The 138,535-nt window shown below is 54.1% G+C and overlaps 6 protein-coding genes across 8 annotated transcripts in view; 4 read left to right on the forward strand and 2 right to left on the reverse strand.

The window, feature by feature from the left end:
• Positions 1-7,452: 7,452 nt before the first annotated feature.
• On the forward strand, positions 7,453-10,343 carry LOC104042176 (ammonium transporter Rh type A-like). The gene has a single exon (XM_064465133.1). It carries the CDS (start codon positions 7,559-7,561, stop codon positions 9,023-9,025), a length of 1,467 nt encoding a protein of 488 aa, XP_064321203.1. The 5' UTR covers positions 7,453-7,558; the 3' UTR covers positions 9,026-10,343.
• A 4,171-nt stretch (positions 10,344-14,514) lies between these two features.
• C14H20orf204 (chromosome 14 C20orf204 homolog) lies at positions 14,515-20,552 on the reverse strand. The gene is made up of 5 exons (XM_064465134.1): positions 20,259-20,552; positions 16,935-17,069; positions 16,651-16,713; positions 16,401-16,553; positions 14,515-15,499 (listed from the first exon to the last, which is right to left on the reverse strand). Exons 1-5 carry the CDS (start codon positions 20,259-20,261, stop codon positions 15,344-15,346), a joined length of 510 nt encoding a protein of 169 aa, XP_064321204.1. The 5' UTR covers positions 20,262-20,552; the 3' UTR covers positions 14,515-15,343.
• Positions 20,553-22,535: 1,983 nt separating this feature from the next.
• On the reverse strand, positions 22,536-49,187 carry PRPF6 (pre-mRNA processing factor 6). The gene is made up of 21 exons (XM_064465427.1): positions 49,016-49,187; positions 47,972-48,140; positions 47,044-47,162; positions 46,320-46,398; positions 45,193-45,369; positions 43,111-43,266; positions 42,290-42,384; positions 41,402-41,558; positions 41,029-41,191; positions 38,000-38,118; positions 37,121-37,339; positions 35,345-35,467; positions 34,374-34,495; positions 33,092-33,230; positions 31,982-32,101; positions 30,588-30,764; positions 29,624-29,757; positions 29,041-29,132; positions 26,848-26,962; positions 24,689-24,815; positions 22,536-23,889 (listed from the first exon to the last, which is right to left on the reverse strand). Exons 1-21 carry the CDS (start codon positions 49,084-49,086, stop codon positions 23,737-23,739), a joined length of 2,826 nt encoding a protein of 941 aa, XP_064321497.1. The 5' UTR covers positions 49,087-49,187; the 3' UTR covers positions 22,536-23,736.
• Positions 49,188-62,223: 13,036 nt separating this feature from the next.
• Positions 62,224-71,543, forward strand: SAMD10 (sterile alpha motif domain containing 10). The gene is made up of 5 exons (XM_064465329.1): positions 62,224-62,293; positions 64,617-64,801; positions 68,425-68,593; positions 69,738-69,878; positions 70,266-71,543. The coding sequence occupies exons 1-5, from the start codon at positions 62,224-62,226 to the stop codon at positions 70,328-70,330; spliced, it is 630 nt and encodes a 209-aa protein (XP_064321399.1). The 3' UTR covers positions 70,331-71,543.
• Positions 71,544-80,876: 9,333 nt separating this feature from the next.
• ZNF512B (zinc finger protein 512B) lies at positions 80,877-116,809 on the forward strand. Its single transcript, XM_064465428.1, has 17 exons — positions 80,877-81,031; positions 85,440-85,562; positions 89,398-89,477; positions 90,278-90,406; positions 90,749-90,921; positions 91,071-91,324; positions 92,100-92,171; positions 94,430-94,564; positions 95,938-96,062; positions 98,453-98,545; positions 99,402-99,500; positions 100,207-100,494; positions 101,122-101,313; positions 108,060-108,161; positions 109,157-109,219; positions 111,581-111,679; positions 112,022-116,809. Exons 2-17 carry the CDS (start codon positions 85,442-85,444, stop codon positions 112,313-112,315), a joined length of 2,319 nt encoding a protein of 772 aa, XP_064321498.1. The 5' UTR covers positions 80,877-81,031; positions 85,440-85,441; the 3' UTR covers positions 112,316-116,809.
• Positions 116,810-118,151: 1,342 nt separating this feature from the next.
• The window catches only part of UCKL1 (uridine-cytidine kinase 1 like 1), a 23,792-nt gene continuing 3,408 nt past the window's right edge, over positions 118,152-138,535 (forward strand). Inside the window, exons 1-9 of one of the 3 annotated variants that reach the window (XM_064465430.1) lie at positions 118,152-118,245; positions 126,033-126,226; positions 126,868-126,974; positions 127,189-127,359; positions 127,611-127,682; positions 128,893-129,082; positions 131,326-131,387; positions 132,764-132,780; positions 138,533-138,535. The exon at positions 138,533-138,535 is cut by the window's right edge and continues 96 nt beyond it. In XM_064465430.1, coding sequence (XP_064321500.1) covers positions 118,196-118,245; positions 126,033-126,226; positions 126,868-126,974; positions 127,189-127,359; positions 127,611-127,682; positions 128,893-129,082; positions 131,326-131,387; positions 132,764-132,780; positions 138,533-138,535 — 866 coding nt within the window. In that variant the 5' untranslated portion in view covers positions 118,152-118,195. Of the gene's footprint in view, positions 118,246-126,032; positions 126,227-126,867; positions 126,975-127,188; positions 127,360-127,610; positions 127,683-128,892; positions 129,083-131,325; positions 131,388-132,763; positions 132,781-136,327; positions 136,348-138,532 lie in introns of all 3 variants that reach the window. The other 2 variants (XM_064465429.1, XM_064465432.1) reach the window with 2 other exon arrangements.

Below are 138,535 nucleotides of genomic sequence, written 5' to 3' on the forward strand. Positions count from 1 at the left end.
TTTCGTAACAATGCTGTGTTACTTTATATTCAGCACATTGGGCCCGGCTGGGGAATAGAAAGCGGGTCAGGGCTGGGACCGCCCAACCCAAAGGCAAAGATTTTTGCAGCGCTTCCTAAAAGCCGGCAGCTGCCCACTGCAGGCAGGGGAGCAGGGCCGGGACGGTGGCATCATCCCAGGGGAGCCAGGATGCCTCCAGCGCCCAGAGATCCACAGCTGGACTTTGGTGGGGTTAGCCCCTCATTTGTTAGTTGGTTGTGAAAATTAAGCAGTAGCCCTGCAGTGGGCAGCAGAGGCTGCCGGGCCACCCTGGGGTCAACATCAGGAGCAGCTCGAGATGGGGTATCACCTTTGCAGAGTGTCCCCACACCCGGCGGGGACCCCCCCAGCCGAGGGCACTTGGTGTGATGGCAGCAAGGAGGCACCTCTGGAGCCAGAAAGCGCTGGCGGTGCGGGTGATGCCTGTGGCCGGGACCCATCAGGGAAGGCTGACATGGCCAGCAGAGCCAAATTTGGTGGCTGGGGGGGGGGGGCAGGGTGTGACGGGTCACCCTGGCAGAGGCTGAGACTCCTCCTCTGTGGGGAGGAGGACAAAGGATGGAAGCAGCTGCCCCGTTGCAACACATCCCCGGCGAGCACAATGGAAATGCCAACCTCCGTCTTGTGAAACAGGAACCTCATATGATCTTGCTGAAGGCTGGGGACACTCTTGTAGGTCTGAGCGTGACAATCCCCGGGCTCCTTTCTCTACCCGCTGGGAACAGGAATGGTGGGGACTCCCCCAGAGCATCCCTGCCCCAGCGAGGACCAAGCTGCCACCGCCGTCCCCGGCAGCACCAGCAGGAGGGGACCAGGGGTGATCTGATAGTGGGAGACAGTGGGAATGCAATGCCCTGCAACCCACTGTGGGGCCAAAATAGCCCCTGGTCACCCCCAGCCCCACGGAAACTCCATCCCATGGAGTCACATGCACCCGCATCCCCCCTGAGCATCCCCCTCCTGCCCCTCCGGCCCCGCTCGAGGATTCCCAAATAAACTTCATTCTCTCTTTATGTTCTTGACCCCAGATTTAATTAGACCCCCCGTTTCCTGCCTGTATGAAAAATCACTTCCCCAAGCAGGTGGCTGTGATACCACTGGGGCTGTTGTTGATTTCTTCAGGGTGGGGGGAAGGTGGTAAATGGGGGGAAGAGTTTGTTGTTTATTTTTATATTTACAAAGTGCAGCTTTTTCCTGGTGCCGGGCATCGGAAGAGTGGCAGGATGTGACCTTCATCCATCTCCTCCTCACTCACACAATACAGCCACAAGCAGCGCAGCCCATCGCCAGCATTGTCCCGCCACGGCCGACGGGCACCTCCTGCGCCGCCCCGCCGGCACCTGGCGCCCGCCAGCACCCGGCACCGGTGCTGCTGCCCCCCAGCTGGGCCCCGCCGCTCCACACATGCACAGGGGAAAAAAAGGGGGAAAAAAAACAAAATAGCAAAGAAATAACAAGGTTGTCGGTTTCCTCTCTGGAAAACAAGCGGGAGTGCCGAGCTGGGCAGCAGCGTGGGAAGGAGGGAGCGGGGTCCTGTCGAGTCCCCTGGGAGCCTCCCCTTCTGTTGCGGGGGTGGCCAGGGCACGCTGCCTCATCCTTTGCCCTGTGCATGGGGCAAACAAGCTCTTTTCCCCCCATGCATGGAGCAAACACGCCTTTGGCCCCAGCCAGCTTCAGTCCGGGGGGCAGCAAGCAAGGAGGGGGTGCAGACCACTTCTGATTCCTGCCCCACCCCCCCCGAGGTCCTGGGGAGCACCCAGCAAGCAACAGGCCACCCAAACCCCAGCAGGGACTCCAGAGGGGGTGCTGCTCCCCATCCCTACCCCATGCATCTCCTGTGGCCCTCCGGATTATCCCGGTCCCCACGGGGGGCTGCAGCGGCACGGGGCTGGCGCCGGCAGCCAGCCGGAGCAGCTGTTTGCCGGCTCCGGCTGCCGGGAGAGCTGAGCGAGGCTGCTCAGCAGAGCTGGCCTCAGCGCGGGGCTGGCACTGCCCGGCCTCCCTGCACCCAGCGTGGGACGGATGAAGATGTAATGGAGTGAAATCTGCTTTCTTTCCTTCTTCTCAAAAAGTACCATACTGTAGAGAGCTGCGCTGCTGCTTGATCTGAGGAGACATGCTCCAGCCCCAGCTCCATCCATCCATTTTTGCAAATTAGCATCTGCGGTGACCAAGCTGGGGGGACGTTTGATGTGACCCCCCCCAAACCCAATGCTGGCACTTGCATGCTACTTGCTTGTCGCATCACTGCCCCACGTAAAGAGGCATTTGCTGCAGTAGAGTCTGTCACTCAAGAGCATCTTCCCTAGCTGGTCCCTCCACACGGCCAAGCTTTGATCCAGAGCATCCCTAGACCCCAGGACAGCCCTGCCCAGGGGGCCTGAGGAGGGATTGTCACAGCTGGCGTGAGCCCCTGGTACTTTCTGGTGCCACGGTATGCCATGGCCCCGCTGCAGCCCCAGAGCCCCACCGGAGCAAGCTGGTACAGGGCTGGCATGTCCCAGCGGCCTGCTCAAAGCCCAGCCCCGCAGCAATGAAACGCGGCCACTTCTGGAGCAGAGGGTGGTGCCAATGTGGGCGCAGCATGCGGCACGGCACGACACGGCACAGCACAGAATGCACAGCATGGCTCGGTGCTGCACAGCATAGCATGGCACAGCACGGCACGGACAGCACGCATGGCACAGCACAGCACTAGGGCAAGCCTCATGCTTGCAGAAATGCTACCCAGAGACGCCAACGCCTCAGGGCTGCTTTGGTTTCAACCTAGACATGCATTTGAAAGAAGATCAGGGGGGCTTATTCCTTATTTATTCTTTAATTCACCAGCATCCCCACAACTCATGAGCTGATCGGGGCCCATCCTGCTCAGGAGCGCACATGGGAGCAGGTGCAGCCCCGCCAGGGTACAGCACCCATTGCCCCGGCCCAGGGCTCCCTCAGCACCCGCAGGACCCCGACCCCGCGAGACCCCTACACAAGGACCCCACCCATGGGTCCTGCAGGCTGTGGGCGCTCACCTGGGTGTGGGGGGGGGCAGGCAGCATGCTCGCGCCCGCGCTGCTCGGCACAGTTGGTTATCGTTACATTTGGCATCAGTCGCTTCCATTGGGCTCAATAGGGGAGGGAGAGAGAAAAAGGAAAACTCAGCTCAGGGCGATTTAATAAGTTCAGCGTTACGAGCTGGGGAAAAGCTGTGGAACACACAAGTGGTAACGCAGGATTAATCTTTCCTTTAGTCTTGGGAATTATGTTTTCATTAATCCTAATTTTTCCAGATGTTTCACTCCTTATACCATGCTCTTCAAAGCCTCTGTGGCTGCAAATTCTAATGAAGCCATGAGAACATTTTAAAGAGAAAGATTCAAAGCTTAAATTGCTTCCTTTTTTTTTTTTCTGTTTCTTTTTTTTTTTTTTTCTCCTTCTTTTCCCCCCGGTTGGGCTGTCGGGGAGTGCATGCGTGTGCGGTCCCAGCGCCTCCACATGTTGTGTTACACAATGTGCTAACAAGATGGAGAAGGCCACTCGGACCGCGTGATGCCGCTGTGACGTCTGTTCGGCTTTGTCCCCCCTCCCCAGTAGGACTCGGCTGTGAGGGGCTGGGGAGGGGGGTTGGCCCCCCGCCTGCCCCCTGACAGCCGGCACCGAGGCTCCTGGGGTTAGAGTCGGACCGGGGCTTTTAAAACGCTCGTGGAGCTCACTCCCAGCTTGCTTAGACACCAGCGGGTGTTTACGTAGGACCTACAGAGGGGCTGGAGCAAGAACAGGCGCAGCTCTGTGGGCAGCCCAGCTTTCTGGCAGGATCTTTAAGGAACGGGGATTTTTGGGGTGCTCCAGGCTCAAGAGAGTGGCTGGAAGGGGTGGTGGGGAGAAGAGCGGTGCTGAGGCTAGGGGTGCTGCCAGCAGTCCCTCCCCACCACGTGGTGCCTCAGCCAGGCGTCCGCTTGCAGCCCCATGGGGATGAAGCTGGAGCTCCCACTCCCTCCTGCCCAGCAGCGGGTCCCCAGCACCCATCCCCGTGTGCCTGTGCATTGCCACGGGGTGGGGGCACCCAGCCACCCCAGTGCCACCACAGCGTTCCCAAACCTTCTCCGGCCAACCCCAGCCCTGCACAGCCACAGGATCCGGCCGCGGCCGCCCGGCTCAGCTGAGCATCCCCTCCTCGCTGAGAGCTCTCGTCTGACGCAGGAGGTCAGACAAGACGATCGGAACAATCCTCCTGGTCTCCAGCACCCGGGATTCAGATCCATGTACTTATATGGCCTGCAAAACGAGGTGGGAGCATGACCAACGTCTGGAAATCCAGATATGACTAGATCCCTTCATTAGTAATTTCTTGTACATGACTTTCTAGACCATAGGGATTTGTTAAATTTGCAGGAGTGTTTTCTCACAGTGCCATGGACTGGCTGTTGCCAGCATATATTGGCTCAGATCTGTCAGATCCTGTTGCCTTATATGACCCTCGGTTAATTCAGCTTTTCTTTGTATCCAGCCCTCAGCGGGGAACTCCTCTAGCAGTCTCAGCGTGGATCATGCTAAAATGGTTCCCCAGTCCTCCTGCCATAAAACAACTGCCCACACAGTGAAAGGGGGACGTGGGGGGTGGAATTCAATGGTCCCCTCCCCGTCACCCCGGCCCTCACCAGATGCTTCCTCCATCCCTGCTTCTTCGGTGCCGAAAGAAAACTCTTCATGCCTGGAAAATGTTACTGGAGTCACTGGACCTTCCTCCTGTGTTGGGTCCTCCCCGCAAGGACCGTGGCATCCCGCCGGCACACCCTGCACCACAGGGTTAATCATTCACTGCCCTCGGGGGTGCTCTGGGGCCAGGGGGGACTTTCACCTTCCCAGCGACCTCTTGAAACTTTGACCTTCTTTTATGGGTGCCATAAAGGTTATTTTTCAATCTGCGCCCTGGCGGGGTTTACCCTGTCTCTGCAGTGGGGTCTTTGGTTTGGGCAGTGCTTGGGCGCTGCTGCTTTCTGCACCTCGCCTGGTTTGGGAAGCATGGAGGCTAAACAGGGTGGCCTTTTTCCCAAGGGGAGGGGTTGGTAGTACCCAACGGCTCGGCAAAGGACCATGGTGGTTGGCCCTGGTCTCCACGTGTGCCCCTGTGCCGGCACAGCTCTGTCCCGCATTGGATGCAGCAAATCCAGGGATGCTGGCAGGAGGGATGTGAGGTGCTGCAGTCATGGGGGAGCCCCTCTGTTGGCTTCTGTCCCTCTGGGAGCCTGAATAAGCATCCCAAATCTCCAAACACTGCCAGAACAAGATTTCCAGGTGGAAAAAGGGCACATGTCCAAGGACATCCTGCTGAGCCTGCAACCACTTATCACCCACCAATGGAGATAAGGAGCCCTGTCACCTCCCAAAACACCCCTGTCCCCAAGCACCAAGCCCAGCAGTGCGACCCTGCCCTGCCACTTCCCTGCGTGCCCCTGCACAGCGCCTATTGACCCTGCAAGCTGGGTCCGGTGAGGGCACCCCAACCTCCTGGTGTCCCCATGCCTCCACCCCTTACCAGAGGCGACAGCCAGATCCAGGAGGGCCTTTACATCCCAAATCTCCTGACACAATGCTTGTCTTCTCCAGCAGATCTGGCAGCACTGGGATGCTCCAGGAGGACACATCTCCAGTCTCCTCCTCACAAGAGGCACTTTGCCGTAACTTTGCAATCTTCAAAGCACTTTGCTATTTGAAAGACCTGTTTCAAAAACTTTTTCTTTCAGCGTTTTATTTAGCCTCACCCTAAAAAGCCCCAAACTGAAGTGGAAGGGGAGAAGGGGAGGGATGAGCCGCCTCTGGGCAGCAGCAGGGGAGCAAGCATGCAGCAGCGAGCACCTCAGTATCCAGCACACTGGGGTGAGCCCTACCCTTGCTCGCGTGCGGTTCCCTTGCTCAGCCAGGCCAAAACTCTTCTCTGTGGTCTTTAAGAGCAGCACGACTCCTCCATTTCAGGACCACTGACCGTCCCGAGCATCACACTGGGGTTTTATCTCACCTGCCATCAATAAAAGAGGTCTCACTGCGCCAGGATACCCCTTGGAAATCCCTTTGGCAGGCTGGCATGGCATGTGAAGACTTACAGGCAGGGGGTCAGGGGCTGAAATTGCCTTTCTTTGCCTCTTTTTTACCAGCAAGGGGTGGAGGAGGCTTTGCCTGCATCCGTCATCCCTCATCCCTGCTGCTGGTGGAGGTGGGAGCCGGCAGCAGCCGTGGGCAGTGGGTTGGGTTGTGCCCCAGTGCAGGCACAGGCAGGAGCAATGGGAGCATCCCACCCCCCCGTCCCACCCCATCCCCAGACACCCCGGGGACCCTGGAGAGAGCCGTATGGCACCGTGGGGACCCCAGCCCCACACTTCCTTGGGTGGGGGATCCCCATGGGAGCATCTGATGCCGTTAGCAGCACTGGCGCTGCAGCAGGGACATGTTACAAGCAGACAAAGCATCCTGAGTCCCATTCCGCAAACCCCTGCAGCTCTCACCACCCCTCTGCTGCTGTTGGCCACGGCTTGGGTGCAACGCAACTTCTCCTCAACCCCCAAAGGCACTGCCTTCAAAGTACCTCCTCCTCCTATACGTTGCCCCCATTTCCAGCATCTTTGGGTTGAAAAATGGCCGGGGAGGGTTTGGCAGAGGAGCCTCGCGCAGATTATTCAACAATTGTTTCCCATTTTGCGCCCTTGCCTGCCTCATCCTCCAGTAACAATGACGAAGAGCGGCGCGGAGCCAGCGCCCACGGCAGGGGTGTTGAGATCAGGGACAGCACAAAAATATCTTCTCTCTGGAACAAATATTTACCAACCCTTCTGCCTTTTGTTCTTGTGGTTCTCTTTTTTTTTTTTTTTTTTTTCCAGACATTCACTGGCAAAATGTCACACTAAGCAGCAACCCAGAAACTTCGGGGTAGCTGCTTGGCTGCTCTGGGCTTTGTTTTTCTCGCGCACTAATTGTTAATGAATTTCCAGCCATTCAAGCCAATGGAAACCTGTGAGAAAATGATCTTTTCAGCCCTGATTTCAGAGCTTTATGGCGTTTTGCAAAATCCAGGCAGTTGCTGAGCAAACTGTGCATCATCCCGCAGTGTGGGGTGGTGGCGGTGCTGGAGCCATCCCTGGGTGGGATGTGGCAGATCCAGACTGGGAGCTGGGGGAGTCTGAGCTCCCAGCACCTCTCTGGGTGTTTCAGCAGTGTGGTCCCCCCTCCCAGGATGGGGATGGGTTAAATGGGGGTGTATGCCATGGTACCCTCATCCCTGGCTGGCTCCTCGCAGATAGTCCTTCTCCCCACACTGCCCCATGGCAGGTTTTTCTTGTTTCCCTTCAAAATCATAATCCCTCTCATGTCCACTTTTTATGGTGGCCAAACAAGAGCATTTGTGGGTAATTTACGGCCGTTGTGTTTGAAGAAGGGAGGGGGCAAAAAAACTCCTCTTCTGCCACATAAACTTATATCTTTGGTTAAAAATTAACCATGGCCATAAAACCCCCAAGTAGGAGTGAGCTGAGCTCACCCCATGAGTGCTGTCGGGCTGCTGCCCCGCACTCAGTCACTCCACCGGTCACCATTCCCTCCTGTCCGCCCCGGGATGGCTGCGCTGCCCTCCGCCTGTCCCCGCCACCTCCTGCCCCTCTCCCTGGGGCTCTTCCAGGGTGCCGTGGTCCTCTTCTTTGCTCTCTTCGTCACCTATGACAAGCCCTCAGCACGGGCAGAGGATGCCAACTTAGCGGCCAACCAGCTCCATGGCATCTTCCCCCTCTTCCAGGACATCCAGGTGATGCTGGTGGTAGGGCTGGGGCTTCTGCTGATGTTCCTGCCCCGCTATGGGCTCAGTGCTGTCACCCACAACTTCCTCCTGCTCAACTTCTCCACGCAATGGGCACTGGTGCTGAAGGGCTTGCTGCATCACTTCCAACACGGCCAGGCCCACCTGGACCTCCACAACCTCCTCACTGCCGAGTTTGCTGCTGTGACGGTGCTTATCTCCGTGGGAGCCATCCTGGGGAGGACCAGCCCTTGCCAGCTCCTTGTCATGGCTGTCTGTGAAGTCCCCATCTACTTCACCAGCGAGTGGGCCATCATCACCTGTCTGGGCAGCCTCGATGTGGGGGGCACCATCACAATCCATGTCTTCTCCTGCTATTTTGGCCTCGGTGTGTCCAAGGCTCTGTTTGGGACGGCACGGCGGCTGGTGCACCCCAAGGAGACCCCAACACCCCGCTCTGACCTCCTGTCCCTTGTGGGTACACTCATCCTCTGGGTTTTCTGGCCAAGCTTCGTGGCTGTCCTCTGCCAACCAGGAGATGCCCAGCATCGTGCCATCCTAAACACCTTCCTGGCCATGAGCGCCAGTGCTGTGACCACGGTGGTGGCCTCCAGCCTGCTGGAGAGGAACAGCAAGCTTAGCCCTGGCCACGTGCAGAACGGCAGCCTGGCTGGCGGGGTGGCCATCGGTGCAGTGGCTGACATGGCCATGCTGCCGGTGGCCGCTCTTGCCCTGGGCAGCCTCTCAGCTGTGGCGTGTGTCCTCGGCTTCAGGTTCCTCACCCCACTCCTGGCAAGGAAGCTCGCGCTCCAGGACCAGTGCGGCATCCACAATCTCCACGGCTTGCCCGGCATCCTCGGCGCCATGGCCAGTGCTGCAGCCATTCTGGTGGCATCCGAGGACACCTCCGGGTCCCACTTCTCCCAGGTGTCCCCTGTCGGGGGCAATGCCAGCGAGGCGGCGGGGGGACAATGGGGGAACCACGGGGCAGGCAGGCAGGCACTGTGCCAGGTGGCGGGGCTGGCGGTGGCCATCGGCGGCTCGCTGCTTGCTGGGCTGCTCACCGGCACCGTGCTCCGGCTGCCCTGCCTGGCCCAGCCACCCGAGCAGCTCTGCTTTGATGATGCGCTGTATTTTAAGGTCCAGGATCAAGCTGAGAGCTCAGGGCCGGGCAGTACCACTGAGGAAGGAGCCATGGCTCTGAAGGAGAGGGTTTAAGCACTGGCGTGTGTGCTGCCACAGCAAGGTGCCTGGGACTGCCTCAGGGGTCGCACCTTTCTGCCCCCATCACCCGCGGGGAACAGCAGGCAGGAGCTGGTGCCTGTGTCCACTCGCTGCCCCATGCCCTGCTCCGGCCGCCGAGGACACGGGCAGGGCCAGGGCAGCACCACAGCACCGGTCGCTCCTCTGTCCTTCTACTCTGAAGCATGAACCCCCTCCTCTGCCTCAGCCACTCCCAGGATCCCTCAAATCCCAGCAACCACTGGAGAAACAACCTGCTCAGGGTGTCTTCCCCCAGATGGCTAATAACCCCTGGCTAACACAGACAGTCTTGCCACAGGGCACTGGCCCCAGCACTGGCTGCTTTGCTCCCGGCGGGCGGTATCACCTGCGGTGCCTGCCCCAACCCTCGGCTCCAGCTCCCACTCAGGACTCCCCTGCCCATGATGGGCAGCACCCGGTGAGGGCTGCCGACTCACTGCCTGTTCCAGCCATGGCTGTGGCCTCAGCACGGAGCCCGGGACTCAGCATCCATTGCCTGGAGGGTGGAAATGCAGCAGTGGGGTGCTTTGAGATGAGCTGAGGTGGCCCCAGGTGAGTTTACAGGGATAACCTGTGCTGGGCAATCCACTCTCCAGGATAGTTTGCAAAGGGAGGTGCCAGCATTTTTTACCACCAGTGCAGCAAGCAGTAATAAGGACACAGCCCAGGCACAGCAAGGAGCCTCGGAGAGAGCCAGGATGCAGGGGGCACATATACCCCACAGCACCCTCATCCCACCCTGAATCTGGGGCCAGGAAAGCTGTGCTGGCATCCTGGGACGCGGGGGGCCCCCAAGGAAGAGCAGCAGCCCTGTCTCATTCCGCCCTGGGCAGCAAGCCGCTTCCACCCTGCGGAGGACAAAGCCTGCGGTCCATCGCTGGCATGTGGCAAGCTGCGAGTGCGGGGCCGCATCCTGCCTGCAGAGCAAGGGCTGTGATTCACATCCCCCCCCATCCATGAGTCACCGCTGCCCCTGCGCCGCCACGGATCCCGCTGCTGCGGAGACAATGTCGGCGATGCTCGTGGGCTCCCGAGGGGGTCGAGGCAACCAAACCCCCTCCAGCACCGGCCACAGGAGCGGGGGTCTCTTGGCACGGTTGGGGGTCCCCAACCCCAAGCTAGCAGGAGCAGGGTTGGATTCCCACTGCCCGGTGCAGCCCCGGGCAGAGCCGACACCAAGAGGGAATGAGGCTGGGGAATTTGCCCTCCAATAATCACAAACAGGCTCAGGAGCCCGGGCGTGTTTGGTTAATTGTTAGAATAAAATATTGCTGAGCTCTGACAAAGGAATCCCACCCCACAGCCTGGCGCGGCCGAACAATGGGCCCCGGCACAGGATGCCATGGGCTGAGCAGTGGGGCCGGGGGCCACGGTGGCAGAAGGCAGCCCGGATCCCCCCGGCCCACAGCTGAGCCCCGGTGGCCCCCCAGATTTTCAGTGGCTCGGCGTGGACATGCCCCATGCCAGTGTTGGAGCCATCGTACACCCACTGGCTGGCAGGGACAGGGACCATGGTCTGGCCAGACCCCTCGACGCTGGGCGTCGAGCTGCCGGAGCCAGCGCCCACCCGGGGAGCTGTGATACCATCGGGGCCCACATCGGCAGCATCCAGCCTCAGCGCAAGCTGGTGCTCCTGCTGAGTCCGGCATCCCGGTCCCACTGGCTTCCCCCCACGCCAAGGCCTGCCGGCTCCAACGCCTGGCTCCAGCTCTGGAGGCAGGGAGGAGGGTGCGTGGGGCCAGCGGCGCCCTGGGCTGCAGCCACCCCTTCGTGAAGCAGATGTGGAAGGGAATCAATCACATGCACACATCCATGCACATGCATGCACACACACATAATCACATGGGCACACACGCATACATACATGCGCAGATGTATACATGCCTGCACACACACATGCACACTCACATGTATGCACAGCCCTGAGGCTGCAAACCTCTTGCCAGCAGAGGAGGCGGTGGAGCAGGGCAGAGCTGCTTTCCAGCATCACCCAGCCCTTCCCAGCGAGGATGCAGCCTCCCACCCAGCAGCCTGCGGCACCCAGCAGGGGAGTGGGCAATGGGGGCGTGGGGAGGGGGAGCACCCAGAGCTGGGCCTGGGCACTCCCCAGCTGTTGGCTGGCATGTCCTGGCATATGCACCCCGGCACACCACGGCACAATCTGGTCAGCAGATGCCTCCAAAACCAGCAATGGGCCCAGGAAACGGGGTATTCAGCACTTCCCCGCTGCCTGGAGGGACTCAGGCACCCAGTATCCCACGGTTAGGGGTTCATGGACCCACCTGGGCCGTGGCACGGCTCCATGCAGCCCCACTCACGGCCATTCCCACCCCCCCGGAACCCGCCGTCCTCCAGCTGGAGCCAGGCAGTGATGCCACTGGGTGTGCTGCCCCACGCCCGGCTCTCCCCACTCCTCCAAACCAGCCGCTCTCCAAAGGATGGAGCAGTAAAATATTCAGCAGAGCCCCTAGCGTTTATCACACCGTAAATCTGGGCTTTCAACAGCTTTACGATGCTGCAGGGAGATGGGAGAGAACAAAACGCTGCTCTGCTTCGTCAGACACAGCCTGCGTGTGCCAGTGCCCCCAGCGCTGGGGCTGACAGGGGACAGGCCCCCAGCCCTGCTTGCGAGGGGGATGAGGACCAAAGTGGGGGGCTTGTGTGAGTGAAGGCTCCCCTGGACACCAGCCAGGGGGACTACTGGCACCCCAGGATGGTGATGGCTCTTCTCCAGTCCAGGGGCAGCTGCATATTGGTGGGACAGTGATGGTGCAAAGGGGCAAAACATACCTCGGCATCGGCTATGCGGAAATATGGCAGCCACTGTCCCCTGGGCACGGTCCCCCAGCACAGTGCCCCGGTACGCTGGCACGCTGCTGCCTCTGAGCTCAGCCTGCAGCTGGATTGGGATGCAGCACGCTGGTTCTGGTAAGAAGCAGCCGTCCCCATCCCTGTCCCCATCCCCACAGCCCCAGCAGCACTCGCCACCAAACCCCCATCTCCCGGTGGGCCCCTGCCATGATTGCAAAACAAGCGGTGAGGGGAGGAAGCCGTGATTGCGCTGTTTGCACAGCACTCGGATGCATCTGGCAAGGCAATCAGCCGGCGGTACATGGCACCACATGGGGGTGAGGGCACGGCCGACAAGTCCCCCAGCCCGCACATCGGCTCATGCTCTAGCACACACGTGTGCAGCCTTTGCATGTGCGCCAGGTCCTTCCCCGTAGCATGCCCAACCATGTACACAGTATCCCCACACCCGCCCGGACCACGGGCGAGGTAGGTGCTGGCGGGGCGCTGACAGGCTGCCAAGCGGCTGGCACAGCACTGGGGGGGGGCCACAGCGGCAGTGGCTGCTGGAGCCACATCAGAGCGGCCCCCCTAGAGCAGCTGGGAGCGTGTGGTGCTGCCCTCGAAGGAAATGCGCTCACTCCCATGTGCTGCACACTTGGGTTCGCCTTGCTGCTATTTTTATTTGACTTTTCAGGGCCTGTTTCCTTTTTCCGGCTGTTTTTGCTGTGATTCCACCGTCGCTTCAACCTCACTTTTCCCCTCCCTCCCTTTTGCCTCTTCCTTCGCTCTTTCCTTCCTTTCCATGCACTCATTCCTGCCGCCACACCGGGCTCCCTCTACCCCCACCTGGCAGCCGGTGCTCACGGCAAGCTCACAGTGAGTGTGCCAATGCCTGTAGACCCCCGTGAATGCTGAAGCTCACCTCCCACCACCACCAAGCACAACCTCCCCTACTCCCTGCCTGCAGAGGCAGCCGGGATGAGATGCCAGGGGGTTGCACAGACAGCACACAGTGACTTCCCAGCTCCGGGGGCCAGTTATTGCTCTGTTTTATCTGGGAAGGTGCTGACGGGTCAGTGGCAAAGGGGGGGGGACTTTGCTCCAGCCTTGACGCAGAAGAAGGCAGTGAGTCACCTCCCAAGCCACCGTCCCGCTCAAGCTGGTGCACAAGCCACCGTGTTCCACCGGCGTGTTGCCGTCGTTCTGGCCGTGCCGCGGGACCGCAGCATGACCACAACGCCCCAGCAGGACCCCAAGCTCCATCCGCAGGGAAGGACGCATCAATAGGGCTATTTTGGGATGCTGGCGGGATGCAGGGGGGGTGTTGTTATATTTGGGGGTGGTGGTTGGGATGAGACAGGGAATAAGAAAGAAAACTCAAAGCTAAACCAGTGAAACCCCCACTGTGGAGGCAGCAGAAAGGGCAGGATGAGAAAAAGGCAGAGTTTAATCCTGGTTCCCCCTCCTTGGGCACCCTGAGGACTAGGATGGAGCTTGGAGGAAGGAGTCCAGTCATGGTGGGGCCAGTCAGGGAGGAGCGTGGCACCAGAGGCGGCATGGTGCAGCTCCGGGAGGCCACCAGCATCGGGATGTGCTGAACCGCGGCTCCCCGGATGGGCCCCGCTCCTGGCGCCAGCCTGCCCCATGCCATGCAGACGGCATCTCCCCGGGGCTCACGGGCCTGATCCTGCTACACACCCATGGGCCCTGGCGGGACCCCACAAGAACAGGGGCCCCAGCCCCGCTCTTGCCACCAAACAAGGGTCCTTGTCATGCCCCAGGCGTGGGGGCCCTGGTATGCCCGGGGGGACCTCTCCTACCCACACCTGGTAATGCAGCCCCCCAGGCTTCTCTCCCAGCCCAGGTCCCAGAGGCAGGGTGTGAATAAGGACTGCCAAGAGCATCCCCTGCCCTCCCCTCCCTGCATCACCTGCCTCAGCCAGCTGCTTGAGCCCCTGGAGAAACCCCCAGGGAAAGGTGCCCCCCCCATCCCCTCCAAGGCGCATGGGCTGGGGTCCCACTCGTCGGCAGCACCCACTGCCTCCCCCCAGGACCGGGGAGGTTGGCTGAGGCCCTGGTGGGGATGGGGCCAGGGGATGCCGGCGTGGCTGTGGGCCAGGCGAGAGCCATGGCCGTGGTCCAGGCGGCCGCGTGGCCCTGTCCGTGGGGACACACGGCCGTGGGCAGCCGTCCGGCTCTGCTCAGCACACACAGCCCACTGCTGCCACCTCGTGTCCTCGACAGACGTCCCCACAGCCACACAGCCCGGGCTGGCCCGGCTCACGGCTGTGACAGGGTCCTCCCGGCTGGAGAGGGGCTGGGGAAACTGAGGCAGGGGCGCAACGGGAGCCTTCCTTCCCCGGCCGCTGCTCCAGCCCTGCCCGCAGCTTGGGGAGGGGGAATGGCCCCCCAGCAAAGCAGGTCCTGCAGCAGAGCCCTGTCCTCCACCATCCACCCACCAGCTTAAGCATGCAGGGTGGAGCCCCATGGGCCAGGGATGCAGGCACGGCAGGCAGAGACAGGATGCTACGGTGACCACTGCTGCTGCCCGCTTCTTAGCAGGCTTGCATGGCCTACACCATGCCAGCGCCACCCACAAAACAAAAGCCCCAGGGTCACCAGATAAAGCACCCAAAGGGCTTCAAGGGAAGGAGAGGTTTTATTTCTGGCTTCCCAGAGACTGTTTGCCACCCAACAGGGGAGCGGGACCCCCGGCCAGGGTGCTGGCAGAGCGTGGTGATGAGGGAGGATGTTCCTCATCTCACCAAACCCCCACGTACCTCCAGGCTCAGCTTGCTGGGGGTGCCAGAGTATCCACAGTGCCGGGCAGCCGGGTCCTTTCGCAGTACTTCCCATCCCAGAAGCCGAGCCTTTGTCTTGAGCCCCCACAGCTGCCTGAGGTTTTGCTGTTTATCAGCAGACACCGGCGCTCCCCGGGCTTCCAGTGGTGCACCCAGGTTTCCCCGTCCACTGCGGGTGCCTGGCTGCTCCTCCTGTCCCAGCAGTGCACTAGGGATGTGTGTCCCTCTCTGCAGCCTGGCCATCCTCAGAGCCATGTGGAAGTGCAGGAGTCCTGCTTTCAGCAGAGACCTCCAAGCCATGGCCCTGCACATCATCTTTCTGCCCCAAAAAGCAACCGTCGTCCCCAAGGAAGTAGCAGGTGATGCAGGACCAAGAGCATCACAGAAATCCAATGCCTTGCCTCCTTTTTTCAGCTCTTTCCCTTCTTCTCCCCGACGTTTCTGTTGTTCCAGCTTCCTGCCACAGCCATCCCATAGAAAACCAATCTGCCAGCCCCCACTGTGTGTGAGGGTCTGGTCCCCAGGTTACACTTGAAACAGGAGGACGAATTCAACTCGGGCACCCACTTGTAGCAACTCCGCTGCCTTCAGGGTTGAATTTGCCCCAGGTTTCCAGACAAGACACTGGCAGCCGCAGTGCCGGGGCAGTGCATCCCTCCGGCATGTGGCGAGAGCGTCCCTACGAGTACCGCAGGGCACGGCGGGGCGTGTGCAGGGCGTAGAGCTTCTCCCAGCAGGTCGCCAGCTTCTCTGCCTTCCTCCCAATCTCCCGCAGCTGCTTCCTTCTGCGGCCAGGTCCGCTGCGCTGGGGCTGTGCTGGGATGCGCGACGGGCTCTGTGGTCAGCGTGCCAAGGGAGCAGAAACACCCCACCACCACCACGCAGGCATTAGTGGGGGGGACAAAAGCCACCGCACCAGCATTGAGGATACACCTGGGACATCACACCCCATGCACGTGGGGTTTGTGTGGACAAAGCTGCAGGTTGGGGTGGCCAAACTGTCCGGGACCTCAGCAAGGACGTACTCTCAGGTCCCCAGGGGTCCCCAGAGTTGGCCATGCCCCCCAACACCGGCAGCATGCACCTCATGGCACATCCAGGGGCAAGGCAGATGGCCAAGCTGGGTCTGCAGGCAGCTTTCCAGACCAGCAGCACCTCCATCCCACACCAGCACACCCCCAGCAGGGTTGGCCCTGGCCATGGTGGAGAGGATAACCCCAGCACCACGCCGGAGCCAGGCAGAGCTGGAGAGCTGGCATTTCACTGCGCTGGGGTTTCCCTGCTAGTTAATGTGTTGCTGGCAGCTGCCATAGGGGATCCTCCCGGCCAGGGTTTCTCCAGTAGAGCCCTGGGGGAGCCCAGACCAGTTCTTGCCTATAAGTACCAAGGCACAAGAGCCAGACTGGGTGTGTCCACCCACTGGGTCACCATCCCACCGGGACAAGGCTCTGTGTTCCCATTATGGCACAAACCCGCTTGGGAGCTGGTGGTAAAAACCCACCAGCCTGTCCCATGGTGCCACAGCCAGACTTCCCACACCAGCCAGTTTAGAGCTCCCTGGGACGTGCTGTCAGCATCCTCCAGCACTGACCTTCACCCCTGGGATGCTGTGGGCAGAACCTGGAGATCCCTCATGCGCAGCCAGGAGAGTGCACAACAGGGCAGGCTCTGCCTGCAGCCCATATGCTGGGGAACTGGGAGTCACTGGGGTGACTGGGAAGGGGCAGGACTCCCACCTTGCTGATTTTCCTGCAGTTTTCCCTGAGCACGAAGTCAGTGTTTCTGGCCACCTTCCACACTGCCAGCTCCTCGGGGCCACGCAGGGTGCCAGCCGCCACCTCCCGCAGGGACATGCTGATGTTGTAGATGGAGAGCAGGATCTTCTGGTCCTGGAGAGGAGAAAAGCACACATCCCCAGGCGGGGAGGGGGGGCTTGATAGCTCCCCGGGGGCTCAGCTCACACGATGCCCAACCCTTTGTGCTCACCTTGTCAGAACGACAAGCTGGCCCAGACCTTCTGCTCCTGTCTTCCAACCCACTCAGGTTTTTCTAAAGAAATAAAGCAAGAAGATCAGGCACCCTGAAGCATCCGTCCCTCCCACACAGGGCAGGAACCCCTCATTTAAACAGTGTTCTCCCTGGAAACAGCAGCAAAGTGGCCAACCCCATGCTAAGCTTTCCAGGCTCATCCCTCCCCACCCACATCCCGCAGCTGGGTCACATCCAGCTTGGCAGCTTCCCCGGAGTGGGGAGGCAGGGTCCCAGCTCACCAGGTTCTGGATCTCATGGAAGATGACAGCGCGGTACTGCCGGAGGATTTTGGTGATGCTGCACCTCTTCCCTCTGCTTAGCACAGCAATGAGTAGGAGGAGCAGAACAGTGCAGGAGAGTGCCCGGGGGAGAATCTGCACAGGGAAGGGCTCCATGTCAGCCAGGGGGAAGCTGGGGATGAAGGGATGCTCCAGACTGCCTTCAGCCCTCACCACAAGCCTCCGTCAGACCTGTTCTCCCCTCTGCAGACACAGTGCATGCAGGAGGGAAAGCACCTGCCCTTCTCCCAGAGGACAAGTTCCCAGCCCAACTGTCTCCTTTTGGAGTAAAGCCCCTCAGAAACTGCTCCAGCTTCATCCTAGTCCAGGCAGTGCTCCCCACGGCACCCACTGAGCTCTCTCCAGTACAGCAGCTCAGTAATCAGCCCAGAGCTGTGGCAGGGACCTTTGTAGGTCTATAGGATCTGTCCCCAAGCTCTCTGTCCCAACAAGGTCCCCAGTACCTCCCCAACTTGTGGCATTTCAAGCCCAGGCCCTCAACCACCAAAATTCAAGGGAAGTAGAAAGGGACGTGCCCTACTCTTTGAAGAGAAGCAGGAGGCAGCAAGCTGCCTGGCTCCCCACCAGCCAACCTCTGCACCTCAACATGAATGGGTTGGGGCACCCTCGGAAGGATGGTCTCCACACCTCTGCAAACCCCACAGCACAGAGTTATGCAGCATTTTTCCAGCTCCTACACAGCCCCCACTCATCCCAGGCTCGGGTGCCCTCATGCAAGAGCCAGATAGAAGCAGCACAAGCGCTTGCTCTTGCCAGCGCGTCCCGGCTTCCTCCGAGCCTCCCAGCTCCAAGCCTTCCCGGCAGCCCCGAGACGGCCCCAGCAGAGAGGGGAAACCCAAGCGCTTGACATCTGAGCTGGCGGGGGAGCACGGGGAGTGGGTGGCCGGACCCTCCGAGGGATGAGTCCCAGGGCTTTGAATAAAAGCCAGCACAACCTCAGGTGACCGGGACTGGGGATATTTGACCAGTCCCACAGCAGCAGGGCAAGGATGGGAAGCCCGACACATGCACATCATCTGCCAGGAAAGAAGCCCAACAGCTCTCCACGTCTCCGCATTGCTGAGAGATGGCACAGCGCTGCGGCCCCATCCTGGCATCAGGGCATTTCTATCATCTCCCACTTGCAGGAAAAGCCCCCAAAATTCCCCTCTGTCCCCCTCTCTCTGGGTGTCAGGTCTGGGCAGGCAGAAAGCAGCTCAGATCCTTCCAAATATGTAACCCCTGCATGGCAGCCAAGGCGCACAAAGAGGAAGGGGCAGGCAGCTCGCTCTGCTGCCGGCATCTGCCTGCCCCGAGCCCCAACTCGTGTCTTGGCAGGTTTGCTGTTGTCCCAGCCATGTCTGCCTCTCGGGCTTGGCTTTTTGCTCAGAGAAGCTGGAAGGAAGAAGTTCCCTTGCTGGAATCTGAGCCCAGGCAGACGCCATCCATTCTGGCCTTCAGTGGGAACCTGGAGGGTCTGTTTGTAAAACCTGCAACCGCTCTGTGCTCCCTGCTCCATAAAGGGCTGGTCCCAGCTCCAAAAGGGTGAGGAAAACTTCTATCACCGTCCCGCTCCCATAGCTTAACAGGAATGATAGCAGCTTAACACAAGGTGGACCCCAACATGCCGCAAGTCTGGGAACCCACAGACACAGGCATCACCTTGGACCAGAAGCACATGAGAGGAGATGAGTAAATCCACATGCAACTGGTACAAATCCCACTGGGCTCTTCAGCTTCCATAATTACCACGTGCCTTCCATGCAGGAAAGAGCCTCCCTGCACTTCTGGCTTTGCTGTCTGCAAACTCACAGAGAGATCTTGCCCCTGAGGTGGTTCAGCAGAGAGCCAAAGGTATAATCCTCAGGGACACCAAAGGAGAGTGCTGCTTCCATGAGGACACCCTGTCCAAAGTCTAAGGGTTGCTCTCAGGAAGCCTCCGCCACTGGGAAGACAAGGCCACGCAATTTTACCATTAAACTGGGAATGACTTCCCTGAAGTGGCTCATTAAACAATTGGGACCAAATCCCAGGGGAAAGCACGCCATTTACAGCATTTCCAGGCAGCTGAGCCTGGCACTGGGCTCTCAGTCCTTACCACGGGAGGAAGTGCAGCCTGCAGTTAAAAACGCTCAGCAAGCAGCTGGGACAGGAGCTCAGAGGGTGCAGTAGGTGCTTCCCACTACCCCCATAGAGAGCAGGGGAGCAGCAGTGACAAGAGAGGGATGCAGGGGAGAGACAAAGCCGGCAAACCCCAGTCCTGGCCATTGCTTCCTACCCTTCAGGATGCAGAAAGATAAGTTCAGCGGCTGATTTTGGGTTGTTCCTTTTCCCCTTGCTCCCATCCCCACAGCAGCAAGGTATAGGCAGGCAGGGAGCTCTGGGATTTGGCACATCCCTTCCCATGGAGGGCTGGCAGGGAAGGAGCAGCCAGGGGAGCATGGGTGCAGGATGTCCACAGCCTGCTCTGCCTGGTAGGGGAAGCTAATCTCTTCCTCGGCTCTAATCCTCCGGCAAATACAGGAGATAAGGGAAATCACCATTATTGATAGAGCAGCTCCTGGTGGCACTCGTGCTAGCCCCGGCCACCCAGGCCACGAGGGGCAACGCCAGCTACCTAATCGGGAGCCCCACTGGGGTCCCCAGGTCCTTCCAGCCAGATGGACCCTCTCCCTGACACCCTCCTATCCAAAGGGACCCTGCCAGCACCCACAGTCCCACCCAGCACCTGCTGCAGCCCCAGGCAGGGACAGACCTTCTGCTCTCCCCCTTGGGACCGGCCGGGTCGAAGCCCCGGCCAGGCCACAGCAGCCCGGTCCCTCTGGACCAGCCCTCCAAGCTGGACCGGAGCCCCTTCCCCACCGGCTGACAGCTCCATCCCGCCGCGACCCTCCCAGCCGGACCCAAGCCCCATCCCGACCCCCAGCCCAGCCCCGTTCCGACTGGTCCAAGCCCTTTCCCGGCCGGACCGGCCCCATCCCCACCAGTTCGAGTCCCTTTCCCGGCTGGACCGGCCCCTTCCCGGCCGGACCGGCCCCTCTCCCGGTCGGTCCAAGCCCCGTCCCAGGAGAACCAGCCGCGTGTCCCGGGGGGTCCCAAGCCGCACCCCGGCTGCTGCAAGTCCCCCCCCCCCCCGGTGGAGGCGACCCCACCCCGGCTGTGCGGGGGGGCTGCGGTCCGGCGGCAGGGTCCCGGCGCTGGGGGGGGGATGGGGGTGCGGGCCGCCCCCGCCCACAGCTCCGCGACCCCCGGGCGGGGAAGAGGAAAGGGCCCCGGCGCACTCACCATGGAGCCCCGCGGGCACTGGGGGGGCCGCCGGCGCGGACCCTGCGGTGGCGGCTCCCGGGGAGCCCGGCCCGGCCCGGCCCCTACGCCGCGTCCCGCTCCGCCGGGGACCGCGGTTTGAACTTGGCTCCACGGTGGGAGGGGACGGGACACGGCGGCCACACCGCCGGCGGCCCGGCCCCCGCGGGGGAGTGCTGCCCCGGCGGCTCCGGCATCGCCTCCCGGCCCCCCCCCGGGCCACCGGCTGCTGCCCCCGGGCGAGCAGGGCAGGGGTCCGGCTCTCGGCGAGCAGCCGTGGCCCAGGGGTCAGGGCAGGAGAGGCTCCCTCTGCCCTGAAGGGCCCCAAGGGGCCAGCACAGGCAGCTCCCCTCGGCCTTCCGCACCCGGAGTCCAAACCCCGCCGCGTTCCTACACCAGAGCAGGGCAGGGGCTGTATCTCGTGCTGCGAAGGTGTGCCAGAGGCCAGGAACGCAGACCACCCTGAGTTTCGATCTGTTAGTGTTGATCGTTATCATTCTGGAGCCCTGGTCAGTGCTCACAACCACGCGTCGCGTACAACAGAAGCGACTGTTCCGTGTGAGACCCCTGCAATACCTACACGTGCCCTGTGCTCCTGTGCCGGCAGCCGAAGGCCGCTCCTGTTTCCCCTGCGAGTTTTGAACAGGCACATCAACAGAACACGGCCATGACTCCATTTTGATTGCTTTTGTATAAGACGCAATGGAAAGTAGTGAACCAACATCACCGAGGCCCCACTGAAGAGTAGAGCGTGTGTGTTTGAGGTAAAACAAATGGCTGAATAACCCAGCTCTTCTCAGCTTGGCAAGAATGTTCCTCTGTGGGAAGTGGGAATGGCAGCATACACAACATACCGCTGAAGACAGGACCCATATAACTTGTTTATTGAGCTATATAATTGGTGGCTCCAAACTTTGTAGGTGCCATAATCCATTTAAAAAACAGAGACATCTACAAACATTAAAAGGCTCTAAGATTGATGGTCCCTTTTATCTAAAAACCCTAAGCCGAGGAACGTAACCCCCCTGGGCCAAGGGACAGGGAAGCCACAGGCACAAGGAGCAGGTGGCAGCAGGAGCTGGTGCTGTGAGGACACGGTGCAGCACCCAGCTCTGCTCCCCTTGCCCCGGGTTTCCAGCGCACCTCTGTGTGCAGCGCTGGGAAACAAACTCTTCTTTCACCGCCCACAAGGCGCAACTCCCCATCAAGTCCTTCCCCCACATTCTCAATCCCAGGGCTCTTGGGTAGCCTTCCCCAACAAACCGTGAAGGGAGGTGGTGCTGCCACCTGAGCAAGGGGCAGGGGAAGCACAGATCCTGGTCAGTGGGTGCACACACAGCATTTGGCTCAAGAAAGATGCTCCCAACACTGGTAACGAGTCAGGAGTCTCTCCAGCGAGAAAAGCCATGCCACTGTGGTCCCAACTGTCCCTCCCCGTCTCAATTCCACAGCCACCAAGTGAGAGCACCACAGGGCAGAGGAATTTACGTACCCCCTGCACTCAGCTTTCCCAAGCACATCACTACACTAGGAAGCGCCACAGCAACCAAAACGCTGTGTTCCCTTCCCAGAGAAGCGGGATACAGTCCCCATGTCCGAGCACTTACACAATTCACATTATGGAGGAAAAGCAAAGGCATGTGAGAAGCACGAGGGGCTGAAGGACAGCACGCATCAAAAACTATTTTTCAGCTTTTTTTCTCCTGCAGTTTCTGGCTCAGTCTTGAAATCCTTGTCCAGCCATGGACCCTTCCCACATGTCTACCCTCTCCTTTTCGTAAGAGTGATGTCTCCATTCCCCTCCCCAAACTCTCCTCCCTCCCCCTTTGCTTAAGCCCACATATATGAAGGATGCCAGCCATGGCAGGAAATCCCTGGGCAAGAGCCTCTTAACTCCCAACACCTCTCACTCACCTTTGGGAAACTACAACTCCATGGGACATCCGTGATCTACACCCTCCTTAATGAAAATGCAGCTTCACCCACTTTCACCAGCTAGTCAACAGAAAGCATAAGAGTTTGTTATAAACCCAAAAAAAACCCCCAGGCTTTTGTTTCAAGACCAGCTGTTCCCACCTCAGTGTTAAAAGACAGGCTTCCCGGCCTTTTTGGCAAAAGTCTGTAGCAAAACTTGGTGTAACCACCGCTGGCAGATATGTTCCCAGAGTGGTAGGAGCCTGATAACTTCAAAGGTTTCTGCTATCAGACCCACTCTTCCCAGTCAGAGGCAAAAGGCAAGACCCACATTCAAAGAGAACATAAGGAGACAAAAAAACAAGCTGTATTTCATACATGTTGTCCAAACAAGCGATAAGGGCTCTTGTCCTCCAACTAAGTACATTATATAATGCACATACACAGACCTGGATACTTGTGCTATACCCTAATATGAACAACATCCTGGCTTTCCATTCAACTATCACAGGAAAGTCAGGGTTTTGGGGGTCAAAATAATACAGATCACAAGGGTAGAAAATTGAAGACAGCTTATAAAGGGTCCCAACCACAAAGCTTTTCCCATCATGAATTTGCTTTTTTCCATCTGCACTTGAAGAGAGTCGTCCCAAATATCCCCACTGAAAGAAGTTGCCCTGTAAATGTGCACAGTCTCTCACAGCTCTAAATAAAGGTTGTTCCTTCAAAAGGGCCTTCAGGGATTGCTGGATTTTGCCTCGTTACTTTAAAATACCGCTGTGCTTAATGAAATCAGACACCTAAAAAGAATAAGGTTATACTATACACATTTTAAAAATCGAGGAAAAGGTCTCTAAAAATACACTTCTGAATTTCACTGAATGCTCCATCTGCTCAGGTTTGAGGAATACTTCTGAGTTGTGCCGCAGTTTGCCAGCAGAGGAGACCAAACTAAACCAGGCTTGTAACAAAAAACTAAAAAAAGAGGGGCCAGCTCAGCCCTTCCCCTCGGCTGCTGGTCTTCCCCCAGCAGAACTCCACTTATCTCCTCCGGGGACGTTCAGTGTATTCAAACAGCAGCAAACCAGATCCGCTGACAAGGAACCAGCATCAGATGGGCCAAACACTAAAGAAACTGCACAAAGGGGACAGGACAGGATGGGAATGCATGCTAGGGAGGAAACCAGAGGGACTGCTAATCATCAGAATCCATACCAGCACTAATTAAAGCTTGTGTTTACAAGGGGGATTCAGGCATCGAAATGAAAATGCCAACGGAGCCTCACAAGGCTGCTCGTCTCTCCTACATGGCGCCAGCAACAATGTTCAGATGTGCTGCAGAAGCTGATGACCGGGTTGTGTGAGCCAAGAGCGCTATTCACTGGGAAGAGAAGGAAGCAGCACTTTGTTCTGGAAGAAAGATCTTTCATATCACCACCAATCTCCTGTCCTCTGAAATCTGTGCCACTGCGAGGGTGAACGCACCGAAAGCAGGTAAGCAGACAAGTCCTACAGAGATGACTAACGCAGCTGAAGCCAGCATGCTCTAGAAGGTATTTTTAAGCTTGGCTGCCACAAGCACGAGAATCTCTCCGATCTTTTTCTGCCAATTCTCTATGTCCTTGGAGACATCACACCAGAGCTCTCCATGGCGAGGTTCAGCATTCTCACAGCGCTTCCTCACCTCTTCTTGTTGTTCCTATGAGAAAGAGAAATGACAGTTTGCAGGTCTCTTAATGCCCTGGTTTGTTCCAGCACGTAGCCAAAAATTTAACAATCCCCTCCCTGATTCAAATACTCTTGCAAAGCTTATGGTGGGTTTTTTGTTTAGTTTTCTTTTTTTAAAGGCAGTATTGAAGCCTGAGTCAAAAGCCACTGGCAGCAACTCTCCTGCCTTGCTGAACAAAGTGGTCAAATTACAGTCAAGCAAGTTTTGGCTACACCAGAGAAACTGCAGCAAAAACTTCCTTTGCATTACCGCCTGCACGAGATCTGTTAAGTGAGAGGTCTCTCTAAAGTCAGAAGATAAACACTCCCATCATTTCAGCAATATCAGGCAGTAAAAACTGCCATAAGAGATTAGAACAGACTGTTCCACTGGCTGTGTTCACGTGCAACCTGGACTTGACACTTGTGAAGAAATGGGACTAGTTACACCAACCCAGCATCGCAATTACAGGAAAAATCTCCTATGAGAAAGTTTGCATTTTACAGAAGGAAGATTGATTTCACAGACTTTTGCACGAACTAGCATGACTGTGGACAGCAAAGCAGCCTGAAAGACAGCTCAGCTAATGACAGCGCCTTTTAAAAACCACCACACAGGCCTGTTCATGCTCATTCACGACCAGGCGTGACAGCTGTAGCCTCATCTGCGAGCCACACAGGCGGCAGCGTGCTCAGCCGAGTGCTGCAGCAATCCCTGGGACTGAGTAACGAACGTCAGCCAGGGATTCCTGCTGTCTTCCCCAGCTCCCTGTTCCCAGGCACACACTCACCTCTGTGCCATGCTGGAGCTCAAATTTGTAAAAGAAAGCCCAGGCGTCCCCCAGGTCAGAGTCAATCTTCACTGTGCGGTGGAACCATTCTCTGGCCTTGGTTATTTTACGCTCACTCCAGAACAGCCTGTTGAGAAAAGCAAAAGCGAGTCAGCAAATAGCCTCGTTAGAGGAATATGCCAACCTGCAAGCACTCTGACTTGAAGGCTCCACAGATACTTCAATTCTTTGCTCTCCCAAGGAGGAAACAACAGATTTTGCAGGCATATGCTGACTGTCCTTCCTCTGGGAAGGGAAGAGACATGAGAGGACTGAAAAGAACATCCACTGCTTCCTTTCCACTCTCCCTTCAGTGAAGCAGGCTAACTTAGCCCTGGGAAGAGACAGACACTCCTGAGAAGGGAGTGCTCAACCTTTGCTAACTCAATTGCTTAATTCTGCTGTTCCAGATTTGGTGTAGAAAGAGACAGGATCATATGCCTACATCTAATTTCCTCTTCTCCAATTTCTTAATATTTCAAGTCAACTTTAGCATCTAACTATTAAATAACTTCTAAAAGCTGAAAATTGCATGCACATTCCTGCAGCCATGGCTGTGTACAGTCACACATTCACATCCTCAAAGCACGCTCTAGTGGAGCAGACCTACCTTGTCAGCTCCACTTTACAAGGAAAGGTGAGCACGTAAGCTTCCACACTCAAATCCCAGCCTGGCACCCAGCCCAACTGCTGCCATTTCATAAAGGTACTCGTGAATTCTGAAATTTCTCCCCAGTAATTAACCAGCTGAGTCAACAGTCTCTTGGTTTCACTCCTTGGTATTAAAGAGTTCATTTGAGCTAGTAAGGTCTTTATCAAATCAGACAGCCATCCCTCATAAAGAGCTTAGCCAGTCATAAAATTATACAGTTTATGTGATTGTTTTTAAGCCCTATAATACTCTTGATTGTTCCATGTTAAATAAACTGTGATTTAAAAGAGCATGAGCAATGATAGCAGAGGCTCAACACCTGCAGGCAGTGGCAGCAACACATTTAACACAAGTTTTTCACAGATGTGTGACACTACGGTATTACTGTACCTACATGCAAGTCGTGTTGGGAGGTGGAAGCTGTTTGTGTTGGGATTAGCTGCTGAACTGGCTGAGGTTGCACCAGAAGGGGCCTGGCAACAGTTTCCATAAAGCAAAAGTTAACATTTTTCTCACTTGCTGCTAAAGCTGAACAAGTCAGCTGTCATTATCTGGCCGAACCCAGTGTTGCAGTCACTGGAGTATATCCTACAGTTTTCTTTGGCTTATAAAAAAGAGTTGTGAAAGAATTGGGCAACTGGTTGGGCAAAATGCTTCCTGTATTAACCTCTTCTGGTATTCACAAGGGAAGAAAAGGAAGTTTGTTCCAATCACGACTGCTGTAGAGCTGTTTGCATGTCAGATCAGAAGGGATACGGCGTGAGTCAATTCTGATAGCGGTTTTTCCTAACGGGAAGCCTCACAACTCGATCTAGACAAGACAACAATTCCTAGCAGACTATCTTCCCATTTCAGAGAAGCAAACTACAGAGTGACTGGCAGTCTGCATTCCACGAAGGGCTGCAACTGAAGAAAACTGACACAGTAGAAATTCAGGAGGGGAGAAGACTACAACAGCACAGAATTTAGCTCAGAATTAAAAAAAATCTGACAGAATCTAAGATAGAGAGGAAAGATGAAGAATAGAGTCAGCCACATAAAAATTTGAAAAATAACCAGCAGAAATTGTCCCTGTCTTCACAAATACTTAAAACATATCCTAAAAAACTTAATTAAGCCTAGTTCACCGAAAGCACACCAAAATCCCTTTCACGGGACACAAAGATAGCGATTTTCAGAGTGCCAATATCCAGCACTGAAAAAGGACTCCGTGTGAATGTATTGTCATCTGTTCCACAGTCCCAGGCCCACCAGAACAGCTTGAGGACAGGTTGACACCCCCTGCCTTGAATCAAGGGAGAGATTTGCACAGTTACTAGGAGACAGCTTGAGAGCTGTTACTTGCTTTAAGGCTTATTAGAGCTGCTGCAGCCAGAGTCACATGGTCGTGCTTGAGTGCAGTGTTTCATCAGGGATGCAGCCACACACAGAAACAGGTATTTTTACTACATCAAGTGCAGGAACTCACTTGGCCACAGCCAGCAGGACATGTGGGTCATGTTCACACTTCTTGAGAGCATCCACACTCTTGGTCTTTCGTTGCGGTCGCGCTTCAAGGAAAATTGCCTCTGACCACAGGATTCCTTAATCAAGTCAAGTAGGAAGATCATTTAGCATTATTTCCAAGATTAACCCTCCCCATCCTGTCATCAGGCCAGTGCTCCCTAATGCAAGCAGCACTACTGCCCCCACCCTGGTGGTTATCTGTGCCCCAACCTCATCCCAGATCACTCTGTGCGGATACTTCGTTCAGTTCTCAATTTTTAGCTAGCGTGCACACCATGCTGGACCTTCAGTTCTGAACATCTCTGTACCATAACCCTGCTGCAGCTCCAGCACTCCCTATGCCACTGTGCGCTAACCCAGAGCTCGTGCCTTTCAGATGAGATGCTGCAAGCAGTGGAACAGGGGCGGGCAAATTGGCATTTCAAAAGTGAAAGATATACGTTTGTCTGAATGGGAAACTGCAGTGGCAGAAGTCGTCCCCGAAGGTGCAAAGTACACCGTTTGGAAGCAGTTTCAAGGGTGCCAGAGAGCACCATGATCTTATTGATGCTGGCTTTCCACACGTACAATGAAGGACAGAGTAGGTCCAGGAAAGCCAGGTTTAATCCCTAGTTCCTTTCACTGCCAAAAGCAAGAAAGGAAATATGCTCAGAGGAGCATGAAATCTTCGGTTTCTCATGTCAGCCAACCATACCTGCTGATCACTTCAAAGCAAAGCCTGAAAGCTCATGTCTGCCAGGACTCTATCAAAGTGCTCTCGCTTCCCATAAACTGCACAGTGGGGTACACAAGCTTTGGTGGCTTGTGTGACAGACTGGAGCAGAACTCTTCCCTTCTTGCTCTTTATATATAGGGTCAAACCACATTTTTCAGGCCCCTACTTTCAGGCCTGCTGAGGACACAAACACCATCATATTTCAATTTTACTCTTTGTGCAGCCTGCCTACATCAGCCATAAGCAACCAGGAATCAGCTGGGCCATCGAAGGACACAAGTCTCTGGTTTACGTGACTGTAGGTATCCAATGAGCTAATTCCTGCAGGCTTTTATTCTGGTTTGTAGAGTTTTAAGATGGAGTTGGAAAAGATTTTATTTAAACAAAAACTGAGATCCTGCTGCCCATTTCCATAGCAACAGGCAGATCCTGTAAAAAAGCCTGTGGTGGCAGTCATTAAGCATTAAGTCATTCACAAAACAAAATGGGATTTGGGTGGCATTGCTTTGTTGACCCACTCGCATGGTGAGCAGCTTGCATGGAGTTTACCATGTCATAAGTGTCACTTAATTCGCAGTTATTTCACCGGGACTTAAGTAGCTGCCAGTTAAACACCTTTCAAAACTCAGCCTGAAGGCAAGCTAAAAAGGCTTGCCCTGCAGTAGACTACTACATTTTGTAGTCATGTGACATCTTGTCTCCAAAGACGTCAACATGTTTAAATAATTAAGCCTTCCCGCAATTCTGTCAAAAAATAGGGAAGCGTTATGCACTTTCTCCTCCCATCCCAAGAGGCAAATCTTTCCACTGCTGCTTAGAACCAATTGACTTATATTATATGACCTATTAGCCTTTTCTTAAATGAGTTAAAATAATCAAAAACCAGGACTAAACGTTTATTGTACATGATCCCCTAATCACGACTGTGACTGAAATTTGCTGCCAGCATAAGTTAAGCACAAAGTTATAGTGCAACCGGTGCAGGCAAACCAACAACAGGAAGAGTCCCAACGCCAGCTGTTCTCCAACGAGACGGGGAAAAACCCATTCTTTTTCCATTGAACTTCCTAACTACAAACACTCAAGATTCTTTAATCAGTTTTAAACCTTGGCAGACTTCTACCAGCTTCAGAAAAAAGCCAGCCACATCCAAGATGCTTTCCCAGGAAAGCTGGGAACAAACTGTGGACCACAGACCCAAAAATATACTGGATACTGCAGCGAAACAGAACGAACACCAACCCATGACCTCTCTGGTGCAAGATAGCACAAAGCAACTGGGATTATTCACAAAGACCCTCAACATTTCATTTGCAGATTGAAACCTCTCCAAAACATATTATTTTGAGACCTGGCCAGAAAGGACATCTTGGAAAAATATGTGCCATTATCAATTGGGCAAAACAACCATGTTTAAGATAGAAATGAGATCCAGCTCACCTGAATTGGGGCATTCTTGCAAGGCCTTGGCCATCAGAGTATTTGCAATATTCTTTAAGCCAGCTCTGTACTCTAATCGCACAGACTCCAACCTGGTAAGGAAAAGACTCAGTGACAATATTTATGACAACATATTCACTATGCAGAAGCAAACGGCAAGTCACATGAAGGTCACTGGAAATTGCAAACATTTGCCTGTATTCTGAATATGTGTATGTGACTGACACCCTCCCATTCCTCTGTCTAAAAATAAACATGACCTTTATTCCGTAATGGCCTAGATCAAAAACAATCTGAAAAAGGGACTATAACAGAAATGAAAGATCCCTGGGTTTTCATGCTCCATGGACTACAACTATCAATACAGACATAACTAGTCCCCAGCTCTTTAGAGTAGCTACATACTAGCCAGGATCACCAAAGCATTTCTGGCATTCAGAAAAAGTTGTTAGTCCAGAAGAAGCTCTAGGATGGCCATGGTCATAAGCTCCAGGCTCAAATGGCTGAGAAGACGTAACATAGCTGGCCTGAAGAATGCATTTGGCTTTGTAGCCCAAATTCAGTTAATTCCCATGCAACTCACCAGAGATCTGGATTCTTTGGATTCTTTAGGCGAGACTTTTCCAAGATGGCTCTTGCTCTAGTCAACTGCCCAACTTTCTCCTCCAGCCTGGACAGCAAAAGCCACAGGGGTATGGAATGGGGACACTTTTTCAACTGTTTTTTTTTTTTAAAAAAAAAAAAAGGAAACATGTAGATTTAAAAAGATCTTAATCTTAACCCCTATAGAAAATAACTTCCCTCCCTACATCCTCCTGTAGAGTTTAGATGACGAGAGACAAAGTTGATTACATCACTCAAATTTCTCCTGTTAGTCTTACAGAACAGTACAGAAGTCAAGTTTCTCCTATATCCAAATCAGTTAGGTAAATCAGCTGTGACTGAGCTATCCCAGTAGCAAGAAAAAGAATACACCTCCCTTAATAACACATCTCCATGTGGAAATGGAGGGCTCATATATATAACCAAACCACAGCAACAGAGCGTGCAGGAAACAGACTGCCTCTGAAGCCGGGGAAGTTGACACTGGCAGAAACCTGCTTCCATATTACTTTCACAGCTGACAAGATTCAGAAGCATTCATACCCAAGGACACCGATTTCCATTTAAAAGAGACAGGAGTGCTTTGCAGGCCACGTCCTTTTACTGTGTGTATCTAACAGCTCGTTAGGAAGCTTCTCTTTTAAGAGTTCTGCTTGGAGTCTGTACAGGTCTTAGAGAATTATTGTGCAATGACTTTTTTTCCAACCAGCGAGGAGTCAAGCAAGCAAGCGAATATTGCACATGGATACTGGGTAAGATAAATTCTTGCTTCTTATTTCAAGGTCCTAATTTTTGTTGTTTTGTTATTGTTTTAACCAACAACAGAGAGAATAGAAATTATCTCTCCGGTTAGTCTGGGACAGAGCCCTCTCCATTCTGATTCAAAGACAGACATCTCTCCACGTCAGAAGCACAAAGCAGACTTGCAGTAACATACATCTTACCCCTTGGTTATAAGCCTCCCGCGCTTTCTCTACCAGCTCCTTTTGTTCCTCAATTTGTCCCTTCATCATCCACAGTTTGGGGAAGTCCTCATAGTGCTTCAGGGCTTCCTCACAAAGCTCCTGGGCTGCAGCAATGTTCCCAAGCACCCATTCTAACTTCACAGACTTCATGAAGACCTGAGAACAAACCACAGCTGTTTATCACTAGCAGCCATTGAAAACCCATTACTCCGTCAATGCAGTGGGTTCCCACTGTCATATATTCATTAGAATGTTATTGATTAGCTACACTAAGTAAGAAGACAAAAAATATCAAGGTTAAATAACAGTGGGAACAGATAACAATGAGAAAGGTAAATGCAAATATAAAGGAGTTGGAACAGTGTGACCAATCTGTATCTCACCTATTAGCAGAGAGTTGACATTTTTATAGTATTTGTACAAAGAGCATAGCTTTAAGGGCACAACCAATTAACAAATTGAAGCCTTCTTCATCAGCACAGCCTGATCTCCTTAGATCCAAGCTACCAAGACCCCCTATTCTTACTTATGGCTTCAAGTCGCAACAGTTATTCTGCTAATTACACACTGGTACATATACTTCTCTGCCCCCAAATGCCTTTCTTTTAGCTACACATGGAAGTTACAGCTGTGAGAAATACATTATAGACCAAAGGCTGGTTTACTAGTCTTTGATCCTCATCCTCCACGTTCCCAAACTCCCCCAACTATGACTTCGCAAAAGAGGCATCAAGTCTGAGACCAGAGCTTCAGCCCTGGCTGCCAGCTGGAGAGGCTCCCTGAGTGACAGAAGAGGAACAGGACAGTGTAAAAGATCTAGGATGAACCACAAATTTGGGGGTGGGGGAGGTGGGCAGGGAGGAAACCAAACTCTTTTTTTACTTGGACAAGTTAAAATGGTTCTGTATGAACAGCTGAAAATTGACAAAAGTTTATCATACCAGAAGTAACTAGAGATAAACAGAAGAGTGTAACTTTAAACAACAAACTTGACTAGAGCTGTCTTTAGCACAGGAAGCACAAATAAGTCTTCTGTGAAAGTACTTTTTCTCTTTTTCCAAGACATGCTTTTATGCAACACAAACTTTATACAAACAGCTCTAAACTGGGAATTTCCTGACTTTAGCCATTTGTGTAAAAAAACTGAAACTCTTCACTTGATCCTAGCCTTTTTTTCCCATCATGCCGTGATTTTGTGTTGCAATTTGCTGGAGAAGTGCTGCAGCAAAGAGGCCACATGCCTGCAAAAGGCAATGGCAAGGAGCCATCTGGTCAATCACTAAGGCCACAGAACTGAAGGAACTCCTCCTTCCGCCTCAACTCCCCTGTGGCCAAGAGAGGTCTCAGCCTCTCCACCCCTCACACATCCTTACCCTTGCAGTGGGGGCACTGCTGCGAGCTTTTGCCAGCAGCCTCCTTGCTCTTTCATATTCATTGTTTTCTGACTCCAGCTTCACGGCAGCCAGCCAGATCTCCTCGCTGTTGGGGTTGGCCTGCAAGAACATAAAATGACAGACAAATGTATACAGTGAATCAACAGCAGATTTAATCTTTCGTTTGATCCAGATTAAAATTGAAATCAGAGCTTTGTCAATCCACACTAGGATTTTTTTCAGTTCAAGCTCCTCCCAACCTTCTTTGACCTTTGAAGTTTATAGAAATTCTCCAAAACAGATGCGCAACACAGATATATGCCAGTTTAGAAGTTGGATGCTTCTCAATTGTTGAAAAGCATTAATGCTTGATCTTCTGAGCTTCCAGTTTAAATACTGAAAAGATCACAGGGTCTGACACGACGAGACCCTCATTTTATTATCCCTGAGCAAAAAAACCAAAGCTTGAATTCCCAACTGATGTCTGTGAATGCTCCACCAATGAAAAGTCGTTTCAGTGGCAACCATGTCAAAGAGTCTTCAGGATGGTAACAAAAAGCACAAAGAACAAATTTAGGAAGTAAATATCTTTCACCTTCCATCTCAGGACCTGTTATTTGGTTTTGCTATCACTTATCTTTTAAGTCTCATTCCCAGTGTTAGAACTGTATTGCTCTGCCCATCTTTCTTTCAGCATCCAGCAGACAACTCCCTTCGTTTTGCTGTGGGTTAGTGGGTTTGGTCAAAGCCATAAGTAAATACAGTAACCTCATTAATCGGGGCCGATCACTACCCTTTTTACTGAGGAGATGGATGACCTGACACAAGGGGATTCTAACCCATGACTGGGGTTGGTGGGAGCCATGGTAGTAAAATTAATGGTTTGCAAACTCAGAACCTGCTGTGATACTACTAAAAGAGTAGTACTGCACTCTTGTTTCCAGCTTGCCATGATTTTACAGGAGGACATTTTGCCCCATAACACAATCAAAGAAGAGTGGAAGCCCCCATCATTTTGGAAGGCAGCAGGAATCAGGTGTTGACAGAAAAAGCCTACTGTGATCTTTACCTGTCATACTCAACACCGTCACACAAGTCTAACATACCCACCTGGAAAGCCAGGGCCAAAATGCTTCTGGCTGCTGGGACATCTCCTGCCAGCCACTTCGATTTGGCTCCCATGAGCCAGAGCACTTCCGCTTTAGGACAGTGAGCAACAGCTCTCTGCAGAAGAGCCTCCAAGGATTCTCTGAGACAAGAAAGAGCAAGTTACAACCACTCAGAATACTGCCAAAGGCAAGCTCTCACACACCATTTCCACTATCACTCAATGTTATAAATATTGTTGCAAAGTCCAACGTTGTAAACCTTGATAAGTTGTTTCATAACAAGGAAAGGGTGGGGTCTTTTTTCACAAGGGTTCTGAAATCAGCTCTCCACAAACGGCTCATTGTTCAGACACCTTTGTTTGATAGCCTCTACGGAAAGACCCTGCACACAAACAGCTCATTTGTCTTGGAAAGAGCCATTCTTCTTAACAAGCTTTAGTAGGAACTGAGACAGGAAGTTTTTCAGAATTATTAGATGAAGCTGGCTTGATCTTACTGAATTATGTTTTCTCATCCGGAAAACATACTTTTCAGGTGGAACAAGGGGCTTAAAAGACAGCCACCACTGGGAAACATGAGAGAACAACATCAAAAGCAAAGACATACTTGTTCCCCCCCAAAAAAAAAAGAAGGCCTGAACAAGGCAGAACTCTGCATCTGCAGTCCCTTCCGTACAACAGCCTTGCTGGCTTTAATAAAGCCTGATTCCACATGCATAAGTGGTCTACTGCATAGATTGTTTGCTTTATCCTAAACTTTGGGCAGAAAGTTTCAGATGTGTAAAGCTTAATGAATAAACTTCAAAACAAGAGGCCTGAACTGTGAGATTATACCACCAATCTCAATACAGAATGTGATACACCTTCACAGTATGTTTAATCAGAAACGCCAGAGATGCTTAGACAACTTCAGCGATGAAGTAGTTTAGCTATGAAAATTAAATGAAACACATGCTGTATTTCTAGGTGATTTGTATTCCAAATTTTTTCTAGAAATGCCTCTTGAAGATGACTGTCCCTACCTTGCCTGTTCATAGCTATTTTAATCAAGTAATCCTTTTTCCCAATAAACTTTTTATGACTTCATAAAAACTGAAGATGTTCTGACCACAACAGTAACAAAGAAGGTCAGACCAGCAAACAACGCCAGCCAGTTTCCACCAGCCAAACTCACTCTGCATACACAACACACAAGCGATCATCTTGTAGCTTTTCCGACTCCCCAGTCTATCACCCTGTTACAAGGATGAACCCCTCCACCCAAGGATTACGTACTACACGTACCTCGTTCCATGGTTCTTTTCAAAGTATGCTGCTCGCAGCCACACACTCTTCTTGCTCGGGAAAACTTGTAAGGCATAGGCATAAATTGCTCGGGCACACTCCAGAGCATTATGAGCAACACACTAAGGAAGAACAGATCAGAACTAAGTCAGTTTAGGGTTGCACTGAAATCAAGTGCAAGAAAGAATTACACATGCATAATTCAACACAGAACTCAATAACACAGAGTAATATGTGAATTGGGGCATTACATGAAACAGTTACTATCAGCTTTTTAAAAGAAAGCAGGGAGGAAGTTTTCAAGCATCCCTCTATCAGAGCACAAAGATCACTGGCCTTTCACTCAGACCAACACACACAGGCCTGCTTGAAAACTTAGCAAGCCATTGTAAACACTCTCGTGTTTGCACTTTGTTTGCTTTTTTTAAAGCAAAACTATAAGCCCCACAGCATATGCCCCCCGCTGCTGTAAGCCCAATTCAAGGCCAGTGAAGTGGACATTTCTCATGCTGAAATATAATTTAGTTTTTAGTGCATGTTCAAACTACTACCCTAAAGCAAAAAAAGCCTGGTAAAACCTTTACCCACGCCCTTATCCAGTCTAACATTAACTCTTGAGCTCCAGTTTTCTATGCCTTAAAACTCAACTCCCAGTTCCTTTAATCAGATCTCAATCTCTGTCGATATCACACACACAAAAAAATCCACCCAAAACAAAAACCCCAGCAACCAATCTATCACAATACAAAATTTTGCTTAGTAAAGATTCAAATCTGAAAACAGCTCTACCATACAATAACCTGCTGAAAGGCAGACTGGCCAAGTGCAGGCAGATGTTGTGGGAATCACATCCACCTCCACTTATACAAAAAAGTAATTTCCAGACTGTAGTTCAATTTCCTCCAATAAAAGAAAAAAAACCACACACACAAAAAAAACAACAAAAAAATCATCATCACAGCCAGACGTACGCTGTCAGCGTCTTCCATCCAGGTATGTTTCCGATCTTCTTCCTCAATCCCAATCCCAATCACAGCTCGCATGATTGCCTGGCACGTGGCCACACTTCCAGCTTTATCGCATTCCTCAGCATCCTGGAAACAAGAGTAAAGCCCTCCTCATTTTGAGAAATCAGCACAAGAAGTTAGATTCCACAACAGTAACTCCTCATGTGCAGAGACCCTGTGGGTCACTGCCACTTTAAAAATATCTTATTACCCAAACATATCTTGACAGTAACTAGTGAGCTCACACCCACAAGTTAGGTGCTATAGTTGTACACAGAATCAATCAGAAGTTGGTTAAGAAACAGAGCACGTCAACTGCATCCACTGAAAAGGAGTAAGTGTGACAATGGGTGACCTTTCCAGACTGAAAGGTCTCCTCTTACGGCTCCACGGACCTGCCCTGGGCTGGGCCAAGCAGGGACCTGGTCAATAAAAAAAAAAACTGAAAGAATTTGAGAAGGAAGAATTGTAACATCAAAACTACCAATTGTCTTTCAGCTTTGGGTTAATTCTTAAGCCTCAATAAAGGCTAAGCAATAACTAAATTTAAATGAATACACCCTCAACTGGTGTTCAGTCTAAATGGTATAAAGGTATAAATGCTCTCTCACCAGAGCATATATGGAAAACTGGAGTTTTCTGACATACAAAGCTTTCGGAAAGCCAAGAGTGTCTTGCTTAAACTTGTTGAAAAGGCCTCTGATCAGGTAACAGGAATGGAACAGTTTAGTACTGAAAAGGAACTCGAAGACAATGATGCAGAGGCTGTGGTGGTGTTTTAAACAGAAGTTGAAATTAACCTTTAATTGTTTTACTGCTGCAAAGAAAGTTCTAATTCTTTTAGATGTTAACAAGGATATCCGTTTAACATTAAATACTTTGTTCATTATCGATACTTCTTTAAACAGTGTGCCAAGAACATTTTGCTGCCTTGACCCACTGTAAGTGATTTTAGCAGTAAACTGCTTTAAGGACTTATGTTTACACAAAGCACCGTGCATATTCATTTTCTTTTAACCTTGACATCAAGCCATTTAGATGGCAACAGTCTTTGAAGTGTCTTACTAACTCAGGAAACTGAAGCGTCACAGCTTTTGAATGTGACCAAACCACTGGAAATCCCTACAACCTTTTGCTACTTTTCTAGTACAGGACATCAAAAATACAACGACCTGGGATGAACTTCCACAGAAGCTGCGTTTTGTAAACGTCACTGTACAACACAGATCCACATGTCAGCTGTGACTACTTCGCACAGCCTCAGGACTACAAGCCAATAAAGGACTAACAGAATACTTCCTGCCTGCTGCATATGCAATATTTGTATTGAATTCTTACAACACTATCTGACAAAGACTTTTTTGGCAAACAGACACCTTTTAATCCAAAAGAGACATATGCAAAAATTACATAAATCCTTCACTGGAGGCTTAAAGCCTCTGTTCTACTTAAGGCAGCAGCTGCTTCAACTTGAAGTTGGTTATCTTCCAAGACAGAAGTAAACCAGACATTCCTCAGCTCAACACACGCAATACGTTACCCCAGTGTATCACCTAGCTGTGGCTTTGGCTCTCCTCAGCCTTTTAGTTTCACCTCTTGTATTTACACAGGCATCTCCACTGATAAGCCTAGTGCAAAACTACTCTACCCTACAATATTTTGCATCAAAGATGAAGAAAGTGTCTTCCATACAGAACTTGAAGAGTTCATTGGGGTCTCTAACAAAGACCAAGCAAATACCTGTATCCACTGTTCTCTGTTGATTTCCACACCGTTAGCCCTAAGAGATGTGATGGCTCTGTCAATGATTTTCTCCACCATCTGGGTGTTTCCATTGGCTTCCTCCAGTTTGGCAGCAGTAATCCAGATGTGACGATCCGTTGGAATATTCTCACGGGCTTTGTTAAGGACTTTACGAGCATTCTCATATGTCTCTAGCCTTGCCAGTGCAAGCCACAGCTGCGGAGCAATAAAAGATATATTTTAAATTAGAACAAGGAGATGACAATGCTGCCGTATGGCAGGTTCAGCCCAAAAAGATAAGCAGCTCTATGCTGCTTGCTACTAGTTGGCAATTGTCCTCAACTCATATAAGTAGGCTGCAGAATACCAATGGAGAAATAGTAGAAACACAGCCTACTACTGTCTGAAGCTCAACCCTAATCACCTCAAGATATCATCTCCATTTGCTGCGCTGCTGCACTCATATTTTCTGTCCACATCACCTTTTAAACAGCTGAATATTACACTCTGGTTCAGCGTTCCAGAAATGAGCAACTTTATTGTAGACTCCCCAGGCTATATGTTTGCTTGTTTCACAACTGTCGAGGCACTAAACATGAACACGAACATGGCTAATTGGCTACAGCAGGCACAGCAGTACACTCGCATAACTAACGCAACAATTACACAGGAAAATGAGGCATATAATGACCTCCAGACAATTAACTCTGGAGAAAAAAGGCACAGTCCACTACTCATCACACCCTTGTCACTGTGGCATAAAGTGTGTGGCAGAAAACACAGACTGCACTTACTCTGCCTTTTCTTTTCAAAGCTCTACCACCGACTGAAAGTGGTGTGTAGGGGGTTGCTTTATTCCACTTTTTAAAAACTTACTTCAACGCTAGTTGGACAGCACTCCACAGCCCGACTCAGCATGATCCTGGCATCCTCAGGTTCTTCTAACTCCACGGCTGCTTTCCACAAACGCACTGAATTTGGAACATGCTCAAGGGCTAGAGAGGCAAAACAATTATGTCAATCATGACAAAAGTAGTTTTCCAAAGAGACCTCTATTTTTTAAAGATGATATATTAAAAACTTTGTCCTATTACAGATTAAATTTCCTGAAAGAGAGAAGGGAGGGAACTGTACTTACATTAGCTCTTGCTTCAATAAGAACTTAAAATCAGAAAATAAAAATCGTAATTTTAATTGGAAACAGGTTTTGGAGAGCCAAGGGCTTTTTCTCCGTACAAGCTGTAATTGCATCCTCTTTAGTAAAACACCTAGCTGAACAAGGCCCCAGTCTCAGCAAATGAGCATATGTAAGATCTTCAAAATTGGGTAGCCTAATCATGCTGGGTCTCCCTTTATGAAAAAGGAGCATCTTCAATACTAATAACACAACCTCGTTCCTTAGATGTTGAAACTGTCCCTTCACAATTTAGTTGTCCCATAAGTATCTCCTGACAGCTTACGGGATCCCAGTTTAGCTTCCCCAAAAGTTATTGGCCTGCTGTGCAAAAATAAAACAGAAGGATGCATAAAAGCTTTTAGGTATCGCTGACACTAACATACTAAGCCACTGAATCCAGAGCGTTCTTTCAGCAATCTGATAGGAGCTCCATCTAATTAAGAGTCTTTGAGGCTTCCTTAATCTTGTCCAAGAGTTAGCTACTGCTGGCAGAAACTGCGTTCTCTGCAGACTATCCTACATGTGCTGTCTGAAACATTAAAATCTAAACAGCTTTTCTCAGTCTGTCTCTTCATACCCTCATATCTTAAAGATACACTCAGAAGCCAAAGGGGATGTTTTTTTAGCTTTTTGTCACGACAACTTACACCACAGATTACTCCTATTAGCTGCATTGCAGTAGTAGTTTCATCGCTGCCATGGTGACTGTACACAAGTGTGCTGTAACAGAGGACTGAGCACATCCTTCTTCAATAAAGCAAACATAATTGTAGGGCCACGTGTGGGAAGAGGCATCTAAACCTACTTTGAAACTAGCTAGGCTTCAAGGCAAGGCTGCTCCTTTAAGTACTCCTGCAAAGGCAGAGGCAGAATGCTGAGCCTCCACTTCAGAGCACATCCCAGCTCTACAGAAATCCACAGAGCATTTACACATAGTGTGCACTGAGGATTTGGGCATTAACTGTTTCTCCTTGAGTCTGCAACAGCAGGAGATTTTTCTGAAGAATTTAAGTGAATAGTATCAGCCTAAAAAAGCTGAAAGCATCACTCAGCAGGACAGAACATGTTTTTGTAGATAGAGCGTTCAATTTTTATACCTCAAGTTGCATTTTAAACACTCAACTTGCTGGCTCTCCAGTCAGAGAGGCTTTAAAAACTCGATATTCTGCTGGGTGCTAGGAATGCACACAACCAACAGACAAGAAAAACACACTGTGAAAGATCACACTTCAGTGACATTACCTGGCAGTCAGTCTTCCTTATTTTAGGAGAAATAATGGGTTAAACTACCACTTATATTATAGCTGTACATATAAACAGCTCCAAGCATCATATTACTGATGTTCCCTAGGCAGTAGAGGAACACTATGAAGCTGTTAACAGGCATAAATTGTAAAGAGAATGATAAATTATGTTCCATTCCACTAACAGATTTCTGTCAGAGTTTAAGTAGGTGGTTCCAAAAACTCAAGCAAGATGTTCCTCTCTTTGCAAATACATTATTTAAAGCAAAACTCAGTACCTAATGCGCAAGTCACTGCTTTCATCAAGACACTCTGCTATCCGAGCAGGACTCGAATCTATTTCTGCTCATTTAAAAGTGTTTTTCTGTTCAGCATCTAATATTGCTCTTGAGAAGGACACAGTATCACAGGAGCAACACTGCACAGCACACTGTACTGCTTACCCAATGAAAATTAGAAAAAAGCTACTGAGTAGTTAATATCTGAACTCTTACAACTTCAAACCCAGGAACCTTTAACTGCCTTTCATCCGTATGCAGTAGAGGTCTTTTCACCAGAGATGTGCAATTTTATATGCAGTAGTAAAAGGCAGGAGGCAATTTACTTCCTTTGAAGCCAAGCCATTCAATACTGTAGACTGTTTCACATTGATTTGGTAAATGTATTAAATCTAGACCCTTTTCTCTGTCTAGATTAAAGTCAGGAGATATAATTGATACAATTCAATAGTCATGAAGGATCTAATCTCTACTGGTACAGGCACAATAACTTAAAATAAACAGAGAATTAATACTACGAACCTGTGAGGAAGACCTGGGTTCAGGACAACACAACAAACTGCTGCTAAAGAGATCACTGTTTGGAAGAGTCAGTAATTCCACAGAAGAGGAAAGCCTCCAAGTGCAATACAACAGAAGATGTAAGGTTTTAGGAAGGAACCACAGTGAAAAAACGTTTGTCCAGACCACAGAGCTTGCTACAGTAAAGCAAACCCCAAGGCCCACCAGACTCAGTGATATGAGAACCCCAAGCTCCTCCACCAGGAATAACTGCAGTCTCCAACAGGTTACCAACAAGCTGGAACTCAAAACACAGAGTCCAGTATCTTTTCCAAAACATATCACAAGGTGATAGTTAAAACACCCTTTTCTCCTTAGAACATCATTTTAAATTGCTTTCATTTACCTATCTAACTTTGATCAAGTTGGAATTGGATTTGGTAAGGGAAATGTCATTTTGTAATTGCTCAGTAACAGCAGATTTCCACTGAAGGATGTTTTACAAATAAATACTTCAACAACTCTACTCTCTGGCTCAATAGCAGCAAGTTCCACCATTAAGGCATACATTATTAATAACTGTATTTTCACCACGGATGCAGAAAAAAAAAAGCACTTAAATATATGGATGCATCTTGAACTTACAATGCAATACAAACAGAAAGGGACACAGACTTTGCTCCCTAACCCTGCAGAAGCTCTCACCTTTCCTAAGGACACGTTTCTTTGCACGGATATCTGTCTCCAGCTCTGCTGCTCTTATATAGATTCGAACAGACTGTGGAAGGTGGCGGACAGCTTGAGCCACAACAGCCTTGGCTGTATCCCCAGGCTGAAGACGAGCAGCTTCTAACCAAACATCTTCACTCTGTCAGGAAAAAGAAACAATCTTCCTTTACATCAAAACAAGAATGAAATTGGAGCTTGTACCTAAATAGGTGTACTTTTAAAACTGCAGGTAGTGAAGCTGTTTCAGATATAGCCTGATACAAGCTTAACAGAGAGATGATGCTGTTTGTTACCACAACCTTTTCCTACTGTCCTGCAAGGATCAGCAGGGAAGCAAAGCAATTCTGACCTTGGGGCACATCTCTGTTCCTTTCATGATGAGGTTTCGAGCCACTTGGAGTTTGCCCGTGACCTCCTCCAGTCGGGCCGATGCTATCCAGGCTGGCGGATGATGAGGATTGGTCTCTCGTACAGATTTCAGGAGCAAGCGGGCTTTCTTGATATCACTAAATGAGGAGGAAAGGCAGACAGGAAAATTTTCAGCATGCGAACAAACAGTTCTCCTGAATCAGTAAGTGCTTTAGAGTCAGCTCTTCATAGCCACACTCAGATGCGCAGTAACTGCGACCTCAAATGCTTCCATATTGGTGAAACAAATCACATACTACCAAAACAAGCTTACAAATATACACGAACACAGCAAGATCACAGTGAAAACTGGTTAAGTATTTAAGTAAGGTTTTTAGGAACTACGGCTGGGGACTTGCAGTTGGAAGCTGATAAGCACAAGCATTGATTTAAGTCAAGTATTAGCATCAACTTTTGCACATATCACTTTGACTTAAATTGCAATTCTATTTGAAACAGGTGCCAAACTTCAGGTTACAGAGGTTTTCAGAGGTCAGTCAATCAAGCCTAAATTAGCAGTACAGAGGTGCAATTAACCAGGTTATTTCCTGGCTGGCAGGCAGCCACACACTGCCAGCACTGGCACCTTAGTCCAGGGATAGAATAGAAACAATCCCCACAATTGATGCATCCAGGTCAGATGCTAAATACATCAGTGGAAAGACTATACCACATGCCATGTTAAAAGAATTCATCCTCAAAAACTCACCTAGCATCTTTTACAAATGAAAAGCAAGCAAAAAGCTACCCGCTCAGATAGATTTCCACTCATATGCAGGATCACAGCCATTACTGAGAGGATAGATCAGTTAATCCTTCTTAAACTTACTTGATATCTCCTCCATGTGTGGGAATCATCGAATTTAAGTCTGTCAAATATCCTTTCGGATCCACTACAGTCTGGCCACTCACAGAGTCCGACACCTGGGAAAGTCAAGCCAGCACTACTGAAATCACCATTCATAGCCCCACAGTCTGCCTGCACACATTAAAGACTGGAAAAGACACTGCAGCTATACAAGAAACCTAGACATTCATGTTATCAAAGCCAAGGAAGGAAGAAAACACAATGCCTTGCTTATTAGCTTTTTTCCCCCCACTTTTAAGATACACAACTAACGTTAAAAATTTGGTACCACTGAAAATCCAGAAAACAAGCAGCTTGGCTTTCAGTCACCAAAAGGTCTTGCAGCATTGCCAGCTAAAGCCCATCTTTAGTTTAAACCAGATTTAGATAGGAAAATCAATGAAAAATAACAGAAGTTAACAACAATTAATTAAATAATTAAAGAGCATTATTTTCCAGCATTTTGTCCTGCATCCCTACACAGGATAGAATATATGCTTTCCTTGGTAAAACCACCAGTGCTGTTTGCCTCAAGTCCACCTTTGGTATAGCAGGGCAGTCTGTCCTCCTATAACAACCATGACTTCCAGGGACAAACTCTTATTTCTCAGGAAATTCTATTTGTGTAGAGGGCATGATTTGGAGAGTAGTACAAAATTATTTCACAGCTGAGCTGTTTCTTCTAACACCCAAGAGAGCTAAAGTTAAGAAGTTAAAGACTTTTCTAAACTCAGGTCTTAAATAACAGCACAACACCAACCCCTGGTGCACCTACGACAGATCCTGCCTTCCAACATCCTTACCTGGCTTAGCCTCATATCCATCAAGGTGTTCCTGGCTTGGCCAATCTTCCTCATATCCAATTCACCTGTCCCAGGTGTCATTAAGCCTGGTGTCATTCCTCCTGGGTATGGAGTATTCAAGCCCCCTGGATACGGAGTATTCAATCCACCAAATTGCTAAAAACAAGAGTGAGAGATGCATTCCTATATTTTCTTCTGAGATTTCAAAAATTCAGGCTGTTGGCTGATCGTAGAATCATAGAATCATTAAGATTGGAAACGACTTCTAAGATCCTCAAGTCCACTGTCAATCCAACACCCCCATACCTCCTAAACCATGCCCTGAAGTACCACTTCTACGTGGTTTTTTTGAACACCCCCAGGGATGGTGACTCCACCACCTCTCTGGGCAGCCTCTTCCAACGCTTGACAACCCTTTCGGTGAAGAAATTTTTCCTAATATCTAGTCTAAACCTCCCCTGATGCAGCTTCAAGCCATTTCCTCTCATCCTATCACTAGTGACTTGGGAGAAGAGACCACCCACCTCACTACACCCTCCTTTCAGGTACTTGCAGAGAGCGATAAGGTCTCCCCTCAGCCTCCTCTTCTCCAGGCTAAACACCCCCAGCTCCCTCAGCCGCTCCTCATCAGACTTGCTCTCCAGACCCTGCCCCAGCTCCGTTGCCCTTCTCTGGACACACTCCAGCACCTCAATGTCCTTCTTGTCCTGAGGGGCCCAAAACTGAACACAGGATTCAAGGTGGGGCCTCCCCAGGGCCGAGTACAGGGGCCCCATCCCTGCCTGGCCCCTGCTGGCCACACCAGCGCTGACACAAGCCCGGGGGCTGGTGGCCTCCTTGGCCACCCGGGCACTGCTGGCTCATGCCCAGCCGGCTGTCAGCCAGCACCCCCAGGGCCTTCCCTGCCAGGCACTTCCCAGCCGCTCTGTCCCAGGCCTGGAGCGTTGCCTGGGGTTGGTGTGACCCAAGTGCTGGACCCAGCACTTGGCCTTGTTGAACCTCATACAGTTGGCCTCGGCCCATCGATCCAGCCTGTCGGGACCCCTCTGCAGACCCTTCCTACCCTCAAGCAGATCAACACTCCCACCCAATTTGGTGCCATCTGCAAACTTACTGAGGGCGCACTCAATCCCCTTGTCCAGATCATTGATAAAGATATTAAACATGACTGGCCCCAAAACTGAGCCCTGGGGAACACCTCGTGTGACTGGCTGCCAACTGGATTTAGCTCCATTCACAACTCCCTGGGCTCAGCCATCCAGCCAATTTTTTACCCAGCAAAGAGCACACCTGCCATGAGCTGCTGCTTCTCTAGGAGGATGCTGTGGTGTGATCTGCTCTTCTCCAGTGGCTGCAGGACAGAGATACTAAAACCCCACATGTAGGTCTGAAACAGTGGCTTCCCTGAATCACAAAACACTTCTCATACAGGTTTTGCAAATCTGTAGGTAACTACTCAAGTTTAGTCAAGTCAGTGAAATAAGTAAGAAGAAAGTGAAAAATTCAACCACAAGCATCTAAACCTCACACATTTAAACAGAAGTATCTACAAAGAAGTCCCATAGACATCTGGTGCCAGTTCAAGGCCAGTCAGCTTCTCTAACTGTATGACAACAGAGCCTGCTGCCTTGTAGCAACAAGTTAAATTACTTTTCAGTTGACTGTAAAGCAGGTAATTTTAAAAAATTGCTCCATGGTTGAGCAAACCATTAGATGAAACTGAACTTTATTTGCTGTGCCATTTTTGCAAAATGTTGTTGTAACAGAAATGGATGTGGTCATGCTCACCAAGACCCATTATCACCATTCTACAGTCAAAAGAAAAGGAAAAGAAACACTTTCTTCCATTTTCAACACAAGAACCAATCTTTCCCTGTCTATCCTTGAGTTTTGTCTGGTAATAGGTACTGAAAGGCTCCAGCAGGCACAGGAATTTAACATCCAGCAATTCCTTTGACAGATTCACAAACTACACAAAGTTTTTTGTCAAGTATCTTTTTTCCCCAAATCCCACTAATGAATGCACAGTTCAACCCCTGTCTCTAATTAAGTATGGATCACATCTCCACCAGGTTTACTCACTGTTTGGCGTGGGTCCACAGAGGTGTGATTCTCCCCTGACTGTAAATGCTTTGCAAAGAAGCTGTCGGGTACAGGAGTCAGCTTCTCATAACGAGGATTCCTCTGACGCTTGTTCCTGGCATCACCAACTTCTGGAATACTCAGCCACTCTTCTTCTGTGACCTCTGCTAGCTTCCGCTATTCAAAGAGGAGTTGTCATCATTAGTTACTGTAGAAATTTTCTCTTTTTAATGCCTCTATTTCCTTGATAGATTTTTTCTTTCTTGAAAGAATTCAAGACCAACACTTAAAGGTCAAAGGTCAGATCTTTTCTAATCCAGTGTACAAAAGAATTAGGTGCTTTTAATTAGAATTTAGTTTTAAGTCCAGGCTGAGATTCCAAAACAATTTTGTTATTAAATTCAGTGCTATAAATATACAGATTAACCTTTGTGCCTGCAGCATTGAGTGGTTTATTACTAATCATTAGACAACAGCTTAAATAATAAATTTTATTTAAAAGAAGATTTAGAGTTAGGAGATCCTGCTCAGCTACTGCTCCAGTGCCAACAAGTTATCAGTCCCTCAATGACAGAAGCGTAGCACCTTCTCAAGAACTGATGTGAAGGCACAATAAAGCACAAAACAAAAGCCTGGTATCAAAACCTGCATAAATTTCACTTCCTTTTACATCCACAAGAAAAGTGTTCAACAGGCAGAATGACTGTATTCTCCCACCTCCCTGCAAAGTAGCTTATAAACACCCGCTTCCATCAACTGAAAGCAACTGTGAACGTTGCTATCGGTAGAGACAATGTTGCTTTAGCAGTTAATGCAGATTCCATCACTGCTTCAATTTAAATCAGCACTACCAATTATAGTGTCTGTAACTGTGTAACTGCAACTGACTGAAAATTATACTGCACTACTTGAAAGAGCTTCAAAGCAAGATGATCTTCTGCACCACTAGATGCCAGCTTCATATTTGTTTACTTAATTTTTCAACAGAAAGTAATTTTAATCTGGAGAATAACAAAGCACTTGTTTGCTAACACACAAAATCTGAGCAAAGAAATGCAGAACATTCATCCACTGCCCATATGTCAAAAAGATAAAAGTCACATTTCAGGCAACGTTTTTTTCCTTACTTTCAAGTCAGAGAACTGTTGCTGAATTTTGGGTCGTTCCATACGGTATTTTTCTATTTCCTCTTTTTCTCGTTGTTCCCTTAGGAAAAGGAGTACTGAGGTTATGCTCAAAGTAACACCTGGCAAGTTTTTAAACAATGTGTTGATATTACAGAAAAATGTGTTTGATCAGAGCTAAGGTATAATCTCCCAAGCTTAGATTATCAACTTTATGACAGCAATGTCTTAACAAATAGCTGTTCTTACATTATAACATTGTCTATCTCCAACCTAGTGAACTTCAGTCTCTAACGTCCTCCTACCTGCAGACCAGGTAGTGACTTTAACAAGTTAAGTAACACTCACCAGTTTACAAGAAACCTGTGTTATGTGACTTTTCTAACTATTTCCAGAGTGCAGTGCAGTAAGTCACATGTCAAAATCAGTCACTCAGCCTTTCCCCACATCATCTTAATGACCTACAGTGAATCCTAATTAACTACAGCGAAGCAATTCAACCACATCAACACTCAGACCAAGTTGTGCGAAATACCCACTGTCCTTAAAACTAGAGCCATAGGGTCAAAGGTAGGGCACTAAAACAAATAAAAACTGCGTACACTTCTGAAAACATACCCTGCAGATAAGGACTAAATCTAAACTGGAAAATGGAAGAGATAGAAGAAAACTTTAAAATACAAACTAACTGGAAAATGCTCCACACCAGTGTTGTAATTTATCCTACCTTCTTTCTTTCCTGCGTTCATCCATCCTCTTATCCAAAGCTGCATAAATAGCATCTGCTTCCTCATCATCTTTTTCATAGGGACCGCTTGAGAAGAGACTCCCAGCATACCCATTGAACTAAGAATTTGGGGGTAGGAGGGGGGAGAGAGAGAGGGGAAAAAAAGCATTAAAAAGCATTAAAAAAGCAGTATCCTCAGTTTAAGGCTCCTGTTATGTTCCTGCTACAGCCAACAGCTACGCAGAACAAAGAAAATGCATGAGCAGGCTATTTCTAATGACATGGCATCAGACTAACACATCACTAAATAAAAGCAGCTTTCTTCTACCACCCCTAGTGTTTATTCTCCCACACCATTTCAAAAGCAAAACTGCTTCAGAATTACTTCTCTTTCAAAATTGTTTCTATTAAGCAATAAATGAGATCCCAGTATAGAAAGGCCATTTCCTTCCATTAACCACTTTTTTTTTAAACTACCGAAACCAAAAAGAATAATACAATATTTAACTAACCAAAGTGGGATTTAAACAGAAGAGACTACACAGGTCACATAAAGATAAATACATGTCAAAGCACAGGAACTCAGATTTTATTTGTGCAGGAGAACACAAAATACGTCACCCAAAGTACTTAAACTAATATTTTGTTTATGGATCTCTTCCCAAGCCTCTCAGAGGTCTGCATAGATAATTAAACCACAATACATGGATCAATGCCACAACAAAAATCTGCAAGCACTGTGCCATTATGTATAATGAGGTCTTAATTAAAAAAAAAAAGAAAAAAAGGAAGTGCTGCTAGCAACTACAGGAAATTCTGGCCTTGAAACCTCAGCTAATATGGGGTTTTGTAGCAAGACAGCAGGGAGCTAAAGCACCCCTCTTCCATCTGGGAAATAACATCTCCAGGATGATGAAACTCTCCTTACCTCATCATAATTGGTGTCGTTCAAATCTTCATCATCATCATCAGCCGTCTGATTCTTTTTCATTTGATCCCCAACAGTTCTCTTCCCTGGCGGAGCATGACGATCATCCACGGGGTCATTGGCATCACGTGCAGGGCCAATATCAGAGCGGGTGGTGAAACCTGTGGCTCTGTGTTGATAAACCAGGAGCAGCTATTTAGCACGCTGAAACCCCACTGTTTGTTACACAGGCAGCCTGGTAAAATTACCACTTAAAACAGACAATAAAAATACCATTCTTTTGCAAGAATGGCATTAGTCAGTCCCCATCCCTACTGCTCATAAAGGGGGAAAACACTGTCCTCTTATAAGGGGAACCTTATATACAAGGACACTGCAATCACCTGGCTTACCAAGGTGATGTACCAAGACCTGTACATCTGTATATCCGTCCTGTACCAAGATGTGCTTTCTCTTCTAAACTGTGTCTCTCAGCTAGACACAGCAAAAAAACTGATCCTGCAGGCTGTGAGGCACTATGGGATGGGGGCCTGGAGCAGGAACAAGGTGCCCAGGGCTCTTCAGACACCCCACATTCAACCGGACAGCACTCCCCAGGGCACAGTTGAAAGAATCACCCCAGCGTAAGGGCACCAACAAGCCATCGGAGAACAAACATAACCCACACCCAGCAAAGGGCAACTCCTGGTGCCCACCCGCCACCAAAACCCACCTCTCGCTGTTCCCAGCACACAAACACAGAGGTTAAATGACCCCTGACGGGGCCCCACGCCCACACGCAGCTACAAAACCTGGAGAAACACAGTCCCCTCCCAGCCAGCAGCGCCTAACGCACCCAGGAACTTATCCCCGGTACCACGTTCGCGTTTAAATAAAACCATGCCTATGTGGGCAACAACGCGAACCACCTCGAAGGGATAACACCTCAAAAGCTGAGCGGGCGCGAAGCGGGGCCCAGAGACGCCCCGGGAGGGGAGCGGACGGGCCGTGAGGGGGAGCCGGGGCGGGGGAGGCCTAGGCCGGGTGCGCGGGGGAGCGCCTCACCCGCGGCCCAGCCCCGGCACGTAGCCCAGGGGCGCGGGCATGCCCAGGAACGGCTTCTTCTTCTTGTTCATGGTGCCGGTAACGGCGACGACAGCGACGAGAGACCGGGACCGCTGGACCTAACCGAGGGAGCGGCGGTGGCGGAAACGGTGGGCAGAACGGGGCGGGCCGCGCGGCACTTCCGCTCCCACGGCGGCAGGGGAGCAGAGCGCCCCCTGGCGGCGCGGCGGTCCCTAGCGCGGGGTGGAGGCCGGCGCGCATGCGCGCAGCTGCCCGCGGCCAGGTGCGGGCAGGTCCGCCAGCACGCCCGCGGGCCTCGCACGCGTGTCCTCCCGCAGGCAGGCAGGCAGCTGCCCCTACACACAGACACAGCAGCCCACGCAGCCTCCATGCACGAAAGCACACACACGTGTGCATCTCTCCCTCCACGTGGGAAACGTGCCTTTCCCCCCTGCACCTGCTGCTTACGCACCGTCCCAGCTCCTCCATGCATACGTGTGCAAGGAACCACCGCCCTGTTTGCACCCCCATAACCCCACACCTGTAGCACTTCATGCCTTTACACAATCCTCACCCATACAAACACATATGCGAGACTGCGCACATGCTGTCACATGCACAAACGCACTCCGGTGCTGGCTTGGACATCCCTGCTGCACGGGCAGAGGTGTGCAGAGGGTCTCAGGTGCACCAGCCCATCCACCACCCATTTCCCTCCAAACTCCCCTCTAATAACTGAGAAAGCCTTTTCCCATTCACGCCGCGCCCAGCAAAAAGCCTGCACAGGCATTAAACCACTGGGATCTTTTTGCTGATTAATTATAAACACAATCCTGCTCCTTTTGCAAATAACAGAGCAGATGGTGCACCATTCATTTAAAGCCAGCAGTGCCTCTGTCTGATGGGGCTCTGCCTGCAGCGGGGTCTGCTGCAGATGGGGATGGGGATGGGGATGAGGATGATGGGGATGAGGAGGATGATGGGGACGATGGGGATGATGGGGACGCTGAAGCTGTGCTATCACAGCACTTAACATTTATGGCAATTATTATTAGGAAACAAGTAGCTACTGAGGATTGCTTGGAACATCCCCAGGAGGCGAGCGGCTCTGCTGGGGAGCAAAGCTGACACCCTGTGTTTAGCAACCCCCAGCTGGACCTGGGGGAAAAACAGGCAAAAGGGGCAGGGAACGTCACTCCAGCAGGGCCTGGAGCTGGACGAAGCCCCTGGCACTGCTCGTCTTCACCCCTTCGCAGTCCTCGTTCGTATTGCTGTGACGCACGAGCCTTGCTTTCCCCCCATTTCCTCTGCTTCCCACCCACTAACGATTTCCAAGACAAATCATCTCTGTGAGCACCAGCCCATTTTTGTGCTCTTTGCTTTGCCAGCCAGGGGGTCTCTTGCCCCTGGCTTTGCTGCATGGCAGCAGCAGGAACAGCTGTGCCAAGGGGCGGAGGCATCCCATGGGAATGGAGGGCACAGGTCCAACCCCTTGGGGTGCAGGGATCCGAGCACGGATCGGATGGGCAGAGCAGCAGCCCCTCTGCCTGCACTATCCATCCTCACAGGGGACCCAAGGACGTCCCAGGGGCTCCTGCCTCAGTTTCCCCAGCCAGCAGCACCGGGCAGGTTTCTCTCACCCACCCACACCAGGGGTGTCAGGATTAATTAGCTGCCACTCAGCAAAGTCTCTAGGTGACCCCGAGATCCATGCCTAGCTGTAATGGAGAACCGAAGGGTCCTTGTCCCTTGGGGGAGGCTTGGGGTCATGGATCACAAGGACAAGGGGGAATGAGAGGGGCACGAAGGGCCCCAGGGCTAGTTTGGGGGCCGGCCCCGTCCTGCAGCCCCTCCCAGAGCCCAGTCCTTTCTCCGGCTGCAAGCCCCTGCCAGGTTTCCATGCTCCAAACCTTAGAGCAGAAACCAGCTGCGGGGAAGACAAATAGCCCCATTTTGTATGCTAATGGAAACCCAGCCCCCAGCCACTTCCCATCAATCTATTTTTGGGTTTTGCTAGAGAAACAAAAAAAAAATAAAATCACTTTTGCCAAACAGTTGGGGTGATGGAGTAGGGAAGGAGGGAGGGAGGCTGCAGCATCCCAGCGCTCCTGGCTGAGCACACAAGAGCTAGGGCAGAGCCCAGGGGAGTATCCCCAGTGCCAGGGAGGGGTGTGGGGCCTCCTGGCCCCCCAGCCCTGCAGGGACTGCCCAGAGCGGCTGCTTTGCAAATGCTCCCCATTGCAGGAAATCCCAGCATTGCCGCCTTTGCAAAGCCCCTCCATGCAGCTGGGGACCATTTCCCTGTCAGGGCAGGATTCGGCCCCGGGAGAAGGGCCTGTCAGCTCTCACCAGCTCTTACAGCTTTTATGGTGGGGCTAATAAAAGATATTGCTGTCCCAGCAAGTCTGGCCTCCTCTATGTATCCCAAGTGATTTTATGCTGCATCCGTGCTGCAGCACATCCTGCACCACCGAGCGCCAGGTGAAACCCAGTGGGTCTTGGCTTGGTGGATAAATCCCTGACCCTGCCAAGAGATGGGGGTAAAGGGGAGCCCATCCCACCTGGCAGCAGGCACCAGGAACCTTCCCGACCCGAGGAGGGAAAGCTGTGGCAGGGATGTGCCTGGTCTCTGCTAAGGCCACAAAAGCTGTAGGAATTTCACTTTTGAAGGTATTTCCTGAAAAACAGAGCTGAGGTGAGGGATGGCAGCATGGTGATCCCAGCACAGGGCTGGTGTTAGGGCTGTGAATCATCTATCTTCACACAACGCTAGCAAAAATACAGCCTTTCCGTATGCAAGAAGGTTTCCCCTCTCCCGCAGCTAGCCGGTGTTCACAGCACATGCACGCTCCAACCAAGGAGAAAACTCAGAATAATTTATAGGTTGAGTAAAATCAATCGTAAATGATTTTTAAGCATCTCTGTGCATGGACCCGGGGTTTGTTACGTACTGGCGAGCGCAGGGGAGAGCAAGCAGCCAGGCACTACTGCACATCCTGCCAGTCCTGCACCCCAGAGGCACTAGGAAGCCTGGTTTGATCTTCCAGTGGTGTTGGAGCATGGCAGGGATGAGTGATTCAGGATCTGGCTCTCGAGCATCCTCACCAGCCTAGCTCTTGCTCTGTGGACACCCCCATGGGTTTCTACTGGGGTTTCCATTTACTACCAGAGCCCAGCACTGGGCTGCTGCAGGGAGGTGGCCAAAAGCCCCATGGGGTTATTAATCAGCTGTTATTCTGACTAATGCAGCCAGGGAGGGAGGAGAGAAGCCAGGGTCAGGGAGAAAGCCCTGAGCTCCTCCTCAGGTCACAGCAAAGTGGCCATGGGCATCAAGCAGTAGGTGGCTGGTCCCTGCAGTGCTGTGGTGGGAGGGAATGAGGTGTCTGCGAAGTGTGTGCTGCTCGCATCGCTCTGCCCTGCAAAAACACCTTGAAACAGGGTGAGAAGCAGGGAGGAGATGCTTTCTCCCTGGTGGAACAAAATCTGAAGGGGCAAAGGAGTAATGACACCTGTTAAATGTGCAAATATGATGCACTACCAGAATGGACCTGTTGCCTGGTCTGTGTGTTGGCACAGCACATCTTATCTCCCTTGACAGTGTTTCTGTGGATGGGGAATAAAACCCCAGAGCAATGGAGCCACCAACGGCAGCTGCTGATGGTCACTCATCTGTCCTGGATGCACAGGGTCACCCCACTTCTGGTTTAGGGCTTTTCAAGCTCAGGTTCTGCATGCCCTGTTAAGAAAAGCAAAGGTGGGCAGGGGATGCTGTGCATGTCAGCATGTAATCGCTCATAAAGGCTTGAAAGTGAAAAATAATCATTTAGATGGGAGTGTGAGGCTGAGCTAATTTACTGCGCATCCTGCTGGGAGCCAGGCTGCTCAGGATCCATCCTGAAGCCAAGCAAGGAGCTGCCCAGCTCATGGCTGGGGCTGCTGCGGAGGGGTCGCTGCAGCCCTCTCACTCACACAAAGCCGCCTCTGTGCCCTTGGGGAGAGCGGAGGCGGCAGCGGCTTCTCCCAGGACAACAGGAAAACAAACCCCAGGGCTCTCCCAAAGCTGAAAATTCATGTCTTTAAATATCACGTAGCACAGCAAGAATGCACCCATGGGGCAGGATCCATGGTGGGTTCTCAATCCAAAGCACTGTTTCCTGGTGCCTGCCTGCAAAACTCCTGCCTGCAAGCCTGGAGCAGAAACCCAGCCCTGTGTGCCAGTGCCAGCACCATGCACGGGGACGGGACATCCCAGGGGTACCTGAGGGGTACCAGGGAGTACCTGGAGAAGTGTAAGCTCCTTGGCTAAGCCCTGGGAGGTAAAAGATACCAAAGTCGGCCACCGCAGCCCTGGGCACATTTGCACCTGCAGCCAGCATGGAGCTTTGTGCTCCCGAATGGGATGATTACTTGGATTTCAGATGTGGACATGCAAGCAAAGACTAAAACGGGCTTTTTTTAAATCCTGTTGGCTCAGCTACTAAATTAACACTTTTGGAGCCTGTTCTCACTTGATTATCACCCCGTGCCGCGAAATCCTCTGAACACAGGATGTCCTACTTAGTGAAATCAACTCTGCATTAGGTAAATATACTTCCTGAAATTTTAATTAGTCCCATGCAACAATGGCAGAGGGGCCCCGAGGACGTGTCTGCAGCATCTGCTCTCCTCCATGCACCGAGGCCAAGCACCAACACGCGACAGGGAGCTTTGCCAGAGCCGGCGGCAGCCAGGTACCAAGCTCCTGCTGCAGCTAGGAAGGGGTGAGGTGCCTTTGAACGTCTCCTCTGAAGCTGTCTGAGACCTCAGAGACAATTAGCAGAGGCTGCTAAAGGGTCTTCAACATGGAGCTCACACCTTTGGCAATCGAGAGAGCAGAGCTGGCGTCAGCTGGAGATTTGCTGGGAATAATCCCCATGTGAGAGAAAGCTCAAGGGCGCGGGTTGCTTGCCAGCAGCATGCTAATGATGCTACCCAAATGGCATTCATTAAAACCACCTTTTAATCCAGGGATGTCTAAAGTCAAGGGCTCTTGGAGATGGACCAACATTTCCCAAAGTGCCTGGTGATTTGGGCAGCTGGATGAGGTGGGTGCAGAGGGTCCTTGTGCTGAGGGCAGTGTGCCCATGGTCCTGCCCACCAGCCCGCTGGTCCTGGTCCATCTCCAATGGAGACCTTCCTGAGGTCCTGCTGCCTCTGGTCTCCTTTGCCCTGGAGCAATGGGACTTTTGTGGGATTTTTGCTTGCTCCTGCCACCCAAGTCATTGTAAGCTTCAACCATGGGCAGGGTAAGGAGTTGAGGTGATGGTGAAGGTGAAGGCCTGCTAAGCATCCCCAGAAACACCAGGGCTCCCAGTGGTCTCCCAGTTCTGATATTTCCCATCACTTCTGCTCTCCCCGTCTGCTCTGAGCTCCCATCCATGACTCCTTCCTAAAAATCAGTGTCACTTTGTCCCCTCCTGTTCACCCGACCCAGGCTGCTTAAAATGAGGGGGGACACATTGCAACTGCCTCATCTCCCCTGCAGCACCAGGGTGATGACACTTGGGGCCCAGGGATCAGCTAATCCATCCTGCTGGCCCCCACGGGACCAACTCTCCCTGCATCCTGAGAGCTGCAACCGCAAGCGGCAGCAGAATGCAGAGCACCAGGATGCACAGGCAGTTTTAAGCCTGACATTCCCTAACTGTTGAATCCCTGATTTTGTAGCCTGACTGTGTGTGCAGCTAGTTTCCAGATCCCACACCAGCGTGCAGTGGCAATCAGAGCACAGCAAATCAATTCAAGCCAGCCTGTACCTTGCAACGTAAATAATAAATCGGATTCTGTAAGCAATTGAATACAGCTAGCGAGCCCTGAAATCGGGCTTGAAGAAAACTAAGAACTTCAGTCTGCCGAGATGTAACAAGACTGTGGTACGGTCATTAACTTGCTCACACTGGTTATCAGTGAGATGCTGCTAAACCTTTCCCAGGTGATGGTTTTCATTTGTGCCTATTCTGGGCACTGAAATAACAAATGCAGCGGTGGGGTGATGGTGATGCCCAGCCTGGGGGGGTATCCCTAGTGAGGATGGCAGGATCTGACCTGCTTGGGCTTCAGTTACCTAATGGAGAGCAGATGGAGCTGGATGAAATTATTTTGGCCCCAAAAATTGCAACACATGTTACAAAAAAAAAAATTAATGGCAATTTCATCAAGTTTCAGTCCGGAGAGAAAAAGCCTGAGAACACCTTCAACCACCCTCCTCTGCCATGGCCCTGGGTTTGCCCGGAGATTTGGCCATGCCAAGACAACGCACAGGCTGCCCTGTGTCCGGCTCACCTTGGCGGTTCTCTGTGTCTCTGCGCAGGGTGGACTGAGATAGAGCAGGACCAGCAAAACCTCCCCAGCCCATAAAATACCCGTGAGTATAGAGCAGCCTCTTAGGATATATATACTTTTTTTTTCCTTACTGGAAAGAATCAAAATATTGCTTTGACTTTTTTATTCTTGCTGTGAATTGATTACAAAGCTAGGAAACGTGAATCACACTGCCTCGCTGTGCCCTTGCAGATGATGGCATCGCGTGAGTCCTCTCATTGGATTAAGTTGCAAATTCACAGTTTCATTTTGGGAAACAATATTAAAAAAACCTCTGTGCTGAGAGAAAGGCAGTGATCTGGGCTATGCCGTCAAATAATTACAGGCTGCCTTGAAAATAACTGTGACATGCCAAAATCCAATTAGAAATATATCTATATAAACCTCCAAATGAAAGAGCTTCCATAGTCTCCAGACTGTCCCTCATGTCCCAGGGAGCAGAGAACAGGGAGCAATGCCTCAGACGTCCTCTGCCAGTAAATCATTATCCTCGGGAAGGTGCAGATCTCATGCTGTGAGCGGCGAGAAGTTGTCCTGCACAGCCAGGGACAAAAGGAGACCGCAGGTACCACCTCAGCTTTATAATCCAGAGCTTCAGTACCATCTGAAGCAACTCCCACCCTGCAGCAATGAGGTTTGATGCTTTATTATCAGCTTGAAAATAAATTGTTTTCAGGGAGAGATTTTCATAACATTAAATATTTCCATGCCCAGCCGAGCTAAGCGCCATCCATCACCCCGCGCCAGGCAGGAGGCTTCAGGCACAAAGCTGTTTTCTATTCAGTCTCCCTGCAAGTGCCTTAATAAGCTCTTTGCACAAAAATTCGGAGGGGGAATTAGGAAAACCCCTCTGTGGCATTTGGCTTGTGAGCGCCAGTCCCAGCCCATGGGGCTGTGGTGAGGGGCGGCTCCCCGACACCCGGCTGCATCCGCAGCCCCCAGGTCAGTGTCCGGATGGCACAGGGGGCTTTGCAAAGGCAAAGGTGACATCCCAGTGGGGATGGGACATCCCAGGGCCACCAATGGCCACCTGCCTGGCTACCGATGGATGGTGCATCTCCTCCCCCCTTGCTGGGTGCTCCCTTTTCCTGCTGACGAGTGGTTTTCATTAACGAGCAGACAAGCAAAGCAACAGAGAAATTAGCCACTTTTCTCCTTAGACAAATAACTTCCGTCTGAAGGCTTTTTATCTTCTGCCTCTCATCCTCGCAGGGCTGCGGCAGGAGGAAAGCTGATGTTTAATTACTTCCTTTATTCTCTGAAAAACGAATGTGCTGAATCATCCCATCCTTGCACCCGTGCCGGAGGCTGGCAGAGGGGAGGGATGGGGCCCACGGTGACAATGGTGCTCTCCCTACCAAAATCCATACACACGTGGAGGAGAAACCTCTAGGTCTGGGGCTCACTGGAGCCGGTGTCCCTGGCTTGTTTCCTTCCCACCCCACCAAACGGGCCCTTGACCAGTGCTTCAAGCTTCCTGAGCTATACTCTAGGTTTGGGTTCAGTGCACACACAGGCTTTTCCCCCTGTTATTTAACTCCTGTTTAACTGCAGAAAACCCTCGATCAGACAGTAAAAGACCAAAACTCAAGACAGAGTCGCTGGGGCTGGTTAAAAGCTGCTCTGCCATGGGAGGGATTGAGATAATAACCCAAGAATGACGCTGGATTCTGTAACAGCCAAGGAAATCTGGAGCATGGAGCAGGCACGGGGATGTATGGGACCACACCATCTCCCCAACCCTCCCCAGGCACCCCCGAGGTTTGGGGTTTCCCTGAAAGTCCTTTGGAATTACAGATGAGCGAGTGGTCCAGGCTTCCCCACACACCCAGAGCCCACTGCAGCATCACCAGGCATCAGCAGGATGGTAGGTTGGCACTGGATCTGTTTGCAGATGATGATGAGGAAACAAATTCCTTCCCCTGGACATATAAAACCTTTCCTGGAGAAGTGCAATTACTACGAGAAAAATCAGGGAAAGCAAAGGCTGAGAACAGTGAAGCACTTATTTTTAATAACAGCTTGGCATAATCTGCACACATTTTTCAAGCGACATTAGCCTTTTCCTGCCAAGGCCTGTCTCTAACCATATTTCTCTTGGAAGATTTCTGCCACGGCTTGAAAGCTCCGTGTGTAGACAGAGTCTGAGGGAGAACTGGGAATTTCAGAGTAATGGAAAATAGGTTCTTTCTTTATTTGACAGAGTTGGATGCCTGCAATGAGCAATATTGCCCTGACCACTCTCTTGCAGCAGTAGAAGGAGGAATGCTAATAGCAGGGCTGGCGTGTAGTATTTTAGTAGTAGGCTGTTTGCAGGCTACGTGCATGGTTCTTGGCCCAATGTCCCAGCATGGCAGCACGGTTGGCTCACCAAGTGCAACAGCCCCAGCCAGCTCATGGCACAGAGCTGAGCCTGGATGGGGGCTTGAGCCCCATCCGAAGCGGCTCCTGAGTGAACATCCAAAATTTTGGAAAGCTCGTATTGATTTGGGGAGCTGAATTTAATTTTTACGAGTGCTGCACACACACACACAGCTGTGTAGCCTGGATCCAAGTGGGTTTTATGCCGTAGCTATACCAGCACCATAAACAGGCACCCAACTCCCAGCACAAGGCTACATATGGTCAGTACCACCTGCTGCACCTTTACAGCCCCAGCCCACGGCAGCTGATCACTGTGCCAGGTGCTTAACGCTGCTGGAGCCGTCCACTAAATGGGGAGCATGGTTTTGGAAGTAGCATCCCGCAAGCCTGAGTTTTCCTCATCTTAAAACAAGAGCGAGGGTGCTGAGAACTGCTGCAGCAGGTTTGTGACAGAGAACACCCTGTGCAGGTGAAGCATCATGGCACAGGCATCCACTTGTCCTCGTCCTCGGCACCCAACAGTGTCCCCGTCCTTGTCCCACCCCAGCACGGGACAACCACCAGACCCCTGGCCCCTCTGCAGCTCCACGGGCTGACAGTGACGGTCCTTGGCTGGGAATCAGGTGCAATAGCTGAAGGCAGGCGCCTCCAAAAATACTCATGGGGTTGCCACCCCGGGGGAGTGACGGGTGCTGGCGATGCCATTCTGCTCCATGCCGACGCACCATGCTCCGGCAAGCTTTGGCGGGCGCCCACTCGCACCGCAGCCGCCCACCAGAGCCCATGTTGCATACATGGGGACGAGCATCCTCCTTCACCCGCCCTGCTGGCACCCCTCTGGGGAGCTGCAGGTGCGGGGGGAGAAGAGAAATCTGGGGAGGAGGGAGAAACCAGGCGTTGTTTTCCGCTCTGTGCCCACAGCAAACATGAGCAAAGACCCGTGCACGGTGTCCACCGGACCCTGGTGTCCCCAGGCCGTGACCCCCAGGCTGGGGGAAAGGATCTGGGGGTCGTGCCCGGCGGCTCCGGGCAGGGGCCCGGGGGGAACGCTCGGGGCATCCTCGGGGAAGGGAGAGGGCGGCGGGGCGAGGCGGGGCGGCGGGCGGAGCGCCCGGGGGTGGCGGAGCGCGGCACCGCCCCCGGCGCGGGTACTGGGGCGGGGCGGGGCGGGGCGGGGCGGGAGCGCCCGGTGCCGGCGGCGGCGCTGCGGGGCGCGGGGCTCCGTCCCCGCCTGAGCGCGGCCCCGCTGGGCGGAGGATGAGCTGCGGCCAGCCCAAGGACATGGAAGGTACAGGGCAGGGGCCGGGGGGGGGGGCTCAGGTGCACGGCGGGACGCGCCCCCCCAGCCCCAAACGCGACGGGCACGACCCTGGGGGGGTTGTCCCCTCCATCCCCCCACGGTGCTGCCCCCTTCATCCCGGGGGTCTGCCCTTCATGCCGCCCTCTCCACCCCGGGGATCTGCCCTTAATACCCCCACCCCTCACGGGTGCTGCCCCTCCATCCCGGGAATATATACTCCATTCGGGGGATCTGCTCCCTCTACCCTGCAGGAACACTTCCTCCACCCCGGGGGTCTGCCCTCCACCTCGGGGGGTCTGCCCCTCCACATCCCCCTTTGCTGCCCTCAAAATCGCGGGGAGGGTCTGTTCCCATCCCCTGCTCCCAGTATTATAGGGTACCGCTGAAATGGATTGGGAAATTGGGCTAGAGCGATGGGGTGCAGGTGTAAAGGCAAGGCAGGGCAGGGGGTGCTAGAGCAGGGCAGCGGGTGCTAGAGCAGGGCAGGACCTCTGGGAAGAATGTGGCGAGGTGGAAGGGGGCTTGCTGCATGGAGAGGGGTCCCTGCCTCTAGGCTCCCGTGCCTGCCTCCTGCCAGGAGAGCCTGCTCTGCCCAGAGCCACCCTGAGATCCTGCCTGCTGTCCTCACTCACACTCTCTTGGGTGCCCAACCCTACACAGATCACCTGTCCTGGGGTGCTCGGGGACCTCCTGGCAGCACCCATGGGGGGCTCAAGATCACAGATACCCCCAAAGTCACATACAGTCCCCCAAAAGGCTATGCCCCATGGCCCCCTGACACAGGACTGCCTGCTGCTCTGTGCAGGCAGGCAGGCAGGCAGCACCCATGCACACTCCCCCAATGTGCACCCAGGGCACTGTGCTGCATGGGGAGGATGGAAAGGGCATCTGTCTTTTGTTCCCTTCCTCCTCCTTCCTTGGGAGACACCAGCAGTGAGCAGCCACTGGCCTGAGCTCCATCTCTGTGCAGGGCTCCCATCTCACCTCTGCAAGCAGAGAATTCAGAGGGAAACACTGGGGTGATGCTCATCGCATCCAGGGCCTGAGCCAGGTATGCCCCAGAAGAACCTGGAGAGGCTTGAGGGGATGTCAGTCCTCTCTGGATGTGGTCTTGTCCTCCTCGGGGCCAGCAGGTCTTAGGGAATGGCTCAGGGCAGGATCTGGTCCATAAGGACATCCTGTAGGTACAGCTTCAAAGATTACATGCATTAGAGGGTCCCAGACAGCATCCCTGGTTCCATGGGGGCTTTGCCAGCCCAAGCAGCAGCTCGTACCACAGTGAAGCCACATGGAAGTGATGAAAAGGACCAGGGCAAAGGCAATGCCAGCCAGGCATGTGGCTCATGCAGATACCACTGAAAATGAGATGAGCCCCTCGCAGAGAGGATTCCCCATCCTTGGCACCCCCAGAGCTCTGGTCTCATCCACCCTTCACCTGCCTGAAGGAACACAAGAGAGACAGCCAGCTCCCTGTGAATACCTCTCTGACTGTCAGCAAATCTCTCACCCCATTTGGTGCTAAATGCCTCTTTCCCTCCCAGACACTGGGAGCCAGGCAAATCGGCAAAGGGATTTAATTCCTTGCAAAGCTTGTTCCAAGCTTCTCCCAGGGACCACCGTTAATCCCAGGGAAGCCTGGCTGCCCCCGTGGCAGTTGCCTGCAGATAGGTTCCCAGTGGGAGGGCAGGTCTGTGGGACACCTGCTTGTGTGATGGCATCAAAGACACAGGGATGTCCCTGAGGTCATGCTGGGGAGCCGGATGAAGGGAGCTGGATGCAGGCAGTGCATTGCTTGTCCAGGCACTGGGCTCCCCACTCTGTGCCCCTGTCTGCTCCTCCTGCAGCTTGGCTGCCTGCCGCCGCTTCCCCCGGGGCAGGTCCTGGACACCTGCGAGCAGACAGTGCCTGCAGAAAGTCAGCTTTGCTGGGAGCGATCAGCCCGTGCCCACCTCGGCACCGACCCAGGGATGCTTTCACCATCCGGCTCGTTGCGTGCTGCCACGTCCTGCCCGGAGGTCTCCATTCCCAGGGGGTTTTCTGTCCCTCTCGCCAGCAGTGACTGCTGCTGCTCTGAGCCTCTCCAGTGCTCACGTTTCACCAGCCGTAAAAGTGTCTGGAGAGGGAAAGGCAGGGAGCGGCGGCGTGCCGGGCGAGGGGAGGGAGCAGTGTCTGTCCCTGCCGCTGCCGCAGTCCCTGTCCCACCGCCTGGGGCAGGTGGCTGCTGGTCCCCCTGCGGTGACCCAGCCCCTGGCCTCCCCTTCCGCCTGTCCTGTGTGGCTGGAGAGATGCCCAAAATAGACCAAAGAGCCACCGAGGGAAAAATGAGCTGGTGGTGACTCCCCAGCCCACGAGAAGGCAGCAGGTGGTCCATCACACAGGGCTGCCAGAAAAGCCACAGGGACTACGGACCGGCTTATGGGGACCCAGAAAGATGGGGGTACAGTGGCTGTTTGAGGACCAGAGCTGAGCTCTCCCCTCCCTGCTCCAGCTCAGGCTCAGCTGGCCCAAAGGCTCTTGCAGCCCCATTTCAAGGTGCCGTTCCCCATGCTCAGCACAGTGTTTGTTCACCAACCTCTGCTACAGGCTGCAGCACCCCCCTTCTGCCTGGACCCCAAACATGGCCATAACCACAATGCCTTTGGCCATGTGCAGGAACAGACCATGCTGAGCCCCGCAGCCCCTGCCTGGGAAGGATGCTCATCACTGTCCTCCCTCTTTTCTTTCCCCAGCACCTCCTGCATCCTGAATGCCCCAAGTGACCCCAGTGCTGCTATGCATGAGCTTGCCACGGCTCCACTCAGCCCTTGGGCACTTTGATGCCTGGCAGGTCCAGCATCACCCGTGGTAGCCCCCCAGGCTTCCCATCCATCCCTGTGCCAGCTGGCCCTGTCGTGGGATTAGGCGGGAGCACGCAGGGAAAACACCGAGTATCTCTCTGGATCAAACGCCCACGGTGTGGCGGGGAGGGAGTGTAATTCACACACCCCCACCGTGCAAGGCTGGCTGGGGGCTGTCTGCCACCAGAGCTGGGGCAAGCGTGCAGCCACCATTTATTGGCAGTGGGAGGGAGGCAATCAGAGGAGTCAGTCAGGTGTGGACGAGGTATGAGGGGAGGCAGGGATGGAGCCGTGCTCGTGACAGCCGGTGCTGCCGAGCGCTCGCGCACATCCCTCCTCCCGCCGAGATGCAGCAGGGCCGGCCATCCCTCTGCTGCGTCTCCACCATCCGCAGCTCACAGGGACCACCCGAGCCAGGTGAGGGGGGTGCAGGGCATGGCTGGGGGGCTGCAGGGCAGAACCAGGGGCTGCAGGGCTGGTGGGGGGGGGAAGATGCTGCATGTGCATCCCCAGCTGGTGGGCTCAGCCTCTGGCTCAGCAGAAAAGGAGCAGAGGGGATGGAGGGTGGCTGGGTGTTTGTGGTGTTGCTGTGGCTGCTCCTGTGCAGGGCATGGGAAGGAGAGGAGAGCCTGTGTCGGACGCCAACCCTGTGTCCCTGCATGGAGCCAACCCAGGGGCTGCCCTGCCATGGGGCTCCCTGCACCCATCCTTCCCTTGCTCCAAAACGCTCCGGTGTGCCCTGGCTCAGCACCCCCTACCCTCACCCATGTCAAGTGCCGCCAGGCAATGGGAAAGTTGGGACCTGAGGGCTGGTCTGGGGGAGCAGGAGGCTGCGGAGGAGCTGCTGAAGGTGCTGCTGGGGGCTCTGAGCTCCAGGGCAGCAGATGCCTGCCCCCGATGGGGAGCAGTGCCGCCAGCATTCCTGGCCCTGCCTTTCTTTTCAGCTTGTTTTTCCCTTCATCTTTCCCCCCCTCTCTCTCGTCTGCTCTCACTCTGGCTCTTCAGCTCCAGCTGTGTTTGCTAGGGGAGCGTAGATGCCCACGTCCTGCTCCTGGTGGCAGGTGCTCTCTAACCCCTATGGATATAGGTCCCGCTGGTGGCCAGAGCGCCGTTCCCCACCGTTCCCTCACCAAGCCTTTTGCAGCGAGTCCCGGGGAAGTCCCAGCCCAGCCAAAGCACATAGATCTGGCAACCAGCCCCTCCACACCTGCCAGGTCCGTATCTGTCCCCAGCGCCCGGTGGGACGGGTGGTTTTCAGCTCAGGGGTAGCCCAGCATGGCTGGGTTGTCGGAGTGCAGGAGGCTGGACAGCTGGGGGCATCTCGGGCAGCCTTGGCTGTAGGGAACACAACCCACTGTGGTTCTCGTGTGCTGGGTCCGGGGTGTCTGAGGCTGTAGGAAGCCATCAGAGTCATCCCCACCTCCCAAGACAGGCTCAGAGACCACCCCTCCCAGCTCTGCCTCAGCTCGATACTGAGCCTCTCTATGGATCCCCCTTCAGTTTGTTTTCCATAAAATCACTTCCCCAGCCATCAGTCAGGTCCTCTGCCTCAGTTTTCCCATGGCAACGCTTGTTGCTGGGTGTGTTTAAGGAGCAAGGCAGAGTGTTGTGGTCTGGATAACCTGGGACACATGGACACATTTACAACTCTTTCCTGCTCTGTTTTGACATCTTTTGGCTGGTTGGTCTCTTCTTGCATGAAGGTGTGCTCAAGTGGTCTCTTTGAAACCTCTTCCCTTGTAAAACCCACTAATTATGAAAATGAGCTGCAGCAGGTTTTCTCCAGTCCTTCTGCTCTCCCAGGGTGGCTTATCCCTGGAGGTGGAACTTCTTCAGGTGCTGCTCTGCTTTCGGTGGTTTTATGATTTGCCCGTCTTGCTGTGGTGGGAGCAGGTGAACTGGGGGATGCTCTGGCCTTTGCTTCTGTGGATCAGCGCTGCTGATGTCAAGCCAGCTGGCTTTTATCTGGAGCAGAGGAGTGCATAAGCCCCTAATACCCATGCATCCTCCTCCCACAGCAGCCGGGTGTCTTCAGCCCCCTGCCAAAGGAAAGCTTTTCATCCTTGTTCCAACCCAAATACCCCCAGCTTATGAAAACACAAGGGGTGAGGGACAAAAACCCCTCATCATGGGTAAATGGCTCTTTGTAGGCCATCATAGATAGGCTGGTGTGGGTTCAGCCATCATTTGGGTGTGCAGGTTTGTGCTCCTGCGTGGCAGCAACCGTCCCCAAGCAGCCATAGTCTGTGCTGGGAGGGGACTAACCCGCACCCCCTTCTCCATTGAGCTGCCCAGGCTGGGGTTTACCTGCTTCCCATCCCTCAGTGGTGGCAATTTAATGTCAGCCTTCTCCATGGAAAGTGGTTCTTCCCCTTTGCCTCCTCCTGGCATCTCGCCCAGCAGAGCGGCGGTGACGAGCAGGAGGTTATAACCACGCAGCAAAGATCAGCTGCGGGTCCCCACGTCTGCTCAGCAGGTGGGTGTCAAAACAAGCATCGCTTGCAAGGGGTTTGTGTGGGCAAACATCTTGTCGGCGCCTGCCGGCTCCTGGCGCCAGCCGGCAGGTTCGTGGGCTGATGGGTTTTCTCCTTGGCAATGGGAAGGCAGGAGGGGGAAATTTTGGCAGTGGAGGGTATAGCAGAGCTCAGCAGGTCCTGTGAGGTAGGAGAGGCATTTTTGGGTGCCCAAGCATGGAACAGAGGGCCACCGTGGCCGTCTCTCACCCCTCTTTCCTCCACAGCTGCTGCTGCTCACTTCAGCTTCTGCCGCAGCCTCCTGGAGCACACGGTCTCGGCTGAAAACCTCAACTACCGCCTGCAGAGGAACCCGGGCAGCAGCCTCACCTGGCATGATGGCCGGAGCCAGCGGGCCGACGGTGGCCGGACCATCAAGCTCCTGCGGCAGCCGGGCACCGAGGGCTTGCAGGTACCCGCCGGGCTCCCCTACACACCCTGGCCCCTGCCCCAGGGCTGCCCAGGGGAATGCGGCTCCTCGTGTTCCCCCCATCCCATTGATCCCCTGCAGGAGTATCTCCTCTTTCTCTGCAGGATCAGGCCTTTAGATCCCATTTTGCTGAAAGCCCTCATGATTGTTGTGTATTTAATTATAGTAAAAAATATATAAATATAATAATTTAATTATTATCATCAGGCTGGAGGCTGTGCTGAGGTGAGCTCTGTGCATCACCTTCTCTCCGCACCTGGAGCCGGGACTTAATACAATTTTGCAGTAAATGTGCCAGAACCAAGTTCCTTGTAATGCCTTAAAATCCCTGAGCACTTGGGTATGTCTCTTATCCAGGTTTGGACCATTGACCTCCTAAAATTCTGAATTTTATTGCATTAATGAGGCTTTGAGCTGAAGGTTTCCAGCGATTTGCCTGCTGCTGTGCCTCTGCACAGTCGTAGGAAGGAGCATCTTGCCAGTGAGCAGCTCCCAGTGCTTCCTAACTCCTTTGTAAAGCCCTGGGAGTCATGTTTGGAGGCAGCACATCCAGCCAGTGACCACTGGAAAGAAAATGGGGAAAATCAAACTGCCTGACTTCCAGCCTCCAACATGGAGTTGCTTTTCCATCTTGAGGGCCTGGCTGGTTTGGCATCAGAGGGGGGCAGGGTCCCAACAGGGACAGGTACAGTCCCACCATCATGCTGTGGTGCTCACAGGAGCGGCAGCCCCTCAGACTGTCCTGTCCCCCTGTCCTGGCATCGCTGTGCCTCTTGTCCCCATCACCCGTCTCCAGGCACCCCGGTAGCCCCTTTCCTCTTGCACCTCTGTGAAAAGCATGGGGACAGCACTGCCTGCACAGCGCTGCCTGCGCAGGGGCATGCCAGCCATGCTCGGGTGCCAGCTGTGCTCATCATGGCTCTCCCTCACCTGCCTCTACGTGCCTCACAGGGGGATTTGTGGGGGAGAAAGGCTTTAATTTTGCCATAAGCAGGGAAAAAATGCCCAAGAGATGGCAGGTGACGTGAGTTGCTCCTTGCAGCTCCCAGGGAATGGCTCCCACCAGCCAGCTCTCCCCGGCCACCTCCTGCCTCTGCACGGGAGCAGCCTCTGAGCCTTCCCGCCTGCTCTCCTCAACACCAGCACTCGATATTCATGGCTGAGAGTTTATCAGAGAGACAGTGCAGCTCAACCGGCTGGAAAACGAGCCTGTGATTCATTACACCTCCCCTTCCCACCCAGGGAGTGCAGGGGATAGATTGGGGGTCTTCTGGGGGGTGGCTTCACCCACTGCAGGGGATGATGCGCCCTGAGCCGGCAGCGCAGGGTTTAGGGGTGCAGAGATGGGTCCCCGGTGCGGGGCTGCATCTGATGGGCAAAATGCTTGCAGACATGAGCGTGCCCAGGGAAATTGCAGGTTGTTTGTCACCTCTTCCCTCATGCCTCGGAGGGTTAGTTGGATAATAGCTGCCGGAAGCTCACGGGAAGCTGGCCATTATTTCCCCCAGCCCCTCCGCTTCTCATCATTGCTCATTAGTGAATCCAGAGCGAATCGCCTCCTCCTCCCCACGGCACGCTCAGCCAAGTGTGAAGGAGCCAAGCGGCTGGCACAGGCTGGGGCTGCTTCTGCGGGCAGGCAGCTCCTAGCATGTCTGGGAGGAGTGGAAGGAAGCTACCGGGGGGGGCCCCAAAGGTGGGGTTCAGTTTGGTTGAGAAACCAAATTGTGCATAGTTTATTGCATTTTCCATTGACTTTGGAGATGGACTCCTTAGCTATTAATTTACAGCCTCCCAGCTTTGCATTCTTCCCTCTCGCTCGAATGTCCCCAGCTGCCACAGGCGAGCCCTCCTTGAGGCAAGGTCCCTTTCCAAGCCCAAATGCTCCTCTGGGCACAGGCAGCAGCTCCTGCCAGGCTGGCTGGGCTCCATGGCGTGAGCAATGCCCGGCTCGGGGCCAGGGGAGATGTCCCAGACCCCGCTGCCGTCCGCCGTCTCCTCTCTGGCATCTCTCAGGGATATGTCATTAGTTTCAGTAACCACAGGATGTCTGGAGTCCCTGTCACACTAATTATCTCCGCTTCTCTATTAGGCATGCTAAATTAGCCAATATTCATACATGGAGGTCAACACTGGCATACTGCTGTCAACCTTTCCCATGCCAGTATGTCCTCACATCAGCTGCTGCTTCTGCCATGCCCAGCATGTCCTGGACATGGGTGAGGACCATGCCAGGAGGGACCCTGGCAATCCAGTCCCCTCCTGTTGCAGGGAGCAGGGACCCCTTTCCCATCTCCATGTGCCTGCGGTCCAGCCCGGGACAGTCCCAGCAGCTCAGGCACAGGGAACTGCTTTGGAGGAGTGATGTTTGCTGGTGCTGCTTGAGGATGAAGTCTTGGCATCACCAGCAGCAGAGAGTTCACCAGTCTCCCCTGGGTTCTAAAACCAGGAAACAGTGGATTTCTGCATCCTCTAGCCCCATTTCCCAGCTAGCCTTAAGATTCCCCCAGGAGAAGCAGGCTCATCCCCCTGTGCTGTTACAATTCAAGGCATTTGACTTGCTCTGTACTGGGATAAATCCAGGTGGCAACGACCTCATCATGCTGGAGTTGCTGTGACGTGGGCGAGGAAATGGAGCTACCAGGTGGCTCAGGGTGAGACCAGCTGCTCCAGCCAGCAGCTGGAGGGAGGGAGGGATGCCAGTAGATAAGCCCCATCACCCTGTGGGCACAGCTCCTCCCCCTCTGCTCTGCAGGTCCGGGTCCCATCCTGCCACCAGGCAGGCACCTGCCTGGCACCGAGGCTGGGTGGGTGGCCAGTGCCAGAGGGAGCAGCCTGCACCGGGGGCCAGGGCAGTCCGGGCAAGGCGGGAGGGTGTGTGGCAGACATCTCTGGAGGTGGAGGGTGGCCAGGGCACATCAGGGCACTGAGGACTGCAACCCTGGTTTATCGCAGGTGTCTCCAGGCGTGGCAGCACCCCAAGAAGAGGTGGCTTTAGACACCTGTGAGGCTGCAGGACCTTGTCAGCTCAGAGTTGAAGGAGGCTGAGCAACAGAGAGAGGGAAAGTCCTTCCTGCTCCAGGGCACCAGCTGGCTGCTGGCTGCTTCCCTGCGGACTTCTGGTGTGGGTGGCTTTGCACTGGTACCCGCTGCCCCCAAGGACCTTGCTGGCTCCATCCCCACTGAGAGCTGCCTACAAGCACCTTTCTCTGCCTGGTGAGGGGAGGGACCCTGGGCACCCCCGAGATGTCTCCCGAGCCTGTGCAATGCTCTGCTGGGCTGGGAGATGCATGGGGAGGGGGACCAGGGTTCTTGCCTGCAGCAGGAGGGCCAGGGAGCTCCCAGGTGTGGGGTCTATGTAGGGCAGGACCCCCACCTCGACCTCCCATCCCGACTCCCCCTGCCTCCCTCACCAGTTCCTCTGATGCTGCTATTTCGGGGCAAACCCAGGGACTCCAGAGGGTGCAAAGCCAGTCTGCCAGTGTCACTGCAGTCCCAAGCCACCAGCCAGCATCTCCCCCATCCCCGTGGGCTGACCTCCCAGCCAAGGCATTTTCCTCCTCATGGGGCTGAACCCCACTAACCCCTTCCCCTCCCACTCCCCACAGGGCCGTGCCTGCGACCACTATGGCATCTACCACACCAGCCCCACGCTGGGCAGCCTGGCCAAGCCGGTGGTGCTCTGGACCCAGCAGGATGTGTGCAAATGGCTGAAGAAGCACTGCCCACATAACTATCTCATCTATGTCGAGGCGTTCTCCCACCACGCAATCACAGGTACTGTAGACGCCCCCACTTAATTGCTGGTACTAATTGCCATTAGCATGTGCTCCTGAGAAATAGCTGTTTGGAGATTCATGATTTGGAAGGCAGATGTACCCCCCATTTCTGTCCCCTCTCCCCATGGAGATGCAGCTGGGGTGAGAGCTACCCCACAGCACTGGGCACAGGGACACCCACTTGGGCTGGGCAGGAGGCATCTGCCAGCAGGGTGAGCTCCAGGACAGGCTGGAGGTTGTTTAAAATGATCATAAATTGCCCAGAGGAGATTGTGGCTTATAAAATGGGAAAGACTCTTCTCCTTGCCCAGATTAATACAATAAGAATATTTTTTACAGTTTTTTTTAAATACTGAAAACTTTTGCAGATGAGGAAAGATCTCTGCTCAGGTGGAGTCCAAGTTGCAAATGTCTTCCTCCAGGTCTGAATCCAACTCCCAGCCAAGTCCTTGGAGGACACTTACCTCTAGGACCTGCTCCCTCCCCTTTGCCCACTGGGGACTCTGGCTTTGACTCCTACGTACGAGCATCGTCCTAGTCTGACTGTGACATGTGCGTGGCTAGGCAGAGCTCTGCCAGGGGCAGGAGAAAGTGGGGAAGGCAGTGCTGGAGCTGCCCGCAAGGGATGCAAAGCCCTAATGCAAGAGCCCAGCCAGCCCTAGCATGGGAAACAAAGGCAGCATTAGCAAATGTACGCAGGGAAACAAGGACAAAAGCTGGTTGTAAATCCCTCATCTAATAGCCCCCGGACTGGAGGAGAGTGGCTCGCAACAACACTAATGCATTTTGATGGGTACCCCTGTTCCCCCAGGATGGCCAGCCCACACAGGGACCATGCACTCGGAAAAATATCTGATGCAGGAGGTGGAGCGGAGAAATGGAAAGCTCTTGCCTGCAGGGATGGGTTACGTGATTGCCAGAGCCATACCTGTGCCGAGGCTGGGGACCTCAAGTTGCCACCCAGTGCTCTACGAAAGTGGGGCCACCTGCGAGGCTTCTCCGTCCTAGTGGGTCCGGGTGGTGAAAGAGCATTTTAGGATTTCTTCCCCTTCCCCTCCTTGTTCCCACGTGAACACAGGTTCCCACTGAGTTGCCCTTTTATGGGGTCCCCACCACGTCACTGAGCGACACCGTGTTTGCAGGTCGGGCGCTGCTGCGGCTGAACGGGGAGAAGCTGCAGCGCATGGGCATCGCTCATGAGGCGCAGCGGCAAGAGGTCCTGCAGCAGGTCCTGCAGCTCCAGGTGCGCGAGGAGGTCCGAAACCTGCAGCTACTCAGCCAAGGTAGGGCCAGCGGGAGGCCAAGCGGGGAGAGAGGCCATGAAGCCCAACCCTGGGGTGGTTGTGCCTCTCCTGCAGCAGTCTGGACAAGAGGAGCAGCGGCTGGGCAGCTGCCAAAGCCAGAGGCACCCACCTGCATGTCACTGATGCAAATGCAGCCCACGTCGTGGCTGGGATGGGGTGTGGAGCACAAGCTGCGGTGCATGTGGCTGGGCTGTGGTGCACAGCACAAAATCCATGGGTGGTATTTTGCATGGAAGGGATGGGATTCTCCAGGGCTGGCAGTGGGTGAGCTGGAACGTGCCACCCTGCAGGCTGTTTATTCCTTCCTCTCCCCCTTGTTCCAGCTTCTTTTGGAAATGTCTCCTAGCTGATCCGTCTGTTTGGCAGATTGTACCAACACTGTGAACCGAGCACCTCTGGGATGGGCTGTGCACCACCGATACGAGACCTGAACTGCACGCTTGGAATTTGAAGAGACAGCTTCCCAGCCACTCCGGGGCTTCTCTCCTTCTTCTTTCTCTTTCTTTTTTATGAACACGTTTCTGTGCAGAGATGGAAGGTTTCCTCCAGCAGACGTGGCTCTTGGCTGGAGGAAAATTAGCAAAGCAGCCACTGGGACAGATGAACTTTTGCTCACCTGAGCCTGACAGTTCACAGGGAAAGAGATGGAAAAAAGGAAACGGCGACAGGCAGGGCTCAGCATTGCAGACAAACCAAGCGTGGTTATTCCTGGAACGGCTCAGAGCCATGCACAGGACAGTGAAGCATTATGCACATGGGCGACATCCCAGCATCCGGCGGCTCGTGTCCATACCTCGGAGCTTATTTAGGGAGCTTTAGTTTTCTCTTCAGACTGGGCTGTCTTCCAGAGTCCTAGGAGGTAATGTTATCAGTAGCAAATAAGATGACCCGACCAGCCAAAAAAAAATTAAAAGCGGGGCCAAGCCACCAGCGCCTGGCTCCACTTGGTGAGTTAAAAAGGGAGCTGAGTCATCGGAGATGGAAAATCTGGGAGCAAAGGCAGGGCGGACGCGCTGGTAGGGTGCCGGGGCCTGGAGGAAGTTGTGCCAGGAGCTCGTCCTTCATCCGTCCTCGTTTGCAGGCAGACGGGGGAGCTGCTGCAGGGGCCGGGTGGGAGCAGCTGGGGATGCTGAGGCTGGGGATTCTTGGGTGCCGTGTCCCCCTGACCCCGGTGCCCAGTCGTGCTCCCTCTCACGCCCTCTGTGCTCCCACCAGCTCTTTGCAGTGCTCTGCTCCTCTGGACAATTGCAAATTTTCGTCCTGACCTCCTGCCCAGGGGCTGGTGACAGTGCTGACAAACACAGGCACCGTCCTGATGACCCAACTTTTCATTAAGGTGAAGCAATGGTTACTGTTACACCACCCCCACCCCCCAAACCCCTCCTGTCTCGAGCTACAGACTGCTCATGCAGGCAGGTAAGGAACAATAGAGGATTTAGGGGCAGGGTGGATGCTGACACCTCCCCATGTTCCCACTCCAGTGACGAGGGCAGGGCTGTGGGGCTGGGGAGGGTGTCCTGAAACAGCAGCACCCCAAGCCCCTGGGGCATCAGAGCTGGCAGGGATGTGGAGGCTGGTCATGGTGGCCCCCTCAGCCAGGTGCCTGCCCACTACCTGCCTCCTCCTCTGCTGGTAATAAAACAAGAGACTGTTATTTTAACTTGCTGCTCTTCTGACTCTTCCCATGTCTGAAGCTGCGCCATGGGTTTAGTCCCTCCAGCCCTTCCCAGGGATGCTCAGGAGATGTCTACAGCCCTAAAGCCCCCAGGACAAGCACTTCCACAGAGGACAGGGGTCCCACCAGACGGCCCTTCAGGAGCAAGCCTCAACCTGGGCATTTGCCAGTTTTTAAATGCCCTCCCAGCTCCACAGAACTGCTGCAGAAATGAGAATTAAGAAGCTGCTAATCTGTGCCAGCGGGTGGCTGGACAGGGGTGGGATTTGGGGTCATAGCTACCACTCCAGTGCAGGTAACAGCTTGTGGCAAGGCGAAGGTCTCCAAAGCTCATCTGCGAGCAGCATTAGCCTGGCTATCGAGCCATGCTAAGAGGGATGGGAGAGCGCGGGGCTGTGGGCAGGTTAAGGAAGCCAGCAGCGGAGCCTGGGGCTGGTGCAGGGCAGCGGCAGCCTCGTGTCATCCCTGTCCCATCCTTGTCCCATCGCAGTGACACTGTTCCTTGGTGAAGGAGCTGGGAGATTTCCATAGGGGTGGAATCAGAGGAGCTGAAAATAAGTTATTTGCCCACAGCTAGCAAAAATTGTGGCTGCACCCAAAGGTTTTGTGTCTTCCCAGCTGTCCCCAGAGCCCTCCAGGTGGTCTTGAGGTGTTGGTGGGGCAGGAAGAGGATTTGGAGGGTAAGATTTGGAGGGCAGGAACGCTCCAGGGCTCGGACCCCTGAGCGCTCACTGAGACTGGACAGGGGTTTAAAGCCAGCGCCTGGCTCAGGGAATGATGTGGCGGGGCCTGGGTGGGGTGCGGGATGCAGGTATAACCTCTCCCCTCTCTGCACATCGGTTGGCTTGGCTGGACCTCCCCAGCAGATAATTCCTGTTTGAGCTTTGCTGTGGTGGGAGCAGAAGTGGGGTTGTGACCCCTGAGCTCTGTCCGCAGGGAACTGGCTTCTTGGCTTCATTATGTGCAGCCCCCACCCCCCCCAGGACACAGAAATCAGAATTTCCTCTTCTGCCCATGCTGACCTTTTAAAAAATGCAGAAAAATTGGCTCTTCTCACCTTGCTAAAACCTCACGAGCAACAACCCTGGGAGAATTTATTGAATTTTAAGAAAAGGAAAGAAAACAACCAGGAAAAAGAAACCATCTCCTCTGCAGCAGTGGCACTTTCAGCGTGTGCTCTGCACCAACAGCTGCAGTGGAGCCATGCACCCATCCCAGCCGGTGCAGGATCCGTGTTTGGTCCTTGTTACCCCCTTATGTGGAAAGTAGAGCCCGGTGCAGGTTGTGGCCCCATCCCATCCTGATGCAGCCACACAGGAAACTATAAAACTTTCAATCCTGGACAGCTCAGACCTAAATAAAACCCAAGCGAGACAACCCATGGGCAACAGCCAGGTTGATTGCTCCCCTCCATGGGATTAGTTTCTGCCCCAGCGGTGGGTGCTGGTGAAGGGGTGGTGGAGGGTGCTGGGGGGGCAGCAGGAGTGGTGGTGGGGCACGTGGGGCTGTGGGGTGGTCAGGGAGCAGGCAGAGTCCCCGAGAGCAGACAGTGGCTACTGGGTGTCTGGCTGTGGGTGAGGTGCATCGTTAGAGGGAGATGCTGAGCTTCTCTCCAGAGCTTCGGAGCTCCGCGGGGAAGAAATGGCTTCTCCAGGCTCTGGCTCTGGGCTGTGCTCATGCAGCATCTTGGTGGCGATTTTCCTTGAAATGTAGCTGGGGTGCACAGAGCAGTGCTGGGGCTGCCCCTGACCCCCTGCAAAGGCAGGGGACCCCCCCCCAGGTCTTGCCCCAAAGCCCTTGCTGTGCTCCCAAGGGTGTGCGTGTGCCATGTCCACCCATGCCGGGCTGTGCTCCAGTTCTCTCTGGCTCCTCATCCACACAGAATAAAGGAGGCACAGAAGGAAGCAGAAACCCCACCAGCACGCTCGGCTGGAGCCCAAAGCACAGCCCTGTTGCGGTGTCCCTCTGAGACCCACATGGGGTTGCCAAGACCTGGCAGGACCGGGCTGGAGGAGCCTGGTAAAACAATGTTCATGGGACACGCGGGAGGATGCCATCCTGCCCTAGTGGGGTCTGTGCTGACTGGACCTTCGTCCTGGTGAGGATGGTGATGGTGAGAACAGAGCATTCTTCCAGGCTGGCTCTGGACCACTGCTCCAGCTCTGGACCAGTGTTTGGTGCCATCGTCTGAGAGGCATCCAGGGCCAGACTCTGCCCAGGGCAGCAGAGATGCATCTGGAGCAGCCCTGAGCACGACTTTGCCTTTGGTGGCTCTGGGCACACAGCAAAATCCATGTGCATGGTGGCACCAGGGAAGCATTGCCCTCCCACAGGCTCCTGAGCAAGCACCTGGGCCCGTGGGTGCTGCACGGGGACTCCCAGGTGCTGGAGGGAGATGAGTGCTTGGGCTCCTCTCTGGACTGAGGGACAGCTCAGTCACTCCTCAGCTTTTGCTGAGCAAGAAAAACACCTTATATTTATCTAACACTTATATGCCAGTGGTATTTCAGGCATTGCCCTAAAACAAACAGTGCCAGACAATGAAACACAGATGAATCGAGCACAGATTCACGCAATATTAAAACCAGACAATTAAGAAACAGAAAACACCATCAAGCATAAATCAATCCCATGCAGCAGGTCGGAGGATGCAGGCAGCGGCACCAGGGCAAGGGGCAGGCAATGGTGGCTATCAGAGAGCACGTGACTTTGCAGCATCTGATCAACTTTTTCTGCTCATGGTGATTTTTGGCAATAAGCAGGACAATGCACTGCTGGCATCAGAAATAATGGCCAGCATCTTCTTGTTGTATAAAGGAAAAAACCAGCAATCCCTTCGCAATGGTAGAGGCAGTTTGCAGATTCTAGCAAGGATTTCAAGAAGAAAAAAAAAAAGCCAGGACAGTTGCACATAGAAAATGCATGCCTAATTTGTCCAAGTAATTACTGAGCCTGGCTTGATGATACAGATACCTCCAGCTCTGAAATGCTGCTGATTGCATCTCTGATTCAGGAAACGATCCCCATTCCCCCAACATTGAAATTCATGCTCCGCTGTGAACACAGCCTGTGATTTCCCTGGCTTCGTGGGGTTTGAGGCCATGATTTGCTGAGCAGGGAGGGATGGCAGTGCCTACCACGGGCTCTGCTGAACTGAGGCCAGTTTGAATCTGAACACCAGTCCCCAGTAGATTACATGCTTGATCTAATTAGGTGCCCATCACCTATGGACAGGTGGATGCAGCAGGTGTCCAGGGGAGATTACAAACCACCTTGAATCACTGCCTTTTTGGTGCTCTCAGGCAGCTCCTTATGAAGTTTCTTGCACTGGAGACCTGTGGGCACCTGAATGCATCGCAGCAGGATGGCAGGCAAGAAAAAAGGAGTCATGCCAGTCGCTGGTGGCACATGCCAGGAGTCAGGGCCACACAAGCCGTGGGGAAGGAGAGAAGGGCACAGGTGGTGGGGGGCACAGCAGCCTGGTAGGGCTGCACAGGTGCTGGTATAAATCAGAGCAGCTCAGGGAGGCATGAGCTGGGGGAGATGCCAGGGCATGACAGGGGCACAGCAAAGTGGCTGCTCCTGGGATGCTCTGGCAGCTGCATCCCACTGCTGGCAAACCTCCGACTGCTTTATCCTGGAGCCCTGGTCCCCATCGGATGCCTGGTGCTGGAGGACAAGACAGGGCTTGGGGACATGCAGGGTATTGCAGCGATCTCAGCAGAAGCCTTCTACTGCAGCATTTCCTCGCTGCACGTCCAGGACTAATCAATCTTGATTCATTGCTAATGAACTTGAGAACAGTGTTGGGATGGATCAGGTGCCACTCAGGGTGAGATGGATAATATAATTAAGATTTCCTCAAAGGTCCCGTCTTTCTTACCTTGTTAATTAAGCTGATGCGGGGCCCTCCATGCAGAATGCATAATGAGAGGCTGCCAGAGACGGAGCTGGCTATTCGTGGGAGGTGATTTTGGGGGAAATGCTGACCTTAACCACAGAGCTGGGGATATTTTGGCCACTGTTTTAGGGTTTGGATCCCCCAGAGCAGTCAAGAGCTAGTCTCAGCTGAGAAGTCACCGCATCATTTGCACCACAAATGCATTTGGACTGCACAGGGCAGAGCACGCAGGCACAGGGATGCAGGTGGAGATGGATGGGTTCATCCCTGCCCAGGACAGGCTGAGCATCGTGGCAGAGCTTATGGCCCTTACGGCGGTGTGGGGACCAGGGCACAACTTGCAGAAAGCTGTCAGCAGCCCCATGGCCTCCAGGAGCAGCTCTCGCACAGTGCTGGAGTCTGCAGCATGGGAAGGAGGGGATGCTGCTCCACTCCTGATGGCCCAGGCACATTTTTGGTATTTGCACTCTGGTGGTGACTTATGACAATGAATTAATGGCCTCTTAATAAGGGTGACAGTTCCCTTAATTAGAAACTATCAGAGCAAGGATAATTGCTTCATTTCATTTTTTTTCCCCTATATTACTTCCTTCATTTTTGGGTCCTCATTCTCAGCTCTTAGATGCCTGCTGGGAGCTCTGCCTTCCCAGAACTAGAAATGCTCCCAGTTCCCAGGTCAGCAGGCTCAATGCAGAGCTGGGAAGGGTGGAGAGGGGTGCGAGCAGTTACAGCTGCAGAGCTGCTCCTTTCACCGGGGCAGCACCATGCTTGCAGCAATGCTGGCAGCTGGCAGCACCCAGGCAGGGTTGGAGCAGGTCCCCAGCTGTTCACACGGGGCTTAGCACAGGGCAGGGGGCCTGGCACGGCTGGAGGAAGGGGGAGATGGGATTTACAGTCTGGGAACTCCCAGGCGATGACCCAACAGAGGGAAGGCAGCATGGGCAGTGAGCGGCAGGAGCAGGGCAGCACTGCAGGGCAGCAGTGACCACTTGAAGCTCAGCCCAGGGCAGGCAGCAGTGCTGAGATAAATAATTTGTCCTGAAATTCATATCATTTGGGTCGACAAGCACTGTTCCCCAGCCTGGATGCACAAGTAGCTTTGCTGCGAAAACAAGCCCTGCAGAAACGTGTTGAAATATTTGCAGCATTTCACTTGGGCCTTTTTTGGAAGGGAAAGTTTCAGACTTGGTTTTGACACAACATTTCCAGGCTGCATGTTTGTGTGAGCCGTTAGCAGGGGGCTCCAGTAAAAACCTTCAGACCCCAAAACTGAAATGAGCTACTTTGCTTCCTATCAGAGGATGTGTTTCTTTAAAACCAGGGGGATTTGGGGGTTTTGCAGCCATGCAGCTTCGTCACCAAGCCTGCAGTCCCCCTGTCTTGTACTGCATCCCTGCATCTCCCTGCTGCCTTCCATGGGGCTGTCGGTGCCCCAGGGACCTGACCGCCCTGGCTTGGGGCTGGGTCCCTGTGGGAGATGCCCCCCATGCTGATACGACCCTGTAAATAATAAACAGCAGCCTCAGGGCTGCTGGGAGCTTCATTTCTTTCTGCCAGCAGGAGCGTTTCCTCCGTTAACCTTCCCTTTTTGCACTGCAGCCATTTTGCTTTCTCGCCATATCTAAAATTAAATCTGTTAGGATTTTCTCTTGCTCTTTTTTTTGCCCTTTTGCTTATATTTGCTGAGTGCATTCAAGCACAGAGAGGGAAGAAAAAAATAATAAAAAAAGCCATCAGCATAATTCATGGCTCGCACAGTCATCACGGGCTCCAGTTTCCAATCAGAGGCCCGGGCTGTGGAGCCAGCATGCCGGGGAGGAGGGCTGGGGCTGGCCCGGATGCTGCTTCACAAACCAGCAGCGATTCTGTCTTTGTTCTGGGATCACTCTGCTTTAGCCAAAAGAGCCACTGCACGGCCTGTCCTGTGGATACTGGAGCACAGAGCCAGTCCAAGGGGCTTTGTCCCCTCCTTCTCTGAGGATAATAGGGGATGGAGCCACCACTGAGCCAGTTTGCAGGCTCTGGACCCAGCTGCGATCCCAGGATGAAGCCCTGGGAGAGGTGGAAGTGGCTGGTCCCCCACCCTGGATCTGGGCATTGCAGTCATGCCCTTTCCATCACCTGCCTCTGCGCCTGGTGCATGAGGCTCAGCAGACATGGGCTGAAATCTGGGCTCCCAGTCCCTCCCAGTCCCACCCAGTCCCATGCACTGAGCATCCCGCGGGCCCTCCCTGGGCAGAGATGCTGGCGCTGGTCCTGCACAGCCCCATGTGCACAACAGTTAGCAGGAGTTTTTGAGATGCCTCCAGAGCCCGCAGCATGTGAAAGAGCCTCTGCAAACCCAGCATCCATTTTATTCTAATAGTGTTAATGGTTTGAAAGGCACTGCTGCAGCTGGTTGGGTTAATATATGTTTTAAAGTTGTTCGCCATGTAAGTGTTCGATCAGCCAGCCCCAATCTGGGCAAGGGGCATGGTCCTGGCTTCAGGTCCCAACACCCCCAGGAGGATCCACACCCAGAAAATCAGATTATTTCCTGCCTTTCCAGTAAGAGGGGTTTGGTTTTTTTTTTTTCTCATTTCTGGTGTTTTTAACTCTTGCCCAGACAGAATTAACCCTTGCCAGGAGTAACTGAGAACAATGCTGCGTCACTGGTGGGGGTCACGGCACTGGCTGCAACGGGGCATCTCTGGAGAGACCCAAGGCAGCTCCAGAGAAAACTGCTCGGCACCAGCATGAGAGGCCAGAGAAGCGATGTGAGGATCGCACATAGGATGGCAGCACCTCGCTGCACATGCTCCGATGGCAGCGGCAGATGCTTCAAGAGGCCCAGGGTCCCTGAGGGAGTGTGGAGCCCGGTCTGTGCCTCCCTGGGGGCAGCAGAGCCACAGGGATCTGGCCCCTCGGTGACACTCGGCCACCCTCACTGAGTGAGGGGAGGGGAGGCACACATGTGCTTGTCCCAGGTGACACCCCAGTGGGTTGCCCTGTTTCACCACTGCCCATCATGAGGGGACAAGGCTGGGATTGCCAACCCTGGCAAAGGCTGCCTCAAATACACCTGGATTTTCCCTGCCCTCTCGAGAAAGCAGAGCCTCCCACCCTGCCTTCACCGCTGCCTGCAGCCCCTGCCCGCTGCTTAGCCTGACGCAGCAACAGGGCAGAGCCGATGCGGAGAAGCAGCCACACGAAATGTAACGTCCTCTGTGGGAAGCCCAGTAAGACGGACTCCATATCAAGATTTTTCTGATCCTGGCTATATAATTGCTTTTTGCCCCCTCTCTTCTTCCTGGGGTCCATATCAATTTAATTTACATGCTCAACAGCTTGGAGTGCTTCATCCCCTGCTGCCAAGCACCTTCTCAGGCATTTATGGCCGCAGCATGTGCCGGGCTGCCTCTCCTCTGCCTCCTACTGCCTTGTGTGGTGGGAATGGTGGGAATGCTGACCCAGGAGCCAGAGCACCAGGGAACTGATACTTGGCACACACAGCCCCATCTTCCCCACAGCACCGTGCCAGTCTGTGAGGGTGAGCTCTCGTCCACGACACACCTCTGTGACAAAGCCACAATGCAAGAGGAGGTGTGATGGTTTCCTGCAAGCCTGTGGAGAAAGGCAGCACCACTGCCCCTGCCACTACTCCTCCTCTTCTTCTTCCTCCTCCTGCCCTTCCCAGCAAGGCTTTTCCACACCGGTACAACTCTGTGCCTGAAACAAAGCACTCCTCAGCATCTGCTCTACATTTGTTGTTCTTTTAAAGTCCATTCATTGGCCCCCTCCTCTCTGCTCAGAAGGGCCTGAAAATAGCAACTGTGGCTGCCTTTATATTGCATTATTTCAGAGCTTCTATACCTCAACCAGCCTGCAGCTGGCTGCTCTCCAAACCTCCGTATAACCACCCGGGTGGCCAGGCTCTCCAGCATCTCCCTTTCACCCTCACCCTGCTCCTCAATATGCAGAATTGTACTTTGCAGATGCAGAAGATAAATGCGGTGGCACTTCTGCACACATGCGTGTGCATACCCGTGCATGTTCCCCACCAGCACTCGTGCCTGGGGTGGCTGTCAGGATGCTGTGGGACAAGCAAAGGTGACTGGGCACAGTTCGCAGCCTTACAGCGAGGAGGAGACTTTGAAGGTGCTGAAGATGCCGCCTGGTCCCAGCGGGCACATGAAGCTGCCTGACAGCCCTCACAGGCAGCTGCTTTCCTGCTTGCTGCAGGTTAACAGCTCTCCTGGTAGGCAGCTCGTTGGCTGGGAAGCAAAGCTGCCTCGGATATGCCTCATTTTATACAAAGAAGGTGGGCTGTGCCTGTCCCTCCCACCCTGCTGATCACCCTCTGCTCTGCCGATAATAGTACCTAGCAATTACACAAAGCTTTCCCTGCTCTCCACAGACATTAATTAAGCTCTTTCCCCACAATGGAGACAAAGCAAAGAGGGGAATCGTGGGGAAACTCCCAACTTGGGTTGGGATTTTTTTGCCGCTTTGATTTTGTGTGGCTGCACCACAGGGCCTCCCAATTCCTGGTGGCACCTCATGAGCCACGCGCTGCTGATGGTGCTGCAGGGTAGCCCTGACAGCAATGGTCGCTCTGGATTTCGCTCTCATGTAGCAGAATTTGGTTTTCCATAATTTCTAGGCAGCTGCGGCCACTTGGATAGTGGTGCTGGATCTCGGTGCAGCTGTGCGTTCCCAGTCCTGGTAACTGATGCTGGCTCTGCCCTGTTGCACCTTCCCGGGTGCCACCAGCTCTGCAGGGGGGACACCCTGAGCCTGGGAGCTGGGAAAACCAGATCATCCCACAGGCACCGTGCTGGCCTCACACCCAGCTTCATCCCCAGGGGCCAGAGTAGCTTCACAAGGGGACCCGTAGCTTCCTTCCAGCTGCCTGCACCCCAAGGGCTAGAGAGGGGATGGATAATGGGCAGGGCACCCTGCCTGCACCTGGTAGAGCAGGACTACAGGCAGGGCATCCTGGAGGCAGGATGACAGGCAGGGCACCCTGCCTGCACCCTGGAAGGGAGGACGACAGGCAGGACCCCTTGCCCGCACCCTGGACAGGCAGAGCTTGCCCTGCCTGCCCGCTGGCGGGATGGGGGGAGCAGGCGGGAAGGCTGGGCCGCTCTGCCCGCACCTGCCCGCACCTGCCCGGGCCGGGTCAAGCCGGGCCGGGCCGGGGGCGCTGCCCGGTCCCGCCCTCCCGGGGCGGCGCCCCCGCCCGCCATCCCGCCTGGCCCCGGCCCCGGCCCCGTCGGCGGAGCCACGCGAGATCGGCGGGGCGCGGGGCCGGCGCGGGGCCGGCGGCGGTGGCGGGGCGCGGGGCGGGCCGGGCCGCGCGGGGCGGGCCGGGGAGCGCGCATGAGCCGCGGCGGCGGTGACGGGCGGGCGGGCAGGCGGGAGCGCGGCAGCGGAGCGCGGCGCCGCCGCGGGTGTGGGCGCGCCGGGGAGCCCCGCACGGCGGCCCGCAGCCGGGGGCGGCGGGCGGCACCGCCTCGCCGGCCGGGGGGGGCGCCCGGCCCTGCGCGCCCCGCACCGCGGCCCGCCGCCGCCGAGGTAAGCACCGAGCTGCGGCCCGGCCCGGCCCCGCCGGCACCCCCCCGGTCCGCCGCCGCGGCGGGGACCCCCCCTCCCGCACCCCGCTCCGCCCGCCGCCGCGTCGCCATTTTGCCGTTCGCTCTTCCCCTCCCGGCGGCGCGGCCGGGCCGGGCCCTCCGCCGCCGGCCCTCGCTGGGCCCCGGCCCTCGCCCGGGGAGGGGGCGGCCGGGCCCGGGGAGGCGGCAGGCCGCGGGGCGGCCCGGCCCGGCCCGGCCCGGCTGACAGACGGCGAGGCGGCCCCTGCTGGGGCCCGGGGAGGTGCAGGCCCGGGGCGGCCCTGCCTGCACGGGCACGGGGGGAGCGGGGCTGACAGCGAGGTGGGGCAGGGGAGGGGACAGGAGAGGTGGGGACAGAGCCCTGCCCGGAGAGGTGACAGCAGGACCAGGCAGGGCGAAGGTCCCCACGTCCGTTGGCCCCGGCGATGTCCAAGGCAGGGGGACACCCCGGTCCCCACCTCGGCACGGCGAGGTCTCGTTTTCCATGTGCTTTTCCCCTTTGCTTTTGTGCCTGGGGATGGGCGAGCAGGGAGGGACTCGCTAACGTGCTTCAAACAGAAACTTTACACCATCGGAAAACCTCCTCTGCGCCCAGAGAGAGCTGCTGGGCGGCCTCACGCCGCCGGGTGACTTGTTCCCTCCAGGAGAGCCTTGCCGGGGGCAGCCGCCAGCTGCTGGGCTTTGCTCGGCATGGGCGATGGCAAGGGGCTGCACCGCACGTGTCCAGAGCCACCCGGCTGCGGCCGTGCCCCGGGAGGCAGGGGTTTGCAAGGCTTCACCCGCCACATGGTTCCCTCTCGGGGAACCTCCAGCAAGGACAATTCCTCTCCCACCCAAGGAGGCCTCTCCCACCACTTCCTCATCTTTATTCCCGGGAAGTTTCTGCCAGCACGTGGCGCAGCTGCGGTTCGGCCTCGAGTTCATGGCAGGGAGCACGGCTCCTCCGGCAGCGACGGAGGTGGCAGTGCGCTTAGGCGTCCGTCATCCGCATTGGCCTTGTCACACCTCTGCCTGCATCCTGCCTGGCATACTGCTTGTGCCGGCACTCCGCGGGCAGCTTGATTGCCTTTTGGGCATTGCCTACATCTGGAGACGTTGTTAAATTATTAATGATAAGTGGAGCAGATTGACCAGTGACCAGGACAGTTTGCGTGCCTCATGGTGCATCCATAGGAATGGGACCAGGGCAGGAGTCCTGGCAGGTGAATTTGTGGTCAGGATCCACAGGTGACTTTCCCCCTCGTAGCCGTAAGGATATCTGGGCACTAAGAGGGTCTCAGCCATCCTCGGCTGTGTGTGCACTCCTGTGGACCTGATCCAAGGTCACCAATGGGCATTAGTACTTGGAGTTATTTCCCCTTTTCCAGTTTATGCCCAATTTCAGGGCTGTGCCTGTCCTGCAGAGCCTGACAGCTCCACAGGAGGGGTCTGTCACCAAGGGAAAGAGCCTGTTGGGGTGGTGAGTGGCTGGGATGTTGCTGTCCCTGGTCAAAGCCAGCAGAGGAGCATGCCGGCCGGGCAGGTCTGCCGGTGTCTCGGTAGCATGTGGCAGGTTCCCAGGCTTTGCTTCCCCCCTTCCCGCAGCCATGGGCTTGCTCCTCACCCCCGCTCCCAGCACTGCCAACTCGGCCTCCGTTCATCTCATGCTGGCTCCTCTGTTGACACGGGTTTTTTTTCCGGCACTAGAGTGGGATGCTTCAAAAATGCTGCCACAAACTTCTAAAAAGTTACCTAAAAAAAGCTGGAGGCTTCATTGGCAAAGATGCTGCCAACCCTGACCTTCCCATGCCGCATCCTCGCCCCACTTGCAGGCAGAACCTGCTGATATCTTCTCCTCCTGTTGCCAGTTGTAAAAGGATTTTCACCAAAAACGTAATGAAAGCGTGGAAGGGCTGTTGCCTGTTTTCAGCATGTGTTACTCAAAAATGAGTGAGAAGTTTGGACATTAGAAAAAAAATACAATGGGCCGATTTCTGCTCTCTGGCTCCAGGGCAATTCCTCTGGGATCCCTGGGGTTCTATCGGTGGCCAGGGAGCAGAGTTTGGCTCTCACTAAATGGTTTATGGGATTTTTATTTTTCATTTAACCAAAAAATAAGAAGGGAAAAATATTCAAAGAAGTATTTGGTGTGGAAAAAACAAAAGGCATTTAAAACCTCCTAAGCTGGCCAGAAGGGATCCCTTTGAGGGGACAGATGTGTTAAGGGGAACAAGAAGCATCCAGCTGTGGGAGCGGGGCTGAGCCAGGCACCTTGAAGGCGGTGGTGATTTTGGGAAGGGAGCGTTGGAGGGTGGTGATCAGCACCACCCTAGCTCCCATGGTTTGGTGTGTGCTGCCACGGGGTGTTCAGGGCACAGGAGGTGGGTGCGTCAGCCATCAATGGGGTCTGCCCTGCGTGGCACCCTTTGCGAGTCATCCTTGAGGCACCCAGCAAGCTGAACATGAAGGTTTTGTGGTCTGTTGCTCATCTGACGGCAGCCATGCCTGCCTGCGCTGGGGTGTCTCACCACCTGGGGTGCGAGCATGCTGGTGGCAGCCATTCGGCATGGGGTGTTCTGCTCAGCCTTTGCACCGGTGCTTGCCCTCCCTCCCCTCTCCTGCTGGGATGTGTACCTGGCCCAAGGGGCAAAGCCACAGCATAGTTGCATTTCGGCACAAGCCAGGTTGAATAGAAGTGTCCACTGTGTGGGTTTCCCCTTGGTTTTCACCCTGTTGTAGAGCACAGGGATCTTGTCTTCAGCTTTCAGTTCACTGGTCTTTCGTGAATCTTTTTTTTTTTTTTTTTTTCCTTTGAGCAACTTGACTGAGGGTCACTTGGAAGAGCAGAGGTGCCAGGAGGTAGCAAAGGAAGGAAGGGCACTGGCATGTTCCTCCCCAGAGGACTGGGGGCAGTAGCAGCGCTCACGTGGGTGAAAGTGGAGCCATGATTTGGGAAGGGGATGCAGGGACCCCTCTCTGCCTGCTCCAGAGGCCAGCTATCCCTGGGAAGGAGCCACTGGCAGACTGGGTGCAGCTCCTACTCAGGTCTCCCACCAAAAGAGCCCAAATTAGCTGAATAAGTGATCCCTGTGTTCAGCATCAAATGTGAGAGACCATGTTGCCAAGGCTGGAATTTCTCACTTGATCCGATTAACCTTTGTGGCCTTGCAAATATCCACATATGTGTCACCAAGCAAACACGTGCAGGAAACTTTTGCTAGGTCTTCTTGGAGCGTCTGGGCTGCACACTATGCACAGTGCCCATTCCCGTGTGGAAAGGCCCCGGGGGCACCTCAGAAAGGACTGTTGGACCCTTGTGTCCCACATGTTGATGGCATGTCTGGTGATCTGGGCACATTGGAGGTGTTCCCCCAACCTCGACCATCCCTCTGGGCGTGAGGACAGGCAGGATGAGGCTGGATGCTCAAGGCATCAACTCTGTTGAGTTAAACGATGCAAACATGATCTTGTGGGAGGAACTGGGGGTGATGAGTTAAATCTGTGTTTTTCAAAAACCCATGTGTGTGGGAGCAAAGTGTTCAGCAAAGGTGAAGAAGGCACCAGTTGGCATTTCCCTTAGTCACAGTGCTGGTGCCTGGCTGAGCATCAGCATCGTGTCCTGACCAAGGTCTCAAGGCCATGGTGGTCCAGGGAATTGCCTTCCAAGGGCTTGATGCTCTCAGTTTGGAGTCTTGGAGGATTCCTTTCCCCCTGGGCCATAAGCGGCATCTCCCCATGCAGCCCCTATCCTCAGACGTGTCTTTGCTTATGGTGTTGGGAGGGGAGGAAGGTACTTGAAACCAACCGGAGGAGAGCCAGCCATGCCGTGGGCTTTGTCCTGGCACTGCCAAAGTGGAGGGGTGTCCTGCTGTGCCTTCTGCGATAACTCCTGGTGTTCATTATTTATAGAGAAGCCAAATTGAATTATTAATACGGAAAATTCAGATAACATTAACAATTCTCAGTTTATAACAGTTTCTCATTAATAAGGAAAATTGGAAATTTATCACTACATCTGTTCGTTAAAACTCACTGTTTTTTTTTTCTTTTGGTGTATTAAATGAAAGCAGAGAAATAACCGAAGAGGAAAAGCCATTTATTCACTACTTCTCTGGGCAAAGTCAGCCCATAATTTTTAATAAAGTCTTTGCTGTTATATGTGGAGGGGAAATCGGCCTATAATGAAAGCAGCTTTTCAGCCATGTCTATGGCGCTGCTCGACTGTAGAACAAATACTCAGAAATACATCCCATTTCTTCTCTTTGTGGGAACGTTTAAGCTGCATGATAGTTTTCTAATTTCCCTCCCTCCCCAGCAGCTCTCCTTGCTTTCAGCATGTGTTGCTCCTGGCTCCGAGGAGTGAATTTTAGCGCCTACCCTGCTTCTTTCAGAGATGGCGGATTCCTATGCCTGTAAAGGTGGAAGGAAGACTGCAGGCTCTAACAAACCCGCTGCCAGCAAAGAAAGCAGGACGGAGACAAGGATAAACCCGCCGGCAGAGCTGCCCAAGCTCGGTAAGGAACTCAGTTTTTCTTTCTGTGGAGGTGGATGGGGCAGAGTGGATGAGCTCAGGGCTTGTGGGGGTGGCTGACAAAATGAGGGGTTGCGAGCGCACCTTGGCTCCTTGCTTTGAGCCACCAGCAAGGGCTGTGCTGGGCCAAAAAAGCCTAAGGACCCTCGGAGCTGCAGAGAGCCGGTCCCTGGGAACAGCAGGGGAGGGACGGAGATGGCCTCTCCCTTTTGAGGAGCGTGCGTCTCGCTTAACGAGATGGGTGTCTTGCTGCTTATTTATCGTGTTGGTAGCTAAGTGTTACATCAAAGGATGGAAAGGCTTAAATGAGTTCAGACCATCTGCTGTCTCCCGTGTCGCTGCCCCTGGGATGGAGGCTTGCGAGCGTACAAGCCCTGGGGGACCCGCTTGCTAAGGGCTGTCACTCTGATGGATAGCTGATTTCTCTATCCAGGAATCTCCAGGCCTGAGGAAATCTTTCTCCTGTCTGCTTATGCTGGGCAGATCCCTTCTACGGGTACAGAGAGCCTCTCGCTGCCTTTACCTCGCTAACAGGAGCCATGAATGCTGTGGGGTGCCTGTACCCAGGGTGAGGGTCAGACCACAGAGATGTACTTCAGACCAGACACCCAAAATCAGCAGCCTTGCAGAGAAACGCGTGTGCCCGAAATGTTTCCCAAATACTGCTCTTCCCTTGAGGCAGTTGAAGCTGTAATTGCTAACAGAGGGGTGTAAGTTATTGCTAAGGGGAATGAACTCCAGCTGTCTGCAGTATGAACATACCTGCGTACGGGAAAGCGTTTTTCCCTGTGCCACATCTTATCAGCACCTTTAAAAATAGAAAATCCCTTTTTTCAGCCCTTTCTTCTGGTTTAGGTGGACTGAAAGCAATGAGGGAGTGAAGGACACTCCATGATGAAGAAAGGTATCATGTTGCTCTGTTTGGGAAAGTGCTGAAGGTGGAAAAGTCTGCCAGGGTTTGCTTTGTTGGGGTGAATTAGCTTGGTGCGGACTGGGGTGAGAGGGGCCTCTCCTGCAGTTGCAGCAGCCTGGTTGGTGCAGGTGCCAAGCCAGGTCTTGGTTCAGAGAAGCCTTAAGTCCATCGGCAAGCCATCCCTATTTCTAAAGAGCATGCTGTTTCCACCCAGCTGACTCGGCACATGGCTGCAGTAACCTGCTGCAGGGGCACACAGCCATGGTACCAGCCATAACACTGAGTGCCGTTGCATTCATATCTCCTGTGAGTGCCTGTAAAGTCCAGGGTTTACTAGACCTGGTGGGTGGTAGCCAGGAGTGGGATTTTGGAAGAGCAGACATGTTTTCTGCTCCTCCTGTCCCTGTCTTTGCTGTCCCCAGCCAACATTGCTGTGCCCAGTCAACGAGGGCACTGAGAGGTGACTGGACCGGGCGCTCTTTTGCACTTGTTTGTCATGAAACATCCCCAAAAGTTTTGAAACTTGTGCAAGTTGTGAAAAGGAGAGGAAAACTGTCACTGAAAATCTGCGTGAGCTGCAGCACTGGATGTGCTGGGCTGCTGGGGAGAGCTGCCTGGAGGGACAGGGATATGCTGCTGTGGGATATTTTGAACTTGGAATATTTTGAAGAGTTTATGTGAGAAAACAGAAAATGGGGAGAGCAATAAGCAGGTAACAGCAGTGTTGTGAGCTTTTGCTGCAAATCATTTATAATTTGGTGGTTTTTCATGAGCTCCCAGCTCATGGAGTCCCATGATGTGCAAGAAACATAGCCCTGTTTCACACGCCGGTGAGGCCTTCACTTACATGAGCATGGAGGAGAAACCTGAGCGCGTGGTCTAAGAGCAGTGGAGAAAATACAAAATGCAGAGGGCAGCTGCGATCACAGATGTTCTTCACGGGTGCTACAGGAGTTTTGAATGAACCCTTTACAGTTGCTCCAGAACTAGCACGGTTTGGGGTCAAGCTTGCAAAATCCTCCCCTGTCCTTAGGACCATGAGTCATTTCGGGGCAGGAGCCTGGCAGGTAGGAGTCTAAACTGAACAGGGGTTTTCGGGACAGCTTAGAGGCTACCTTGCGGGGGGGGGCAGGTAGATGACTTTTTAGGAACTTTTTCTTATAGTCCATAAAGGTCACCACCTCCTGCAGGTGAGGCCTTCTGGGCTAGAGGGATTCCCAAAGGATGCTACATCACGAAGGGATGCTTTTACAGGTATCAAAGTGGAGCAAACCAGCTGGCATGACTTCAGGGGACTGGAAATAAATGAGCCAACTGTCTTGTTTGCTATTTTACCTCTGGCTGCTGGGGCAGAAGGCATGAAAATGGAGAGAGTGTGTGGTTTTGGCAATGCCTTTGTAGGTAACTGGTTGGCTTTCTGTCTGATCTCTCTCCATTGTTCAAAAAAAATCCTGGATTGTTTTCTGAGTACAGCCAGCACCAGGCTTGGAGCTGAGCTTCAGTTTCTCAGGAGCTGGAGGAATTCCCGGCTCGGCTTCCAGCCTCTTCTTCTTACCTGATTTTCACCAGAGAAGGGTGTTTTACAGGTTGAGTTTATGTTTTTTTAATCTCAATTATTCTCTGCTAGCTGTTCTGGGGTTTCCTTCTCAGGGATGCTTTTTGGCTTGTTCCTATTCTCATAGCAAATGGCTTTTACTCCCAGTCCTATTCATTAAGCCCTCCCACATCTCAGTCTGTTTTCTGTACATGGCATTTCCCATTGGCCGCTCACGTCTGTCCAGTTCATCTTTGAGTTACACTGACTCCTGGCATCGCTTAAAGTTACAGGTTAGCCCTCAAAATGCAGCTTAAGGCCTGCCGGGAGCACAGGGCTGTGGGGGGACAATGCTGGGCAGAGGGAGCAGGGTCTTGCTCTCCAGACCCACGGGGTGACCAGGGTGCTCTGTTTCTGCTTGGAGTGATGGGAGGTTGGACGTGAAAGTGGGTTGATTTGGTGAACTGCCCTCAGCCCCTACATACAAACCCCAGTGAAGGTTGTCATGGTGTTTGTACCACTTTGCTGTATCCGTTTTGGGTGTGAAGTCGGTGAAATCAGGAAGTTTGGTGCCATTGTGAGCCAAAATGTCTGGTCTGGGGCTTGGCAGTTTAACGTGATTGTATGTGGTGTGCCCCATCATGCTTTGTAGTCTCCCCTGGTTGCAGGGTCTGTTTGAACTGGGCATGATTCTGCCCCACTGGCATTCAGCTCATGCTCAGGATGCCAGAAGAGCCATGACCCCTCATGAAGGTGTCCCTGTGGCTTCTGCTCCCCACCCAAGAACTCCAAGCACTGCCTTGCCCTGTGTCTTTCCCCGCCGCCCCAGCCATCTCTATCCCTGCTGCTCCCCATGTTCTCGTCGCATCTCCTGCAGCTGGGACTGCCCAGCCATGCTGGCCCTGCAAAGGGGATGGGGGATTTCTGTGCTTGATGGCCTGCCCGGGGCCCAGCGTGCTGACCTAGATGCAGATTTCTTTTGTTAAAAAGCGTAGTTGCTGAAGGATTTCTTCCAACCCAAGTGGAAGGATAGTTTTCCAAAGCAAGCCCCAGCCATGCTGAACCTGCACTGTGTAAATGAAAGGAGAGAGGTCAGCAAACACCAGGAGAAGCAGCTGTCTCCCACGCAGGTATCTGCAGGTGTAGGGGCTGTGCACTGAATTGCAGAGGAGCTGACATTGCCTTCGAGGGGAATTTCCGTCCTTGCCAGAGCAGGGACACAGCAGCGGAGAGGCAAGGCAGACCCAGTGCAGAGCAAGGGAGCTGGCTGGGCAGCGGGAGGCTGGGGCTGGGTAGCAGGATTGCTGGGACAGCAGCTTCTCCAACTTCGCTGGCCAGACAGGGGGTGATGTGCACTGCATCTGTTTGCAGGAAATGCAACCAGTGACAAAACCGAAGGCAGGAAGAAAGGACGACCCAAGGCTGAGAACCAGGCACTGAAAGACATCCCCGTAAGACCCAGCGCGCTCTGGTCCCCAGTGCCCTCCCTGCTTTGCTCCCTCTGACTTGCCCTCCCCATCTTGCTGCACTGCGTGCTTCAGCCAGCCCCATTCCAGGGTTAAACCTGCCTTCCCGGCAGTTTAATCTTCAGAGCAGCCTTGTCTTGGACTCAGCAAGATCTTGGCCCCTGAACACCCTCCATGCCAGCACCCAGCATCCTCCAAAACCCTGGTGGGAAGCAGTACCCCCCCCCTCCAGCCTCCCCTTCCCACGACCATTCCCAGACGAGCTGGATCCTCTCGCAGCCACATCAGGTTTGGCTAATGATCCGGCAGCACCGGCAAAGGGATGATTTATTCCCCACAGAGTTGTGCAGTTTAATTCCAGCACGGTAGCGAGGACAACACACAGAGCAGTTTGTCATGAGAGCATGGGCATGGGGTGATTTACTGACTAGATGAAATGTGGGGTAGTTAAATCACCCAGGCGACTTCTGGCCTGATTTATTCCCCAGCCTGGCTGGGAGCATGTATGCGTTCTGGGAGGCACGGCAAGGTAAATTCTCTGGAGGAACCATTAGCCTGTAGAGCCTGCAGCATGCAGCTCCATCCTGGCACCTCTCACAGGAGGCAGCACGGCTATGCTGAAATAGAGCCCTGGGGTCCACTTTGCAGCTGCGCAGTGGGAAGGGGTGGACAGGAAGAATCGCAGGTCCCATGTGCTGCCACTGGTCCCCTTGGGTTGCACCAGCATACCGCCAAGCACACAGTGATCTTCGCTCAGCTATGTCTCTTGTGTCTCTTGTTCCCAGCTCCCCCTGATGAACCAGTGGAAAGACGAATTCAAAGCCCACTCCAGGGTGAAATGTCCCAATTCAGGCTGCTGGCTGGAGTTCCCCAGCATATATGGCTTGAAGTACCACTATCAGCGCTGCCAAGGGGTAAGGAGACTGGAGAGCTGTGTGTCCTTTCCAGTGGCCAGCTCTCACACTGCCATCTACAGGGTAAAGTGCCTCTGAGGTCTTAAGCCCCAGGAGAAATACAAGATTAAAATGGGGAGGGTACAGATGGGCCAGGGACCATTGTGAGGTGTGTACGAGAGGGGCTGCAGTCCCTCTGGCTCAGTGTGAGGTTTCTGGCTTGGGGGGTCACGGACCATTGGTAACAGTTTGGAGGGGCAGAAGGGTGTTACACATGATTTGTGTTTGTCCCTGTGTCAGAAAAATCCTGTCCCCTTTGTGGTCTAATGTCCATACCCACCTGTCTCTCCCTGTTCCGCACAGGGTGCGATTTCAGAGAAGCTGACCTATTCATGCTTGTACTGCGAAGCTGCCTTCACCTCCAAAACCCAGCTAGAAAAGCATCGGCTCTGGAATCACTTAGACCGGCCAGTGCCAACCAGCAAAGCAGAAAACAAAGTGCCGAAGGCCATTGGGAAGAGCAGTGGCAAAAAAAGGTACCAGGCTGTGGCTGGGCTGTGGGATGGTTGGGAGAGGGGAACCTGCCCGCCTCCATTCCCATGATCTGGGCTGGTGAGGGAGGAGAGGTGTCAGGATGTTTGCCTAACAACCCCTCTTTAAACAAGCCCTCTGTGCTTTGCCCTAGAGCTGCTGAGAGTTCAGCTTGCCCCACCATCCATCCCAAACAGGCAAAGACGGAAAAAGCTGTGGCCCAGGACCACGCTGAGAATGGCGAGTGCCTGGTGGAGAGCCGGGAGAGCAAGGAGTTTCAGATCGCAGCAGCTGAGGCAATGGCAGCCGCCACCCCCACGGCGAAGTCCTCGAGCGGCAAGGATGCCGTGCAGCAGGGGGGCAGCCAGGCCTCGCTGCAGGAGGAAGACCCCGAGAGGATGAAGCACAGTAAGATTAGAGCCTGGGGCTATGCTGGTTCAGGATCCCAAAGATGGGTGTCCTGCGGGAAGGGGCTCTGCTCCGGCCAGTGCTGCTGCGAGTGTCTCCCTGAATGTATCCAAGCCTTGTTTCGACATCCTGATAATTTGCGCCCCTCCCCAGTTTCTTGTAGCAGTGAGTTACACTGGGAGTTAAAAATGGTTGCAGGCTGTGGTAGAGGTATTCCTATAGGACCTACAGGATTGGAAATGTGTTGAATTCCCTGCAGCATAGCAAGCTGCCACGTCAGCCCATCTGTCCTCACTGAGTGTGGCAGTTTCAACCAGGGTGGTTCTGGCAAATGCATTTTCCTGAAGTATTGGGACAGGGTGAGGAAGCTCACTCTGTCCATTACCACTGTGGGGCTGGCAGGCAGGGCCATGTTTGTCCGCATCATTGCATGGGTTTACACTGCTTGCAGCACCAAAGTGAACCACCACCAGCCACCTTAGCTGCTGAGACTGGAAACCACTTGGCTTTTGGCACTAGACAGGGCCACCACTTCCACTCATTGAATTAGCCCTGGATACCATTATTTCTTCTGATTTTGTGGGGGTATCCTGTTACTGTTTGGTGAGCGGGTGTTTCATTCAACAGCCCCTGTATTTCACAGTGCTAAAGGCCTCCTCTAGGTGATCCACTCCTGACATGGAGTGTGTGCCCACCCCATGCCCTGGGACTGCTGAAGCTCCCCTGGCAGTACAGTTATTTGACCAAATCTCTCTGTTTCTCTCTTTTGAGTCAGGAAGGAAACAGAAAACTCCTAAGAAATTTACGGGGGAGCAGCCGTCCATCTCGGGGACATTTGGACTGAAAGGTAATACGGGGACGACTCTGGTCAGCTGTAGGGTTGTAGCTTCTCTCTGGGGCATTTCAGGGAAGCCCCTTCCCCAAGAGCCCTCCCTGTGATGGAGATACGTGGGAGCCACCTGGAGCCTGAGGATATCATGCTGGAGGAGCTGGTGCCTTTGACCGTAAGAGGGAAAGGGAATGAAAGGCAGCAGCAGAGCTGGCACTTGTAACAACCCTGCCTGCTCTGCTCAGGAGCCTGTCCCTGGGAAATGAGGGAAGAGGAGAAAGGACCCGGGTATGTCCAGCTGTAACACGAAAGTAACAAGCTGCTGACACAAGCAAGTCACGAGAAACATCATATCGTCATCCCACCATCCTGGGGTGTCACAGTATCAAAATGTGTTGAAAGGATTTCTGCTGCGTAGAAAGGCTGGGTGACGCATCCGTCCCTCAGACATTGTCTGCAATGCTGGTCGCCCACATTCAAGAAAATGAATTCAAGGGGGAAGAGATGTGTTACCGGGATGTTTTCCGAGAGGAGGCTCGGGAGTTGGCTGCTTCATCCTGACAAAGCAAGAGTGAGTGGGACTGTGGTCATGCTCCATAAATACACCCAACTGGTTTGGAAAGGAGGGAGGAAACCTGGAGCATCACTGGCACAAGAGCAACTGGATTGGGACTGTCTATGAAATATGTTCAATCAGGGAAATAAAAAGCAGATTTCCAGGCACTGCAGGAGGCAGTACTTCCAGTACGAGAGGCACTTGGGGGAGAGGCACTAATGGCTTTGAAGGGATTAAACACTTACCAAAGAGCAGGCTGGATGTGGTCTCTGCAATTTCCTTTCCCCTGGCTCCTGGGAAGTCTGGGGTTGTTTCCCTTAACTTCCCCACAGAGGCACTGCCATTGACTGAAATGACTGCTGTGGGTTCCTTGAGAATAAGCTGGTGCCCACAGTGACCCGCTGCCTCAAATGGAGAATGAAGATCAGGCAGGTGTTTGCCAACATCCGCCGGGTTCAACGTGGCAGTTCGTTCCCCAAAGACTAGGATGCCAGCAGCCTGTCATGGGGTGCTGTCTCCGTTCAGACCCTGGCTTTATAAGTCACAACCCACAAGTTCAGGAGGACATGGACCCTCATGGGGCAGGTGTGGATCTGACCCAGGCACTCACCGTGTTGCCTGCATCACCTTCTGTGGAAGCACAGGCGCAGGGCTGAACTGCACATGGATTTTGGGGTCGGTGGACCTATGGGAGAGCCCCCCTCCTCTCTTCACCAGCCTTTCCAAAGCATCATTTACAAGTCACATCTTTCCATTTCTTATGTCAGCCAGGAACTGCTGAGGGGTTCTGCACAACAGAAGGGGATCGTGCAGCACTGCCGTTGCTGGGGTGCTCTTAGCATGTGCTGACCCTCCTTCTGCTCACTTGGCCTTGCTCGGTGCAGGGAGGATGCTTCAGTGATTGGCAGCGGTGCCTTTAGCAGCACACATTTTGTCCATGCAGTCCTGTGGGGATGAGGCACAGGCAAGGTGCGAGGGTGGGTGCATTTGGGAGAGGCTGGCTGAGAGCCTGGTGCTTGCCCTGCATTGAAAGCCCTGCCTTCAAGTTCCTCTCCACTTTGCAGGCAGGGTTGGTGACAGTCGCCAGCCATCCAGGGTAGCTGCACCAGGTTTCCTGTTCCCCATGCGCCTGTCACCCGGTCACCCCTTTTGTCTTCCTGTTCTTTCCTGGCCCTTCCCAGCACCCAGTGGGACCAGGAGAGACCTGTGTTCATCGTGACAATTGCGTACAGATCCAGGGATGAAAGGTCCTGTGGGAGCTGGTGTCTGGGATCCCAAAGTTTGCCCAGTTTTCTAAGAGGGACCGCAGTTCCTTGGCATAAGCAGTTAGACAGCATTTCCAGTACAGGAGCATCAGCAGGAGCATCACTTACATCCTGAATTTGTTGTTTCAGTTCCCCCTTTCAGTTTCTTGCAAAATGCCCTTTGCCTCCTACCCAGCCTGTCTTCCCCACAGTCTGCCTTGCAAGAAGCATCCTACCCTGCTTTGCTGTGGTGTTTCCATAGTTCGTAAACTGTCTGGGTTGGGGAAATGGTTCTGTTTATAAAACACCATAAGCTGTTATGATATTGCCTGTCATAATTATAGACCTGATCCTACCCATACAGCCTTGGCAGACCTACAGCCAGTTCAGTGTCCCTGGTTTTTTTACCTGTTAAATGCAAGTTGGTCTGAGTACTTCAGCAAGTACTGAATAAAAATCCTCTCTCTGTCTAACAGGTCTTGTCAAAGCAGAGGACAAGGCAAAAGCCCATCGAGCCAAGAAGTTGGAGGCAAACACCAACATGGAGGAGCTGAAAAAGAAACCTCCAGGAGCTGGTGTGAAGAAGGAAACAGCTGTGCATCTACCAGCAGGTAAGGCTGGTGGAGGCAGAGCACTGGCAGCAGCTCTGTGTGCAGCTTAGCTGCTTATCCTGTGCTCTGCTCCAAGGCCGCGTGGTCTCCATCTTCACCTGCAACTAGTGGTGCCTGCACCCCTCCCAGTCCAGCAGGCTCTTTGCCGGGCCAGTTTTCTAGCAGGTTTGTGAGCAGAAGCAGCACAAAATCAGAAGTACACAGCAGGGCACACAGCTCCTGCCCTTTTGAGGTGTAGCACAGATGTGGGGGCAGCTGCTGCTCCTAAAATATTTGTGCAGCCACAATTAACATCCCAAAAGGGTTACTTGACCTTTGCTTCACTGCCAGGACAGACTGCTGCGAGTGTTGGGAGATAACTGAATCCTGGTTTCACCTGGCTTCACTGTGACCACAATTTGGGTCAGTGTCTGGGGTGATGGCATTTTTCTAACATCATCTCTGTGAATGATGCCAGTGCGCAATTCTGGCATAATTATGTCTTCTCCGAGGTGCAGCCTACACCCTAGCACAGGTTGCTGATTTTCCCTGGGAGCTCTGACAGCAGGAGAAATGCAGGATGTGCAAGATAAACACAGCTGCAATGCCTTACACTGCTTTCAAAGTCAAATAAATGACTCTCTGATCTCACAGCCATGCAAAAGCAGCCAAATAAACAGACTTGGTGGATTTTATTCAGACTGGGCTTCCCTTGCTGGAAGCCCAGTGCTGTTTTGCTGAGAACGCAGTGTGAACTCTGGACATGGGAGCAGGTTTTGGCCCCATGTATCTCTTACTTCAGGTGTTTTTTAAGCTGGTCACAGCCATTCAAATAAACACATGCATGGAAGCTAGCACTCCCCTAGCTGCCTGTGTGTCTGCCAGGAAGAGGAGTGCCAGGGAAGCTTTCCAGGCACACATCCGTTTGGAGCCAAGATGCTCACCCACCTTTGTTTCACTCCCGCTAATTGTTTCGTTTGGCCAGGGGGAGTTACTACAGGCAGGACAAGGTGAGGTGGCCAGGGGTATCATTACGTTTTGACTCCCAGCGTGCAGGATACCAGCAGGGTTGGAAAGGTGAACCTCCTTTTCCCCATGAAATGCTGGCAGGCCACGTAACTCCACGTAAATTGGCCCAGTAGATCCAGTTTGCTCAGGCAGCCGCAGGAGGTGCGGGGCAGGCAGATCTGCAAGTGCCTGCATTGTTTGTGCCTGGCTCAGACCACGCTTGGGAGAGTATTCTTTTTTTAACATCAGGAACTTTTTCCAATTCAGTGCTTTTCAATGTAGCAAACCAAGGTTTACGATAGCGCTCTCCTCTGCCGAGCAGCCCAGGCAGGTTGTGGTCTCTGCGGCTGGGTGTAACACCTCTCTCCTCTCCTCTCCCTCACCAGCAAACCCCGAGGACCAGTGGCAGCGGGAGATCAGCGAGAAGGGAGAAGTTGCCTGTCCAACCTGCAGTGTTATAACCAGGAAAACTATTGTGGGGCTCAAAAAGCACATGGATGTCTGCCAGAAAGTAAGGACTTGCTTTATTAAATCACGCACATACAGATTTTGGAGGGGAATGGACATGTACATGTGCCACTCCTAAATGCATATTGGTGCCCCTAAAACCAGTTCTGGGCTGTGTTTTATAGAGCACTTGCTAGTCATCTTCAGAGAGCTGGCTGCCTCGCATCAATTCAGAGGGATTTGGACACCTAATTCTCAGCGATTCTGAATCATTTTGTGGTCTGGGCCCCTTGCCCCAGTGTCTCCAGCAGAGTCTGGTGTTTCTAGTAGCTAAACGAATAGTTTTAAGGCTGGAGAGTTTTTTGGGGTTGTCTCTAATCTGGTCTCATCTGGAGTCCTGGCTGAGGGATTTCACTGCGTGCCATGCCTTGCATCAGGCCAGATAAATTGTGGTTGAATGAGAGCACGTCTTGGGGAGACACCGAGCTTGGATGTGCTCAGGCAGGCTGTTAAGACACAGGAGTTCAGTAATGGCACGGTGAAAAATTGTCTCTCTGTTGCACTGCCATCCATCAGAGCACAGGATTACGTCTTCATCCGTCACCTGGTGTGGTGCAGAGCCATTGCCGCTGAAAGCCAACGTGGGATCGATGCCTCCTGCTTTGAAAATATGTGGCTTGGTTTTGCTTCCACATTCATTTTCTGTAAATGCCTCCTCAGCCTTTGCCTTGCTATTTATACAGCAGTGGGAGGCTACTCTCCCTTTCAAACCCCATGCTACATCGATGGTGGCAGAATCCTGCCTCCTCTGATGTTCTCCTGGCTTCAGTGGAGTGGGGATCTTGGCCACCACTGCTCATATCTTCTGCACTTTGGAGCATCTCCCAAGCCAGGCAGGCTCTGCGCGGGCTGCACGGCCAGCCGGCCTGCTGAGCGTGATGCTGCCAGAGCACTCAGGCCTGTTTTCCCTGCTATAAATAGGCCAGTGGGTGTTCATCCGAGGAATCAGGGCTCCAGCCCAAGGAGTGGATGTTTTCTCACCCTTCCCCAGGAGGCATGGTCCTTGCTGGGGCTGGCTGTGCCGCTCTGGGAGCTGGGGTGCTTTGCAGTGTACCTGCCAGAGCAGCCTGTGGCCCAGGGAGGACAGTCGCCAAGCTCTGTGTGTGCAACCACAGGTCCAGCTCTCAGCATTTCACCTCTGAGATAAACCTATGGCACGTCCTTAGTGAGGCCTCTAAAAACTCTTGTAAAAAACAACAGAAACTGATTCCTCCATTGCTTCATTGTCACTAAGCAGTCTGCCCTGTTTTCTTTGTTTTTTTGTAAAGGAAATAAGGTATGGGATGGTTGCAACATGCTTGGGCTCAAAGCAGATGAGGGCAGGTGTATCCTCCTGGCGTACCAGGTGGGAGGGCTTGTTAGAATATGGATGTGGCATGTTCTTCAGTGTTGACTGGAGGAGTAAACCCCAAATTGGCTGGTGTTGGCATCTGATGAGTCAAGGAGCTTTTAGCACCCACCTTGTTAGGATCAACACTTGACATCTGGAACAAGATTAACTGATGGGAGCACAACTATAAGCGAGTCATTCCCAACTGGCTGCAGTGGGCTTATTCTTCATTTCCTCAGAGCTTCAGGATGAGGAGGGATTTGCAGCTCCATCGTCGTCCCCTCTCCAACTTCTAGTCCAGGCTTGATTGGAGGGGAACTGGTGAAGGCGGAGCATCAGCCAGGCAGAAGGAGCAGGAATGGCCCTGGCTGTCCAGGAACTGGCTCCCTATCGAGTCCTTCTGTCTCTTGGTGCCCAGAGTGTTCACCTCCTGAGTCAATAAATTCTGGTACCTGCCCCAGCAAAAGTTATGATCTGCATACTCGCTGTGCAAGTTTCCTCTGTACATTTAATGTGTGTGCATTCAGTGCATCTTCCTAGTCAGTCAGGGGGCCAAGTTGGGTCAAACAGCAGAGCAATATGAGGGGAAGTATTTTTCTGTGATCGTGTCCAGCACTGTCTTAATTTCAAACAGCCCAGGCACCCATAAAGCGTATCGTACACCAGCATCTGTTGTAGTTAATAGGGCTGCAGAACACAGTCAGCTAACATGTTGGTAGATCAAAGCATCTTTTCTTTCCTAACCCTTTAACAGGAAGACTAAGATGCCAGGTCCAGATGTTTCCAGCCAGTGGGGCTTTAAATCTACATCCAAAATGGAATGTTTTCCAAAAATTGGGGCATGTGGGTTTGATAACAGTATGCAGGACAACAGAGAGAAAACTCTGAGCTGCAGGCTGGGATTGGGATGGGGGACGGGGATGCTGTGTTGCCTGCTGGGTCCCACTGCTGGGTACTGCTGCAGCAACAGCTACCCCTGGGGCTTGATGATGAGCAGCAGCAGCCCTTGGAAGAATCAGTAGTGGATTGCGGCCTCCACAGTGACTTGCCTTTAATTTCTTCAGCTGCAGGATGCCTTGAAGTGTCAGCACTGCAAAAAGCAATTCAAGTCCAAAGCTGGGCTGAATTACCACACCATGGCTGAACACGTCAGCAAGGTAAGAGAGCTGGGCTGTTCTTGTCTCATGCCTTGTTTCTTGATGTAGATGCAGAAGATGAAGCTATCAGCAGCCTGCTTTCCTTTGTCTTTGTAAAGGAGGAATTCACAACACCATCTTTGCAGCATTTCACATAGTGCTCAGACCGAACAGTGGCCTTTCCTCCTCCCTGCCAAGCAAAGCCGTTCTTTTCCAAGCAGCTAGTTAGGCTCACGTTGGTCCCAGGGAGCAGAGCAGAGGACTGGAAAATAAAACAAGATTTCAAATCCCAGAACAGGGAAAGATTCAGTGAATACGATGAGGCAAATTTTGAGTGGCAAAGCTCTGTCTCCGGAACTGTGCCCGCAGATCTGGGACTGATGGGTTCTGCCTTGCACGATTCTCAAAATCCAGTCTTTATCTCTCCACCATGCATGTGAGAAATAGCCACAAAATTTATCATGAACAAAACCTGGCAAGCAACAACTTAGATGCTGTTCTTAAAAATCTGGTCATGTACATCTCCAAGATACCAGGGCAAGGCATAACTACATTTCTTCATGTCCCATGCTTACTAGTTGTGACTTGTCATTTACCTGCTCTTCAGTCTGGCTGGTGAATCCTCAGTGCAGGAACTGCTCCTGGGTTTCTCAGCTGGCCCTTTGGGTGCAAACACAGGAAAGGCATGAGCAGATCTGATACCTAACGATAAAGGCGTTGGCATGTGGTAAAGCAGTGGGAGATCCAGCTCTTCTAACGAGAGGTTCCACCCAGCCAAGGGCAGCTCCAGCATGGCAGAGGTTTACCACCCAGTCCTGGCACAGAGGAGGTGAGCAAATGGTTGATTCTGTCACTTCTGTTACTTCCTTGTTTCCAGCCTGTTCCTGTGGAAACCACTGGACTTGGTGAACAGGAAGAGCGGGAAAGGCTGAGGAAAGTGCTAAAGCAGATGGGAAAACTGAAATGCCCCAATGAGGTACGAGAATAATTCTTGTTTCTCGTTCTGTGAAAAGGTGGAAGGGGTGAGTCCAGAGGGGGATGTGCACTCTCCTGGCATCCCTTGGCATGCACTCGACCTTTCCGCCTTAGCTCAGCCGTCCTAGCCCTTGTCCTGCTGACTCCGTGCACTCCGGCAACAGGCCATTGTGGCAGGAAGGTGGGCATAGGGCAGGTTGAGGAGTGCTGAAGGGCAGGTCCTGCCTCCTGAACTCAGGAAGGGGCACAGCCAGCACTGTCCTGGGTACAGCGCAAAACTAAACCAAACCACACCAAAACCAGTCACGAGCTGGTTGCAGACAAGTCACTAACAGGTAACGGGGGCATGTGGCAAAGGTTTGTCCCCACAGATGCTTTCTCTCCGCACAGGCCTTCCCCAATGCCTTCCCACTTCCCACTGTGCATCTGTCCAGAGAGCCCTGTCGGTGTGCTGGGCAGGTAGCGTTGGGGACAGGGGCCGCTCCCCCATCCCGCCATGGCACTGTCATGCCTGTGTGTGGCTCTTTGGGGTAGAGGGGCTGGCCAGCAGTCCCCTATTGATTGGAGGGGATGGGTTGGTGGAGCTGATCTGCGAAGGGGGCTCCTCAGGTCATGTTCCTCCCTGGAGCAATGGCACTCGATGGTTTTGACATGGGCCTGTGAAGCCCCAGCCCTCCTTAACCCTGTGCTTCTTCCCATCTCCGTAGGGCTGCATGGCCAACTTCTCCAGCCTGATGGGCTACCAGTACCACCAGAAGCGGTGTGGGAAGCAGCTCACCGAGGCTGACAAGCCTGTCTTCAGCTGTCCACACTGTGGCAAGAAGTACAAATCCAAGGCTGGCCATGACTACCATGTGCGGTCAGAACACACGGCCTCAGTGAGCCCCCCGGACGCCTCCACAGCCCGAGGAGCGGGGCCATCCACCCCGGGGGGCGACTGCAGAGCTGCAGAGCCTGTGGGCAGGACAGAGCCAGGCAGGGCCAGGCCGGGCAAGGCAGGTGCAGACATCAGACCGATGTTGTTTTCTCCCTCACATCACCGTGCACGTGTTGTACGATGTGGTGTTGCGGGGGGAACAGGCTGCAGCCCCATCTGCCCCTCTGAGAAAGCGGGGAGCTGTGTTTATGGGAGCAGAGCAGTTGGCAACATTCCCCCTCCCTGGTGCCCATAGGGCTGTGCTCCAGCCCACCCTGCATTCGTGCTCTGCAGGGAGAAACATCTCAGGCCCCTCCCTGGGCAGCAAGCAAGCACCGACTGCTCGCCAGTGGTGGGGTGGCAGGATCTCTCCCTGGGGAGCATCCTTTTCTGTTCTCTTGATCCCTACTGACAGTGCATGCAATGCTAATAGCTCCCTGACTAATAAATGGAGACGCTTATACACATGGGAGTGTGAAAGGATGCAATCAGTCCAGCGCGTGTCTGTCTGCTGGGCTGCAGGAGGCGGGGTGTTCCACTTGTTCCCATGCTTGGGTGCAGAGGCACACTGGGGTGTCTGCAGCCCTTGCTTGCACAAAGCAGGTATACAAATGCACAGCCCAAACACCAGCATCCCTGTCCTGGGGCTGGAGAGCTTGCTGCTTCACCTCTTCTTGTGCCCTTCCTAACTCTATCTCTGTTACAGCCTCCGGAGGAGCCAGAGGTGAAGCCAGAGCCCACCCCCATAGAAGATTTTGAAAGGACCCCGAGTGGCCGCATCCGTCGGACATCAGCCCAAGTAGCCGTCTTCCACCTTCAGGAGATTGCGGAGGACGAGCTTGCCAGGGATTGGACCAAGCGGAGGATGAAGGATGACCTGGTGCCTGAAACAAAGCGGGTGAGAACCTTCTATTTCTACTTTTTTTTGTGTGTGTGTGTGCTAGCCAGGCACAGAGATCCTGGGACACCATTGCGGCCCCAGCTGGCTGAGGGCTCATGTGTCTCATTTTCTGTGCATTAAATCAATTAGCTGAGGTAGTAAATTTATTCCTGAAAAGCCCACCCAGAACAGGTTGAGCCCCAGTGGTCTGGAGGCTCCATACAAGTCTGGCAGCAGGCAGCTTTGCCCTCGCCACTGCAAGGGCCCAGATCTAAATGGAACAAAAGGTGGTGCTTTGTGGGCAGTGGAGAGATCAGAGTCCAGCCCAGAGGTTGTTGTGGAGGGAGGTCAGTTCTGGTCCATGCTCAGCAGCGAAGTAGGGCTGCCAGCCAAGAGGAGCATAAGGAGAGAGCGGAGGTCAGATCTGAAAAGATCTCCTTTGCATTGTCAGAGAGCAAAGGTGCCCTGGGCAGAATTTCCTCTCTTCCATGTCTTTTCCTTAATTTCTGGGAGATGTTTCCCTGGAGGTAAAGGGCCAGCAGTGTTGCCAGAGCAGTGCTCCTGCGAGTGGAGGAGGCTGGGGCGTGGGGGCAGGGCTCAGCCCTGCAGTCCCCAGCAGTGATGTTTGTGGCCTGGTGCTGCAGGATCTGTATGGTGAAAGTTGGTGCCTTGGCAGTCTTGAGCGTCCTGGAGGCATTGAAGTAACATGTTAAACATCCCTCCTGGCTGTGGGAGGAGGTGATTGCTGGGAGTGTCCCAAAGTTGGAAGTTCCCTCCAGGAACCCTCCTTCTGGACTGTAAAAGGAATAAGCAGCAACAAATCATAAACCTTTTCAGTGTAAAAGGAAAAAAAGAGAGGGAGTCAAGAGTTTTTTAATCCTGTAGTCAATACTTTCTGGCCAGCACTGGGACTCAAAGCAGAATCAATCTGCAAGTCTCTGCACAAGCTGCAGCCTGTTTCCTGAGCAAGTAACTCTCCAGCTAGATGCCAGGTCTTTTCCTTGCTCTGAACAGTTGAATGTCTTTTGTCCAGTGCTCTGAAATTCACCCTGGGCAGGATACTGGGCACGTTGCAAAGAGGAGAGTGAGGGACAGGGAAACAGGTTAAAGCTTTGCCACAGCAGGAGAGTGTGGTGGCACCTCTGCCATGAGCATGCAGTGTAGGACAGCCCCAGCCCGAAGGACCTGTCTCAAGCCAGGAAAACAGCCCAAGTCCCAGAGCCAGCCTGCAGAAGTGATGCGGCTCACCCAAGGAAAATAGGTGGCACAACAGCAGAGCTTCAGCCAAAACGTCTTCCAGCTGCTGCAGCCTGTCCCACGCTGTCCTGGCACATGTGTGTTCTCAGAAGAGCCACTGTCATCCTGCAGAGACCTGGAGGAGCTGAGCCTGACTCCGCTCACAGTCTGCACACAGTGGAGAGGTGAAAAACTAGCATACAAATAAACCAACGTCTTCTTTACCCACCTTGGCATCTGATGAGGCAGCTAGCGTAGGAGGAGATCCAGCCATGGTGCTGCCATCCACCTTGGAGCAGAGCTGGAGGGTTTAGGGCCAGAACTGGTTGCAAACCTTTTATTTCCCCAATGCTTGGTGTTGTCATTATTCGTTTCCAGATTACTCCAGCTGCAGTGCATTTATAACATAAAAAAATCAAGCCCAAAGTAGCTGTTTCATTTCAAATGTTGTGGGAGGAGAGGTGTGGTGCTGTCTTCTCCCCGCTCCAGCCTCAGCACTTGCATTCCTCACTTTCCTCCTTGAATTGCTCGCCTTACTCTTGACTTTGGGTATTTTCTGTTTGAATTGAGGGAGCAGCCAAGAGTCCCAGGCCTGGACAAGGGGCCCATGTGCACGCTGACATACAAAGGCATTGTAAAGGTCGCAGCAGCTGGTGTAATTGCTCCATGAAATGCTGGGGGTGGGGGGGGGTGTTTATAAGACATTTCTAGTGTTCAGAATCTAATTGTTCAAGTTTAATTGAGCCCCATCTTGGCACTGAAAAACAAAGAGAATTGCTGTGAGGTTGGTGGAAGGAGGTCTGCATTAAAGATGAGCAAGGAGGGAGCTGGACCAACTCCCAGGTGGCAAAACAAGTCTCTTGATCTGGATCAGGACCTTGGGCCCTGCATGGGCTGCTCTCCCTGGCTGTCCTGGCTGTGTGTCACACAGATGGATTTCAGAGGAGGTCAGTGCAGTGGGCCAGTGCATACGTAGCTGTGAGTGTGCCTGCGGGTGCGTCTTGCAGTGACTGTCACGTTCCCTTGACAACATTCTAAAATATAATCTGTTCAGTCTATGACATTTTTTCTTGACAAGCGGTGCTGGAAGGAGGAGGGAGGCAGGTTCTGCCTGGGGAGGCTGGTGGGAGCTTGCTGACTTCAGCACACTCTGTGCTGCACTACTGAGCAGCCTCTTGCACCGCTCAGGACTGGTCTACATTTACAAGTTCAGGGTGCAGGGAAAAAACCTCCCAAATGCGAGCAACTCAGACATGCCAGCAAGCACCCTGTTGACCCTGTTACAGCCCCAAAAATAGCCATTCCCTTGGAAGTGGCTTCAGCCATGACAGCAGGACAGCTCTGTGGCGGGTCCAGCCTTGGGCAGCGCAGGAGGTTTGGAGGAGCAGCAGCATCCCCACGTCCCCATGCCACCACCCTGCCAAGCACACATGGTGACCATCCCTCCAAGGGAGCCAACAGCCTGGAGGCACTGGAGCTGCAGAAAGACAAACACCAGTGAACCATGACCAGGGCAGTAGGACTCATGGTTACCAGCAATGCTGCCTTCCCACGGACCATATCCAGCCATTGGGAGTATGCTGCCGGGCCTGCAGGCCCCCCTCGCTGGCTTGGACCTGGACAGAGGTGGGATGTCAGGGATCGGTGGCAGATTGCAGCTGCTCCTGCACCATCTCAGCAGGACCAGGGGATTTCCATGGTCCCAGATGGATGGATGCTTCCCAGCTCTAGTCTGTAACCAGTGATGGCTGGATGCACCTGGACTTCCAGCAGCACAGGACCTGCTCTGTCCCCAAGGTCTCCAGTTACCCTCCGTGGTCCCAGAAGTCAATGTGGATTTCAAGGGAGCTGTTGAAGAAAGCCACCCCTCTTCTCCATCCCTTCTCCAGGCAGCAAAGCTTTTCCCCAGGGGAAGGCAAGCAGCTTCTCAGCAGGCTGGTGAGATACAGGGGTTTGCAGCCCCATGGCAGGCATGGCCCACGTGGCAGCTGATCCCAGCCGGGGAGAAGGGACTTCGGGTTTGGATCCTGTTGGTGGCCCATGGCGGGATGCATTCGCCTTTCCCCGGGAGGATGGATTCCTTCGCACCAAAGCAATGGCATTAGAATAAACGATTGCTGCTCGATCCCAGGCCCTGTTCTGCCTTCATTCTGCACTAACCAAATCCAGCATTTCTAAATATACACTGGAGTCTTATTTTCTCGCTCCGATCTTTATTTGCCTCTGGATAAGCTGAAACAGATGGGGTGTTTCACAACAGCCGCTTGCTGGGGATGTCAGATGGGGAAGGGCACACCCCTGCTGCTTTTCTGGGAAAAAAAATCCCCATTCCAGAAGGTCTGTGAAGATGATGCTGATCCTCCAACCCTCCTCTGGTCTTCACTGGGGCCATCGCCTGCCCATGAGCCGTTGTGGGGCTGCCATGGAAGGAGTGAGAGGCAGGCAGGTTCCCAGCTTGGTGGTGCAGGCAGGCTGTGGTAGCCTCTGGAATCTGGCAGGGTATGATGACCTTATGCATTTTGGAGACTGGATTGAGAGAAATAGCCTCCTCGAGCAGAGGGAGGAGGCATCGAAGAGGCGAAAGAGGAGATAACGCCATGGAAACATCACTCTTCCATGGTGTGATGCTTTCCCTGTGGAGCTCGAGGTGGGTGGCTTGTTTCAAGATGCCGTGAACACTGTGCTGGAGGTGGTGGTGCCGCACAGGGAGGGATGCAGAGCTCCTCTGTGGGGTGCAAGAGCACCCTGTTCACCTCCCCACAGCTTGGGGCCTGGGTGTTGCTGCAGGGTTGGGAGCAGCCACAGAGGCTGCACATCCCCCCAGAGCCTGGGTGCTGCATGGTGGGGTGATGGGGGTCCAGAGCAAAGGGTTGCCATAGGCCAGTCATAAAGCTGAAGGGGACAAGTCATGTCCAGGCTCGAGTTTTTAAGAAAACCCCATCCTGGAGCCAGGATAGATTCCAGAGCAGAAAAGCCTGGCTTGGGTTGATCCCCTAAAACAATGGCCCTGCGATCCGGGTGGGAGCCAGGCTGAGCCCTGCGGACTCATGTCACTGGTGGGCCAAAACAGATCCCAGCTCCAGCTGCTGACCCGGAGCTTGGCAAGGCCGAGTCCATCCTTCCTCCCCTTGCTCGGCAGCGCCAGTGTGGCGTGACCCAGCTGCCCGGAGCCACGTATGGGACCCGGCTGCTGGCCAGCACCCCTGGGCGTGTTTTGGCTTTGCCTCCCAGACAGCATCAGCCACGGTTTCCACAGGACGATGGGAGAGCCGTGCCTCACGCTGGGGACCTCGGAAAGGCTTCCAGGGGAGTTTGTTGGCTGGGGCCGAGGCAGCCTGCATGGTTCTCATTTACTGTGATATATTTTGGGGAAGGGGAGAGCGAGCTGTCTAGGGAGTGGAGAGGATTGAAATATGAAAGTTAATTAAATAAAACCATCAGTCAAAGAAAACAAGTCTTCCCACCCCAGCATCCTTCGACTGTTCAGAAGGGATGGGCTGTGGCCAAAACCAGTTGTAGTCGTTTAGTGATTTGGCCATGAAGATTTTCACTTACAGGCTGTTTGAGGAAAATAAATGGAAAAAAAATTAAAATATTCCATGCCTGGGGCTCCCCCTTAATAGAGACATAAAGATGACTTTGACATTCCCAGAACCGCAGCGCCCCGGGAAGACATGGGATTTGCATGTTATTGTGCAGGGCTGTTGGAGGAGAGTGGGGAGGGATTTTTCTCTGGAGTGGGAAGCTGGAGCAGCGGAGTCTGCATCTCTGAATATCCCCCTCGTCTGTTCCCCAGGGATGTGTGGAGGGAGAGGTTGTTGCTGGGGCTGTGTGCAGTTACCGTTAATGTTTGCTCATTCATGGGATTGATTGGTTTTTAATTAAGGAGGCCGTTTGGTGTCCTGGCTCTCAGTATCAATGACAAAAAGGGACTCCTGTGTTCTCCCCTGGAGGTGGCATTGCCTTCCCCAGGCTGTGAGGACCAGGCGGTTGGTATATGTACCATCCCAGCACTTCAGAGAGCTCTGCTGGCATCTCCACCAGCCGCGAAGCACAACAGAATAGCAGCACACTGGGGCTCCAGGGATTTTTCCACATCCGTCCTCACCAGCATTCATAGCACTGTTTCCCAAGGCCTTTTGCCCCTGCCCCTCACGTGGGGCCCAGCTCTCCGCAGGCTCCCTTCTTCAGCCATGCCCCTCCGTGTGCTGAGGTGGGGCTGTGGGGGCTTGTGGATCACTTAAATTTGGGTGGAAACAAGCAGTTGCTGTCTGAGCCTTCCACATCCCCAGCCCTTGGTGGAAGCTCCCCTTTGCAGGAAGGTTTGGGAGCAGCCTGTTGGAGGGAGCTGGACAAAGGCAAATTTCACAGCTTCATCAGCATGTTCAGTGAGAATCACAGCTGAAAAAGAAATCCAGCCAGCTGCCTCCCTGCTGCATCAGAACCACAAGCTCCATGTCCTAGGGGCACATTTCGAAAACAGGGCCTGGGTTTGCACCTCTGCAAGTACCGTTTGTCTGTGTGTCTTCCCCAGCCAGCATGGATGCTTTGATGCAGCTGTGCCCCATGCTTGGAGGTGCCCACGGAGAGCAGCATGTGTTCGGGTACCCGTGCCCATAGGATGCCATGTGCAAGCGCACCCAGCCCTGCTCCAGCTTGGGGCAAGTTTGGGGCTTGGGACCAAAACAGCATCCATCAGACCTAGCAGAGCTCAGTAGGTTGGGCTGGGAGTTGTGCTGACATTGTGCAGCAGGCAGTCAGGCAGCTCAGAGTGCAGGCAGAGCAGTCTCCTGTCCCCTGTGGACTGTGCCGTGGTGGAATGCAGAGACTGGCCCTGCAGGTAAGGCTAAGTGCCACAGTTGGGAGGCACAGAGATGCTGCAGCCACATTTGCTTGTGCTGAACATGCAGAAATGGAGTTGGGAAGGCCGGTCTGCTATGCTAGACCTCAAAGTTGCTAATAAAGTGGTAATTAAAAGCACTTGGAAAGAGCAGCCCTGCCAGAAGGAGAGGCAGAGACACAAGAGCCTTTCATTGTTTAACGGGTTGTGCCCATTCATCAGTGGAAGGCAGCCATGGAGGCTCTTGGCATCCGTCCCCTCTGCCCAGTGTGCAGGGTTGTATATTCTTCTGGTTATGAAACACAGCGGAAGGGCCACACCAATGCGATGCACTGAAAACAGCGGGTCCAGGCCTGGCCCCACCATGGAGCAGGAGCCTCTTCTCTCTCATGTGCCAGCACCATGTGGAGGTGGCTGTAGTGCAGGGGGCTCCTGCCCTGCTCCTCGCCCACAGCCACCCCTCAGCTCAGCTGCCACCTTGCCGGTAGCAGAGCAGTGGGCAGAGCCACCCCCATGCTGTACAGTGCCCCAGGGGGGAGATGACATCTCTGGGTCAAGCCTTCCAACTAGTTTTCAGCCCCGATTCACTTCTCCGAGGGGGTGGGCAAGACCCATGTGAAGAGCAAGGACTCCACTGAGGACCAGACTGGTGCGTGCCGCTCTGCTAACCATCTTCCATTGTTTGCAGCTCAATTACACCCGACCGGGGCTTCCAAAACTCAATCCGAGGCTGCTGGAAAACTGGAAGAACGAAGTGAAGGAAAAGGGCCACATCAACTGTCCCAACAACGTAAGGACCATCTCTGTTCTTCTCCAGGCCAGCTGGTCTCAGTCTGTGGGAGGAAGGTGGGAGTTTTGGGGCAGGTTCTTGTTGGGCTCCAGACAAAGCTAGCAGTGATGCTCAGACCCTTGTTTCACCCCCTCTCCCTGGGGTTGTTGCCATGCCTGATTGAAGTGTGTCCCACCTTTGGGACCATCCTGGTGCGCATGAGCCACTGGCCTCGGGGACCAGGCCACCCTCTCCCCAGGTGCCCTTGGGCTGATGGTTCAGCATTGCCTGATTCAGGATCTGGAGCTGCGTTTGGGGAGCTCCTGAGATCCAGACTGGGCAAAGGCTGCACACTCTGTGCTCAAGAGCCTTTTTATGCAGAGAACCTGCTTTTCCCAGAGTAAAGCCGAGGCTGGTTTTAAGCCGTTCTTTTTAAAGCCCTATGATAGGCAAAGACCTCAGGGACATGGTGCGTGTCCGTGCAGCCTTGGCCTGATCTGGCAGGGAGGTGAACTCCACCCTCATGCTGGGCTGTTGATTTATCATCTGAAACAAAGCCTTGCTAATGGGAGTTTTGAATGAGGCTGTTACCGCAAGGCCGGGGGAGACGCGCTGGCTAATTAATGTCATACACAGGCACTTTGAAAAGACGTTGCTCAGAAACTGGTCATGCTGCTGCCCGGGTGATTTCTCTTCTCCGTTAAGCGTCTGCTGTGGCTCCAAGAACTCCTGTAGCCCAGCAGGACCTCCTGACTGCTCACAAATGTACGTTTTCCATGGAGACATTTAGGGGAGACATTTTTCAGCCCGTTGCAGAGGGATGTGGCCACATGACTCCCATTAGCGCTAATAGGAAACGTGTGACCAGAGCCCTCCGCGTCTTGCAGAGCATTAACCTCATGCTGCTTAGCCTGGACCGGTGGCCTTGCTGGCGCAGCAGGCTCCTGGCCCTGGCACAGAGGAAGGCACGGAGATGAGGGGGGATTGTGGCAAACTCTGCTTTGTTTCTTCCACAGTGCTGTGAAGCCATTTACTCCAGCGTCTCGGGTTTGAAAGCTCACCTGGCCAACTGCAACAAGGTAGGTCCCTCCTTTTACAGTCTCAGCTCAGAGATGGGGTTAGATTTTGGTTTTTTTTTCCCCCCAGGGTTGTTGAGAAGTGAAAGGCCAAGGGACAATGGCACAGGTTAAAGGAACATGACTGCTAGGAGGGCTGGCCGAGCCATGCCACTGCCTGTTGAGTTGTCATCGCTCAGCCCGTTGTTGCACCATCGCAGTCCAGCTGCTCGCCCTCAGCACCATCCTCCTGGGCAGGATCAAACCCGCAGCTGAAGGCAGAGAGGCTCAAGGTGGGGGGGGGGGGGGGATGTGATGAAGGGGTTTTAGCTACCGCCCCAGCCTTGGAGGACAGGTCTTGCAACACAAATGTCTCACCCAAGAGCCTAGACCTCTGACGCACCCAGTGCCTCGGAGGTGGGGCAGTGGGAGCAAGCCCGCCTGCCTCGCATTCTTCCACCTCAGCGTCCCTGTCCTGCAGCAGCCCCTACCTAGCACGGCTTCTGCAACCCGAGTTGCGTGCGAGCCTTTAGCTACCCAGCGCAGCCAGCACCTCGCACACAGCCACGCATCAGCCACAGCAGCTCAGAGCCAGGGGGTGGGGCGTTGGAAGCTGAGCGTTATCTGAGGCAGGTGGGAATCAGGGGTCTTTCTCCATTCATTTGGGCAGCCTGCAGCCCCTCTGGAAGGTCAGCCGTTTCCCCAGCTGGAGAGATGCTGGTGCGGTGCATCCTGGGGATGGAGCTGAGGCCGGAAGAGGCGGCCGCTCTCTGCAGGGACCAGTGCCCTCTCGCTCAACAGAGCAGCAACGCTGCTGCCTCAGTGAGCTCCGGTGGCCTGCAGCCGCCGTGGGGGAGGGATCGGGAGCTCAGCGTAGGTCCCTCAAATTGGAGCTGAGTAAGAGCTGGTAAAGCTTTATACCCTGAAATGTTTCCAGCTGCAGCTTCCATTGAATGGAGCTTCCAGGAGGCAGCTCCAATACATACCCCGTAGTTATTAAAAACACAAACTCCTGCACTCCTCCAACACTAGCTGGAACATCAAACCCTAATGAGATCATTTAGAAAATGGGCTGCAGAGATCCAGCAGAAGAAGCTGTATTTATTCAGGATAAAAGTGCAAATGCAGGAGACTAGGGCAGTTCCTTTGCTAGCCTGCAGCACCAGGCAGCCCACCAGCAAACAGTCTCCAAGAGAAAATGGAGCCATTTTCTGGCTGGTTCTGTGCACAGAAAGCAGCCAGGCGTTTGCAAGAGCATTTTCTTTAACCGCTGAGCTGCACCCTTCAAGTCCGGCAAGTCCAGCGTAGCTGGGGCTGAGTACTGGGGGTCACCACTGGGGGAGTTAGCTGCTTCATGTCCCCCACACACTGCCATCAGCAGGACTCTCGCCTTTACAGAGGATTTACTTTTGCAATGGATATATGGGCCACCAAATCTGGCATAAATCACAGCCCCTCCTGAGCTGGCCTGTGATTTCTGCTGTAAAATCCTGCAGAATTGGTTGAAATACATCAAGCCTTACTGAGAGCGGAGGATGCTCCCAGGCAGTGCCCCATCCTCAGCAGGTATTGATGCACCGAGGTGATTTTTGCATGAGTGTTTCTGAAGCCGGCCTGCAGTGGGGCCAGGCCTGCCCGCGTCCTGCCTGTCCCTGAAATGAAAGACCTGTCTAACTCCAGATTTACAGTGCAGAGCGAGCAGTGAAGAAATTCCCAGGGAGCATATATATCGCCTGGAGGGGCCCATCCATAAACCCCTCGTCAATAGAGAGCACATTATCTCCCCTGTGCTGTGAACTGCGGCAGAGCTGGGAGATCAGTCATCCCCACAAGGGCTCTAATGACAGAAATCCAGCAGTGGCTGCATCTCTTTGACAGCATAAAAGGAAAATTAGGTGAGTGTGTTGGACATAAATTAGGTGGCGGTTCAGTCCCAGGAGATCACAAATCTGCTACAGTGATGAAATGGGGCGATCGGCCCTGTCAGCCTTGCGAATGCCCAGGGACACACACCGTGTTGGAGGTAATGTAACAACCAGTGTTGGGGATGCACAGGCAGCAAAACCTGCCCCTCGCTGCCCTCTGAGCTCCTAGGACCCGACACTTTGATGCCTGGCACCAGCACCTCGACAGCCATCACTGCCAAAGCTGCAGCGGCACAACCAGCATGGGCTGAGATTCAGAGCAGAAGAGGCAGTTGTGAGCTCCTGGCCTGTGACCAAAAGCAAGCAGAAATCTGGTGGTTTAGAAATGAGTATCTATTTTCTGTTGCTTCGAGGTTCTAGCAGCATCCTCTCTGCTTAGAGGGGAGCACAGCAGGGAGGGCCACCCCTCCAGGGTGTTTCAGCTCTGCTTGGGGTTGCAGGAGGATGCTCTGTCTTGCAGGGCGACCACTCAGTGGGCAAGTACCGCTGCCTCCTGTGCCAGAAGGAGTTCAGTTCCGAAAGCGGGGTCAAATACCACATCATCAAGGCTCATTCAGAGGTAAGGAAATGGCAGGGGCTGATCCAGGCTGGTCCCTGCTCCAACACACCCATCCTCAGGCTGTCCCGCTCCATCCATCCATGTCTGCCAAGTGCAGAGCACAGCAGCTCCCAGCAGCATCAGCAATGCTGACAGCCTGAGGGGGACCTCCCTGTCCCCCTTTTGAGTCCCCAACACCCCTGGGCCAGTTGCAGCTGCTCAGCACTGCCCAGCTTGTCGTCGGGGAGGTGGTACCAGTGGGGCGTGGGGTGGTCCAGGCATGGGCAGGTGAGGCATGGGTTATGTGTGCCAGTGCCTGGCCCCAGGATGGTCACTAACCTCTGTGTCACCCCATGGACACAGAACTGGTTCCGAACCTCTGCAGAGGCCAGCCGGAAAAAGAAAAACAGGGAACAGCTTTCTTCCAGCAAGGAAGAGAAAAAAAAAAGCACAAGCGGGAAGAAAAGGGGGAGAAAACCCAAGGAGAGGCCTCCAGAAACGTCCCCAAAGGGCAGAGAGAGTGTGGCAGCAAAGACTAATCACAAGAAAACCCTCGAGCACTGGGAAGGCTCCCGAGGCAGCCCCGACAGGGACGAGCGTGTCCCCAAGCTCCCGAGCCAGCGGAAGGGGGGAGCCAGTAAGATGCCCGAGAAATGAGCAGCTCAGAGACTCGTCTCCGAGGATTCGTTTACAGCCCAGGGTAACAGGGTGGGGGTCTCTCCCAGTTTTCTGTCCCCCCCATCCCACCTCCCCCCCACCCTCCACTCACCCCTTTTTACAAAAAAGAAAAACAAAAAAAAAGAGACAGAAAATACCAATTAACCACTTTAAACAAGTCACAGACCTTGTTTCACACTGGAAAACAAACAGGATCAAGCAAGCTGGACCGTTCTCCACCCCCCGCCCATGTACATACCCCTCTGCCTGCACCCCTGCCTGGCAGGACCCTGCTGCCTTCCCCCCTCGCCCTGCCCGTGACTTCCCTTCTTACTCCCTGCGCCAAACTGGTGACACTTGAGCGAAAGAAAAGTGCAATAGCAGTGGGGTCCCCTTGGATGGGGTCTCTCTGCAGCTGCGTGCCGGAGCAGGGGGCTGCCCGCGGCAGTGCTGCCTGCCTGTCTGGGCAGCCTCCGGCGGGCTCCAGCCTCCCAGTGCAGGCAGCACCTGCATCCCTGCTCCCAGGACAATGTTTCCAAAGATGTTTGACCCATGCAAGCGGCCGAGTAGGGGCAGAGGGATGGCAGGGTCTGGCAGTTGATGCGCTGGGGGTCCTGGTCATGCATTCCTCACAGCCTCGGGCTGAGAGGGAACGTGCTTCGGCGGGGACCGGCTGCGTGGTGAGTTGGCTGTGTGGCCAGCACAGTGCAGGGGTTTGTCTTGGCAGCGCAAGGCACAGGCAGAGGAGCGAGCAGGGAGCGTGGCATGGGGCTGGCACAGCATCGTCCCGAGATGGCGGGGCTGGCCGTGGCTGTGAGAGGGGGTGCGGGAGGTGTGAGCACCCCTGGAAGGTGATGGGAGAGGGGGTTGCTGTAGGACGGGTCAGGTTGGAGGGCCTAACCTAAAGTTGTGGGAGTGCCGTGAGCACTGTGGAGCATCACGGTGAGACCGTGGCAGGGGTGTGATGGAGGGAGCTGCGCCCCAGTGCTCAAGTTGTCTTTGCAAATGTAGCTGGACGTGGAGCACCGCAGCGGCAACGGCAATGCCGCGATGGCAGTGCTGGGGTCAGGGTGAGCCAGCAGCCGTTGAGCTGCCTGACCAGCACGGGCAGGTCCAGCTGGCAGAAAGGGCGATTCAGGGGCCCCATCGCACCCCATCCCAAAGGTGCTGATTGCCCAGGAAGGACAAACGGGGTTTCGGTCACCCAGCTGCAGCTGCGGGATGGGACAGGGACAGGGGGCAGCATCAAGTGACAATCATGGGTCCTGCTTTACAGCATGTCGCACTTGCCTTGTCCCTCCAGCTGGGACCCACCGTGGGGTGAGTCTTGGCCCACCCATATGCATCCAAGCCCCCAGCGTCTTCCTTGGGGGTAGGGAAGTCCATGCATGGTGCGCTGTCCCTCGCTTGCTCTCTTTCCCCGGGCTTTTATTTGCGTCTGTACTAATACCATCGTTAACACCTCGCTCTGGCCTGGAGGGAACCATCCCTGGACCAGGATGTGTCTGTCTCCAGACAAAAACCAGGCTACCTCGGTCCTTGTGAAACAGGCACGTTTTCTCTTGGTAACAGAACAGAAAAACCTTAATTCAATTCTTTTCCCCAATGCAGGAGTCAGGAAGGTGGAGTCGGGGGGAGGAGAGCTTCTGCTTTTACTTTAATCAATTAAAACTTCTAACCCTCAGTTTCCTTCGCCACTCTTCACTGCCCGTCCTCCGCCCGCCGGAGGCTCAGTATCATTTCCCTGCTCTGAGGAGCCACTCAGTAATAATTATCATCCTTCTCCACTGGCAGGTTATTACAGCCACGGAGGGAGGGAGGGTACGGCGGTGTCTGAAGCCAGGGTGGGTTCTCGGGGGAGCCGATGCTCCTGCTCCGGCTGCGGCTCCCGGCAGCCGGATGCCACCACCTGCATCACCCGGCGTGCTCGGCCACGAGCTGGGCACGTGCCTGCAGGCAATGGAACCCGTCCGAGCACTGCTAGTTGCGCCAGATTTTGAAGCAATTAGTAAGAAAGCTTAATTAGTTGCTGCGGCTCAGCCTGTTTGCTGCTTGCATTCCATCCAATCTTTGTTTTGATGGTGTCGCCGATACAAATCCTGCCTCCCCAGGGAAGGGAGGAGAGCTTCAGGAACTGTAGGACCCACGCTCTCAGAGCCATCTCAGTCTTTGTCACGATGGGGACGTGGGGACGCTGTCCTGGCAATGGCATTTTGCTGTGCTGAGCCCGAGGGATGGCGCTGGGTGCGTGCAGAGCTCCACACCCGCTTGCCAAAGCAATAACCACTGGAAAGGTCAGTGAGGAGGGACCCCTGCACCCAAGGAAGGTTCTTGGGGGCACACCATGGCTGTTGGGGGTGTAGGCAGTGGCAGGATGGGGAGAGCAGGCAGAGCTGGGGACCTGGCACAGAGTTTGGCACCAAAATTTCTGTGAAGGGGTGGAGGGAGCCGCTGGATCCCGAAACCCCTCCATGGGGGAAACGCCCTGGCAAAGCTCCTGGCCCGGGGAGGGGGGACCCACATGGCCCCGGCTGCTGGTTTGGATGGTGACCTTATAATCCCACCACCTCCCCTTGGGGATAGCACAGGGCTCGATTCTCATTAACATGCAATTAATTGGCTTCTCATTGATTAAATTAACAGCCAGCACTGTGCTCCATGCTGAGGGTGAGCCCCGGTGCAGGCGCTCGGCCAGGAGCTACTTGGTGCAGGAGACCTGGCGAAGGGCTGACTTAGCAGGGGGTCATTTTGGGGTCTGGCTCGAAACCTGTCCAGCTGCTTCAGTAACAAGAGTGTCTCCAAGCGAGTGTCCTGGGAGGAGCGAGGGGCAGGAGCGGGGACAGCCGCAGTGGCATCGTGGGGACGACACAGTCTCAGAGGGAACCCCAGGGACGGTCTGGGGTCTCGGGGCAGGTGATGGGCTCAGGGCAGTGGGGCTGGTGGTCCCGGTGCTGGGGCTGTCCCCCATCACCCTCAGAGCTGGGAGACACTCCTCGCAGCCCCTGTGAAAGCAGCGCCTTGGTCAAATGGAAATTTTTATGAGAAAGTGAACTCTTCAGGGTTTTTATCCCCCCTTAAAAGGTATTTTCCCCCCAGTAGTCATCACTCAAGAGGAATATATTCTCCCACCACCACCTTCTCCATGAAAGATCTTGTAGTCTCCTGCTTGTCCAGGGAAGGCTCCAGAGCGATACCAGGAATACTGGCAGCTGCCTGCCCCACGGCATGTGAGCTGGCAGGGACGAGCCGTGGTGGCATCACGGGAGCCTGTTGGGTTGTGCCTGGCAGGTTGTGCCCATCAGGTTGTGCCCATTGGGTTGCTCTTGCGTTGTGCCACTTGGGTTGTGCCCGTTGGGGTGCTCCCGCTGAGGCAGCGACTTTGGGGGGGAAACTCAACCCAGAGGGGCGGGCAGAGGCTGCAGGGCGTAATGGGGGACAAGCACGTTCTCTCCCGTCCCCTTACCCATGGGCATTTGGAGACCCTCAGGTCTGGCAGTGTGGGACCCCCTGGGCCTGGCGTCCCTGCCGTCTGTGCACCGGCCAGGGGCCTGAGCACAGGGTCATCCCTTGAGGCAGCAGGGAATAACCTACGGTTAATGTAAAGCCCCACAAAGGGGAGGGGTGGTGGGGAGCGGTGTCACCCCCACGGTCCCGACTCACTGCCTGGGGTGCTTGGGGCGGGGTGGCTCATGGTAGGTAAATGGGAGTGTGGGGACTGCGAGCATGGTGGGGGCTTCGGGGCGGCTCCTCCAGCTGCAGCCCCGTTTGTCCCTGGGTGGCTCTGGGGACCGCAGCACCGCCGCTCTTGCAGCTCCTGCACCTCCACCGCTGCAGAGACCCGCCGTCCTGCCGCCCGTGCCCCTGGGGAAAGGGCTAAACCTCCATGGGGACGGGCGGGCTGTGACCCCACGGGAAAACCTCATGAGCCGTCCCCGAAAGCTTCAGTCACCAGGGGCTGCCATGGGCGGGAAACCCTCGGCGTGACCATGGCACGCTGGCGAGGTTGGCTGTGCTGCGCTGGCAGGGCAGGAAGCGAGAGCTGCCCCGGCCCGGAGCATCACTCGCACCCACGAACGCTGGGAGTGCTTTGTTCTTTTCTTTCTCTCCTGGTGACACCCATCCCACGGCATATCCGAATGTTTCTCGTCAATGCCAGTTATTAGTGCATAAGTGTATTTTGGGGAAAAAAAGAAAATGAAAAAAAAAGAATTTTCAATTTATCACTTGTAACCATATATATAAATATATAAATATATATATTAAAAAGTGTTTATTTGCAAAAAATAAAATTGTTTTAACAGTAAACTATCTTATAATAAACTCCCGATTTGTGACGATCTGTTCTTTTGTTAATCATTGACAAATCCTCAGTTGGAGAGTACTGTAACAGCAGCTCTTAACAGCCGCGCCGCCGAGCACCGCAGAGGGGTAACTCGATGTACTGTATGTATTAAAAACAGCTGTATCGAATAAATGTTTATTGATTTTTTATTATTACTATTATCATCATTATTTTGCAGTTCAGTGGGAGGGTTTGATGCAGGATGCGCTGGGTTTGTCCTCCCTCCGTGGGCAGCTGGTGGTGGCTGAGGAAGCCTCCCAGGACAGCTCAGCCTGGTGGTGAGGATGGAGCTCACAGTCTTCATCCCAGCGTTGCCCCCAAAACCAGAGTGCAGCAGCTGGGGGGGCCGGGGCAAGGACTGGTGATGCTTCCCGTGCCTGTGCTCAGCCCAGCCACCCATCCCCAGTGCCGGGAGGCTACCACCAGACCCACAGCCCAGTGCCTAGCTGCCCCCATGGCAAAAATCACCCCAAATCCACCCCAAATCTGCCCCTCTGTTAGCAGCAGCCAACGTCTCCCAGCACCAGGGGCCACATCCAGAGCGGGACCTTTCCCCCCAGGGAGCCCTGTGGGACCCGCGGCACCCCCAGGCACCCCCAGCCACCCCAGCGTGGGAAAAAATCCTCTTCTGCTTCCTAATGTCTTTTTTGGCACAGAACCCGAATAAGCATCAGATTTAGGTCAACCTCTCCATTGCTGACCATTAACCCTGTGTTCCCTGACGGATGGTCCCGGCTCCCCAAGGGTGTGTTGAGGACCAGGGGGAGGGGTGCTGGCCCTCGCCCTTCCAAACACGTGGCACCACAAACCTCAGCCCCAGGGGACCCAGGCCATGAGAAGGGAGCACAGTGCTGAGAAAAAACAGATCCCCTAAGGACCCTGGTGTCCCAGAGCCCCTGCAGGGCTGGGGTCCTCCCAGCCTCCCCGCTCCCCTGTGCCCTGTGACCATTTCAGAGCCTGGGGCCACCCAAATCCCTGATGCCCCCCAGCTCTGCTGGCAGCTCCTCAGCTGCTTGGGCATGGGTGCTCCTGCACAGCAGCCTCACAGCACCCACCCATGCCCACAGCACCAGTCTGAGCCCACAGCACCCACCTATACCCAGAGCACCCACCTGCATGCCACAGCACCAACCTAGACCCCAGAGCACCCACCTGCACTCCACAGCACCCCCCATGCCCACAGCACCCACCTGTGCCCCACAAAACACCCATTGCACCCTACAGCAACCCCCCGTGCCCTACAGCACCCACCCATGCTGACTGCACCCACCTACACCCCACAGCACACGTCAGCACCTGACAGCACCCACCCACGCCCACAACGCCCATCGGCACCCCAAAGCACCCACCCGCGACCCACAGCACCCCCCCACGCCCTACAGCACCCCCCGCACTCACAGCGCCCACGCCCCTCCCTCCCCCCCCCCCGCACTACAAGTCCCGGGGAGCCGCGCGGCGGCCCCGCCCCGGCCCCGCCCCGGCCCCGCCCCTCTCCTCTCCCGCCGCTTCCCGCCCGCCGCGGCCCCTCCCGCAGCACCATGGCCGCGGCCCCGGTGGCCGAGGGGGCTCCGGCGGAGCCGCACGACAGGTAAGGCCCCGCAGCCCGCCCCGGCCCCGCAGCCCGCCCGGCCCCGCTTCCGCGAGTGGGGCCTCCCCGCGCCCGTCGCTCCTTCCTTTTTCCCCAAGAAGCCCCAGCGCCTTTTCCCGAGCCGCGCCACGGATGCGTCCCGCCGCGCAGCAGCAGGAACCATTTATCCAGTGTTCTTACCAAACTGGGCTTATTTCTTGTTTGGGGGGGGAGGGGCGTTCCTCTCTCTTATTTTCCTTCTTGTTTTTGCTCCTTTCCTGCCCTGCCCTTGCAGCGGAGGAGCTGCAGCGCCCGTTTGCGGCGAGCGGGCACATGCACCGGCGCCGAAAGCCACGAGGCGCCGGCGGAGCGGGGCAACCTGCAAGTTCGGTACCGAAAAAACGCACAGAGGGGATTCCCCCCCGCCCCGCTCCGGTTTTCTCTCTATGTTCCACTCCCTTTTTCACCGCAATCCTCAGGCCCGGAGGAATGCGACCGCTCCCAAACACCAACTACCTGGGAACCGGCTCCGGAGCACCACCAGAGCGCTGCCGATGCGGCGGGCCCGGCTATAGGGATGGGAGCATCCCTGGCTGTCGGGTACCAGCGCCCGGGTGTCCCCACGGCGCCCACCGAGCCCGGCCCCGCCTGAGGCAGTGCCAAAGCAGCCCGCGGGTTTCGGCAGCTAAATACAGAGCCGGCAGCTGCCCGTGACGGTGCTGCCTTTGCCCTTCCTGTGAGTCAGCGGTGGGGAGGCTGAGGATGAGCGAAGGAGGAAGAAGCCGCCCCGAGTAGCGCCAGCCACGCGGGAGATGAGTAACTGGGTTGTATAACTGAGCCCCTTCCACCGCGGAGCAAGCCGCCGGTGAGGCTGGCCATGCAGCTCCCACGGCCCTCGCTCTGTATAAATAGCAGCGAGTTAATTGGGTTTGAAGAGGGAAATGTTCGTCCTTTTGTCATTAGGAGTCCTTATCAGAGCTGGAAGAGAGTGCGTGCATGCGTTGGGATGCTCCAACCTGCTCCAGGGTGACTCCAGGGCAGCGGCAGAGCCTGATGCGAGGAAAACGGGCGCAGTGCCCGATGGGTTTGCAGGAGGGGCATGGCACCGCTCTCGACGCCCCTGGAGCTGCTGGCAGTGGGGTGGCAGCCAGGTCTCTCCATCCCGACACTCAGGGCTTCCCAACATTTTTCCTTGTGCAATCCCTGTGTGAAACTCATCCTCTGGCCTGGCTTGCTCGTAAGGTGGTGGGATCCAGCTCCGTCTCGTCTTGGTCCCTGGACAGGGAGTTCCTGGTGCAGGGCTGCCCCGTGTGGCCCCCGGGTTTTGTACCAGGCTGTTGCAGTACATCCGCTGTCGGCTTAAGTTAAAGATGCCATAGGACATGGAAGGCCCAGGTGAGGGCTGGACCAACAAAGACCACGTTCAAAGATGGAGGGAAGCAGGTTTGGCCTCCACGGACCCACAGGTGCTGCTGGCAGGGGTGGGAGCTGGAAGAGGGACCCACTCCCGTGGGGCCAGGTACCCCTTGCTGTGGGTTTGGTGTGTCCTGAGCTTTTACACAGATCCAGTGATGATATTCAGGTCACAGCAACCAGACCAGGAAAAGCCACCTGCAATTCAGCTTCTGTCCTTAAATCCCAAGGAAAACTTGCCAACCAGCTCTCCGTCACTGAAAGGAAAAGCAGAGCCCAGCTGCAGGGTCTGCAGTTTCTCCCAATTTTAAGTCCAGCTCCTGGAGGCTGCCATTACAGAGGAGGGATTCACACTTAAAAATCATTTAGAAGAAAATTCCAGAACCCAGGGGTTTCGGCCTGTGCAAGAGCTCCGAAACCAGGAAGGGAATTGGGAAGCGGACGCGACTTGCCGAGGAGCGTGTGCTGGGAGGAAGGCTTTGTTGCTGTCAGGGCTCAGAGCCGGTGCGGGTGATTCCCGTCCTACCTGGGAGCCCAGCTGGAATGTCGGGTGAGCTTCCAGGAGAGTTGCTCCCATCGCTTGGATGTTTTAAACAAAGGCAGGAAAAAAGGCACTGGGGAGCGTGCGATAAGGAACAATGTCGCCTTGGCAGGGGCAAGGGCTGCTCACCGCCAAGTTCCTTGTGCCTTTTCTTCTTTGCTTCTTTAATGAGAATAGAAATCGCGGCGGAAGAGAATTTTATTTTTAAACTTCTGAAAGAGCTTTTACAAAGAAAGGGGAGTCCGTGCTGAAAACACAGGATGGAAAAGGTTCCTTTGATCATCGCTCACTTTGTTGGCGTTGTTGGGGCAGCAGCCATGGCTTGAGCTGGGGACAGGTCACCTCTGAAACCCTCCCATCCCCGTCCTGCTCCTCCGGCAGCCCCTGTGTGGGCCCAGAGCATGTCCCTGGTCTCTAGCACTGTTGTAGTCATTGCGATGTGTTTCAGGGTGATGCTCTTTTCTGTGGGTCCCGTTGCTGGACAGGAGCAGGAGCAGGCTGGTGCGGCCATGCCCAGTGCCCTTCATGTTCCACAGGGGTTTGCTGAGGACACTGGGATGCAGCATGTGTCCCCGCCTCTGGAATAACCCCAGTGCTTCGGGGAGAAGGAGAAGGGAGTCTTCTCTCCGTCCCTGGCCCCATCTCCAGATGTTCCGCCCTGCTTGATGCTAAATGTGGGGGGAGCATCCTGCCCGTACCCCCTCGGAGGTGGGTGCGCTGACGCCGAGCTCTCGTCTTGCTGTGCTGGGGAGGGCTGGAGGCTTGTTTGGTGACTGGAGGACCTCGTCGTGACAAGCTGTGTCCCTGGCAGGGCCTGCCTGCTGCTGCCTGCCTGGCATTTTGGTGTGTCCTCCCCCTTTCTCAGCAGCCAAGTGCTGCATGGTGGGTGCTGCTCTGCCCCCACCCCTGTGCTCCAGGGCTGGCCAGGACCCCTTCTCCTGCAGTCTCCCCCTTCTGCCTGTCCATCTCCCACCCCTTGCTGGGTATCCTGCCCTTCAGCTGCTGCCCAGCTTCCCGCACAGGCTGCTCAGCACTGGGTGCCTGGGCTCCCTGTCCTCCCCAGCAAGGCTGGTGCAGGGAAATGAGCTGAAATGGCTGGAGGGACGGCGGGCAGCTGGCAGTGGGAAGGCTGAGAGAGCAGATTGCAGGGCCCAAGCAGCCAGCGGGATGTTATTCTTAGCCACCCGCAGCCCCGGGGTGTTGAGTTTCACCCACTTGTTTACTCCGGGGCTGAGGGGATGTCAGGGGCAGCTCTTCCCCAGGGAGCTGAGCACTGAGGGGGCTCGCAGCCGGACCTCCTGCTGCTGGGAGCTAAGGGAGGGGGATGAGTCTCACACCAAAAACCCCAGCATGGCCAGCAGCACCCCAGCCCAAGCCCCAGCCAGCTCCATCAGCTGGAAGCGGGGTGCTGGCTGGGTACCCCCTCCATCCCTGCCCCAGGGATGTCCACTCCTGTCCCCCTGCAGCCTCCCCGCCAGTGCCGGGAGCTTGCCGGTGCTCGCAGCCGCGCACTTACCGGGCAGGCAGCAGAGCTGCCCTCCCTGCCGCCCCAGCGAGCCCCAGCGTCCGAGGCAGCTGAGCGAGCCCTGGTCCCAGGTAGCAGAGGTGCAGGGGAGGCCAGTGTTTATTGCCTGTGCAGGGGGGCGGTGAGGGGAGGTGTCACTTCACCCCCCCAACCCCCCCGCTTTTTCTTTAATCAAGCCAGTGCTATTAATATCAGGTAATGAACGTAATCTCTAGGTTAAGCTATCCTCTTATGTGTGCTGACCGCTCCACAGCTCCCAGCAAGAGTCTCCCTGGCAGTGCTCTTCTCTCCTTCCTCCGTCTCCGGATCTGTTGGGGGGTCCACATCACCCCGTCACCGTGCCAGGGGGGACGCTCCCGTGCATGGCGCTTTGCGCCGGGGTTCGCCTGGGGAGCCCCGCTGGCACGGCCGCCCTTTCACCGCGGTAGTGCCGGGAGGCTGGGGGGCAGGAGCTGAAGGGACAGGGGTTGAGCACGCTCTGCCCAGCATCGCCTGCTGCTCCGCGGCAGGGTGGAGATGAGCAGTCCCCCGGCCTTCTCCAGCGTCCGCATATCGGGCTGCTGGGCCCTTGGGCCAGATGGCGGGTAAGTTCCTCCTTTGCTTTGGTTTTGGGTGGGTTTTTACTTTTTTTTCACCTGTTAGCTCTCAGTCCCCACTTGCTGGAGCGAATGCTCGGCAGTCCCAGTCCCCCAGCTGAGGGCTGTGAAAGCGCAGGCAGCAGCTGGGGGAAAGATCAGCTTCCCACAGGACTGTACAGCAGGGTGCGGGGGACTCGGCGGGTGGTTTTGGAGGGCTGGGCGCTTGGTTGGCGTGTTGTTTATGGGGCTCAGGGCTGAGGATGAGCTCTCCTGTTTGCTTGCTGGTTCAGGTTTGGGGCTTTGCCATTTTTCCTTGCTGACTGCAGGGACCTTCGGGACCTGCTGTGTGTCCCGTCCCAGCCCAGCCCAGAACTGGGACGATCAGGGGACTCGAGGGCAGCGGGATGCAGAGAGCCTTAGCATGGAGTGCACAGGGATGGGATGGGAGCAGCGGTGGGGAAAGGAGAGGCATGCCCCTCTCACGGCAGTAAATCTGTGGTTGGGATAAGTGGGAGCAAAACACTTCCTTCATTTGTGCCAGTATGTCTGCGGGGCTGGAGAGCCCTTCTGGGGAGCAGACCCTGCCACCGGGCATCCCCACAGGGAAGGCAGAGCAGTCAGGCAAACTCCAGCGAGGACGCACCAGCCACAGGGAAGGCAAAGCGTCCCCAGCAGCTGGGGACAGTCTGTACAGAGCTGGTGGCGGTGGAGTCCTTCAGGAAGTCTTTGCAGGAGAGGGGTCACATTTCCCTTCATATTTGCCTTGTCGCATCGAGTCACTGAAGCCCATGGGGTACCCTCTGCTTGGGAAGGCTGGGGAGGTCTGTTTGGGACGAGGACCATCCTTTGGTTAGAGCAATGGCATTAGCTTCAGCTATAAATAGAGTCCCCTTCCTCCGGGCACTTTACCTTGCGGGTAGGGGCATTGCACAGGCTTTGCTGCTGCTCCAGGGAGGTTTTAAAAAGCAATAGGAAGAAATGGCTGAGTGAGATAGCTGTGAGGTGGCTGGGATCAGCCATTCCTTTGGAGGGGAGGAGAGTCTCTTCCTGGCAAAGGCAGCTGCAGAAAACATCTACAAAACTTGAAGTGTAACATTAGGAGAAAATGCGTGACCTTTGCAGAACTCTGGGACAGTCCCACAGCTCTCCCCATGGCTGTGCTTGTCTGAGATAAATCATGGAAAACATTGATTTAAAAGGTGTAGAATATCTACCTCTTGTATAGATACAGACAGAGAATTCTGAATCTATAGATAGAGAATTTAGGTGAAAGTCCAAGAGTGTTTGGATGAGAGGAGGCAAAACAGGCCAACTCTTGGAACAGAATTAAAATGCCGCATCCAAGAGCGGCCCCGGGCGTGCGGGGGGAGGACGGCTCCGCTTCTTGCCAAGGGCCGTCCCTGCACCGTCCCATCCCTGAGCGTGTCCCTGCGTCCTGCAGCGATGCCCCTGTGCAGAGCTGCTGGGTGGGTCCCCTCTGTGCCAGCCCCCTTGGTGTGCTGCAGGCGCCTCGGGGAGCAGAGGGCTGGGAAGGCGGGGTGTCAGCTGTGACCGCAGCCTGTAATTTTGGGCACAGCCAGAGCCATCAGGGCCCGAACCTCCTCATCCGCGCCAGGAGCTGGGTTATGTCGGTACTAATGAAAGGTGCTGGTAGCAGACTTCGCAGAAGTCAGCCTCTCGCGCAGGCTTCATTCCGGCTCCTAAAACCAGAGTTTTGCCCAAGTCGGAGTCACTCTGGGAATTGTGACCTTGGTCAGCATCGCAGCGTGTGGATCGTGGTCTCGGCCACGGCATTTGCGGGCTGAGGTTGGTGTAGGAGAGCTCGGCGCTGCGTTACACCAAAGAGCAGAGCATCCTGAAACACTTGCCTGTCGGGCGGACACCGGCATGTATCCCCAGAGGAAAACTGGCTGAGCAGCTCTCGGCAGCGGTGCCAGCGGCACGGCTCTCGAGTAACCGCAGTCCCAGGAGAGGGGCTGGGATGGAGATGTTTTATTTTCTGGTAAACAACTGTCTTTGTCATCTCTTGCTTTTATCAAGCCAAAATGACTTTGTTTATGCACCGACATCGTCGGCTGATGTCGCCCCGCTCTGGGAATAGCGCACGGTGGTTAATTACTGCTGCGGCGTTGCTGGTGGGAGAGGAGACCAAAGTACCCTGCCTGGGTTTGCTTCTCCTGCCTCTCTGGTGGAAGGAGCCATATTTGCACAGAGATAAACCCCAGAAGGCTTTCCCGGCAGGTCTCACCTCCTGACATTGCTTTTTAAAAGCGATCCTTGGCGTGTTTACGGGTCCTGGGCGAGCCGGAGGCTGGCAGTGCTTGGTGCTGGCTGTGCACACTGATGGGCTCGTGTCTGGAACGGGGCATTGGTGGCTTGAGGCTCTCGTAGGGGACTCTGTAGGTGCACACAGCTGCAGCCTCCCTTTTGCTGGGAGAGGTTCACCAAAGCCAGGCAAATCTCTGTCTCCTTGCCCGCTCCGCAGGGATGTGCCAGTGCAGGAGGTGCAGGTGGCATGCTGGGGACCTTGTGCCATGCTCTGGGGGTGTGCTGGGTGGCTTTACGGGCAGATGGCTGGTCTCAAATTTTGGTATTTATCTAAAATTGTTCTAAAAGGCTGGGGGAGGGAAGGGAATTAATCTTCATACCAAAACAGCTTAGAATCAAACCAAAATCTGTAAAGCCCCACAGTTTAAGCACTTTCAAGAGCGAAAAATAACAAGAGAGGCAGCAAAGCCCCGCCGGCGTGGCTGAGCTGTACCAAACAGTGCTGGTTTTGGTATGTTTGGTGCCCAGGGCTGTCTGACCTTGCAGAGGCTTCATTTCCAGCCCAGCCATGGCTGGGGAGAGGAGCAAGCATGAGCAGAGAGAGCCCTTTGCACCTTCTCACAGGGAGGAGACATCCCTCCCGAGGTGGTGAAACTGCAAGCAGGGATGAGTGAGAGCTGGTATAAATAATCCTCCCCATCCCCGTGCTGGCTGAGTGGTGTGGCTGCAGCTTATCTCCTGGCCAGAGGCCACTTATCACCTCGCTGCTCTCCCACTGCCAAGCTCAAAAGGGCTCCAGAGGATGGTTTTTGCCTCTCCCTCTCCAGGGCTGCAGCAGGAGGGGAGATAAGAGAGAGGCATTTAGCAGCTCCAGGGCTCGGCCATGCTCCGTGCTTGCTCAGCCACACAGCAAAACAGATGCAAATGGCTCTGCAGCCCTGCTGCCCACCTCTGACCAGCTTGCAGGCTTGTCCCCAGGGGTTTCAGGCCAAAAGGGTGGGAGAACTAGAGGTTTGGGTGGGAGCAAGAACTCAAAGTGGGGGGAGGAAAGGGATTGTGCATGGGGCATGAGGATGGTTGAGCTGTGTGTTTGGCTTCCACCCTCCAGAAAGGTCCCTTGGCACATCAGGGCAGGTTATTGCCCTCTGTAATAACACTCCTCAGTGCTTTTGAGAGTTCACTGGAGTGTTTATTTAATGTAGACATTCCCAAAGCAGTAAGGCTGTAGGAAGTGATGCTTGTGCTGCACCTTTCCCAGGTTAAAATGTGGTCCTGTATGAGAATGTCTTGATGTTGGCCATGGCCTGGGGTTGCAGAGGCTCGGGTGCTGGTAGTACTGCAGCAGGACTGTGGTTGCATCTCCCCCTTTTCTACTGTGTCCCTCACCCGTACAGTGTGGGATCCCCTGGAGACCCTGCTCCCATGCAGCGGGAACACAGGGAACACCACCAGTAACAGAGCTCCTTCCTCTCCCCGTCCCCAGTAGCAGCAGTGCTGAATCCTTAGACCGGCTGTACCCTGCGGTGGGCTCCACCAAGCCACCCCGAAAGCGGACCACTAGCCAGTGCAAGTCTGAGCCACCCCTGCTGCGGACCAGCAAGAGGACCATCTACACAGCTGGCCGGCCACCATGGTACAACGAACATGGGACACAGTCCAAAGAGGCCTTCGTGATAGGTAGGCAGAGGCAGCACATGTCCAGGCTCTGTCCCACCTCTGCACTTCAGCCGGTGCAGGCTAGCACGGGCAGCGTCGGTGCTGCCTGCCCGGTGGGTCTCCATGAGGTCTTGGGAGGATTCCTGCCCCACAACCTCCTTGGAAACTTGAGGTTGGCTCCAGACTCCAGTCCGTGAGCTGCTCAGCCTGGGAAGGAGCTGTGAGAGTCCCCATGGTTAGTCCAGCTTTGACTGGGTGAGCTGTCCGATTGGGGAGAAGCAGAGAGCTTGCAGATGGGGGTGGTGGATTATAGCAGGCACTGGGCACACCACCCACAATCTTTGCTTGTTTTTCCCTCAACTCTCGTTGCCTGGGTTGTCACGAGTTCCCAGGGATTTAGTCTAAGACTGGTTCTCATGCCAGCTCTCCCCTTGTTACACAACCATCTAAGGAAGGGTTTCCCAGCTTTTGCTGTGCATGTTGCTGGCAGTTACAGTATGTGCCATTTGACATTTTCAAGGATAATCTCTCTTGTAGTGCCTATTGGTCTCCCTCTTTAGAGGTTCATCCAACTCAGTGCAGCAGAGCAGGACCTTGGCTCTGGCCTGTGGTTGGAATGGCAGACTGTGGGGCTGGTTGCTTCATCTCCTTTTCCCTGGCAGGCCTGGGAGGAGGCAGCGCCTCTGGGAAGACCACGGTGGCCACCATGATCATTGAGGCTCTTGATGTCCCTTGGGTGGTTCTGCTGTCCATGGACTCCTTCTACAAGGTGAGGCTGCACATCATCCTGGCCAGGCTCCTTGGGCTGCCGTGGCCCTTGGCATAACCCCCTGGTGGGGAAACAATGTGGATTTAGTGACAGTCTCATCGTTTCCACTTCAGATGGTTCTTGGGGCAGGGGGAGAGGTTGCTGGACACAGCAGTGGGGAGGGAGGGCTGCTGGTGAGGACAGCCACGTGCACTAACCTCTCCTCTGTGGACAGGTGTTGACCAAGCAGCAGCAGGAACAGGCAGCCAGCAATGACTTCAACTTTGACCACCCTGATGCCTTTGACTTTGATCTCATCATCGCCACCCTGAAGAAGCTGAAGCAAGGCAAGAGCGTGAAGATCCCCATCTACGACTTCACCACCCACAGCCGGAAGAAGGAATGGGTACGGGACACTGAGGGGCGTGGGACAAGGTGGGGGGACTGCCAAGGCAGGAGACGGGGGTGCTGACTGGACCCCTCCAGCCCCTGCCTTTTGCAGGCAGGCTTTTGCAGTCACCCTGTGCTCTGTGACTGGGTCAGGGTACATTTTTTGGGTGAGCTGTCACAGTCACTAACAACCCAGAGAGATTCCCTGGGATGGGGCATCTTCGAATGCATGTTCTGTACCTAACCACATCCATTTTGACTTCACAGAAAACCCTATATGGCGCCAATGTGATTATCTTTGAAGGCATCATGGCATTCGCAGACAAGGAGCTCCTGAAGGTGAGGAAGGGTATAGAATCAGTTCTGGGGAAGCCTGACAGGTGCAAGTGCTGCAGTCCCCTCTTCTGCAGCCTTATATTACAGCACAAAGAGTCCCAGGTGCCCTGGGGTTGTTGTGCGCCTCTGGATGGGACCTTGTCCTCCCACAGTGCTTCAGCATCACCCCTACAAACCAGCCCTCCAGCCCATTTCCAGCTGGGGGGAGAAGGTGGGAGCATACTTTGTCCCGAGGTTCAGCAGCAGGGAGGTGACCTTCTCTTCCAGGTTACGCTGGCTGCTGTGGCACTTCACTGTGCAGGAGAAATAGGCCCCAACTCTTGCAGCGGCAGGGGAAGACCCCATGGCAGAGGTCAAGCACTTCAGCAGAGACCTTGATCTCAGCCATTCATTCCCAGGAACTGGGAGCCGAGTGGTGACCTGGTCCGTGGCAGTGGTGGTGTACCTCATGCTGCATGCTTCAGCTTGCACAGCCAGAAGGAAAGTCTGCTATACTTCTACTGCACAAAGCCTGGTGTTCCTAGCATGGACTCATCCAGCACTACAGCCTTTCTTGAGAGTTATTTGGATGCATGAGAAGTGCTATAGGAGGGAGTGAGCTATGCACAAACTTAGCCAAGCTCAGTCTAGAAAGTTTCCTTCCCTGCCAAAGGAGTGTTAGGGTTCCACTTTCCTGGAGCAACGATGACCTCCAGTGGACAGCTGGGTAAATCCCCCAGGAGTTTCCTCTGAGCAGCCCTGCTCTTGTTTCTCGCAATTAAGGGCAGTGTCAGGAGCTGACCTGCTGTGCTTGGCTCCCCTCCAGTATTAATGAGCCAGCGCTCCTGGGTTAAGCCTCTTGGTCTGTGTTGTGAGTATTAACTTCTCTTGTCTCCTCCTCACTCTTAAAAAACATCCAGCCAAAGTGTTGGGGATGATTAGAAGAGGAGACAGGGTTTGAAGCAGGACAGGTCCCAGGGGGCGTGAGAGTAAGGGGCAGGTGGCAGCAAGGGACTCACTGCAGCATCTGCACTGCCAGCCTGCTAGCCAGGGCCAAGTTCAGGGGCTGCAGAGGCAGAGCTCCCACCAGGCCAGTGCAGAGTTGAGCTGAGCTCTCTTAAAGCGGTGTTGCGCTGTGCCCAGGGCTCAGCCTTTTGGTTGCGGCTAGTGGAGAAGGTCGGTGCGAGTTACACGTGTAACCTGGTGGGGTTTGTTCCCTCCCCTCTCATTTCAGCTCCTTGATCTGAAGATATTTGTGGACACGGACTCGGATATCCGCTTGGTGCGTCGCCTGCGCAGGGACATCAGTGAGCGTGGCCGTGACATTGAGGGTGTCATCAAGCAGTACAACAAGTTTGTCAAGCCTGCCTTTGACCAGTACATCCAGCCAACCATGCGGCTGGCTGACATTGTCGTGCCCCGAGGTACCTACCCAGGGCTGCCCCGAGCTGCCGTATGGCTCAGTCCTGAGCGGGACCTGACAGACCCTGTCCCACAGCCCTCAGCTCTGCTGGCCGGTCCCACCACCCTCTGGCTGGCGAGGATAGAAGAGAGGCTGTCCCATGCTGTTGTGGTTTAGCCCCAGCCAGCAACTAAGCACCACCCAGCTGCTTGCCCACTCCCTGCCGGTGGGATGGGGGAGAGAATCAGAAGGGTAAAAGTGAGAAAACTCACGGGTTAAGATCATAGAATGGTTTGGGTTGGAAGGGACCTTTAGGGGCCATCTAGCCCAATGCCCCTGCAGTGAGCAGGGACATCTTCAACTAGATCAGGCTGCTCAGAGCCCCGTCCAACCTGGCCTTGAATGTTTCCAGGGATGGGACATTGACCACCTCTTGGGGCAACCCGGGCCAGTGTTTCATCACCCTCATTGTAAAAAATGTCTTCCTTAAATCCAGTCTAAATCTACCCTCCTTTAGTTTAAAACCATCACCCCTTGTCCTGTCACAACAGGCCTTGCTAAAGAGGTTGCCCCCATCTTTCCTATAGTCTCCCTTGAAGTACTGGAAGGCTGCAATAAGGTCTCCCCTGAGCCTTGTCTCCTCCAGGCTGAACAACCCCAACTCTCAGCCTGTCCTCGTAGCAGAGGTGCTCCAGCCCTTGGATCGTTTTTGTGGCCTCCTCTGGACCTGCTCCAACAGGTCCATGTCCTTCCTGTGCTGAGGGCTCCAGAGCTGGACGCGGCGCTGCAGGGGGTTCTCCCCAGAGCGGAGCAGAGGGGCAGAATCCCCTTGCTCACCCTGCTGCCCACGCTGCTTTTGGTGCAGCCCAGGATGCAGTTGGCCTTCTGGGCTGGGAGCACACATTGTTGGCTCGTGTCCAGCTTTTCATCACCAGCACCCCCAAGTCCTTCTCTGCAGGGCTGCTTCTCAATCCCTTCATCCTTCAGCCTGTATTGATACTGGGGGTTGCCCCGACCCAGGTGCAGGACCTTGCACTTGGCCTTGTTGAACCTCATGAGGTTCTCCCAGGCCCACCTCTCCAGCTTGTCCAGGTCTCTTTGGATGATGTCCTGTCCTTCTGGTGTGTCACCTGCACCGCTCAGCTTGGTGTCATCTGCAAACTTGCTGAGGATGCACTCTATCCCACTATGTCACTGATGAAGATATTAAATAGTACTGGTCCCAGTATGGACCCCTGAGGTTCACCTCTCGTCACCGGTCTCCACCTGGACATCGAGCCATTGACCACTACCCCCTGGGTGCAACCATCCAACCAATTGCTTATCTGCCGAGCAGTCCACCCATCAAAACTATCTCCCCAGTTTAGAGAGAAGGATGCTGTGGGGGACTCTGTCAAAGGCCTTACAGAAGTCCAGATAGATGACATCCATAGCTCTTCCCTTGTCCACTGATGTAGTCACTCCATCATAGAAGGCCACTGGGTTGGTCAGGCAGGACTTGTCCTTGGTTTAATAGGTAAAGCCAAACAGTAACAGTAATAATAATAACATAATGAAAAAGAAAAGCAAAAGCCATGCTGTTACCAAAATGTTCCCAGGCATGATCAGCAGTACAGCAAGCAGTGAAAGCAAAAAGCAGCCACTAACAAGCACTAGAATCTAATATACAGTGAGGCAAGCAAGCCCCATGGCAAGCACAGAAGCCAGATAATTAATAACCAAACAGCAATAACAGCTATAAACTCAATCCAGCGCATTCCGATCAAATCTGTCGTTATCTCAAACCCTTTCTGTCCCACGTTGAGCGCCAAAAAGGACTGTCGTGGTTTAGCCCCAGCCGGCAACTAAGCACCACACAGCTGCTCGTTCACTCCTGGGATAGAGTTAAGAAAATTAACTATCCCAGCCAAAACCAGGACACATGCCAAAACAAAGGTCCCTCCACTTGAGTGTCTCCAAACACAGGCTGAAAGCAGATTCCGAGGGGAAAGCCTGCACTTTTCCCTAAAACAGTTTCCTGCCCTACCAGCTCCTGCAGCCTCATGATTTAAAAGCTAGAAGTGACTTCTAGATATTCAATGATAGATTACTAAATAAGAATTTAATAATAGTAAGAATGTCTCCTGCTGGATGACGCTTTGCTAGGGAAGGGGTGTTTGGGGTACGGTGTATTTTTTAACATAGCGGGGAAGAAATGTGTTTGAGGCACTGCTAGCACTGTGGTCCTGACCAGGCTGGTTCTCTTTTGCTTTTGGTTCACTCCAGGGAGTGGAAACACAGTGGCTATCGACCTGATTGTTCAGCATGTCCACAGCCAGCTGGAAGAGGTAAGAGCTACCTGGACCCCCGGGTGTTAAAGGTGGGGTTGACCTTGCCTGTGCAGCAGTGGCATTGCCAGAAACAGTGCTCTGGGTGCCAAGGTAGGAATGGCCTGGCTTCCCTCCATGCTCCAGGCGTGTAAGCCGTGGGGCTGTCCCCATGAACTCCTCCCAGCCCTGACTGCCTCGCCCCTGCGCTCTGGTTAGTGCAAGGCTCCTCTGCAGGCTGTGGTCCAGCAGCAGCTTCCTTCCCTCCCTGGGAGAGCAAGTCATCTGGGGACAAACCAACCATCCTCCAGTGATCCGAGTGATGTGCCCTCACTGCCTGCAGCCCTCCCAGGGCCAGCGTTGCCCCAAACCCTGCAATACTTCAGCTCACTGGCTCTGGCTTCTCTTCGTCCCCTTGAGACACGGCTGCAGTCTTTGCAGTCAAGAGCCCACTTTTCCACTTCTATGTTAGGGGCAGCCCAGGGGTTTCTAAACCCAAAGTCTTGTCATGTTTGATGCCCAGCCTGAGCCCAGAACCAGGCAAATGCTCCCGTATCCTTCCCCATTACTGGGTTTAACAAGTCGTCTTCTGTGTGTCCTGGGCCAGGCCTGACCACTGGTTTGAGCCTGGAGCCCTTCGATCAAGCAACGCAGTTGTGTGTCGCTGTTCCCTGAGCAGCACAGCCTCCTCCCGCCCCAAGTTTGTGGCTTTGGTGTTTCAGTTCTGGAGATGCTCAGAGTGATTTTCTGGGAGGCGGAAGGAGCGTGACCTGGAGACGGATGCACTTAAAAGTAAAGGGCTCGATTCCTGTAGGCCTTCCTGAGCTCCCAGACGGCAGGAGCCGCTCGGCCCCTGGATGTGAGCGGGCATGCGACAGCATCGTGCCTCCTGCGCCTGCTCAGGCGGGACCGCTCTGATGCAAGTCCCCCCTCTCAGTGCACCCCGCTCTCCGCAGGGCTGCAGGCAGCAGCCGGGGCTTTCTGACTGCCTGGATCTACAGCACTAAGTTCTGGCACATCGGGAAGTTGGTTGTTGGTGTCTAAACCCTAGGTCACAGGAGCGAGGATCAGAGCTCTGGCATCGTCGCTAGCACTGGGCTGAGGAGGGCACACAGCCATGGGGCACGGGCCATGATGGGGAAGTGGCTGTTTCTCCCATCTCCTGGGATCTGGCCAGGGGGCAAACACGGCAGCTCCTCCCCAGAGCACTGCTGCGAGCCAGGCAAGGGGTTGGCTTGGGGGCGGCTTTCATTTACCTGGGACGGGGAAGAAGGGGAAAAGGCTACATGTGAATGCAGGAAAATATTCCTATTTTTCCTTTTCTTTTATCTTGAAACGATCCTGGTGTTGACAATGCTTAATACCGGTTGCATTGTGTCTTTGTGTTGCTGCCACAGCGTGAACTCAGTGTCAGGTAAGAGCCCCTAACTCTGTCCTGTCTGTGCAGCCCGAGGCATTTCCAATGCCAGGCACTGCTTGGCCTAACCCTGACCTGTAGTCGAGACCGACAGCTCGCGTAACGCACGGCCTCATCACGCTCAGAGCTGATGAAAGGCGGCCTTGTCCTTGGCTTTGGGACCAGCAGGGACAGGGCTGTTCCCCAGGGATGTATTTGTCCTGAGAAGGTACCACCAGCTTGAGGGCAGACATCCTGAGGCAGGGGCAGGGCCGAGGTTTGTTAGCTGGGGACCCCCGACCTCGGCAAGACGGGAGGCTTTGCGTCCTTGGGATTCTCTTTTATTTCCCTTCATCCTCTAAGACAAATGGTTGTTCAGAGCCACTTCCATCCCTGATGATTAAACATTATTAAACATCAATTATTAAATTAAACAAAGCAGCTGAAGGGTGGTGGGAGTCCTGGATCCCTCGCCATCACAGAGGCGCTCAGCTGCAAGCCCGACGGCACCCAGGAGGTGCGCAGCAGCTTCAGCGTGGCGAGAGGTACCCGCTTTCCTGCAGTGTCTAAAGACTACACAGCAACTACTTGGGGACTGAGAAAATACTTATCCCCTAACCCATCAGGATTTGTAATTTCCCAGTATCTGCTGGTGGATGCTGTGAAGTATACATTGATTTACTTAACCTCTTCAGCATGTGGATCCAGATGGGACTTTAGCTCTCTTGCTTCCATGAAGCAGCCAGCTGAGTTTCCAGGTATTTTTGTAGGAAGCAGAGGGTATGCATTACTGCAGATGGATTTCCATTTAGATCTCCATCATTTTATGGAGATGCTTAACTCAAGTATCTCTAAAATTTACATTCAGCATGCAAAAAGCTTTTAAAATACCTAAGCTGAACAGAAATAGATTCTGCTTTCCTTAGTTCTGCTTAAGCCATTCATTTCCTAGACTAGGCAACAGGATGTTTTATTTTATTTCTGTTTGCTTGTTTAACACCATGGGGCCTGACATCCATACAGACAGTGTAAGCTGCTCTGTATATCTGGAGGTCCAGGTGGGAAGATGCTTTTTAGCATGGAGGGAAGCCTGTTGCTTTAAAAAAATGGCAGGAATAACATTAGAGAGTAGGGGCGGGTGTGTGTGTGTGTATACATGCATATATGCCTGTACGTATGTGTGTATGTATACAGATATAAAATTTCTTTTTTCTCCAGGGATTGTCCTCTTTGATTAAAGTGGCACTCAGTACAGGTAAACTCTTTGTGCACCTTAAAAATAAAATTTTTAATAACATGTCAAGAAAGTATAATGATAACAAGTTTGGAAAGGTAACTCCAGCCTCCAAAAACAACTCTGTGTTAACCACAGCCACAGATATTTTTATATTCTGTTTAAGGCTCATGGTTTCCATTTATGCCTTTGCCAGAAAGCCTAGAAAAATTTTCCTGCAAAAAATCTGTTTACACTCCTGGAGTCCCAGTGCTTTTACTGCCGCTGCGGTTTCCCATCAGCTCCTCTGCAGCACTGCGCTCGCAAGAGGAGCGAGGTGGATGGAGAGACACGTGTCAGGCGAGATGTGCTCGGCAAACAGGGGGCTTTTCATCTTAAACAATTCCCCATCCTCCTGTCTTGAATGGCTTCATCTAAATGTCACGGTTGTTTTTCTGATGTCACCGCCTTTTGGCGGCCGTGGGGACACAGCGAGGTCTTTGTAGCTGATAGAATAAAACCTGGATGCTTAGATCTGGCCCCAGTCCGAGGTACTTCACTGGTCCTTGTGCTCCAGGCTGGCCCTGGGCTGCCTCTCCTGCCCCAGAGGGTGGCTGGGACGGGCAGGGAGTGCCTCTCCCCAACTCTCAGCTGATCAAATGGGTGAATTCTGAGGAGCGTAAAGAAAGTGGTGCCATTCCCTGGACCTGCAGGCCTTTTTTTTTCCCCTCCTGTAACTGCTGGCTACTGAGGAGCATCGTCGCCGCCTTCTGTATTCCCTCAGAGTGCAGGTCAGACCTTAGCATCCTTGCAGTTGGGATATTTCTTGTCCAGCTTCCCACATGTTTAACTGTGCATGTGCTGGGGGTGTAATTACAAACAGGCATTCCCAGGTGAGTATTCCTCCTCGAGCCCAGCAGCAGGAGCCAGACTGGCGAGCCCATGCCCGCCGAGGCGCAGTGCTCTCAGCCAAGCCTGTTCTCTGTCCCTTCTATTTCAGCAACCGGCCCAGCTCTCGGAGCCAGTGCTCTTTTCAGCTGAATTCCCCTCACCAATCAATATTCCCCACCCCCAAGGTCTCGATCAGCTTGGCATGCCCTTTGCCAATTGTGTCTTTAAATATCAACCTGTGGCGCAGTTTAATAGCCCTTGTTTGAAATGTCAGCTGTGAAAGCCAGCCGCTGTACGTGTTTGAAATGCCTTGACTGCATTAGCTCCTTTGTAGCTGGATGTCTCTTGTCTGCTTCCTGCTTGATAGCATGCTCAACAAAGAGCTGAGGATGTTCCCTGAAGCCTTCCTGAGAGATGGTCACCCCTTTCTCTCTCTCTCTTTCTTTCTTCTTCTTTTTTTTTTCTTTTTTTTCCTTTAAAGCTTTTATTCTAGAGGGGAAAAAATAAGTTTCCAAAGTGAGACCTTTTCTTGACGTGCTCATGGTTGCCCATCTGCATTTTCCATCGCAGTCCTGCCTGGTAGGGGGAGGGACAGGAAGCACTGCTCTCGACAGCAGGCTGCCTGCGGGTCTGGTGGCACAGACCCGCTCCCTCCATCCCGTCCCTCCCAGCAGGGCTAGGGCTGGGCAAGGGGTTTCCCCACAGGCAACACGGCTGAAGCAGGGCGGCTGCCGGAGAGGCTGAGCTCTTCTCTCTGCCTCAGCCTGCAGCTGACCTCCAAGGAGTGGCAATGCCAGGGCAGGTCCAGGTGAACTTGGGGGAAGGAAGGTCTTCCCGGCAGGTGGTGATGTTCAGTTCAGAGCTGGTTTCTCTCCACATTCCCAGTGCTCTTGGCTTTCCAGGCTCTCCAGGGCTTCAGCAGACTGCCTCTCCAGTGTGCCAGGAGATGGGCACCCCTGTGAGCCCACAAGCAGTTTGCATGGGTACGGGGCAGGTTGGGTGAAGGTTTTGCAAGCTTGGCCTTGAGCACCTGCACTTGATCTGGGATTGCAGCCGAGCCCCAGGCGAGGGCTGGGCATTTCCCTCCAGGCTCCGAGAGCTGCAGCTGGTGTTGCAGTGTGGTACCACATGGGACAGAGGTGTGACAGTGTCCCTGCTCTGACTCCGAGGTGGTGAGAGCGGACAGACCTTCCCCCCGTGGAGCTGGGAGGGGTGCTGGTGCCGTGGAGAGCAGCCACGGCATGATTTGGTCACCAAGGGAGGAGTGCTGGGGTCTGTACGGCAGTGGCCCAGGCACCAGGCAGGTCCAAGAGTCATAGATCAATTAGGGCTTTCTCCCCCCCCCCTTTGACTAATGACAGTGCTTCTTCCTTTGTTTCATGTCATGTTTGTCCCTCTCCCCTTAAACTCTTGTGTTTCCTGTCTTGTCTCCCCTGAACATCCCTCCCACCTGGTGACCAGAGGAAGCTACGTTGGGATATGTGAGGAGACAAACGCTAATGGCAGTGTTTTGGTTGTGACACTAATGCCGGGGACTGGGGGTGAGGGCTGTGCAGTGTGAGCCGCGTTACTAACCCGGGCAGACAGCTCACAGGGTCCTGCTTTGCTGGGGCTGTGCAGGGCAAACAGGTGGGGGGGCTTGAGAGACCATCTCTATCCTCACCCCAAAAATGGGACTGGCTGCTGACCCCTGGAAAGTGCTGTGGGGACCCGACAGCACTGAGCATCTTCCCTGGGCTCTTGGGGACAGGGGCCCAAGCAGGGTTGCATCTAGACCTCCCCAACACTCCACTGAGCACCAGCCCCTGCATGGGTGTCACAGGAAGGTGTGGAAAGCTCAGTGATGAAATGCTGACAGCATTTCCCTAGGGGCTGTTGACAGCTCGGGGTGCAGGGGAGGTGTTCCCAGGCACGCGGGGCTCCTCTTGGGGATAGGAGTGCTCCCTGGCCTCTGGGGCAGGGAGTGGGAGCCGGGTCACACCACATCTCACCTGCAGCACCACAGAGACCACGGCAGGAGAGGGGGGCTGGGGGGCTATCTGCCCCCCTAGAAGCAGGCAAGCAGGCAGCCCCTGTGCAGGCACCAGTGTCTGCCAAAGGCTGGGCTCAGGCCCTTACCTGCTGTGTGGGTCTGCATCCCTGGGACCAGGAGGGGTTTAGGCAGGGCTGGATGGCAACTGTGCCCCAGAATCTGTCCCTGGGCCAGGTCTGGCAGGAGGAAGGAAGGGGGGCTGCAGGGGCAGAGCTGCTGGATGCTGCCAGCAGCACAGCCCTGGCATGGGACCATCTCCCGCTAACCCAACTTGCAGTGAATAACAGAGTGAGGTCGCTTCAGTGATGGCAGGTCCGGGGCCTTGAGGGCTGCTTGTACCAAACAGGTGGTGGGGTCTGTGGGCAGCGGGAGCATGCTGGGCTTGGCCCCAACCCAGCCGGGCTCTGCCGGCAGCGGGCAAGCCTGTGACGGGAGCACAACCCGTCCCACACGCTCCACACAGCTGTGAGCTGTCTGCGCTCTTGGGAGCGTTCCCTGCGTAGGGGCTCTTTGCAGCTCTGCAGGACCAGAGCTGGCAAAAGCAAGAAGGAGCCCTTAAGTACCCACAGGCCTTGGGAATGTCTCGTTTGGTGTTGGTCAGCCAAGACCAGGAGATGGCTATGTGGATGGAGGCCTCAAGTCGTCTAGTGTTGCCCTCCTCCATTCCTACCCAGTCATCTTCTCTGTCTTCTTCTCTGCTTATGTGCCTCTGTGTGTGTGTGTGCAATTAATCCAGGTTTCTGCTTGATTTGAAGCCTAAATCACCTGGTGCTTTCGTTTGCTCTCTTCTCCTCCTCCCCAACATCTCTCCAACGGGGATGCAGCCGCTGGCACGTGTGATGTAAAGTGTGGCTTTTGGACCCCAGCCTTCCTCCCAGACAAAGTCGCTTGTCCATCCTGCCCAGCCTTGTGGAAGCCAAATAGATGCGACCTTCATCTCATTACTGCCGCTCTCAAAGAGCGAGGTGACTAATGGGGCCCCATTGTGCGCTTCCCCATGAATGGTGTTCCCTTGATCCAAGAATAGCTCCCAACCCTATTAGTTGTGTGGAGATGAGTCACACAAAGCCAGTCCTGTCCAGCCGTAAAGTCTTGAAGCTGTTTCCAATTTGGTGTTGATCTGACTATCCTTGAATGGGCCAGGCGCTCTCTGACATAGTCTCATTGCAACCTGGCTCTACATCGATCCATGTGCCAGCACCATGGGCCTGGCTGCCTGTCCCGTTCCTGGTGGCGTCTGGCACAACCACAACAGCTGCTCCTCACCCGTGAGTTCAGGATCCACCACCAGATAAGATTCCTGGGCAGTAGAAGGCTTTGATTTTATTTTCCACCTTCTTCCCAACCAGTGGAAACCAAGATAGGCCGACCACAGGTCAGCTGCCCAGCAGGAAGGGCTGCGAGGTCCCCCTGGCTCCACCGACCACCCAATGCTTCCCTGTTCATGGGAGCAGGTCCCTTTGCCATTGCAGGGGACTCGGCAGAGCTGGCCCCTCATTTGGCTCAGCTGGATGGCCTTGGTGTGTGTTTGCAGTTTGAGCTGATGTCTGGGAGGAAGGCTTCAGCTGTGTGCTGTGCACCAGCCTTCAGGCAGCCTTGCCCAGAGACCTTCTGACTGTGTGTTTGGTTTTCAGGGC

The sequence above is a fragment of the Phalacrocorax carbo genome, chromosome 14, assembly GCF_963921805.1.
Source record: "Phalacrocorax carbo chromosome 14, bPhaCar2.1, whole genome shotgun sequence".
Taxonomy (NCBI): Eukaryota; Metazoa; Chordata; class Aves; order Suliformes; family Phalacrocoracidae; genus Phalacrocorax; species Phalacrocorax carbo.

Coding starts and splice junctions, on each gene's coding strand:
- LOC104042176 (XM_064465133.1), top strand. CDS start 7,559: ATGAGTGCTGTCGGGCTGCTGCCCCGCACTCAGTCACTCCACCGGTCA.
- C14H20orf204 (XM_064465134.1), bottom strand. Junction 16,554..16,650: donor CAGCTTGTCGTTCTGACAAG/GTGAGCACAAAG, acceptor TCTCCTCTCCAG/GACCAGAAGATCCTGCTCTC. Junction 15,500..16,400: donor ACTGCAGGAAAATCAGCAAG/GTGGGAGTCCTG, acceptor CGCTGACCACAG/AGCCCGTCGCGCATCCCAGC.
- PRPF6 (XM_064465427.1), bottom strand. CDS start 49,086: ATGAACAAGAAGAAGAAGCCGTTCCTGGGCATGCCCGCGCCCCTGGGC. Junction 35,468..37,120: donor ACAGAGAACAGTGGATACAG/GTATTTGCTTGG, acceptor TCTTGTTTCCAG/GATGCTGAGGAATGCGATAA. Junction 26,963..29,040: donor GCAAGAATGCCCCAATTCAG/GTGAGCTGGATC, acceptor GACTTGATTAAG/GAATCCTGTGGTCAGAGGCA.
- SAMD10 (XM_064465329.1), top strand. CDS start 62,224: ATGCAGCAGGGCCGGCCATCCCTCTGCTGCGTCTCCACCATCCGCAGC. Junction 68,594..69,737: donor CTCCCACCACGCAATCACAG/GTACTGTAGACG, acceptor CCGTGTTTGCAG/GTCGGGCGCTGCTGCGGCTG. Junction 69,879..70,265: donor CCTGCAGCTACTCAGCCAAG/GTAGGGCCAGCG, acceptor TCTGTTTGGCAG/ATTGTACCAACACTGTGAAC.
- ZNF512B (XM_064465428.1), top strand. CDS start 85,442: ATGGCGGATTCCTATGCCTGTAAAGGTGGAAGGAAGACTGCAGGCTCT. Junction 90,407..90,748: donor ACTATCAGCGCTGCCAAGGG/GTAAGGAGACTG, acceptor TGTTCCGCACAG/GGTGCGATTTCAGAGAAGCT. Junction 111,680..112,021: donor TCATCAAGGCTCATTCAGAG/GTAAGGAAATGG, acceptor CCATGGACACAG/AACTGGTTCCGAACCTCTGC.